Genomic DNA, 143,135 nt, shown 5'->3' with positions numbered 1-143,135 from the left:
GGGACTAGAATAAGCCAAATCGTTTAAGGCCCTTAAGGGAGCCTTTACTTTAGCACCAGTACTAGTATACTATAACTATATAAAGAAAACAGTGGTAAAGATAGACGCATTAAATTAGGCTTTTGGCGGAGTCCTTTCCTAGTATAATAATAACGGAAAATTAAGACTAGTCGCATTTTTCTCCGTAAAGCACTCCGTGCTGGAATGTAACTATGAGATCTATAATAAAGAACTCCTAGCTATTGTTAAGGCTTTAGAGGAATAGCGTCCTAAGCTATAAGGGACTAAGAAGCCGTTTAAAATTATTACCAACCATAAGAATCTATAGACGTTTATAACTACTAAGCAGCTAAACTAGCGCTAAGTCTAGTAAGCAGAGTTCCTTTTATAGTTTAACTTTGTAATTATATATAGACCCGGTAGTAAAGCCACGCTCCCTAACGCCTTAAGCCGGCTACTAGGAATAAGGCCTAAAGACGCTAATAATAAACGCCTCCGCCACCGAGCCTAAGTTGTTATACCGCCCTAGAAAGTTAACCCTATAATCTTAAAAGAATTACTATATAAGTCCTGTAACTCTAATGACGCGGAGTTTATAGCCGCTCTAGACTCTAAAATAGCCGAAAAGTTACTAAACGAGTTAATCTAGCTAGGATACCAGGAGAACGAACTTATAAGAGATATAGTGGCAGCCCTGCGTAATTAGAAAGCTCGCCGTTAGCTAAAGAAAATTAGGAAATTACTCCGTTATAATAAGTTAGAATGTAGTATTGTTAACAAACAGATCTACTTCCACTAACGTCTCTTCGTCCCTAATGCCCTAGACCTCCGCCTAGAAGTTACCTATCGCTCTTATAGCAGCGGCCCCGCTAGTTACCCCAGCCGGGTTAAAACTCTTAACCTCTTAAACCAAACATACTAGTGGCTAGGAATCTCCCAGTTTACGGCTACCTTTGTTAAAGACTGTACCCTATACTTTCGCACTAAAACCCCCTATTCTGCCCCACCCGGTTTCCTAAAGCCACTAAAATTACCTACCCGCCCATAAACCGATATCTTAATTAACTATATTATAACGCTGCCAGTATACTAACGCTACGGTAAGGTATACGAACATATCCTTGTTATTATAGACCGCCTAACTAAAATGCGATACCTCGTTCTAGTAACAGGACTCTTAATAGAGGAGTTAGTTAATAGCTTTGTTAATAATATATATAAGCTCCACGGTGCACTAAGCACGATTATCTCCAATCACGGCATATAATTTATTAATAACTTCTAGCAACGACTAAGTAAACGCCTTAAGACAACCTTACGACTAAGCTTAGCCTAGTACCCAAAAACGGACGGCCAAACTAAAATTATTAACGCCGCCGTAAATAAATACCTTTATGCTTTTGTTAGCTTTATATAGGACGACTGGGTTAACTACCTGCCGCTCGCCGAGTTTGCTATAAATAACTAAGTCAACGAGAGCACAGGCATCTCCCTATTTTTTACAAATTATAGCTTTAACCCTCGCCTCAGAATCGAGCCTACTGGCCCCTACCTACTAACACTATTAGCACAAGCAAAGAAGGAGTTCTTCCGCGTAGACTCTGTGGCCAACTGCTTTAAGCAGATATTAATATAGCTTAAGGCCCTAGCCCGGATTTTATAGCAACGCTATAAAGATAATGCTAATACCCGTAGGGATAAGAGCGCGTTATTCTACGAAGGTAATATAGTTATAGTTAGCTTAGAAAATATAAAGATAAACAGACCTAAGAAGAAATGGGACGACAAATGGGACGGCCTGTACCCCGTACTCGCAGTATACTAAGGGGCAGTTATAGTAGACCTCCTAGACCATATCTGAGTAAATAAATCCTTTTATACATCTAAGGTCCGCCTCTAGGCTGCTAAAGAGATCCCTGGCTAAGCAAATATTAATACTATAGAGCGCCGTAATATATAAGGACGAGTGGTAAAGAGAAATAATAACGGCAATATAGAAGACAAATGGGAGTTTAAGAAAATCCTTAATGTATATAACGAAGACCCCCAGGGCCTAACTTATAAGATTAAATAGAAATATTATAAGGATACAACCTAGCAGCTAGAGGAAGACCTAAAGGGTTGCAAACAAGCTGTATAGCGCTTCTATAAGCAACACCCTAAGAAGCTAGGACCCCTAGACTGGGCATAAGATAAGGAAAAGTCACGCTAAGGTCGCGGCCAACCACCGCATTAAAATTTGTGGTAGTTAAGATGTTATAGAACTTTAACCGGCAGTTAAAGTTGTCTAATTAGCCAAATTCTCGCCAAGAAACGCCACACGGACCGATTTGGGTGGCGGTGTAGAGTTCTGCCGACCTTACTCACTAAACTAACTAATCAGGATTTTCCATGCCCGGCATAGAAAATCGCTATTAGCTTGGTTAAGGGCGGTAAGCGGAACTAATATCTTTGCGGTAGAAAATAGGCAACCCCGTACACTGCCTATTTTTAAGTTATCTATTCGGTTTAGGGACCAAACCATCTAGGGGAGAGGAGTACTGTTACGGCACTGACCTAACGCATACTGTTTCATACTGTCTCGTACTGTTCCCTACTGTTAGCTGGCCCACCACTAGCGACTTGGCGGCTGGCCCTACTATTTATATACAATACCCCCTTTCCACCTTCTTCCCCTCTTTATACCACAACGTAGTTATTCAGTCTACTTTATTGCAGCACTGTGACATCTAAGGAACTAGATCTTAAGGAGGGAGATAAAGTATAGCTACTATATAAAAATTTTAAGAGTTAATAACTAAGTAAGAAGTTAGACTACGTTAGACTAGGACCTTTTAAAATTACGTAGAGGGTTTTACTAGTTACGTTTAAGTTAAACCTACTAGCTAAAATAAAGATTTACCCTATATAGCATATCGTAATGCTAGAGCCAGTATATAGGAATGTTAAGCTACTAGTTTATAAAGTAGACATGTATAGAGGATAGGAAGAAGACAAATAGTAAGTTTTAAAGATTGTTAGTTATAAGGACATTAATAATAAAATATAGTATAAGGTTAAGTAGATAGGCTATACTAAGACTACCTAGGAGCTATTAGAAAATTTAAAGAATACTATAGGAAAGGTACAGGAGTATTGGAAGAGATTAGGTTAGGCAGTATTAATAAAGAAGGATCGCTAAAGAATAAGTTACCTAAGGGGGACCTAAGAAAAACAGTTACTAAACTACTTAGATCTGTTTCCTTCTCTATTAAAGAAAAATTTATTCTTTTATCGCCAAGTTTTAGTAAATCTTATTCTATAAGTTTCTATTTCTTAAAATACACCTTTTTATAAACCTTCTTAAGACGAATTAACCAAGTAGACGCTATAAGATGAGACTTAAGAGCCCGTTGCTAAGCATTAGCAGCCTTCTATTCTGTGTTATAAGAACGGCGTAGTTCCGCCAGAGTAATAGATAGTTTATTATCTAGCCGCGTAGTAGTAGATTAAATATAAGACCCTAAGATAAATCAATTAGGGAACCAGACGACTATTAAGAGTAATAGGTTACGTATATTTAGCATTAGAGATAGAGCGAACGTTATAGGACGAATAAATATTCGCTTTAGTACACTCTGAGTAAGAGGACGGTTATTGTAAAAATAGGTTCGCCAACGTAATATAAACTAACCCCTCTTTTAAACAGTAAGAATATGGAGATGGTATAATCTTACTAAGAGATAATATCGCAGCAATAGTGCGAATACGACGAGTAGTTGAAGAAGAAGAAATTACTTTAGGTATAATAAGTAACAATATTAACTAAATTAATTAGATAGATATTATACCTCTAGTAAACGACTTAGAGATATTTTAAATCTTTAAGGACGAAGATAAAAAGGAGGGAGATAGTGTTACGGACGCTTTAAGTACAATATTATAACTACTAGGAGAGGAGTCGGAAGAAGCTAGTTGGTTAATTTAGGCACGGTCTAGGATGGAGCTAATAGAGCTATATAACAAGGAATGGTAACTAAGGTTATATAGGGTGATCTATATAATCTGTAGGATCTATATAATCCGTAATAGAGTAAATAGAGTATACGTATATTACGTATAAGAAGGATTTCATAGGAGTACGGTTATGTATTTAAGGACCCTTAGTCCCTACCTAGATAGTTCCTTCCTTATAGTGATTCTTAGAATATAATTGGAGTTAATTTATTGGGCAACCACTCCACTAGTTATTATTACGTTGTTGACTTTTGTACTTGCATTTCCTATACACCTAGCCCATTAACGAGCCTACCGTAGTTCTTGCTACAAGGTTCCGTTACACTTATACTTATTTAGAATTCTAACCTTAATATAGGAAGCCGTGTTATATAAAATATATACTATTAAAAGAGGGTTTTTTTTTAGCTAATTCGGTAGATATGGTATATAAACTGTTCCTATTTGCTAAAGGATAAATTAAGCTCTATAAGTATAATAAAGTATACCTTATTAAGGGTAATACCCTCTATAATAGCCTTTAGAGATAATAAAAGAATCTATAGTCTAGTTAGCTGCTTCTATAAATTATAGATAATATAATTCTTTTACTTTAGTAATGTTCCTCTAGGGAGATATATAATAGTGTCCTCGCTATATTTAGCAACCAAGGCCTAAAATAAGTATTAGCTTAGAGTTCCCGTTAAGCAAGCTGCTGTTAAGAGGTAAAAAAAATAGAGTGTTTTATTACTTATTGCTATATATACCGCCCTAATAGTTAGGAAATTAGTACTAATAATAACCTTACTATAATACCCCCTAATGTTTTTTTAATTATATAGCTTCTTTATAGATAACTAAAAGCGCCTTAAACTTTGCGTTGCCGTAAAGAATTTCCTCCTTATTCTTATCTAAGATGCTTCTAATAGGAGATTTAATTAATTTTACGTGAAATTTCGCTTATATATTAATTTTGTCGTTATTTAGCAGATCCTTATTATATCTATCCTTCTATAAAAGTAACCTAGGCGTTATCGCTGTAACATAGCACGTAAAGTAGGTGCCTAAGGAGGTACCGGCCATTTGTACTAGTTAGTTCCCCTTAAAAGAACTATCTTCTTTCTATTTAACCATTTTCTACTAAAATACCTCTTCTATTTCTAACGCTATTGCACTTTTTATACCCTATAGCAATTTAATTTCTATAGTTCTATACTTATAGTTTAGGTAGTAAGTTTAGAGCTCGCCTAAAATAACTTTTAATTTTTTTCCATTAAAGCCGATGGTATTTAAGGTACGGCGAATTTTAAAGTTTATAAGTATTTCTCTACCGACCTAAACTAATTCTTTATATGCCGTAGACTGTAAAACCCCTTTAGGGTTGCTCTTTCCTTATTTTAAAAAATGACTTTATAGCTTTACTATTTTTTTTTTAACTTTAACAGACGTGTATTTTTTAAGAATGCTATTATCTTAGGCGCTTGCCTAATCTAGATCCGAAAGGCCACTTATAATAAACCAATATATATCTATAACACTATTCTCTATTAGAGTCCCTAATATAGCCTAAATAAAGAATCTAAGGCGTTTTGGTATAGTACTTTTATAGTAATAAAGAAATTAGTTAACTATAGTCTCTTTATTCTTCTTATTATAAAACTTATCCTATAAAACTCTACTAAAAAATGTGGTCTTAACCGACTGCTAACCTTTATCCTCTCGCTTACCATTAGATAAGAAGCGGTAGACACTTCTAGTAATTATAAAGTTATTAATAATACGCTATTTTAGGTATTTAGATATTATAATTATAATAAATCTTATTACTAGGGCAGCCGGGGTACTAATTAAAGGATTGCCCTTTTTAAGTAGTAGGACACTGTTAGAGAACTATAGGTAAGGGGTTTTTGCTTTATCTGTAAGAACCTAATAAATATTTAAAGCATTATAGGTAACGTACACCATAAGCGAGCGGCCCACCCAAGCGAGCGGCCCACCTCAAAACTCGCCAAAAAATGGCAAAATCGCACCTTAGTATCTCAACAACCACTTAATAATAAATTCTAATAATTTAGATTTAGACTTTTATATATACTCTATAGCTTCTATTAAAGTTACATAGTAGCTAGCTTTGTAGTTTTTAAGATATTAAATTTTGGGGGCCAAAATAAGGCCAAATTGGGTTAAATTGCTATATCTTAAAAACCACTAAGCTAGCTACTATGCAACTTTAATAGGAGCTATAGAGTATATATAAAAGTCTAAATCCAAATTATTAGAATTTATTATTAAGTGGTTGTTAAGATGCTAAGGTGCGATTTTGCTATTTTTTGGTGAGTTTTGAGGTGGGCCGCTCGCTTGGGTGGGCCGCTCGCTTATGGTATACGTTAGTCTAGTTTCCTAATATTTTTATTTCTAGCTACTTATTTAAAGTTGGCTGCTCTATGCCCGGAGAAATATCTACTGTTAAATAGTATATTATAACTCTTAGCGGTGCCTACGCTTACGTTATAAGTGGTAAGTCTTTAAACAATAAGATATAATTATCTCTTTAAGCAGTAATAATATGCGGAACTGCGATAACTAGGCTGGCACTATATTATTTACGCATTATAAATATAGCGTTGCGATTTACGCGTAAGTACGGTAGAGGTATTTTATCCTAGCTAGGATACTTAGCGTTAATATCCTAGTGGCCCTTCGGTAAATATTAACTAGTATTTCTAGACGCTTAATTAGTAGCTACTTTGTCTAGGTTTATAGCATAATAGTAATTTAAGATAATAGTTAAGTATGCGGTTACTATTTTGCCGGTCCCTATACCGTCTATAAAAACCCTACTATTTAGCTTTATGCGTTTCTAGTAGAATATCTTAAATATACTATATAGCTAGTATAAGAACGCCCTAAACTTTAGATTTAGACCCTATCTATAGGGAATAGGGACTATATTATTCCCTAGGAGGGCCCCCTTAAAAACCCCCTATAGCTTAGCTAAGCGTTTATACATCTACTACTCTATTCTCTTAACCTTACCGCCTACTTTTACTATAGCGGCTTTTCAAAATATAAAAAAAGCTAATATTAGTCTAATTTAAGATGTACTCTATATACTTATATACCTATACCTTTGCTTAATATAATTGGCAGCCTTTGCCTCCCTATTGGCTTTGTTTATTATATCTTTAAGGGCCTCTTCTTTTAGGTTATTGTCTTTTATAGAAACCTGTATAATATTACTAGCTAGATCGTCTATAGTTATAACCTATAATTAAGCTGGTTTAAGATCTAGAGCGGTTGCGCTTTAGAGAGCATTATAATTATCTTTATTCTCCTTTATACTATTAGGACCCCCTATAGGCTAGATAGCTAGACCGCCGCGGCTGTCCTTAGTAGTTTACTATAATTTGCCTTTAAATGCTCTAGCAGGTTGCTCCCTTTTATAACTACGTTTCTTTTAACCTAATAAACTTAGAATACTGCTGTACACTAATAAGGTTAATAAAGCATCGCTCTTACTTTTAGTGTCTTTATTAATAAACTTATTATCTAAGTACTCTAAGTGCTTGCGGGTCTGCTTAGACGCAGTCTTTTACTATTTCTTATATATGGGCTTGCCGCGCAAAAACTGGCGAACTGGGGTATTGGTAATGCTGGGAGGGTTTATACTTTACTTGCGCGGTATTTAGTACGGTGTTTTTATAATTGGATACTTAGCTGCAATTATTAGTATATAGATAGCTAGATATTATTAAAAGAACTTATAATTAGTACTCTTAAGTATAAATTCCACTTTACTTCTATAGTATAGCATATATCGCTAGAATGCGGCTTATAATACCCCTTGCTAGGTAATATAAGCCTTTTTATAGGATTTAACGTCGACCTATGCAATTTAATCTTTGTCTGAGTTAAACCCTACTAATATTATAACCTCTTAAAATAGCAAGAAACTAATATCTTTAATTATTAGAGTTTCTATATTGGCTTTTATAATATTATAGATCGTATAAAGCTCTATAGTGTTTTAGGTAGTTAAGTTTATTCTTTAAAATTAAAAGGTTATATTTTTAAGTAAAAGCGGCTTACCTAATAATGTAGGGCCTAGTAATTCTAAGATTTGCTTAGGAGCAAATATAGGCGCTAGCGTTATTATAGGTTTAAATTTAGTTTAAGTCTAACTTCTAAGTTTTAACTTATTTTGCTATTTTATAGTATTAGTTCTCTAAGATATTATTAAAGTAATAATAGTATCTTTGGACTAGCTCTCTAAAATATCTTTCCTTTTAGGCAAGTTACTAAGAACCTTCTAAATAAAGTTATTGCGTAGTACTTTATCTCTAGCGGTACGAAACGCGACTTTATTAAGCCTGGCCTTTACTATACTATTTAAGATTATCTTCTTAATTTCCTTAAGGCGACGAGCATTAATTTTCCATCTATTTATAATATCTAAGTCCTTTATAGTAATGCGTAAAGATACCGAAATAGAATAAAGGAGAAGTAGAGCGTTGCTATATAAGAGCGGAAGAATCTAGTTAGTGTTTAGTAAAGGTGCAAGCCTAAAGTAGGTAGGTAAGACAAACTAATTATAAAAATTAATTAACTGGGCAGATTGCTATAGTTTTAGGGTGTAAGTTATAGCTTAAAGCTGTAATTAGCGGTTAAACGAATTAATTAATTAATTAATGTCGCGTAGAGGTGCCGTGCAAGAGTTAGTTAAGGTAGTAGAGGTAAAGAGTTAGGCGAAGTAGATATTAAAGTTAAGTATTTCCGCAGTAACGCTAGTAGGTAAATTGCCGCCATTTAATGCTTATTAATAGTAAGGTAAATTAAGAAGTTCTAGTAAATATATAGAATGCTAAGTCTAGCGGCATTTTATAGTAGATTACCTTAGGTAGTATAAGTCTTATATAGTTATAATCTTTAGGATTTAAGAACTAAACTAACTTATTAGTTTATTAAACTTTATAAATCCTGCCTAGACTACTAATATAAAAAGGTAATAACCTAGCTAAGTATAGAATTTATATATTGTTTTTAATTATTTTATAATAGGAGAGTAGGTAAAGCTGATTGAGCCTTTACTATAGCCTCCTTTAAGCACTCCTTCTGCCCTTAATTAATCCTCTATTAAACAGCCGCTGGTTAAACCGTTTAATTACTTATAGCGCTTAATATACCTCATTTAGCGTATATAGTACGTCCTCCCTTATAACCTTAAGCTAGTTCTTTACTAAAAGCTCTTAAAATATTACCTTTCTCTAATTTATATCATTACGCGCTTTGGTTAGTTGCGAATATAGTTTTATAACCTTAGAGATAGTCCTACTTTATTACTTAGGCGTCCCGGATTAGATTAACAATAGATATATTTTAAGCCTTTTTAGCTTTTTAAAGTTTCTTAATTTCCATCTTTAAACTCTTAATATTCTGGTAATTAGCGGGTAATATAGTCTATAAAGTATCCTACCCCTCCTTTATGCGACTAATCGTCTAACCTATAATATTAAAGAGGTCCCTCTTTTATAGTTTTCTAGTGTCTATAATAGCCATCTTCGCGGCACTATTTTTATTTAACTCGGTTCTCTTTAGACTATGTATAGCGACATTTCTAGCGGCTGGCAGGATAGAATGGGTTAGTAAAGGCTTCTTAATAGGTAGCTAAGCTGTCTTTATAGCTTTAGCTACCTTACTATTCTTTTCCTACTTAATTAGAAACCCTCTAATCTCCTTTTAATAGCTATCTACCACTTTCTTCTTTCGCGGCTTTAGAGCTGGCTTAATGGTCCCATCTCTATTTTTTAGTAATGCCTTTTTAACGTAGGACGCTTAGTGCGCTTAGCTGGGGTGGCTGCATACCTAGGGTTTTTATTTATCTATAATAACCAATTAGCATAAGATATCTATAACTCCTTATTGGCATATATACTATTATAATGTTTACTTTAAAAATAGGTTGAGGGCTAGTATATAGTTAAGTTAAGGGGAAATTAGTTTTAATGTAGAGAATAGGTAATAGATAGATAGATAGTATTTAGTAGTAAGATTTAAGAGGGAAGCTTATCCTTATTAATATTAAGAACGCGTATAAAGCGGATAGGTAGTAGTAATTTAGGGGAAGACTTTAATAGAGGATTTTCCTATATAATCGGCAGCTGCTTAATAGAGGAAGGGTAGAAACCTATAGCTATAATATTATATATTATAACTTTTTACCTAACTTCCTCAAATATATATATATAGGTAGTGGCCTTCTATAGCATTTTATCGGCATTATAAGTTAATGCGTTTTAGTAAGGCTTGCTAATAAAATTACGCTAGCTAGGGTGCCCATAGTATGCTAACTTAGGTAGGAGCGCCTAAAGCGCCTAATATAAAAAGTCTTTTTTACTAGATAAAGGGATATGGGGCTTAAAGCTCCTTACTGTTCGGTTATAAATCGCCTCTATATTATAACTGTTTAATCTATACGCCTTTTAATATTACCCGTTTTATAATTAGTGGCGGCTACTACTACGGCTTATATAAATCTGTAATTAAGTTAATTGTTTAGTAAGGCTTTAGAATAAGGCTCTAGATTTGACTTCGCATATTAATGTGTAATTAACATTAGTAAGCGATTTAAAAGAGCCCCTCTTTACCACTAGGCCTCTACCGCGACTCCCTACTTTAGTATAGTAATAGAGCCTCCTCCTCGACTAACGTCCTCTCTATAATCGGCGTTTCCTATATCTTTACCTACCTTTTGTATAAACCCCCCAGAAATAAGCTTATCGCGATTAGGGTATGTGGAGTTGCCATATTATAAGATGTCGTCACTTTAGCACGTATATAAGAGCTTTAGATTAAAATAGAATATAGAATGGGAGCTTAAAGCTATATATTAAAATGGTGCTAAAAACCTTATTTTAACTACTATAATCTAGAACGAGCCGTGTACTAGTATAAAGAGAATAGCAGTAAAATAAGCGGGTGTTTTAGATTTTATGGTTAATATGCCCCTTAATAAATACCGAGTTAATAGCAAAGCTCTAGGAGTTACTAATTGGCCTTATATTAAGCACGGAATCACTAGTAATCTATTCTTCCTTAGTTATATTTTAAATTAGGTATAGATTTAAAGCTTTAAAAGCTATATTAACTTTATATTTACTTAGCTCTACTAATTAAATGGTTAGATCTAAAGTCTATATTAATTATAACTCTAGCTAGGAGCTCTAATCTAATAAGATTACTGCCTTAAAGAGCAAACTAGCGGACTTCTATTACTAAGCGCGAAATTGCTATATATTGCCTAGTATATCGCCTAGTTCCTTAAGCGGCAAGCTAGCGGACTTCCATTACTAAGCGCGAAATTGCTGTATATTGCCTAGCATATTACCTAGTTCCTTAAGCGGTAAGCCAGCAGACTTCTATTACTAAGCACGAAGTTGCCGTATATTGCTAGGCATATTACCTAATTCTTTAAATTATAAGCTAGTAAGCGTCGCCTATTAGCAGAGTATTCTAATATATTAGCTTGTATATTGCCTGGTTCCTATATTATAAGCTAGTAAACTTATTAATAGAGCACTACGATACATCGCCTGGCGTATTACTTAGGTCCTTAAATAGCAAACTAGTAGTTGTTACTTATTAATAGAGTACTATAATATATCTAATTATATGTTACCTAGTTCTTATATTATAAGCTAGTAGCTCCTCTTATAAGTAGAGTATTCTAAATATTAGCTTATATATTGCCTAGTTCCCGCGTCATAAGCTAGCGGCTTCTTTTATTAATAGAGTACTGCGATATATTACTTACGCATTGCCCAGTTCCTTAAATAGTAAGATAGTATACTTTTCTTATTAATAAAAGAATTGCAGTATATTGCCGATATATTGCCTAGTTCCACAAAAAATAACTTAGTATATGCCTTCTATTAGCCGTAAGACTACGGCATATTCCTAAGTATATTGCTTAATTCTATAAAAAAAAAATTTAGCATTTGTCTTTTACTAACCTTAAGACTGTGGAATACTGCTTACTATATTACCTAATTCTAAAAATAATAGTTTGTTATACTTCTTCCACTAAAGAAGAATTTAGGGCAAACTACCTAGTATATTGCCTAATTCCGCGCTAAAAGGATTAAAAACACATCGCTACTATAATCTATAACATTTGTATTAGCTACTTCTTTAAAATTTTTGGCTTATTTATATCTACGTCCAGTCTCTTATTAGTGGCGTTCTTCTTAAACTTAAGCTTATTTAGAATTCTACTTTTAATACGGAAAGCCGTTAATAGTAACACCCTCTATAATAGCCTTTAGAAATAATAAGAGAATTTACGGTCCGTTAGCTGCTTTTATGAGTTATAGATTATATAGTCCTTTTACTTTAGTAGTATTTCTCTAGGGAGGCATATGACGGCATCCTTACTATATTTAGCAACTAAGGCCTAAAATAAGTATTAGCTTAGAGTTCCAGTTAAGCATATTGCTATTAAGAGGTAAAAAGATAGAGGGTTTTGCTACTTACTGCTATATATACCGCCCTAATAATTAAAAAATTAGTACTAATAATAAATTTGCTATAATAGCCTTTAATATATAATACTGCTATAACTTCTTTATAGATAGCTAAAGCGTCTTAAACTTTGCGTTGCTATAAAGAATTTCCTTATTTTAATCCAAGATACTTCTAATAGGATTTTTAACTACGTTGGCGTGGTATTAAACTAGACGTTTATTTTTTTTATTGTCTGGAAGATCCTTATTAAATTTATCCTTTTATAAAAGTAACCTAGACGTCGTTGCTGTATTACGGCACGTAAAGTAGCTGCTTAAGGAGCCGCTGGCTATTTATACTAGTTTTTCCCCAGTAGGAGAACTATCTTCTCTCCACTTAACTATTTTCTGCTAGAGTGCCTCTTCTATTTTTAATACTATTGCACTTTCTATACTGTATAGGAATTTAAGTTCTTTAGTTTTATAATTATACTTTATATATTAAATTTGGACCTTATCTAGGATAGCTTTTAGTTTTTAGTTATTAAAGCTAATAGTATCCCAGTTGCGGTAAATAAGAAAATTTATAAAAATTAGGCTACTAACCTTAACTAATTTTTTATATATCGCAGACTATAAGGCACTTTTGGGGTTGCTCCTTCCCTACTGTCATAGTGCTGCAATAAAGTAGACTAAATAACTACGTTATGGTATAAAGAGGGGAAGAAGGTAGAAAGGGGGTATTGTATATAAATAGTAGGGCCGGCCGCCAAGTCGCTAGTGGTGGGCTAGCTAATAGTAGGAAATAGTACGAGATAGTATAAAACAGTATGTATTAGGTTAGTGCCGTAACAGTACTTCTCTCCCCTAGATAGTTTAGTTCCTAAACTAAATAAATAACTTAAAAATAGGCAGTATACGGGGTTGCCTATTTTTTACCGCAAAGATATTAGTTCTGCTTACCGCCCTTAACTAAGTTAATAGCGATTTTCTATACCGGGCATAGAAAATCCTAATTAGTTAGTTTAGTGAGTAAGGTCGGTAGAACTCTACACTACTACCTAAATCGATCTATATGGCGTTTCTTAGCGAGAATTTAGCTAATTAGATAACTTTAACCGCTAGTTAAAGTTCTATAACATCTTAACCACCACAAATTTTAATACGGTGGTTGGCCGCGACCTTAGTATAACTTTTCCTTATCTTATACCCAGTCTGGGGGTCCTAGCTTTTTAGGGCGTTGCTTATAAAAGCGCTATATAGCTTATTTATAACCCTTTAGGTTTTCCTCTAGCTGCCAGGTTGTATCCTTATAATATTTCTATTTAATCTTATAAGTTAGGCCCTAGGGGTCTTTATTATATATATTAAGGATTTTCTTAAACTCCCATTTGTCTTTTATATTGCCGTTATTATCTCTCTCTGCTACTCATTCTTGTATATTACGGCGCTCTGCAGTATTAATATTTGCTTAGCTAGGGATCTCTTTAGTAGCCTAAAGGCGGACCTTAGATATATAAAAGGATTTATTTACTTAGATATAGTCCGAGAGGTCTACTATAATTGCCCCTTAGTATACTGCAAGTACGGGGTATAGGCCGTCCTATTTATTGTCCTATTTCTTTTTAGGTCTATTTATCTTTATATTTTCTAAGCTAACTATAACTATATCGCCTTTATAGAATAACGCGCTCTTATCCCTATAGGTATTAGTATTATCTTTATAGCGTTACTGTAAAATCCAGGCTAGGGCTTTAAGCTATATTAATATCCGCTTAAAGCGGTTGGCTATAGATTCTATATAGAAGAACTCCTTCTTTACTTATACTAATAGTATTAGTAGGTAGGAGCTAGTAGGCTTAATTTTAAGGCGAGGGTTAAAGCCATAGTTTGTAAAAAATAGGGAGATACCTATACTCTTATTAACTTAGTTATTTATAGTAAACTTAGTAAGTAGTAGGTAGTTAACCTAGTCGTCCTATATAAAGCTAACAAAAGCATAGAGGTATTTATTTATGGCAGCGTTAATAATTTTAGTTTAGCCGTCCGTTTTTAGGTACTAAGCTAAGCTTAGTCGCAAGATTGTCTTAAGGCGTTTACTTAGTTGTTGCTAGAAGTTACTAATAAATTATATACCGTAATTGGAGATAATTATGCTTAGTGCACTGTGGAGCTTATATACGTTATTAATAAAGCTATTAACTAGCTCCTCTATTAAGAGTCCTATTATTAGAATAAGGTGTTATATTTTAGTTAAGCGGTCTATAATAATAAGGATATATTTATATACCTTACCATAGCGTTAGTATATTGGCAGCGTTATAATATAGTTAATTAAGATATTAGTCTATAGGCAAGCGGGTAATTCTAGTAGCTTTAAAAAACCAAGTGGGGTAAAACGGGGGGTCTTAGTGCGAAAGTATAGGGCACAGTCTTTAACAAAGGTAGCCGTAAACTAGGAGATTTTTAGCCACCAGTATATTTGGTTTAAGAGGTTAAGAGTCTTAACCTAGCTAGGGTAATTAGCGGGGCCGCTACTATAAGAGCGATAGGTAACTTCTAGGCGGAGGTCTAGGGCGTTAGGGATAAAGAGATATTGGCGGAAGTAGATCTATTTATTAATAATACTATATTCTAACTTATTATAACAGAGTAATTTCCTAATCTTCTTTAGCTAATAGCGAGCTTTCTAATTACGTAGGGCTATTATTATATCTCTTGTGAGTTTGTTCTTCTAGTATCTTAGCTAAATTAACTTGTCTAGTAACTTTTTAGCTATTTTAGGGTCTAAAGCGGCTATAAACTCCGCGTTATTAGAGTTACGGGACTTATATAGTAATTCTTCTAAGATTATAAGGTTAACTTTTTAGGGCGGTATAATAACTTGGGCTTAGTAGCGGAGGCATTTATTATTGGTGTCCTTAGGCCTTATTCCTAGTAGCCAGCTTAGGGCGTTAAGGAGTATAGCTTTACTACTAGGTCTATATATAATTACAAAGTTAAACTATAAAAGGAACTCTGCCTACTAGACTTAGCGCTAGTTTAGCTGCTTAGTAGTTATAAACATCTATAGGTTCTTATAGTTGGTAATAATTTTAAACAGCTCCTTAGTCCCTTATAGCTTAGGACGCTATTCCTCTAAAGCCTTAATAATACCTAAGAGTTCTTTATTATAGATCTTATAGTTATACTCTAGCGTAAAGTGCTTTATGGAGAAGAATATAACCAGTCTTAATTTTCCGTTATTATTATACTGGGAAAGGACTCCGCTAGAAGCCTAATTTAATACATCTATCTTTACTACTGTTTTCTTTATATAGTTATAGTATGCTAGTACTAGTACTAAAGTAAAGGCTCCCTTAAGGGCCTTAAACGATTTAGCTTATTCTAGTCCCTATAGCCATCCAATATCCTTCTTTAAGAGTTTTGTTATAGGTAGAGCAATAGTAAAGTAGCCTTAAATAAATTGTTAGTAGAAGTTCGCGAAGCTAAGAAATTATTATAGTTCTTTAATTAATGTCGGGTTCTTTTATTCCTATAAGGCCTGTACCTTCTTAGGGTCTATAGTTATACTATTAGTCGAGATAATTAAGCTAAGGTATTTTATTTTAGTAGAGTAGAACTTAAACTTATTAATATTAATCTAAAGTCTAGCATTACTAAGTCTTTAGATGATTTTATTTATATACTTAGTATACTTAACGCGTATTTTAGAAAAAACAAGGACGTTATTAAGGTAGGCAGTGCAGTAGTTATTAAGGGCGTTATATGGAATATAGTTAATATAGTTTTAAAATATAGCGGGTGCGTTATAGAGGCCAAATAGTATAACTAGTATCTTATAGAGTCCGAACCGGGTAATAAATACTATAAGCTATTTATAGCCCTCCGCAATCCAAATCCGGTTAAACGCAGTAATTATATTAAGTTTAGTAAAGTACTTAGCACTATAAAGTGCGTCAAGTATCTCGCGGATTAGTAACAGTGGGTATTAATTCTTAATAGTGACTATATTTAGGCCTTGGTAGTCGTGGCAGATTTATATACTACCACTAGGCTTAGCAGTAAGGAAAAGTAGTGCGGTAGCTAGTGAAGTCGATTTACGGATAAAACCCTTATCTAGCATCTTATTAATCCACTTCTTTACACACCTAAGTTTAATAGGTAAGAGTAGTCTATTTTTATAGTACGGGGCCTAGTTTCTGGGGGTAATTTTAATTTTATAGTCCTATAGTTAGTAAAGGGGCAACTTATCTATATTTTTAGGGAGGAAGTACTTAATATATTTACTAAACTCCTTTAGTAGGCGTTATAGAATGTCTTTGCGGGTTAATCCTAGTTTACCTTTTAGGAATTTTTTAATATTAGTATTAACTATCTTCTAACGTAAAAGCTTAGGTTTAGTTTTTAGATTTATTTTAAGGAAGTTATAAAAATAGGGGGGGAGCACTTTACGGGCTTCCTTTATCGTATAGTCGCCTTTTACTAGCCAGCGGAAAGACCTTTCTAATAGGTTTAGTACTTCTATTAGGCCTATAGGCAGCTCTTTAAGTAGCTATTAGTACTTATCTTATTTAATTAGTTCTACTAGCTCCGCTATATAGATCTTTATTACCTTTACATTTTTTTATTTATAGAACTAGGTAAAATTAATAGCATAAGTGTATTTAATATTATCTAGGTTAGGGCGTATCTAGTTCTTCGGTGCTATAGCTAGGCTAGCACAGCTTAGTTAGCCTAGGGGGGCGGAAATGAGGCGGCGGCCCTATATAGTACGCGCGGGAGACAGGTATAAGGTTAGGCGTTATAGTAGCGCGGTTTCTATTATCTGGGTCTTAGTAGTTCTATAGCCAGTCCTTGCTATAACGCGAGCTATAGTGTGCGTATATAGCATATAGCTTAGTTCTAGGTATTAGGCTAGGCAGCTAGGGTTTAAATAGTGCCTAGGTTAGGGTTAGATTCTTAGTAGTAGTAGTATAAAGCAGACTTTCTTCCTTAGTCTTAGTAGGGCTAGCTAGCCCGTCGTTTTAGTCTTAAGTGCTAGGGTGGTCTAGTCTTCTACTATCTCGTTTCTTTATAGCTATACAGGCTCCCCTTTATTAGGAATGTCTTCTACTATTAAGGCTTTATATATAGTCCTAGGCACTAGGCTTAGTAGTGCTAAGTATCTATATAGGATGTCCCTACTAACGTTGGTTATCCCCTATAAGAGGTAGTGCCTAAAGTAGTAGTCTAAGTTAAAGCAGATCTTAAGTTTCCTAAAGCTAGGACGGGGCTTATGCTTCTAAAGCTAGGGCATACCTAAGATAATTAGGGTAGTGGGCAAGAGTTTAGTAATAAAAAAGAGTATGGCTTTAGTATAGAGGCCGATTAATATTTAGGCGGTAAAGTAGTCCGTAATAAGCGAAGTTAGGATACCGTCTATAAGGCGCAGTAGCCTAGGTGCTAGCAGCTTCTTAATTATAACGTTATACTTTCTTATAATAGACTCTACGTTGGTAAATGCTATTGTAGTACTACTAGAGTCTACTAGGCTTACTATATTAATATAAACTTAGGGGTATAAATTACGTAATAAGGAGAGTTGGGTTTAAATAAGGATTAATTTCTTATTACTATTTGCTAATTTAAGATTAAGTAGTAGTTTACTAATAGAAAGGACTGATTAATCTAGTAATAGGGACCCAATCTTCTCGTCTTCCTCCTTATATGGTTTAGACCCTTAGATATAACTTAGTTTAAGGGTTTACCTTTTAATAACTAGGGTACAGGGCTGTCTTAGTAGGGTGGTCTAGTGTCTATCTAGCTAGCGGTATCGGTCTCAGTTTTGGTTAGGGTATAGGAAGATAATACCTTGCTAACGACGTAGCCGTATTCGTATTCGCTAGCATAAAGTTGCTAATACTAGGCGTTGTTAACGGGTTAGGCTTCTATATAGGGCATAGTTTAGAATAACTAAGCTATAGGGTTAAAGGGGGGGGGTTGTCCACCGCGGTTATAATAGGCTCTATGGTTGCCGCGTCTATAATAGACTCTACGGTTACCGCGTCCGCGGTTATTAGTTTGCGTTATTTAATAGGGTGGCATTAGGACTAGGTTTACTATCTTAGTAAGGTTATAAGCATCCTTTTAGTAGCTAGGTAGGCTATAGGTAAAGTATAGTCTATTATTAACGCGGCGCTTACGCTCCGTATCTAAGATTCTATTAAGGTTTATAGGTTCTCTAGTTACTACTAGGGTTAGGGTTAATATAGGGGTAGGGGCTTAGGTAGGTAGGCGGTGGTTAGCGTTCTTCTTAAGGTTGGCTTAGTGTGCATAGTTCGCAAGGTTTTTAGTAAATATATCTATCTACTTACTCTAACCTATATAGTCGCTATTATTAATTTTATAGGTAAGTCTAAGTACCAGCTCTTCCATCTTTAGAGAGATAAACTTTTAGAGTAGGTCCACCTTTTATTTATCTATCTTCTTAGCGCAGACTATTAGCTTATTAAGCTCTCCCTTTCAGGACTAGTAATTACACTCGCCCTAGGGGAAATAGTTAAGCTTATTCTTTGCGACCTGGGTTATATTAAGGACCTTATAGTAGGTAGTAAAGTCTTTAAGTATATCTTCCTTAGTAGGCCATTTCTACGTAGATGTGTTATTTGGGTTCTTATATATAAGCTTTAAGCCCTACTTAATAAACTTATAGGCCTTATTTTTTAGTATATCTAAGATATAAAGGATCTGGGACTAAACTATATTAAAGTAGTCCTAGTCCCAGTTGAAGACTCCCTTAATCTTAATATACTAGATTTTAAAATTAGCTTATTATTCTAGCGGGGTACCTTTTCCGCTAAATATTAGCGGGTCTTTAAATCTCCGTTTTCTTTACTAGGTTACTACTATTATTATAGGGGTTAATTATTTTAAAACGGTAATAGTCTTTACCTAGGAGTTAATAGTTCCTATTTAGGAAGCGATAAGGGCACTAAGGTTTTTGTTAGCTTTTTTATTAGTGGTGTTTATGTTATATATATACTATAGTCCTACTTTAATATTGCTAAGGAACTCGTTGGTATAGTTAATAAGGGTAAGGTAAACTTTACTAGGCTTAAAGGTCTTAGGGTATAGTAGGGAGCGGCGGATTATCTACGCGATATTAGGGTATGTCTTTATAAAGAGGTCTACAAAAACATCGCGGGGGTTCTAAGTTTCGGCCATTTCGGCGTCGTTAGTGTTGCCTATTTAGGCGCTAGGTAAAAACTAAGGATTATTCTAGGACTATACTAGGGATGTATTGGTTTTAGTAGGGGCGCGTATAGGTCGCAATTGCTCTAGGGTAGAGGTTAATTGGCTAGGGTATAGGGAATTAGTAATCGCGATAGGGCGTAAATTAAAGATACTATAAACTGTCACAGTGCTATAATAAAGTAGACTAAATAACTACGTTGTGGTATAAAGAGGGGAAGAAGGTGGAAAGGGGGTATTATATATAAATAGTAGGGCCGGCCGCCAAGTCGCTAGTGGTGGGCTAGCTAACAGTAGGAAATAGTACGAGACAGTATGAAACAGTATGCGTTAGGTCAGTGCCATAACACCTACTTTAAAAATTGGGTCTATAGTTTAGCTATTTTATTAACTTCCGTAGATGTATATTTTCTAAAAATACTAGGGCTAGCTTAAGCGGTTACTTAATCTATATCTTTAAGGGCGCTTATAATAAACCAGCACATATCTATAACACTATTCTTTATTACTATACTAAAAATAGCCTAGGTAAAGAATCTTAGGTATAGCGGTACTACTTTTTTTAAAAAATAAAGGAATTAGTTAATATAAGTTTCTTAATTTTTTTATTATAAAACTCATCCTATAAGATTCTGCTAAAGAGCGTAGTTATAACGGTCTATGTACCTCTATAGCGGGCTATTAAAGAACTATAAGTAGGGCGTTTTCTTTTTACCTATAAGAGTCCGACTATTATCTACCGTATTATAATCTAACTAGTCCCTTAAAGTCCCTATTTAAAGGCATTCCTAAAGGTTTAGTTACGCCATTCCTTTAAATATACCTTCTATCTTATAGTATATTGCAAACTATAGTAGCGTCTGCTCTTTTATTATAAGCGTAAAGTCCTTAAATAATAAGATGTAATTGTCTAGTAATTACACTTGGAATTATAATAACTAGATTTGCACTATACTGTCTTTATATTATAGATATAGCGTTTTAATTTATATATAAGTATAGAAAAGGTATCTTATTTTGGCTAGAACACTTAGCGTCTTTAGCCTAGTTATCCTTTTATAAATACTAATTTGTATTTCTAGCCGCTTAATTAGCAGCTACTTTATTTAGGTTTATAGTATAGCGGTAACTAAGGATAATAGTCAAGTACGCGATTACAGTTTTTTTAATTCCTATACTATTAGCAAAAACACTACTATTTAGTTATATGCGCTCCTAGTAAAACATCTTAAATACGCTATATAGCTAGTATAAAACGCCCTAAACTTTAGATTTAGACCCTATTTGCTTAGAATAGCGACTGTGTTATTTATTAAGACGGCCTTTTTAGGAACTCTATATAGCTTAGCTAAAGGTTTATACATCTACTACGTCATTTAATAACCCCTACCTCCTGCTTTGGCTATAGCCGCCTTTTAAAATCTAAAAAGAGCTAATGTTAGTCTAATTTAAGATGTACTCTATATAACTATATACTTATACCTTTACGTAATAGGCGTTATAGCCTATATCTCCTTAGCTTAGGTTATATTATCCTTAAGCGCACCCTTATAAGGTATCTTAGATTGTATTAGTTTTTATAATTTTATTAAAGAAAGCTTTTATAGATATAGAGTTTAATTATTATATAGGGTCTAAGCTAATTAGGGATATAAAGCAGTTTTGCTCTAAGGAGTATTGCGATTATCCTTGCCGTGCTTTATATCGTTGGGATTATCCGTAGGCTAAATAACTAGATTATTACGGCTGTTTTTAGCAGCTTGCTGTAGTTTGCTGTAGTTTACCTATAAATGCCTCTAGTAGGTTACTCCCTTTTATAATTATATTTCTTTAGACTTAATAAATTTAAAATGCCGCTATATGTTAATAAGATAGATAAAGCATCTCTTATTCTCTTTGTCTTTATTAATAAACTTAATATCTAAGTGCTTGCGGATCGGCTTAGGCGTAATCTTTTACCGTTTCTTAAGTGCGGCCTTAGTGTGTAAATACTGGTAGTTAGAGTATTGGCAATACTAGGAGGGTTTATACCCTACTTATTTAGTAATTAGTATAGTACTTTTATAATTAAATGCTTGGCTATAATTATTGGTATATAGATAGCTAGATGTTATTAAAGGGACTTATAAACCGTACTCTTAAGTAGAAATTCTACTTTACTCCTATTATATAGTATATACTACTAAAACACAGCTTATAATGGCCCTCGCTAGGTAATATAAACCTCCTTATTAGTAACCACGTTAAGCTAGGTAATTTTATCCTTATCTAAGATAAAACCTACTAATACTACAACCTCTGGAAATAGCGAGAAACTAATTTCTTTAACTATTAGAGTTTCTGTATTACCTTTTAAATTTTATAGACTATATAAGGCTCTATAGTGCTTTAAGTAATTAGGTTTATTCTTTAAAACTAAAAGGTTATATTTTCTAGTATAAACGACTTATTTAGTAATATAAAACTATATAATTCGGAGACTGGCTTAGGAGTAAATATATATACTAGCGTTATTATAGATTTAAATTAGGTTTAACTCTAACTTCTAAGTTTTAACTTTATATTATTTTGCCGTTTAGTGGTATTAGTTCTTTAGGATAATATAAAAGGAATAATAGCCTATCTAAACTAGATGTTTAAAGTACGTTCCTTCTTAGGTTAGTCGCTAAGAACCTTCTAAATAAACTAATTACTTTATCTTTAGTAGTATAAAACGTAGATTTTTTAAGCCTGGCCTCTTATATATTATCTAAGATTGTTTCTTAATTTCCTTAAGGCGATAAGTATTAATATCCTATCCCTTCCAGATATTTAGGTTATTTATTATAATGCGTAAAGATACTAGGACGGAATAAAGGAGTAGAGCGTTGCTGTATAAAAGTAAAAGAATTTAGTTAGTGTTTAGTAAAGGCGTAAGTCTAAAGTAGGTAGGTGAGATAAACTAATTATAAGGGTTAATCTACTAGGCAGATTGCCGTGGTTTTTGGGGGTAAGTTGTAGCTTAAAGTAGTAATTGGCAGTTAAACTAATTAATTAACTAATTAATATCCCGTAGAGGTGCCGTGCGAGAGTTAGTTAAGGTAGTAGAGGTAAAGAGTATAAAGTAAAGTGAATCAGCCTAAGGTAAATACTCTCGCAGTAATAATAGCTAAATAGTTTTTGCATTTATATACTTATTATAACTACTTAAATAGGAAAAGGCTAACCGGAATAGTTGGCGTTAAGTAGTAAGGTTAAGGTAAAGCTAGTTTATACTAATGGAATATAACGCGCGCGCGTTAAAGGGCAATTTACTATAGCAGATTACTGCTAAATACGCTTCCTCTAGTTATAGAAAATATTCTTTATAAATAACTAGTATAATAGGCGGAGTTAGAAGTACCTAAGAATGAAGGCTAATACCCTTAGGACGTTTTGCCTGCCTAGGATCGATATTTTAGCTTAATTAAGGCCGCTTTAATATACCCTTTTAAGTAGGGCTCCTAGTAAATAATTAAGACTCTAAATAGTATTAAATTTAAAGCTATAAGGACTGCTACTATATACCACGTATATTTATAACTATAAAAACAATTATATCCTTAAAGGCTTTAAGCGTTTATTATATTGTATACTTTAAAAGTCCCATATTCTAAACTAGCATAATTATTAGTATATCTGCCTATAACTCCTCTATCTCTAGGTTAACTCTTACATCCTAGATAATATTAAAAAATTTAGGGAAATCTAAAAGACTTATCTACCCTTCCGCTAAGTTAGTTTGAAGTAGACTAGTACCTAAATCTATATAAATTATAAACTGTGGTATATTCTTTAGATCTTAATATATATAGATTATAAGACCCTAAACGTTATATTTATTAATATATTTAGGTAAAAGAGATTAATATACGTCCTAAGGCTCTATATAAGGGTACCCTATAGTAGAATTTATAGCTCTATACCAAAGTCCTAATTTAGCACTAGCCCGGCTAGCTTTCTTGCGTATATTTAACTACGTGCGAATAAGGAGATATTAAGCCACTTCCTTAGTCTACCTAACTAGAGCATTACTAGACTCTGGGATTTAATTAATAATTTTAGCTATAATTTTACTTTAAATGGCGTAATTTATTTAGTCTTAGAAGCGTATAAATATTATATTACTTTAATTTATAATATCCTTAACTGCCCTTTTAATCTTATATAAACGAGCGCTGCTAATATTAAACCCAAATATAATCTGCTTATCCTTCCTAGGAGTTTTACTAGTAGACTTATACTATGCCTTATCTATAGTATATATACCATCTAATTGTGTTGTTATTATACTAGGTATGTATAGTATTAGTAAGGGCCGCGGGATTAAAGGTTTATAAATATTTAGTGGTTATAAATTAATTGTAATAGGTACTGTAGGATATAATACTGCTTTATATATTATTAGCGCTTAGGATAATATACTACTTAGTATATTTAACTTATAATTTAAAAGGAGCAAGCTATTATAGTTATTAGGATAGCTAGCAGATTACCACAGATTATAGCTATTAAATTAGTTATATAATCTACCGTAATATAAACCGACTTATCTAATCTTAATAACAACGTAAGGAGCCGCATTTGTTGCTATTATAATAGGCTTAATAAATCGCCAGTGCCCTAAATGTAAGTATACAATTTCTACCATGGGTAGATTAGCGCGATATAAGCTATACTGTAAAGCTATAGGTATAGACTATCTTAACTAACAGGATAATATCTATCCTATAATTTAGGCTTAAGTAGATATATATAAAGATGACGGGTTTACTATAGAATAATGGGTATATAACCTTATAGTAACTAACATCGCTATTAATAATACTTTATTAACTATTATAGGAGATATCGGCTTAATATTAGTAGAGGAGCTAAGCTATATAGCACCCGTAGAACAACTAACTAGTACCAAAACGCACAGTTATATAGCAATAAGCCTCTCTACCTTAGATATTTATTACGCCTAAACTTATTATAAAGTAACTAGCCGCTATATAGGAACCCCGCTTAGCCACATAGAGGGAAACTCTAATTAGTAGTTTACTATAGATTGCGACTACCTGCTAAGGCCTAGCTAGCTAGTAAATGGAATAAATAAAGGCAATAATATGTTTTACCCTTTTATAAGCTCTGTAGAATGGGCGTAAGTTGCCTAGTAGGTATATAATAGTACGTTAATAAAAGAAATAGACGCGTGGTTATAAGACCCCTATATTAAAAATATAAGGGACGGATATATATTATGCTAAAATACAAAAAAAGTTAAGATAAAACTACGTTTTATTTTTAAAGGTGTAAGTAATAAGAGCTGGTAAATTATAGAACTTAATATATACGGCAAAAACCTAAAGATATACCACTATAATATACTTAGCGTGGTAGCCTTCCTAATTAGTTATTTCCTATTTAAAGATAATATAGTTTATTCTCCTATTTATTAATTAAATGTAAAAGGTAATAGAGTATATAACGAGGTATATACGGCTAACCGTTAGTAAAAGATATAAGATTAATTACCTAATAGTGCGACGGCTATTATAGTAATACCTAGTAGCGACTAAACTAAGCTAACTATACTATTTAGAGATAAAAAGGCGTATCTAGTTTATATTATAATACTTAATATCTTATTAAAGACTTAACGTGCAGCTAGTAGGCTAGTAATACTTCTGCTAGGTTATATACCTATAAACTTACTAAGTAACTAGATAAACAAACTGGATATATACTATTAAGTAATAAGTATTATGTTTAAACGTAAGTATTTGCCTTAGTAGTGTATTGGTACTTAAGTTAATATAAAAGCTAGCCCTTAAACGCGCTACTAGGCGCGGTATACTAATATAATACGCGGATAGGTTTATCCGGTAATGTTACTTTATACTTACTAGGTTTATAGCAGATTATAAAAAGTAGGTTATATTAATAGAAGTAAAATTAGGGTAATACTATATAATATGTTACGTACCGCCTTATAAACGAGGTAACCTACTAAGTACTATATTTGGCAAATAGCTATAACGGACGCATAAATTAACTATTAAGCAACTTAAATAATAGTAGAACTTGCAGTTAAATCACAGCGACCCTAAATATATTAGGCCAATTTAAAATTTTGCCTAGTCCTATTATATAGTAGATATACATACTATAATGGCCCCTAATTTATTATACTAGCTATATAAAGGCATTACGGAGCATTTAATAAGCTAGCTTTAGGCATTACTACTTAATATTAAGAAAGAGAAAGGAAGGGTTCTAATAACTAATTAGAGTAGTGTAAAAACTCTATTATCTACTAAGGATAGGGTAAAACGTCTTTTAACTATATAATTTGCTAAGGTTAAACCCTTTAAGGATATAATTAGGTGGGATAACTTTGTAGAGTTAAGCTAATGGACTAGAAAGATATATAAGTCCTTCTTTAATAGATTATACTAGTTATGGTACCGTTGCTATATAGGCATAAGGGGGCAATGCTGTTTATTTATGCTATAGTTAACTTTATATTATTAGCCGAATATAAATTATATAATAAAGATACGATTAAATATCTTAAAGCTGTATTATATTAAATGGATAAAACTAAAGAGGTATTTTTACTATACCGACCTAATAATAAAAACCTACCTAATTTTAATATACCTAAACTTTATGCAATTTCCTACTATCCGGAGATAATTTATATATTTAGCGCCCTAATAGGAACTATAATAGAGCACGGCAAAAGGGCATATATTTTTAGAAGAATTTTTATTAAAGATTAAATAAGCGTAAAGGGTATAAAAAGTAAATGATTTATCTTAATATGGAATTAATAAACACTATAGTAATACAAGAAATGGAGATATAGGAAAATATAAGGCCAATATTAGCAGCTAATACTATAGAAGATTTATATATTGCATTATTATTAGGCATAGTTAACCTAATAGACGAGCCGTATAGATGGGATTGCTGCTAGTTAACTAACTAAATGTTTTTAATGCGCGGAATAAACCCAAATTTATAGCGTAGAGCCTACGAAATTTAGACTAGGCTAGGTATTAATAAATTTATTATAAAACTAGCTTTATTTATACGGGAATGTTATAAGCGAGTTAATAGTATATAAGTAACGGATTTAGACATTAAGCGCCTTAAAATGGATGCAGCCTAGGTATAAGATTTACCTATTAGTATTTATTACTCTATAATATGCCATACCTAACGCGGTAAAGACTTCTATAATCTTAATCAACTATATAAAGTATAGGCACGCTATAATCCAGTCTAGATGCTGACTACTGCCCTATAAAGGGACTAAGTTCTTATATAAGAATATAAGAACGCACTAGATAGAATAAAGGGAACGCGGGCTGCTTATTTAGAATTACTGGTATTAGTATAGGACTTAAATTATATAGATAAAAATAGTAGATACTAAGTATACTATAGAGTACTTTTTAAGCTATTCCGTCCATATAATAGAGGTAAGGTAAATCCTTTTAATAGGATAATTAAAGTGGAACGATTTCCTATAAATATAGCGCAAAATAGATAAAACCTAGACGGCTACTAAATATATAACATTTCCTATATTAAGAGACCTATATAACTAATACCAACTTTACTAAATAAAAGAAAAACGTTTTAAATAAACTCATATATAGATTAGGATATATACAATTAATTCTATAATAACAATTTTCTTTAGATTAATAGCATACGTGTAAATAAGTTTATAAAGAAATAAAAATCTAAAACTAAGCTTCTAATTAAATTATAGGAGGCCTTAGAACGAAAATAAAAACGGCTAATATAATTAATAGGGAATCCAGTATATTTAATCCCTAGGAATTTGGGCAAATTAGCTATAAAATAGGGTAAATTGGCTATAAGATAAGGCAAGATAGAGAGAAGTTAAGAAAGCTGTTAGTTGGCTTAAAGGCGGAGGCAGCGTGTCCAATATATAGGTAAATTAAGTAGTGGAGGGGCTCGTTAGAGTAAGAGGCTGGCTAGCTATACGTATTTTAGCGAATTTTGTATTAGCAAAGTAGTATAATAACCCCCCCTCTTTTGCCTTTCTCTTCCGATTTACCGCACGTTTTTCTTTAATAGGCTTTATTTTTATAATAATCTCTACCTTTATAGTTTAAGCTTCTTCTATCTATTCGTAATTGAGTATATTAACTCTATTAATATTTAGGGCTAAATTAATAGCTAATCTTTATAACTGTCGCTTCTTAATATATAGAATAGCCTTATGCTACTCCTCTATAAAGGCTCTCCTTAAGTTTTAAATATAAAATAACTTTATTAGCTTATTGCCTAAGCTAATACGCTTTAAAGGAGACTTTAGGTAAAAAAGGCGGAAATAGCGCGATTAAACTAACTTTACGTCTTAGGTGTATTTATAGGCTAATTAGGTATAAATAGAAGCTTTGGAGTACGTCTTAATAAGGGGGGAGAATAAGGATAACCATTAAGCACTTACTGCTTAGGTGGTGTTAACCTACTAAACCGCTAGAAAATGTTAGCTATATCTATATAAATTGGTTAAATTCTTATATTTTTATAGGTAGTTATAACGCTTTTGCCCGTAAAGATTAGCTTTAGTACTTACTTATTAGTAGGAATTCTTAATATTAGGTAGCTAACGGCAAGATAATACGGTAATTTGCCGTAATTTGCCCTAAATAGGCTGTGATAGGCCTAAGCTCCCTAGCAGAATATTAAAACCTACCCCTTTACTCCTCTATTTCGTTAACTATATCTATACTAGTAAATATACGATTTAAAAGTGTTATACTTTATCTTTGTATCTTTATAGACTTCTTTAACTTTTATATTAGTTATACTAAAGGTTTACCAACCTCTACTATCCTAAAAGAATATAACTATAGTTTCTAAAAAAAAAATAAGGTATAGATTACCCTTTATATAACTGCTTAAAATACTAATATATACTTACGACTAAGGGAAAGGTAAAAGAAATAGCACTATTAGTGTAAGAAGAATCTAGGAACGTATAAGCGAACGGTAGTCGGGCTAAAGTACTATAAATTGTATATGCCCGGTAGCATATAGCTAACTATAGTAGACAGCTATATATGGCGACGGAGTATCTAGAAATAGTATCCTAAAACGTTAATTAGATATAAATAGCGGTTTTAAAGAAGATAGATACCTAGTGCCTTAGGGTAAAGCGCACCGCCGATAACTCCAGTAGAGTTTAGATAAAGAATCTCTAGATCTATATATACGGAATTTAACCGTAGTATTTATTATATAAACTCTATTCCTTTATACCTGTAATACTTTAGCAGCGGTTATAAGTCCTAAATTGCCCTAATAAGCAGCTTTAACGCTACCGTCCCTTTACTAAAGGGCTTATTTCTAGTGGCGAAGATAATACTATAGCTAAGCCAGTTTACGCGGCGTTTATACATAGTAATAAACCGTAAAAGGCTTAATATAGTATAGATATAGTCAGAAGATAGTAAGGATTAGGTTGTAGTAGTAAACTAAAACTAAAACCTACGGATAAACTAGTATTAAAAACTGCCGTGTGCTTTTTTCTAATGTTTATAATATTAGGCAACGCTCCTAAAGGTATTCCTCTTATACTATAGCTAGAAGGGAGTATAATAACTCTGGAAAAGATAATAGACTTAGTATAGGATAAAGTAGTAGAGTATAATATGGTTTTTAAAGGCGATAGTCCTAGCAAGGCTATATATAAACCGTCGCCATTAATATATCGCATGGTAAGCTACCTTTTATCGCTTCTATATATACTAACATAAAATAGATATATAATACCCTAAGCGTGTTTTGGTATAAACTATTAAAACACATCTAATATTGCGTAAAGGCTAAGTACTTATTTAGAAAACTCTCTAAGTAAGAAATAATTACTAAAGTAGAAGAGCTACTCTATATAGATAACTTTTAATACTCTAAAATAGTATATATAGCTATACTACCTTAGTACCCTCCTAACTATTCATAGGGCGAGTAATCCTACTTTATAGTATTAGTTATTATAACAGGTCTCTCTAAGTTATTCTTTAAAGGAAAGTGGTAATTTAGGTTTAGTATAGATACGCAGCACTTTCTGCCTAATTAACCCTAGGGCAGTTATGCTAATTTATATAATAATCCGCCACGCTATTAATAAATAGAAAAGTAGTAGCTTTATTTAATAAAAGTTTAAAGCAGGTGCCAATCTTTATAGTAATTTATTCTTTCTTTACTCTTATTCTAACTACCTAGGCTACGCCGTAACTAATTTTAATATTAGCCGCCTGGGGATAAATAAAGGCTATATAGGTAGATTAGTTAATAGAGCGCTAGAACTAGATTTTAGGGCTTTTGTAATAGGGCGTCTTAAAGAGACTTTAAGTAACTATATATAGTAATAACCCTGCTATATAAGTAATTCCAAATTTATTTAAATATAATTTTAATAATCTTTTTAACCTAGACTCTAACTATAATATAGGATTTAATAAGCAGCGCTTTAATATACTTTTATTGGTATATAACTACTTATAATAATAGTTTTAGACTAATGCTTATATCTAGGTACTTAACGCGTCCCTTTCCTTAAACCTAGATACAGTACTAGGACAAAAGTCTTTGCGTCTAAGCGATTTCACACCAAAACTCACCATATTCGCAGTATAATTTCTACTACTATAAATTATAAATTTATTCTAAAAAAATTAATAATTAAAAATAAATAGTATTCCTAATATTAGTTACACAAGGTAATATTACGTAGCTACGGTTCGTAGATAGTATAATAATTATTATTCTTCTTAATATCCTTAAAGAAAGGGGTAAGGAACTTAAGGTTCCTTACCACGCTAGTGCCGCGGCGGCACGTAACGGTAACTTGCCGCATATAACGGCAATATACCTTATATGCCTTTATTCCCAACACTGGCAACTCTTTTTTTATAGTTGCTATCTATATATATATAGACCGCTTAACTAGCGGAATAAAAATTAATTCTCCTTACTTACTATTGCCATTGTAATATAAGTCTCGCTGTCTTAAAATTTGCCTCTTAGCACGTAATGCTTTCTTAATTATAAGTTGTGGGTAGGTATCTTATTGGTAGGGCCGCTAAGGCGCTAGCGGTAAGCGAACTAATAGCGATTTTCCATCTTAGGGATAGAAAATCCTAATTAGCTGGTTTAAGTCAGGGTCTGTAGAATATAACTAATTAGACAACTTTAACCGCCGGTCAAAGTTCCTGGACATCTTAAGACCTTACGTAACTAAGAAATTTCTAGGGACTCCCTTTTAACCTAACCTTTAACTCATATATATAGAGTATTTATATTAATAAGCGTCTCTAGTGCCTTGTTTAGGTTCGCCTTTATTATTATATTTACTAGGTTATCTTAGCCATTAATCTATTAAATTTTAAAGAGTTCTTAACGCTTATAGGATTGCTAAAGTGCCATAATATCGATTATAAGGCGCTTCTCCTTTATAGTACTAAGCTTAACTAAACACTTATAGAGGGAATATAAGTTAGTGTATATAATTATAGGGATAATAGGAAGTTTGAGTCAATCTATAATTATCTTTAGGGTAGTTCCAATTGTAATTGCTATATTAACTCTGCTAACCATTCTATATATCTCTAACGCTAGAACGCTTTAAGTAACGCGCTTACTCTTAGTTAAGCTCTAATAGATAAGATTGCTATAGATTATAAAGTTATTCTCTCTAGTAGATTTATTCGCGATAATAATTTTATATTTTAGCTAGGAGCTAAAGTCTTTATTATTTATAAATAATCTATTAACAAATATAAAGAGCTTAGCGGTAGGAAGATTAATAGGCACGTAGAGTAGTCCCTAATTAAGATAGTTTATTTACTAGGAAAGACGCTTATTTAGGGTAAGAATATCTTCCTTAGTTAGTTCCTGGTGTTAAGCGGCAACTAAGAGATTAAAGGAAGCCTCGGGTTAATAGATAAAAGCAATATAAGCTCCGCAAGCGCGTTACTCCATATATTCTTACTTTAGAGAATTAACATTAATAATATTAATTTTCTTGCCTTAACCCTTCTAGCGTAAAGCAATGGTTCCCGTAGTTATAATAAAAAAGTATAGATTAAATATAAATATAGTTATTAAAAGTTTCTCTTTGTGGTGCTTACTATAGGTGGCCCACTAATAAGTTTCTGCCTCTGCAATTCTATATAACGGCTTAAGTATAACCATAATTATATCTTCGGGATATTAGTGGCGAATTTACTCTAAAAGGTATGCTAATATTAAGCGCTAAAGGTATATTTTTAATTGGGTATAGGCCTAAGTAATATCTCGCAAATAGACCGCTATTCCATTCTTTATTAAGGAGGGAGCTAGCGCAATAATAACTCGCTAACTAGCTCGTTAAATTATGGGAGATTATATAAGAATTACCTCCTTACCATTGTCGTTATAGCCTTGGATAATAAGCCTTAATTTCTTAAATAGGGCGTTAGTAGCTTTGCCCTTAATCTCGTTAACTATTCTTAACTTAAAGATGCGAACTCTATTGAACTTAATAGGGTTATACTTCTTAAATTTAAAGACTCCTTTTGCAATAAGACCGTTAATCTCCTGCTTGTCGGATACTTAGAAAGGAGCTCCTAGGGTTATAATATAACCTTCCTTTTAGAGCTATTTTACGAGCTTAAAGTTAGCCTTCTCTTTGGCTATTATAAAGGCTATTAATAACTTAACTCCATTCTTAATAGCAGCAATAAATTGTTCTTTAAAATTAATAAGATATTAGCAATTTTGTAATCCCTTTAGGCGACCTCTACCGCGTTACGGTTATAGCGCATCTACTACAATTATATTGGGATCGTAATCGCCTTCTAGAGTATATTAATTATAGTTCTCTTCTAGGGCATCTTCTAGGGCATCCTATAAAGGCTCAGAATTATTATCTTTATAATAAGGCTTAATAATAGTTAAATAGAATTAAGTGGGTCTGTAAGGCATCTAAATAGTATAAGTTTAACTATTAATTATAATAAGTTAGTATAGGCCTAACCATCNTCCCTTTTTANNCTATACGCGTACTTTAGACTNGANTNGCAGATTAANNNTAGTTAAGGTATTTNGGCNATTTCTTATTCCTAGTGCGTTATTAACCTAGTATATAGCGTAGAGACGTTACACCTCCTTTATTGCCTTATAAATAGCCTTAGCTTATTACACGATAGAGGGAGATAGTAGAGAATTATTAGTTATTTAAGGGTAGGCGCTAAAGACTAGTAATATAAGTATAAGTCTATCCGGGCCAGCAGAATTGTTAATAGCTTTAACAGCTATTTATAAGGTAAGTTCTTTGCTAGTATCCTTTAGTTCTAAAGAAATAATCTTATATACGCGGCGTAATGGCGCGTAATATTACTCTACTTTTTTAATACTATTATATGCCTTAATGGGGACTTCCTTAACCTTAATTGCTATTGCCTTTATCTGCTATCGGAACTCTATAGATAAGAAGTTCTTTCCTATATTATAGATAATTTAATTAGGGGGTCCTAAATAGATATTAATCTAGTATAACTAAAGGGTATCCTATACGTTTCTGGCTAATATATCTTTTAAGAAACGCGCGGCTTAGAAGAAGGTTAAGAAGTTAATAACTTAGAGTACTAGCTTGCCGCTAAGATATATAACATTAATAATAATATAGAAGTTAAAGTTATAGTTATTTTTAAGGGTAAACTTAAATCGGCTAGGGGNCTTCTGGTTTATTTAGTAGTAATAGTAGTACTTTATAAGATGCTTAATTGCCTTAATCTTAACTTTATAGCCTACTTGCTAAAGAACCCTAAGCAATTAATAAACGGATGGGTGGCCAAAACGACGGTATAGTTGGCGTAATTCTAACTTAGTTAAGTAGCTCTAAGCAACACTCTTTTCTAGTTAATAAAGGAGCAACTAGGGGTAACCCTACTTGTGTATAACGGGCACCCGATTATCTCCCTAAATAAGTATATTCTTAAGGTTATTAAGCCTAACGCCTAATTTATTTATATTTATAATATAAAATAAAAACGGAGTGTTTATAGGGATAATATAGAAAGTGATATATCCTAAGGGGGTTTAGACCCTAATTATGCTAAAAGAGATTATAGTACCCTTACCAAAACAAATCGTGTGTTGGCCTACTGTTAAATAGTTAATCTAAATAGAGCTATTAAGCTACTAAAGGGCTTAAACTTAAGGTTCTCCTACTATAGATACTCCTGCGGCTCTAGTATCCGGCATAATACTATAGAAGACGTTCGCTAAGTATCTGTCGTTAAAGGAAAACGCGGAGCTCTCCTTTAGCTTATTAAAGATATCTAACTTCGTAATAGAATGGAGCGTAGATTAGTCATTAAGAACAGCAACGGTTTATATACTATTTACCTCACCATACTCAGTAAAGTATTAGTTAGGTAAGTAGTCCTTAATTTCTATATCTATAAGGAGCTGTTTAACCTTATTAACCTTACCCTTAAGATCTTCTACGCCTTCGTATTAAACTAAAAAGCTTTAAAAGTAGGCCGCAGTAACCTTATAATTTCTAACATTTCTTATACTCTAACGGAACCTATTATATGCCTTTTTTTGTTTATTAAGGGAGTATCTAGTTAACTAGCAATTTAGCTTCTTATAAACGTAGCACTTCTTTTAGTAATTACTTTAAAATAAACCTCTACGAGGACCTCTATAATTACCTTATAGTTAATATTAATCGTACCCTCTTCTGTATTCCCTACTACGGCCACTATATATTTGATTAGTCTAGTTATAATTATATTAGTCAGGAATACTTAGTTAGGTAGGGTTTTCGGTATAAAACTATTAAGATTCTTATATTCGTATTATAGTACCTATAGTAGAGCGTAGCTTAGCATATACTCCTTTAAACGTATCCGCAGGTTTATATAGCGCTAAGTTATACTTAGGAACGCCACAGTATGCTAAGATAACCTAGTCCCTTAGGCTGTTCTTATTTTAGTAAGTTTTGGTAAAGCCATATTAGATTTTCTAGAGTTTATTAAAGAGTAGTTAAAGGTACTCTAAATAAGTCTTTATTAGGTTAAAAGCAATAACTCTTTAGAACGTAGTTTCCCGCCATTCGGATATATAAAGTTGGCGATTCTTATTAGTCTTAAAGTGAGCTTTAGTAAGCTAAAGCATTACATTAAAGCTATAGTTTTTACCTATAATATAGTTGTAATAGAATATTGCTACCCATCCCTTTAATATAATAGAGAAAGTGTGGTGGTACTAGTAGTATTAAATTCTAACCTTATTGCAACAGTTATAAAAGACCTATAGTTTTACTCTAAGTATATTATACAGTTCTCCTCTAAACTTCTTTTCTTCGTCTAAGTATACCTTTATTAGATTCGTAACTTCTTATAGTAAAGGGTTACCGGTTAGCTGGAGTAGAAAAGCTAGAGGCAGCGGTAGAGGATAAGTACCTCTAGGTGGGAGAGTAGCGTTCTAGGGGTTTTGTTTTAAATTAAAGTTGCCTTTTAAAGAATATGGGTTAGTTCTAAGTTTCCGTAGTTAACGTATAATCTTAGCTTCTATCTATACTGGTTCTTCTATACTAATAATAACGGCCTAAATATTGCTAGCGATTGGGTTACTATTCTTAGTAATATATACCCCGTTCCTACGGAGGAAGTCTTAAAAATCCTAAACAATATTAATATTGCTAAGTGCCCAGGTGTTAGCGGTCCATCCTATAAAATCCTCCCTAAAATATTCCCATAGCTGTATATTGGCGTAGTATCTACTTTAGTAGAATATAATACGGTGTAGGAGAAAGCTATTAACTTATTTTGCGGTATAAGTTATTATATTAAAGGTAAATTCGTCCTAATTTTCATTAATAAGTTTCGCGTATAAAGCTACCCCTAGTAGTAAGGAGTCTTCCCAGTCGTTTAAAGTAGGTGTAGCTATATTTTTAGAGGGAGGGAAGTGTTATTGGTATAGAGATTGTCGTTTAGTACGCGTTCGTAATATATATTTATTATTTAGTACGCGTTCGTCGTTTAGTACGCGTTTATAACGTATATTTATAATTATAGGGCTTAGGACCAGTTCTGGCCTTAAATCGCGAAGACTTATAAAGCGTGTTGTTCTGCATAATAGACGCAAGAATCCGTAATCTTAGAAAGGCTTAGGACCAGTTCTGGCCTTTAGATCCTTAGATTTATGGAAGAGTTCTATTTAAGGTTTAGGACCAGTTCTAACCTTAAAAAACAGCTCCCTTTAGCACGAGTAGCACTAGTACAGTGGCTTATCTCTTCTTAGTGGAATACCTAGCTGCTCTATAGTATAACAGTGAAGTTAACCACTAATTAGTATTGGTTACACAAGGTAATATCGCGTAGCTACGGTTCGTAGATAGTATAATAATTGTTGTTCTTCTTAATATCCTTAAAGAAAGGGGTAAGGAACTTAAGGTTCCTTACCACGCTAGTGCCGCGGCGGCACGTGACGGCAACTTGCCGTATGTAACGGCAACTTGCTACACGTGACGGCAATATGCCTTATATACCTTTATTCCCAACACCTAAAAATCTATCTATTTAGATTTTTGTTTAATAAAGAATTAGTCTAAATAAATATACTTTAAAGTTAAAGAAGTGTAAAAAAAGAGTGTTTTATATACAAATTCGCTTAAATTTTATAATACCTAACTTTATAGTATATTTATCTAAGCTAATTCTTTATTAAATAAAAATCTAAATAGGTAGATTTTTAGGAATACTATTTGTTTTTAATTATTAATTTTTTTAGAATAAATTTATAATTTATAGTAGTAGAAATTATACTGCGAATATGGTGAGTTTTGGTGTGAAATCGCTTAGACGCAAAGACTTTTGTCCTGTGGCTGTACCTCCTACCCTTCCGGCACTATTATTAAGCCTAATATACCCCATAATATGTTGCCTAGTTAGACTAGCTACAGTACTAATTACTAAGGCAGTAGGCCTAATAATGTTAGCAACCCTAATAGCGGTATAGATAGCGGGATTAATATAAATAAGTGCTATAATGGATATAGTAGAGTTAATATAGGTAAAGATAGCGATATAGATAATAAAATTAATATAGCTTTAGGTGGTAATAGGGATAATCAGAATGGTGTAAGTAAGGGGGGCAATAAATATAATAGAGTGGACGTAGGTAATAATACTAGCGTAAATAGTGGAGAAGATATAGATAAGGATAGTGGCGTTAGTAATAATTTTAAAAATAATACCTATAAGCTAGTCTTTAAAGGTATAAAATCGCGGAATTAGAAACGTACTATTAATATACTATATCTCTAGAATTATAAACAGTTAATAGTTGCGGTTAAGCTATTTAGAAAGACGCCTAGGGCTAAACCTAATATAAGTCTTTAGTATACTATTAGAAAAGAGATTAAGTTAGTACTATTTAATAATAAAGATCTAGATATCTTTAGAATAAAAGTAATAGAGGGGTAAGGTAAGGCAAATGCTTTATAGTCTATAATAGGTTTAGAGGAGTAGCTATTCTATAGAGTAGTTATAATATAAATATATGTTTAAAGGTATATTGTGGCAATCTATAGCAATTTATAGCAATCTGTAGCAATCTGTAATAGTATATTAAAACTTAAAAAATTATATATATAGTAACCTAGTTATTACGCGATATAAATACTATACGATTTATATAATTTTTATAATTAGTACGATTTATATATATTATACTAATAGTACGCTTTTTATTTATAGAGTAGGGGATACATGGTATCAGATTAGTGCTTAGGCGTTTTGCTGCGGTTTGCTTATAAATACTGCAAACTTGCTACGGAATGTGCGGTTTGCGCAAACCGATAACCACTATATACCACTGCCGCGATCGTGCAGTTTGCGGCAATTTGCCGCAAACTGCAACAATACGCCCAAAAAAATTTCCTGATGTTATAACTCTATATACTAAGTCTTAGGCAGTATAAACCCTATTAGCTTTTACTAATATTCTAATTAATACCTAGTCTGTTACTAATAAGGGTCTAAACATACTAAAATAGGACGTCTTTAATATAATATTAAAACCTAGTAATATATTACCTCTAGTTACTAAGCTATTTCTTTAAACCAATAGTAAAGCTATAGAGTAATTAGAACTTAAAGCCCTATAATAACTAAAGGATTTTAACCTTATAACGGTCTTCCTAATATCTATATATATACTAAGAAGTTATAAAATCTATAGTATTATCTAATTTTATACTTAAAGTAATATAAAATAAAATAGCTTTTACCTAGAAACTATTTAAAAGGTTAATAGATTTTATCTATAAGATACAATAGAGGGGCGCCTCTTATACTACCTTTAATATAGAAGTAAACTAGAAATGTAATAGAAAGAAAGCTACTAGGTATTATTATTAGGAACTAGACCTAATAGGCCTACTATATAGATATAGTAAAGTTTAGGTGCTTAAGAAGTAAATCTATAATAAAAGATTCTTATTAAAAATTATAATAATCCTTTAAGTGGCTACTATGGTCTAACTAAAATAATAGGGCTACTTTAATATAAATACTATTAGCTAAAGCTTAAATAGGAAGTAAGGGAGCGTATTGGCTATTATAAGAAGTATTAGGTATATAAAATCTATGGGTATAAGCTATAGGGTTTACTTAAATTAGTTCCTCCTATTAGCAAGCTATAGCAATATTACGCTATAGACTTTATTACGGATCTTCCGCTATTTAAGAATAGGTAAGAATAAATATATTATTGTTAATTCTATTTAACGTCTAATGCGGTCCCTATTTAGGTTTATATAGACTAATACCATAATATAGGTATAAAAAACCTTTAAGGCAGATATAAGAGGTAATACAGTATATACCCCACTAGGTAGCATGCCCGTACTACGTTAATAGGAGGAAAAATACCATTAGGTCACTGCTTTAAGACTTCTATAAAGGAGTGTCCTAATTACCTATTTTATCCTATTTGCTATTTATATTATACTTTTACTTAATTATAGATTGCCGTAAGCTTGCCGTAAGGTTTTATATACCTACCCTTACTCCTATTTAAATGCCCTATATATATACGCCTACAGTACTCCTACTTATAGTATAATTTTTACCCTAAAGAAATAGTAGGATAAATTTAAACTAAAATAGAACTAAGTATTTTATCCTAGGGCCCTAACCTAGGTCCCTTATTCCCTATCTTCTATATCTAATAAGTATGCTTAGCTTAGTACTAGTAGTAGGGGTACATTAAGCCCCTATACTTAAGTACTAAAATATAGCTGAGTAGATTAAGGCGTAGAGAAAGACGGAATACTACGAAGTAAGTCTAGGCTATTAAGTAGGGTAGGGAATAAGAGGCTTATTATATGCTTCTTAGGCCGTATATAGTTCGTTCGGTTACTATACCGTATAGGTACTATATTATAGTTATATACTATATAGAAGGAAGGGAGAAAAGGGGGGGGCGCCGAAGGTAAATACCGTGTTTTAAATAAATAATTAGAATGTATATAAAGACGTAGGTAGCTATATCGAGTTCTTATTAGGGCTTACCCTCCGAGTGAAATTTTTTTCACAATACTACTATATTGCCGCGTCCGCGCTGCGCCGCCGTATATATATCTCTACGTTTGTTCTGGTAGTCTATTAATATAATCTTAATAAAATGCCAATGGCTGTCTGCTAGGTTCCTAGGCTCTACCGCGTAGAGGTATAAAGGCTGATTTTTATAGAGCCTAGACCTATTAATTATTAAAGAAGCTTAATATAAGATACCTAAGTCCCTTTTAAATTTTAAAAAAAATTAGTAAGCTAGCCTACTATCTCTAACTACCTTTATCTATAGCCCGTATATATCTAGTATTTTAAATAAATATACTAGAGCTATAGTATAGACTATCGCTAGAAAAGAACTTATATTTAGGTCTAATTAAATACCTTAAAGTAAGAGGCAAGCGATATAAGGTTAAAGCAATACTACGCTATAAGCCTATTAAAAATAAGCTTTAATATAAAGTTAAATAGCTAGGCTAGCCTATTAAGGACTCTATATAGGAACTAGAGGACTATCTTAATTACTATAAAGATATTTTAAAAGAATATTAGGACTAAATTATATAGTCTATAAATTATAGAAAGCGCCCTAATACTATAATGTTATTATAATCTATAAAGAAAGCTTATAGTAGGCCGTAAGAGGCCCTAAAGAGTATAAAAATAGTTTAAATCAGATATAGAACAGATAAGCTCCGAAAACTATAAGGATTAGGGCTACGGCCTAAGGCAGAATACGTCCTTTACTTTTTACGTATATAATATAGAATGTAATAGGGTATTTTGCTAAAATTGCATTTCTATTAATTAGTCTATACTAGAAATAGTGTTTCTATAAGCTTATAAGTTCTTTCTAAAAGCCTTATAAGGCCTCTCTAAGCACTAATTAAGATCTTTAATTACCACTATATATAAGAATAAATCACAAATTCTATAAGTCTAAGCTATAAATACATAGTCTAAAAGCCACTACGCCTTATCTTTAGAAGTAGGATTAGTATCTATTAGCCTATTAAGTAATAGCTAATAGGAATAAAATCCCTTTATAGGAGTGTAAGTAGGTATAAAAATAGGGGTAAGATAATAAGATGTAGCAGAAGCAGAGATTCTTAAACGCTTAACACTAATATTAGGTCTAAACTAATACTGATAAAGCTCTTAAGGCGTAAGCTTATAGTTTATAAAGATATACTTAAGCCAAAAATAAACAGATATATTAGCTGGTTAGTATAACTTAGAACTACTAAGACCTTATTATAGTAACTATTAGTTACCTATCTGCTAGGTACCTAAGGAGTAACCTATCTAATAGTGTACTATATTATGCTCTTTAGAAACCTAATATATATAAAAACTTTTTCCTATAGTATATAGCGACCCTCTTTTTATTACCCCTATTATTTACCCTATCCTTAATATACTAGCCTTACTCTTTTATTAAGCGCTACTAGCTAGCTTACTAGAAGTTATTGGCAGTATAAATAGCTGTAGTATAGTTTTAAATTTAACTATGTTATTTAGTATTAGCGCTAGAATAAAAAAGAGCCTAGGCGATATAGTAGTTAAGGATATTAAAGGTATGTTACTACTTAGGCCTAGGCTGTTAAGACCTAAAGTTAGTAATGGAAAACCATCTAAAAGATAGGAAAGCTTACCTTAATATAACTACCACTCTTAATACGTATACACTAATTATAAAGACTAAAGATATTAGACCTTATGTTACGGCACTAGTAGAAACTAGTAGATTATAGCTAATAGATATTGGTAGATTATAGCGGACAGTTGCAGACAGTCGTAGATAGTTTTATACAGTTTTAGACAGTTGCCGTTACGTAACTAGAGGATTATATATAACGTTAAGCGGCGCCGCCCTTTATCTCCTTTCCTTTTTCTAGCTTTAGATCCTCGTTTATAGACTACTAATTATATAGGCTTGCGCGTCCCTCTTGCCGTGCTTATGCCTTAATTAACTAAGTTGCTAATATTATCTAAAGCTTGTCTACTCTTCTTCCTAAAAAGGAACTTTAAAAAATATCTACGGACCACAAATAAGAATAGAACATAGAAATAGACCTAAAGACTATTACTAGAACTCGAAGAATAAAATAGAACTAGAAGAATAGAAAAGAATAATAAGACCTATAGAACACGTATAGACCAGAACCCCTATAAAATTCTATTAAAAGCTACCCTAATAACTATATTACTATACTAAGAACTATAGCGGCTGGTAAAGCAGCTATAGGACCCTTAAATACCTCCAATAGTAAAACAGCAACTAACTTAAACTCCTAGGTAGAGCTTGTAGCAGCTAATGCTAAAATTAAATAACTTCGAGAGCTGCTTAAAGCTAGAGAACCCCTTATACTTAGTAAAGAGTTATTAGATATCTAGAGACTTTCTATAGTCCTTAAGGCCTAATATATAGTATTAGCATCGTTGCGGTCCGCGAAGGTTATAGACCCCCTATTACTTATAGACGGAACCGACCCTATATTTAATAATTAGAAGCTTTAATTATAGGATAAGCTTAAAGTTAATACGGATTACTTCCCTACTACTTAGGCTAAAATAGCCTATGTCTTTAGCCGTACTGGCGGGGATATATAGACGCACCTACGTCTATAATACGTATAGGACTTAGCAGATCTCTTCCTCTTTGGAGAAGAGATAATTATATACCTATCTTTTATCTATAAGGACCCCTTTAAAGTATAAAACGCCCGACTTAATTATAAAAGCCTAAATATAAAAACGATAGAGACCTTTTTAGCCTTTTAGACCCGCTTTCTGCACCTAGCTAGCTAGGCTTAAATTTCCTAGGAAGATCTAATACTAGACCTATTTAATAAGCTTACCCTAGACCTACAGCGAGCCGTATTACTAGTTCTTACTACTATATAGACGCTAAAGAAACTTATAGATTAGTGCTTAGCTATTAACTAAGGCCTCCACTAAATTAAGGCACGCGCCAAATGGTATAAAGCCAGAAACCCTTTAAATTAGACTATAAGCAATATAAGAATGGCCCACAATGCCCTAATATAATTGGCAACCCCTATTACGGGACACCCCCGTGACACCTTATACACGTCTACCTATTTCCACCGACCTAGCAACTAGAGACTAACCACGAGACGGCAATTTACGGCAATCTGACGGCAATCTGTTATATTCTGCCATATTCTGCTATATTCTGCTAAGTTTTACTAAATCCTGCTAAGTTCTGCTAGGACTATTACTTAAATCCTATTCTACTCTATATACGTATTAACTAAGCAACCAAGCTAATAATATATACCCTTTCTTTCCATTTTCCTGCCTTCTCTCCTTACGTAACGTTTTAACCTTACTATATAGTTTATATACATAGCTTAATAATATCTACTTTACTATATATTATCGTCGCTTATACTCACTCTATAATACTACGTTGCGTTAACTACTTACACTACTACCTAAAATGGAAAACGCATCTAAAGCCCCCGTAACGGCCACTAATATTATATCCATCCTCTAAGAACAAATAGTAAGCATATAGAAGTCCTTTATAGAGGCCCTTAAATAATAACAAGTTGCCTTAACCTAATAGTAAGCTAAGCAAGAAGCACGGCATTAAAAAATAATGGAAGCCCTCTAAGAGGAAGTCTGTACCCTTAAGATGCTTATGCTAAAACCCTAAGACCGAATACTATTGCTAGAGGCTTATACACAAAACGCGAGCCCTAAACCTACAGCAGCTGTCCACCCTAAACTAACTACTATACTATAACGATCTAAACGGTTACCTAACCCCCTAATATTTACTAGTAAATAATAAGAACTCTAATTATTTCTAAGCTAGCTTAAGAATAAATTAACTAGAAATGCTAACCGCTACCTAACTAAAGCTAACTGACTCTATTACGCCCTAAGTTAACTAGGAGGAAAGGTAGCTAACCTTATTAAACCCCTTTAGCCAAACTTAGTACAAAGCCTAGTTATACTTCTTAAAGCTATATATAGTGACCTAAACCGCTAAGCTACCGCTTAGAGAAAGATAAACTATATAGCTTAGGGAATAAAGAGTTTCCTAGTATACTTCTCTAAATTTAACCATTACGCAAGGGAAATAGGCTAGAACAATTCCGCACTAATTAATAGCCTTATTAAATTATTAAGCCCTAAACTAAAAACCTCCCTAATAAGCGTAGACCTACTAGGAGCTATTAATGCCTACACAAACGTTATTAATAAATGGTATAATAATATACTACGCCTAATACCAAAACACGCCCCTTAATATAATACGGCAACCCTATAAATATTTACTAAGTTATTATCTCAGCCTAAGCACCCTAACGCCATAGATATTAACACTAAAACGCTAGGATACGCCCTACTAGGGTCCTTTAAACGAGAATGACGCATTAAACTAGGCCTCTACTTTAAATATAGAAGTAACTCCCACCTCTCTAACTACTGCTTTTGTTATGCCCAAGCCCAACCCACTTGACCATACAAACCACCAAAAAGGTAGCAGCAGTGTCTCGCGACTGGACGGGCTGCCGGTTGGAATGCCTTATAAGCTCTCCAGCCCATACCGCAGGTATGGGTAGCGCATCGCATGACAGCTTTGCCCCTATACCCAAATATAATTTATAAACGGCTAATACTAATAACCGTTTACCGCACCGATCTTCTAGTTACTATCCCCAATCTTTACCTGGTTCCAGCCGTATATCTAGTAAGTACCGTTTATAAGGACAAAGCTCTAACCAACGCTCTATAAAAACTCCGCCCTAATTACCTCTAAAAGAAAGGTCCTAGAGCTAAGTCGCTCTCCGGGACGGCTTTGCCTTAGGATCTTGTTAAATACTTTAGATGTTATAAACTCTAACTCTTAGGATTGTAGTATAACCGTTAACTATTATCTCCGGTAAAATAATTAACGAGTTAATACTTAAGTCTTAATTAATATAGGAGCTAGCGGTATAGGATTTATTAATAAGATCTTTATATAAGAAAATGGTTTTACCCTAACCCCCCTTAACCGGCATATTAACGTATTTGGATTTAATAGCAAACGTACTATCTTAGGCCGTATTACCTATATAGTAGCCCTAAGACTCCAATACCTAAATTATAAAGAACTGATTAAGCTTTTTATTACTACCTTAGGTTACCTAGTAATCCTTAAACAACCCTGGATAAAGCTATATAAGGTGACTATTAATTAAGACAACCTTAAGCTTCTATTTACCGCCTCCTATTATAAGCAGAAATGCCTTATAACATACCGCCTTAACCCTAAACTAAAATCTAGAAAATCTACCAAGATCTACCAGCCTAAGATTTCTACTAATATTTACCCTACACCTAAGGAATCCATCAGATTCCACTAACCTAAGAATTCCACCGAATTCCACCGACATGAAAATTACATTAATATCCACTAAAGATCTGGATTTTCTACTGAACCCTATAAACCGGCCCTAACTACTACGCCGCCCCGAACTAAGCAGAAGCTTAATACATAAAAATACTAGAAGGACTAGTATTCTACTATAAAAAGGATTCTCAAAGAACCTAAACCTAAATCTAACACTGACTTCGTACCTAACACCGAACCTAAACCTAAATAAGAAACTATAGACAATCTAAGCAAGCTTGGCACCCTAGATATTTATATAATTAGAGCTACCCCGCTAGCGTGACTCGCTAAAAAACCTAAATATACGATCTTCGCTATCACTATAGCTGATATTAAGAAGGCCTTAGTACTAAAGAAGCACACTAACCCTGCTATAAAGGTACCAGTAGAATACTATAACCGCCTAGAGGTATTCTTACGGAAGGAAGCCGATAAGCTACTGGAATACCGATTATACGACTATAAGATTATACTAGAAGAAGGAAAGCAGCCTAGATTTAGACCCCTATATAGGATGTCCTAAAATAAACTTTAAGTGCTATAGAAGTATCTAGACGAGAACCTAAGCAAAGGATTTATTAGAGCAAGCTCTTTACCTATAGCCGTACTAGTCATCTTTATTAAGAAACCAGGTAGCGGACTGCGCTTCTATATAGACTACCAAGCTCTTAATACCGTTACTATTAAGAACCGATACTTAATTTCGTTAATATAGGAAACACTAAACTAATTAAGCAAGGCTTGCTACTATATAAAGCTTAACATTATCTCTGCGTTTAACCGCCTTTATATAGCAAAGGGAGATAAATGGCTTACTGCATTTCGTACTCGGTATGGATTATTTAAATACTTAGTAACGCTATTTAGCCTTACAAACGCTCCGAGCTCGTTTTAATATTACGTAAATAATACCCTACGCCCCTACCTAGACATCTTTTATACTACTTATATTAATAATATCTTAATATACAGTAATAACCTAACCAAATATTGGAAATACGTTAACCTTATCCTATAAGCCCTATATAAAACTAGTCTCTAATTAGATATAGATAAATGCAAGTTTTATAAAACGGAAGTTCTATACCTTAGGCTTCTTATTTCTATAAATAGCATATAAATGGACCTAAAGAAAATTAAAGTAATTATAAACTAGTAAAAACCTAAGAACGTTAAGGACGTAAGAGCCTTTATAGAATTTGCCAATTTCTACTAACGGTTTATTAACAACTTCTCCGCCCTAGTTTTACCCCTTATAGCTCTAACCTAAAAGGATAAAGCCTTTATCTTTAATAAGGAATATAAGAAGGCCTTTATTTATTTAAAGGTTATATTTACTACCGCGCCTATACTCTAATACTTTAACCTAAACTAAATAAGTGTTATAGAAGCTAACTTATCCAACTATGTTACTAGAGGCATCCTATCTTAATATAATAAAGAGGGAGTATTGCACCCTATAGTATACTACTTAAAATAACTAAGCCTAGCTAAATATAACTATAATATCTATAATAAGGAATTACTGGCTATTATTAGATACTTTAAGTAATGGCGACCCGAACTAGAAGGCGCTAAATTCCTAATTAAGGTCCTTAGTAATTATAAGAACCTATAGTACTTTACAATTATAAAACAGCTAAGCTACCGTTAGGCCCGCTAGTTAGAATACCTATCTCGTTTCCAATTCTCAATTATATACCGCCTAGGCGTTTAAGGCTAGAAGCCTAATACCCTAACCCAACGCTCATAAGACGCGCTAATACTAGAAGAGGCACGTTCTTACTAAAATTAGACTCTACTTTATCCTAAACTATTTAACCCCCCTACTAAAGATCTTATAGTATAAGTCCTTAAAATAACTGATTGATTAATTAAACAAATTATAACTAATAAATACCTAAATGACGAGTTTATCTAAGAGACGCTTAAGCTAATTTAAGATAGCGTTAGACGCTCTAAGAAGATCTCTTTAAGTAAATATAAAGCTCGCGGAAACCGCTTATATTACTAAAACCGTCTAGTTATCCCTAATTATAATAAACTTAGGCTTAAGCTCCTTAAACACGTATACGACTTATTAGTAGCCAGTCACCTAGGCTAAGGAAAAACCCTAGAGCTACTCTAACGGGAGTACTACTGGCTAAATATGTATAATATAATATAAAGGTATATCTTTAGCTGTTATATCTACTAATAAGCTAAAGCTTTATATAAGATATATAACGGCCTTTTAAAGCCACTACCTGTTCCGGACTGAAGATAAAAGGATATTTTAATTAACTTTATTATTAACCTCCCCGTAAGTAAGGGCTGCATAAATATTATAGTAGTTATAGACCGGCTATTTAAGATAAGACACTTAATCGCCTGCCCTAATATATTAATACCTACTATCGCCTAACTGTTCCTAAATTATATATAAAAACTCTACGGACTCCCTAAAATAATTATCTCTAATAGAGGCAGCTAGTTTATCTCTATATTCTAGAAAAAACTAACTACCCAACTCCGTATTAAAGCACTATTGTTTATAGTATACTATTTAGAAATAGATGGTTAAACGGAATGTATAAACGCTATAATGGAATAGTATATTTGGATATATACGTTGTACTTATAAGATAACTGGATTAACTGGCTTGTATTTACTAAGTTTACCGTAAATAATTCCGTCTCGGAAACTATAAAGGTCTCCCTATTTCTGGCTAACTACGGCTAGTATCTATAAATAGGTTTTAAACCCTTTAGTAATATTCCTTGCCCTACCCGCTATACCTTATAAGTTATAAAAGTAAATAAATTTGTAAAGAAAATGGAGGAACTATAATAGTTTCTTACTAACAAAATAATATAGGCTTAATCTGTCTATAAAGCTATAGCGAATAAGAAATAAACCCTAGCACCGGCCTACTAAATTAGTAACTTTATTTGGCTAGATATAAGAAATCTAAATATAAAACAACCTGCTAAGAAGCTTAATTGGAAGAACGCTGGCGCTTATAAGGTCGAGAAGGTTATTTCCTCCTACGCCTACCGATTAAAGCTTCCTGATACGGTTAAAATCCACCCTATATTCCACACGTTAGTCCTCTACCCCGCTACTTTTACATTAGACGCCCTGCCCGGATAGATATAAGACCCTCCCCTACCAGTTAAAGTAGATGGTGAGAATAAGTACTTTATTAAAAGAATTAATAATATTAAGTAACGTATTCCACCACCGAGCCGGCAGAACCACCGAGCCGGCAAGTCCATTTCCCCACCAAAAATCGTAAAAATCACAATATAATATCTTAACAACCACTTAATAATAAATTTTAAAAATTTATATTTAGACTTTTATATACGCTTTGCAGCTTCTATTAAAGTTGTATAGTAATTAGTTAAGTGGTTTTTAAAATATTATAATTTGGGGGCCAAAATATAGCCAAATTACTATATCTTAAAAACTACTAAACTAATTACTATGCANCTTTAATAGAAGCTGCAAAGCGTATATAAAAGTCTAAATATAAATTTTTAAAATTTATTATTAAGTGGTTGTTAAGATATTATATTGTGATTTTTACGATTTTTGGTGGGGAAATGGACTTGCCGGCTCGGTGGTTCTGCCGGCTCGGTGGTGGAATACGTTATAATAAATGGAAATATTAATATATATATCTCACGAAATAGAAAGGCTTTACTAAGCCCTTATGGAAACCTGTTAACTCTATAGGACTTATATAAGCCATAGAAGACTTTTATAAACTCCATCTAGAACTACTATAACCCTATCTCGCAGAAGCTCAAGTTTAAAGGGGGGGTACTATTATGGGACACCCCTGTAATACCTTATACACGTCTACCTGTTTCTACTAACTTAGCAACTAAAGACCGACCACGAGACGGCAATTTGCGGCAATCTAACGGTAATCTGTTATATTCTGCCATATTCTACTATATTCCACTAAGTTCTACTAAATCCTACTAAGTTCTGCCAGGACTACTACCTAAATCCTATTCTGCTCTATATATGTATTAACTAAGCAACTAAGCTAACAATACATACCCTTTCTTCCCGTTTTCCTACCTTCTCTCCTTATATAACGTCTTGACCTTACTATACAGTTTATGTATATAGCTTAATAATATCTACTTTGCTATATATTATCGTCACTTATACTTACTTCGTAACAACCCCCGTAGCACCACCTATATAGCCCGCCGCTAATTTAGCAGCTAGCTATACGGCCAGTCCTACTATAGGTCCGGCGAATGCTCGGCCTATATATAGTAACCCCTATATATAGGCCCTTAGTAATTAAGGAACTTACTTCTCTTATAGTTAGAAAGGTTACTATATAAAGGATTACCTAATAAATGTAAAAGTGGATAAGGTTTTGTTAATCTAAGAGGATAGTATAGAGTTAGAAAAAGAGGAACTTTAGAGGAATACTTCTCTCTAGGGTTAAATAGGATTAATATATTAGATGTTAATCTAGGTCGGCTAGTTAGTAAAAGAAGCTGCACTATCCCTTATACTTTATTCCATAATAAATACTAAGTTTTAACTTCTGCTTTAGCTAACTTTAGAGTAAATACCTTTACCTTAATAGACACCTAGTATACTATAAAGCTGGCTAACTTTCTAAATGCACCTATTAAAGAACTACCTAAACCAATTTCTATCCGCGGGTATAACGGGCGGATAGGGCCACCTATTATAACTATCTTGTAGATTTACCTCCGTGTTAATAAACAAAGGTAGTATAATATCCCCTTCTTTATTATAGACCTAGGTAGCTATAATATAATCTTAAGGCGAAAATAGCTAGCCTATTTAGGCTTATAGCTTAATATACGGAGTAGACGGCTTATCTAGCCCAAAACTCTACCCCTAACCCCTTCCTTTATAAAAGAAATTAGCATTATAATAGAAAACCTTATACGGCCCTAGATTAATACTATTTACTAGGCCAATACTATATGTAGAGGCTAGGCCTTTAAGAAAGATATATAGCTTAATTTATAACGGATCCGTATACTATATTGCCCCTAAACCACCTATATTACGCTACCCGCATTAAAAACCTAAGAAGTTAGTAGTAACCTAGAAAAGCCCCCTATAGAGAGCTTAGGCCCTATATAGCCATAAAGAATAGTAAGGGATGTTAGATATTATACTAAACTAATAAATTAGAGGGATAACCTACGGAAGATGGAATAGGAGCTAGAAAAGATTCTAAACCCTAAACCGTAAAATATGGTCTAGAAAACGGCTGTAAGGAAACTAGCAGACTTTCTACTAGTTAATATCTGCTATATTAATGCCGTAGAATTCTACTAGAACTTGGTTTAGCCTAATACCGTTACCTTTATAACAAGCTTATATAAAATTAATTAAATAATTAAGGGAAAAAAAGTAAGCTTAGCGAATAAGAAAGCGAGCTTATAGATAAGGAACTAGTAGAATAAAAGCTGCCCTATTAACACTAGAAATTTAAGGACATATTCTCTAAAGCAGCGTCTAATATACTTCTACCTTACTAACTATATAACTATAAGATTAAAATTAAGCAGGGCAAGGAAAATACCCTTAGCTTTAGCCCCCTCTATAAGCAGTTTATTACTAAATTATAGGCTATAAAGTAATATCTTATTAATAACCTAAATAAGGGCTTTATTAAGCCTAGCTAAGCCCCTTTCGCCTTACCTATTCTCTTTATTAAAAAGCTAAATAGAGGACTCTACTTCTGTATTAATTATTATAAGCTAAATAATATAACCTGCAAGGACCGCTATCCGCTGCCCCTACTTAATAAGACTTTAGCCCGAATAAGTAGAGCTAAGGTCTTTATAAAGCTTAATATCCGCTAGGCCTTTTACTAAATTAGAATAAACCCCGGGTCTAAAGATCTTACTATATTTTAAACCTATTACGGAATGTATAAATATAAGGTACTTCCTTTTAGACTAACTAACGGACTAGCTATATACTAGCGGTATATAAATAATGTACTCTTTAACTACTTTAATAACTTCTATACAGCCTATTTAGATAATATTATAATCTACTCTAAGAATAAGCTAGAATACAAGGAGCACATCTATAAAGTCCTATAATAGCTCTACAAGGCTAGCCTCTAAGTCAATATTAAGAAGTTAGAGTTTAGTGTTAAGCGTATAAAGTATCTAAGTTTTATTATTAATATAGACGGAATTAAAACCAACCTAGAGAAGATAGCTGTAATTAACTAGTAGGCACCCCCACGGACCGTAAAGGGGGTATAATTATTTTTAGGTTTTTATAACTTCTACTAACGCTTTATTAAGAACTATAGTAGGATCACCTAGCCTCTTAACCGTCTTATTAGAAAAGACTAGCCCTTTTACTTTAACGCTATATGCAGACAGGCCTTTAATAAGCTTAAGAAACGGCTAGTATTAGCTCCCCTACTTGCCTATTTTAACCTAAAATAGCCCTTAATACTAGAAACTAATACCTTAGACGGCGTAATAGCTAGTGTTTTTTCCTAGAAGCAAGTGGACGGAGAGTGGCACCCTATTGTATACTATTTAAAGACTATAATAAATGCCGAGCTAAACTACCACATCTATAATAAAAAAATGCTAGCTATTATCTCTAGCTTTTAGCACTAGCGTATATAGCTAAAGGGGACCCCTAAGCTAATTAAGGTAGTTTTAGATTATAAGGCCCTAGAATACTTTATAATAACTAAGGCCCTTATAGCCTAGTAGGTATACTAGGCGGATACCCTATCTTAGTTTAACTTCTTAATTATATATAAACTAGGCGCTATAAACCGTGCGGATACTCTTATAAAGCGTAAGTAAGACCTAAATAACTAGACGGCTATAAAGATCTTATTATAAACCTAAAAGCTACTATAACTAGAATACCTTAACCCCTAAATATAGGCAGAACTATATACAGACTTCTTAGGCGCCGAGTGTCACGGGACTCACGCGTTCTCACGTCCCTACGCGTTTTGACGTTCTTGACCCGTACTCACGTTCGTCCCGAGACACCTACGCACGTTCCCCTACAACTCCTATTTATACCCGTACCTAGCACACGAAGATTCTTCTTCTTCATCCAAATGTCTTTGTATCAACCACGCATAGTTACGCGTACGTAGCCTTCTTCAATTACTACCCTATTTAGTACATTGTATTCCAGCTCGTGCCCACTTCCGTGACACCGAGATATATTCTATTAACTCCTTTAAACTTAACCTTATTAATAAACTACTATAGGCTAACTAAACAACCCCCTCTCTATAGGAGTACTGTAAAAAGGTAAAGAACGTTACTAGCCTATAGTCCCTTAAAAACGGACTACTTAAGCTCTAGAAACGGCTAGTAGTAACTAAGAAATAGAACTTACGGACCTAGCTTATTGCCGAAGCTTATACCTAGGTCTCTACAGCCTACCCTAGAAAAAATAAGACCCGTAAGATTGTTAGTAACCGCTACTACTAGCCCGGAATAGTTATAGATATTAACCGTTATGTATAGAACTGCGACAGCTGCTGTAGATTTATAATCCCATAAGATAAGACCCTAGGACTATTAAAACCACTTCTAATACTAGAACGCCCCTAGTAATATATCTTTATAGACTTCTATAAGCTACCTATAGACCATAACGGATATAATATAGTTATAATTCTAGTTAACCACTTTAGTAAGCGCCTGTTCTTAATCCTATATTATAAGAATATTAATACTAAAGAAGCAGCCTAACTATATATCTACTACGTCTACCAAATCTATGGACTACTAGATACTATTATATCCAATTATAGGCCGCAATTTATATTAGTATTCTAGAATAAGTTTACCTAAATCTTAGGCATTAAGCTAAAGCTTTCTACTATATACCACCCCTAAATAGATAGTTAGACAGAAATTGTAAATTAATACTTAGATTAGAGACTTTGGCCCTTTATTAAATACTTCTAAGATAACTAGGCTAAACTACTACCTCTAATAGACTATACCCAAGCGACCCTACCCTATAACTCTATAGGATTTGCCCCTATTTAACTAGAAAAGACTAAAAGGACCCTAGACCGTACGCGAAAAACTATTTTATAAGAAAGCACGGCAGTACGCTAAGCGCTTAGAAGAAGCCTAAACGGTAGCCTATATAAATCTAGAAAAGGCCTAGAAATTAATATAATAATAGGCGAATAAGTATAGGCGAGAGCTTAACTTTACCGTAGGAGATATGGTTTAGGTTATAATAAAAAACTAAAAGACAAAACGACCTAGCCATAAGCTAGACTATTAGATAGTAGGACTATATAAGGTTCTTAAAAAGATAGGCAACGCGTATAAAGTACCTAGCTAGAACACAGACAATACACTCTCTCTGCTGCCTGAAGATTTGCCCATTTTTAGCGTGAACGTGCGACACCTGCACCGCTATGCGGTCTCTTCTTGGGTCGCAAGCCATTCTTCGACGTAACATGTGCGTTGAGGCAACTGTAACGACGTCTTCGCGAGAAAGGCGACAAAAAAGTCGGAACGCGATGACCAAATATCAGCCAGCAGGGAGAGGTCGCCAAAGCCAACCGCTCACCTCCCTAGAGCGCCTTCATTGGACGAAATCGCCAGCGTCCGTCGAGCGCTGCTCAAGCCATCACCGATAACTGGTCTCAAAGCAACGAATCGGCTGACGCTGCTCGGGAGTTTTCCTTACAGGATTCTACAATCTCCCCAAGCCTCGTAGGTTTATGCACCGTATACCCAGTTCCTTGCCGCTTCAGACTCTTTAAGATATAAAAAAGGCGAGCTATCCCCGGGATCATTTCTAGCGAGCAATTGCAGGAAATGAAGGACACGGCACTCTTTTTGCGGCGCGAGAACATATAAAGTAGAATCTTAATTGCGAGGCTGTCCTTATATAAGAACTATTTAGATTTAGGACAGTGCAAGTAATTAGTACAGGTGTTGTGGGACGAGTAATCACTTCTTTTAATGAAACCTTGAATAAAGCCTTCCAAGAAATAATTAAAAAAAATAGTAGTTTATAAGGCGTGGAGAAACACGTCATTGGTCAGCACAGTAGATGCTGTCAATGCTTAGCTTTCACTCCTAAGCAATAGCCAGCAGAGTTTCGTCACATCGTGATGGACCTCGTTCAATTCCAAAGCGGGCAACCAAGCATTGATCGCTGTTGGAAACCTTCGGCACCCCCAAGTTGTCCCCTGAGAAAGAAGCAGTCAACCATTGTCGTATCTATGGACAAGTAGCCGGGATCGCAATCAGGTTACTGGATCGCAGAATCCGAGCGCCGCCCAGATTAGCTGTCAGAGGCAAGTCTGGGAAGTTTTCTTGCGGCATTAGTTCCACAGCAAGCACGCTCAGGGGTGCCTTAACAGAGAACCCAAGCGCAGCAAGTTGCGGAAACACGTCTCTATCGAGATCAAAAACCGCTTCGCCGTATGCCTGAACTTGTGAGTGAAAGTTCTGTGCAACCACGGCTCGCCTAGATGCCACGAAGACATTGTGGAAATCTTCTCCATCTAGGCGTGCCGCTTGCGCATATAGTACCACCTCAATTGTCGAGGCAACTGATTTTGGGAAGTCAGCACGACCGCGATTGATTGGTAACGCATATGGCGCGCTTGCGATGATGCTGGAAATGTTCCTAGTAACCCGGACATTCAGAGCAGGGGACGGGTGTTGAATGCCAGTCACACGCAGCGGCGGACCAAACCGACCTTGCGCTGTTGACCATAAGCTTCCGGAATGTCCAACTCGTAACTCATATGTAAACATTCCCAAGAGTTCAGGCGAATCTTCTGACATTCCAGGCGGAAGTGGCAAAGCCCAGTGGATTGGGGAGTCGGATGGAATCAAGGGCTGCATCGCGTAAAGACCAGCCGAGTCATCTGATTGACCAACAATTATCTTACGGACCGGTTCGGGGTCTATGGGGAGAGGCGGCTCGGAGTTTGGTCCTGTGGCAGATTCCGAACCTGCAAATAACGGGTCTGCACAATGCTGCAGGACACGAGCAAAGTAGCTATCTTGGGGATTTTGTAAAGCCTCTGCCAGCTCGATCCACAAGGCACGCTTGCGCGGCTCAGTCGATGCATAGTCTGATGATCGATGGTATGGGGACAACGCTATGCCTGCTGAAACAATGCGCGGCACTTGTGCTGGTGGCGTGGTCACCGGCAAGGTCATTTCAAGCTCCATCGGTCCATCTCCTTCACCTCCGCCTTGGAACGAGCAGACCAGCTCATAATCGAGCTGAATTTCAGCTGGAAGCTCGCCTGGCTTCGGTTGAGGGTTTATAACGTCGATTATGATCAAGTCTGTTTCGTCTCGAGTAGGTGCGGTAAGGGCATCATGGTTGACATCTCCCGGTAACGAGAATTTACCGATCGTTGCGCCATCACGAGACACTGTCAGCTCGGACAATCCAATCCAAGTCCAGTCTCGTTTAATTGTCAAGCGAGCCACGACGAGCCAACGTAAGGCAAGGTCGCTCTGAGAAGCAAAGGTAATACTAGCCCGGTCAGGACCAAGTACATACTGGATGGACGAAGCACAAGCGAACACTGCGCGACGGCCGGGCTGAGGACGCAGTGTCAAGTTCTCGCTGCGCAGCTCCAAGGAGGACGCGAGTGTGGATGCAATATCGGAACCCTTCTCGTTAGGTTTTGCGGACGAGAGTAACAGGTCCGACAACGCTCCATCTGGCGGGATGTCCGGTTGTAGATACAGAGCACAGAACCGCTTGCTAGATGTTGTTTCCTTGAATAACGCTTGCTCACGCGAAGCATGCTTGAGTAGCGTTACTTGCGTGTCGATACTGCGAAGAATGTCCTCCGCTCCAAAATATACGAGTGGCTGCGTCGGATCAGTCCGTGGGTCCTCTCGGCAGAGCGACCTGATTCGCAATCTGATCAACCTTGCAGTTGGTAAATGCAGAGCTCCATCTGCTCCAACTGAGAAATCAAAGACATTGGAGATGTCTTTCCATGTCAAGTCAAGCTCGAGGGGCCTGTCAGCTGCTGTTGGAAATTGCCTCTCTACCGTAACCAAGGGGATGAAGTTGTCACTACTAGCCAGTGGATCACCTTTCAGTGCTCCTACTTCGACAGTAATCTCAACGCGGTTCACATCTGGATCTGGTAATCCCGGTTCTCGTTGTTCTGTTTTGCTTGCAGCAATGTCATCGAGAAGGAGTTGTATGGCGTTTGTATATGCTCCAGTACACAGGACTGCGTTGCAACTTAGCAATGGCCTGTGAATCACAAGTCTGTCTGGCGCATTTTCTAGGTCTGGTTGGCTGCTGTCACCAATGTCGTCCTGGATGGTGGGCCGCAAAGGAGGAACCCATCGCCTAAAAGGAATAGTGGCAACTGGTTGTGGTCCAGGCAACAACGGGTCACTCTGGACCAGTGGGCCGCCGCCTGTTTGGTCCATGAATCGGACTCGAATTTCATAAGATTTCCCGTACAGTAACTGGGTAGCAGGCTCTGTTCCCACGACCAGCGGTATCGACGCCTGTTGTATACCCATTAGTTTCAACCTCCTTGGGTCTTTGCTGACAAGGGATGTTCCATCCCACGCCGACATGTATATCGGCAGCCCTGACACAGAGTCAGTGTTCTGATGTGCATAAAAATCCTTCGAGTAGCTTACAGAAGTCCCCCTTCGCTTCTCCACGGGAATTACCTGGATGCACTTCCACGTGCAGTTCGCCATCAAAAGTCCCAAACTCAAGATCTTTGAACTTGAGAGGCCCTTTTGCTCGTACTAGAGACTCCCAAGCTTCCTCGCCCTCCACTCTGATATCAATGCGGTAGCCAAGAATTCCGAACGGGCTATCGTGACCCTCGAGATCCGGTGAGAGCTGACGATTCATCCATAGAGCCATCTGCTCATCGTCCCATCCAATCTGTAGTCCGCATTCTTTGATTGGGCGACGTCCATCTCCAGATTGTTTTATTGGATCCATGTACTTCATTTGAGCCACATGGACAGCTTTGGCCCAGCCATCATTGTAGTCTTCGAATTCGGCGAATATCTGGTCGTAATTGACACCAAATGACTCGTCTGCTCGTACCGGAAAGAAAACCGGGCTGAAAAGGTGTCGGTTCGCACTCAAAGGCGGAATCTGCGTTGCATATGTTTTCAAGGCTTTCGGAGCGCCAGGAAACGTGACTCCAGATCCTCCGGAAGCTAAGGAAATCCACAGATAGCCCCCTTCTTCCAACAAGCTGCGATCAGCAACGGGAACGTGAAGACTCCGAATCATACCAGCTGCTCGTGCGAGAGACGGGTTCCGAATGAGAATCGCATAGACCTTGCCCCAGCTGATCAAAGGGTTTGGTGGCATTGGTTTGTATTTCGTATCTGGAGGGAAACTTATGGCGCAATTATACTCCTTTCCAAATACCAGGAGGCCAGAAGAGCTTGTCTGCGTTCCCACAGCCTGCCTGTATGACTCGGGTGCATACTTGCGAACTCGATTCTCGGGACTGCGAACAGCCTTTCCGGCGGCTTCACTGATAGGCAGCTCATCCTGAAGTGCCGTGAAGAGCGATGTTGCTGTCCCAACCGCGTCAGAAGCGATTACTGAAAATGGTGCAGTTGCCTCGAGTGGCAATGTATCGACGCCAGACTGGACGTGAACGTTGAAGTCGAAGGCAGCCTCCGCAAAGCTCTTTGGGTTTGGGGACAACAAAGGTTTGAGAGGACTGTTGCGTGGAAGCAAAAGCACATTGATTGTAAGAGTATCGGCCTCCCACTTCTGGAGGAAAGGTAGCGCAACCAGAACTATCTCCGACATGGTGGAGGAGAGAAAAAATTCAGGCGAGCATGAAGTTTGCAGGACTACTCAAGCAGTAAGAATATCGTAATGGGGCGGGCAGGCTTCAGAGGTTCTTCAGCCTAGTCCAGCATTGTTGTTGATGCAGACCGGTCATAATCTGCTTTCACTGAGATGTGTATACGAGACGAGGATATGGAGGTTCAACTGATGCAGGAAAGTGGCGAAAGACGAAAGAGCAATGAAACAAAAGTCAGCTTCCGTTTGGATATCGTCCAAGATGTGTCGCGTAGCCAGTTTGGCACATGCCCTGCGCGAAGAGCTGAATGCATACTGCAGCTGGAAAGTTCCGGTCACTCGTTCTCGGCCAATCCGACACGACGAAAGAGCGATGGAACAAAAGTCAGCTTCCGTTTGGATATCGTCCAAGATGTGTCGCGTAGCCAGTTTGGCACATGCCCTGCGCGAAGAGCTGAATGCATACTGCAGCTGGAAAGTTCCGGTCACTCGTTCTCGGCCAATCCGACACGACGAAAGAGCGATGGAACAAAAGTCAGCTTCCGTTTGGATATCGTCCAAGATGTGTCGCGTAGCCAGTTTGGCACATGCCCTGCGCGAAGAGCTGAATGCATACTGCAGCTGGAAAGTTCCGGTCACTCGTTCTTGGCCAATCCGACACGACGAAAGAGCTGAACAAGCAGACCGGTGAGAAGTTCAGTTTTCAGTAAATCGCGAGGGTGTGGAAGAATTACGTGGAGCATTTCAGGCTCCATCCAAACCTTGCTCCTGAAGTTGTCATGGTCAAGTCCTCTCGCCCTTCAATGCGCATGCCATCCTTAACTTCTGCTATTTTCAGTCATATTTGCGATTATGGATAACCCCCTTGATCAGTTCCTCCAAAACCGTCGAGATGATTCAAACTCATCGATATCACTCCGCGATGCAGTTTCAGGAATCCAGCTTGACCAGCTGGCTGGTGCTCCGAGATCTCATGCGGTCCCAAGCTCTACCCTGGGGCCCTTTCGAGATCGGTTTGGACGAGACATTCTCGTAGACGTCTTCGATGCAACTGTATTGCAATTCGTGAAAGTCGTTCGGGAAGATGCAAGTCAAGCTTTCCTGCTTATCCACTCCTCTGCGGCCGACTTTGCGGGTGGTGGCACTTCTTTCACATTAAGTGGAGGATCACTACATCTCCGAGCTTCAGAGTTCGCGCCAGCGTCTACAGACTTCTTCTCTGGTTTTCTCGGCTTCAAGATCGTCGAAGGAACCCTGGCATTCCGTGGGGAATATACCTTCGATGCAGCTTCGCAGACGCTCACATTACTCGAGCCGCACGACGATCCTGGACCCTTTCCGGGACTGTTATCACTTTCCATGAAACTTGAGTACCCTGGGTCGTCATCTGTAGAGCTTAGCGGGAAAGGGCCTCAAGACGTTGTTCTGGAATTTGATGGAGCCTCTAGCCATGGAGGAGCGTTAGTCTCGGCCACGAATGGCTCCCTTTTACTACAGGGGAATACTGTATCTTTCACATATCTGGGGAAGCCTCCGGAATTCAATGCCGACTTAGCATCTCTAGGATTCGAGTTCCAGTCCGATCAATCAAAATTCTCAGGCCGGCATGGACCGGGAACTTTGGTTGAGTTCATGGGGACTGCAGCCATTGCGAAAGCAACCTGGATAATTCCAGTAAGTTTTCAAGACCAATCGACACTTGGTGAAGTCGTAGGGTCCGGATCGATGGGCATCGAGTTATCCCCTGGACTTTCTATGAAGATACCTAGCCTAGGTGCGTCACTGGTCTGTGGTAAGATGCTAGTAGCCGTGCAAGGCAACGACATGTCGGCCGTGGGATCGGAAGGAAAGCTGAGTTCTGCAACTCATACCACCAAATTATGGAGCAACAGCTCGGTGACGTTCCGGAAGCAGGCGAGGACACAAATCACATACTTCTTCCAGCAAGCCGGAAGTGGAGAGGCCTTGGTCATGCCAATTGACTCGAAGATCAGCTTGAACAAGCCATGCACGATCAATGGGGCAGACACCGTCTTGTCCGGGCAGGGGACACTTGCGCTCACGTCGGACGCTCAGTCCACGTCAATTAATATCGTGAGCACAGAAGGCCAGGCTTCGCCCGCTGAACGCCAATCCTACGCCTTGAAGAATGCCCTCTTCCAGACGAACAAGGTCAAGGCAATACGATTGGTGGGAGTGTATTCGAAAAACGGTGGCGGCTTGTCCAACGCCGGTGCCAACGTAACATTCGAATTGGCCCACGTAGTTCCTTTCCTCCCAGATCCCTATACCACCAATCTCGCAATTGATCTCCAAAACCTCGCTCGGAGGGGGCTCGGCACTGATGTTGAGCTTTTCGCAGTGTGGAATAGGGAGACAGATGCAACGATCGACGTGAAGATGGACCCGACGAGTTTGAGTGAGCTTGTGGTATTGCCCAGGGGCAATGATATCGACATGTCGCGCTCAGATGGTGGACGCTTGCTGCCGCTGAACGACAGGATCGAGGCGCCACCGACGACAGACGAAGTGACCGCACTCATTCAGCAAGGGCCGCTTCTGCTCGACCTCTCCTCAAATGCCTCTCAGTTCGGAGTTCGCATCAACACGGCTTCTGACCGTAGTCTTGCGAGCATGGAGCTTTCGGTCTCCGACCTGCTTTTGCATCTTCCGTACAGGTTCATGAACCTCACAGCTCTTCCAGCTGTGCAGTGGGAGCCCGTCACCGCTGTCGAGAGTAGCAAAAGCCTCGACTTTGCTGGGTCCGGTCCGACCACGGTCATGGGCTCAGATACGGTCTCTCTGACTCCGGTCACACCACGCCACGCCATCGATGGTTTCATCTTTGCTGCACAACCGCAGGCTGATCCACCTAGATTTTCAGTTCGCTTCGGACTGCCATCCGGAATTGTCGCCTATTCGACCTGGCCACGAACTGACGAACAATCGCCACGCGTTCTAGCCGTTCAGCCCAAGTTCTCATCTCCCGGCCTTACAGGAGGGGACCAAGTGTCAATTCAAGCATCATCAAGGTTCGTATTCCCACCTAACAGACCGAGAGCGTCACCGCATCTGCCGGGCGTCGCACAATTGCGGGTAACCGGTGCGCGTTCTGGAGCGGACGCCTCTGCCATAGGTAAAAGCGACTTCATCAAGCTTTTCAACGACACCTTTGGCAAACCCGGCGGCAAGATCCCGGTGACCAGAGTGGACATCTCGGGCTACGGCGAGAGCCTGTTCAGCGACTGGCGTAACATACCCAACACTACTAGCGGCGCCGTCATAGAGAAGGTGCAGTTCCAGACGGCGGTTGGGAGGACCATTCGGGAGGTGGTGCAAATAACCTCGATTTGCTACTGCTACTGCTGGCGCGCGACCAAGACCATCGAAACCGAAAGAGCAAGCGACGGGAAGCTGTACATCAGAGAGAGCGGATGGGAACCCACGGCGGATGGAGTCGGCGACGCTGGAACTTCAGGCATCATCAATCACGCAGGAGTCTTTCGTCATGCCAAAAACATCACCAACGTCCGCGAGATCGGAGGTCGCTCGAGGAACGTGTTGATCCCAGGTGCTGCCGAGCCGGTAACTGTGCAAGCTGTACTCTTCAACTGTACGTTAGACTTGGAAGGCACAGCAAACGTTCCGGCCTTAGATCAACTGGGTTACATCCCTTTGGGCGAGTTCACACCTGCGCACTACGCACAGCTACTCGATGATGTTGGAACGCTAGGACGACCTATTGACACGACAATCGATGTCGCTAGCACAGGGCTTGAGATGAAGGTGCAGAGCGTCGGAGTGGGAAAGTCTCAAGAGACATTCACCTCGGTACCAGAGTTTGCCATTGTCGCCTTCGGGTCCGTCCACTTCCCAAGAGTGGGAGAGTGGACATTTGCCAAACGTTCAGGCCAAGGTTACAACGATGCTGTCTTGCCTGTCGACCCTAATCTGGGGGTTCCTTTGATTCGAAGAGGTAAAGTCGGGTTTCCGCCTCTTGCCAGCTCACCATACCGGTTTGCTAGTGCTGCCAATCTGCTGCTACCAGATGACACTGGAGATCACAGCATCATCTTCTCCACGGGGACACAGAAGGTGCAGTTTCCGTGTCCGCTAATCTGGCCGGATGGACTGAAGCGTATTACCAGTTTGATTACGCCTTACGTCGCAGACATTTTCGCATTAGGAATGGATTCAGGACTCTTCCCACCATCCACCACATGTCTTAGTCTGCCGAACTCGAACTATTCGCTGGACATCAAGGAAGGAGGAGATATCGCCCTTTCACTCCCGGGCGCGCAGCCGTTTGATCTTTTGGCCACGCGACCCAAGAGCGTAGCTGAGGGTGTGGCAAGTAGCACGGTCATAGAGTTGGGATCGAGCGACACGGCGACGCCCGGAACTGTGGAGCTGCGCATCGACACCACTGCGGCCGTGCCCTGGACGCTCAACATTCGCTCCATCAGTTTCGCAACGACAACGCTAGGTCAGGGTGTGATCATCCGGTTCCGCGGAAACCTGCTGAGCGACGCGGCATCACCAATGCCACGCTTCGAGGACAGCAACCTCGAGTTTGGACCTAGTCCCGGGGTGATGGCCAAGCTGATCGGCTTCTTTGGCGCGTTCGGACCGCTGCCGAAGATGGATACAGGCTTGACGAACGAGTGGCAGGTCTTCGTGGGCCTGTCCTGCGGCAAGAAGGACATCGGCAAAGCGGCGTCCAATATCCCCGTCGTCAAGCAGCTGCTCGAGTTCTTCAAAGTGATCCAACTGAAGATCAGGTATCACGAGTCGCGCTCGCAGGGCGTCACCAGCACCTTCGCCGAAGCGGAGATGAGGTTCGACATCGGCACGGGCTTCTTCGCCGCGCTTATCATCGGCGGCGGCTATGAGATCCCGCGTTCCGGGTCCATGTTCTTCAAATTCGAGGCCGGGGTTGGCTTCGGCTGGGAGAAGAGGATCTTGGGCAAGTTTGGGGCAACGGTCGAGGTTGCCTTGATCCTGCTGGGCGAACTCGTCACCGGCCAGTTCCTTGCCGGCGGCAAGATTCGGGGGTCTCTGGAGCTTGACTTGTCTGTTGCCAGAGTGTCTGCCATGTGGGAAGGGAGTATACGGAAGCACAGGCAGGAGTGCATCGCGGAACCTCACGCGGGGTCCGGGTCAGTAGGACGTGACTCGATATGGACCATCTCTCAGCAGACCGCGGCCATCGAGGTTCATATCTTTTGGGTCATCGATATTGAATTTGAATGGCATGATGAGAACCATCAGAAGGAGAACAACGGGCACTGTGATTGGGTTGCACCTGCGGCTTGATTGATTTTGTTATACCATAGGAGACAGCTAGCGAAAGGCGTACCCAACTAATTTTTGCGTTCGTGTAAAAGTCAATTATAAAGTCGAACTACGTTGATTCATTTATGATAATCCGGCTTAGCAAGGCGAAGTTTTTACAGTTGTAGCTCCAGGCGCACGGTCTGATCTTTGAGATCCCAGCGCTCCAGTTGATTTTCGGAAGTAATAGACTTGGGCCATTTAATATGTAGAAATCTCATTCCGCGCCATAGATTACATAGCATACGATTTCAGTCATTATCTTGGGCTAAGAGGTTGCATATATTGGAACATTAGATATTTAATCTGTCAAATATTTCTATACAGTATCTCTGGGCTATGGAAAAAATTCGACCAACTTCGAACTACATTTAAACCTGACTTCCGCGTTCAATCCCTTATAGTCTGTCGACCTACAAGCAGAACGAGATGATATACTTAATCATATTAAGGTGCTGCCACCTACTCAAGCCTGGTGCTTAAGTTGAATCTATACAGGAATCGAGCGTGGTGTTTCTTGCTTAGAACGAGTTCTTAGATACACTGGAATGTCTTCATATAGTAAACACATTTTTATTTTCAAATTCGTCTTTAACTTTACCAGACAACTTATAGGACTAACAAATAAATAGAATGATACACATCATTACAAACGATTCTTTGGCAGCGAGGAGGCTCTTATACAATATCTATTTAAATAAGGAACCCGCAACTGATCCTTTGGAAGCACGCATTATTATAGGACTTGCCTCTCTATAACTCCTCCCGTCTTCATTATAATTATCTTTAAACTTCCACAACTCGATATCGCTCGCAGAAATAAGCCCCATTATGCCTTGTAATGGGTTCGGTTATACAAAGCAAGTTCGCTTATAATAGGACGAAGGATAACAAAGTCGTCGAGATAGATTTTGCTAATACTATCACATAAGCTATACCGTAGTCCGCCGCTCTAACCGGGACAAGCAATCGCCAGATTAGAAGTACCATCCTTCGTCCCAAAACATCACAAATCGCCGAAGATATCGTAGTATAGCAGCTAATAGGTACCGCAGTGACACCGGTAGGCTCTAGTAAAGTCTACCTCAAAGGTCCAAACCCAATCAGATAGCAAAGGTAAAGTTATAGGAAAGGAAGTCAGTGGCGACATAAAAGTTGACGGTTAGCAAGGTCGACGACGATATAAGTAGGAGAAGGTAATTATTCAGAAAAAAATAGAATATAATTAGAGTTAATCTGTTAGGCAACTACTCCACCAGTTATATTTATGTTGTTAACTATTCTATACCTATATACCCAGCCCATTAACAAGTCTACCGTAGCATTTCCTACAAGGCTTTGTTACACTTAAGGGAAAATCTTAATATTACCTTTAGCTCTTAATCTTCTAATTAGCCTAAATAGGGCTAGGGGTTTTAGTTATTATTTTTTGCAGCGCTATAGCCGTTATAGAGAGTATTTATATTTTCCTTAGCGTTGCTAGTAACTATAAGTATATAAAAGTCTAAGCTTCTAGTATATCTAGATATTAAGGCTTATTTAGCCGTCTTATCTAAAGGTTTATATTATTATAATCTCTTACTATTAGAGGGACCTTTCTACCTTAAAGCGACGGCTTTTTATAGGGGTTCCGTAGAGTTTCCGTTTAAGTCGTCACGAGGTTTTAAAGAAGGAATAGTAGATATAATAGTTAAAGACGTACCTTCATGTCGTGTTATATATGTTTAGCTAATAGTACTCCCGTTAGAGTAGCTCTAGGGTCTTTCTTTGGCTTAGGTAGCTGGCTACTAGTAAGTTATATACGTATTTAAGGAGCTTAAGCTTAAGTTTATTATAATTAGGGATAGCTAGACGGTTTACCGTATTTCCTCGGCTAACGCACGGTCTCACCTGGCGCACGATTTTCGGATGTCAAGACCTACTACTTTTGAAGCTGTAGAGCTCTATATAAATCGTATATATACACAATTTTGTGGTGCAACTATCAGCTTAAGCAGAGCTATCGATTAATTACATGCGAAACCTCTTAGGGAGGTTAATTGCTCTGCTGCGTCGACTTCGAGCAGGCGTAGGAGCAGCGACCTCCACAACCGATTCGTCCTCATCAGTATCACCCTCGTCATACTCATCACTGGTAATTGATATAGGAGCTTTCTGCTTGCCTTTCTTGGCCAATTGGAGGTCCTTTTTGAGTTGCGTAGCTGCTTGCCGGGTATATTTTGCCTCCTCTTGTTCAGCTGCTTTTATGCGTTGCTCCTGGAGTCGAATTTCCTTTGCAACCTGCCTCATACACTTCCTCTCCTCTAACATGCGAGCTTTCTCCTGCTTCTTAGCCTCCTTAAGCTTAGTTGCCTCATCTTTTTGGAGTTGCTTAGCCTTCTCGTCGGCCTCTTTTTGCGCTTGGCGCGCTCGGGCCTCCTGTACTTTAGATGGCGACCAGAAGACAGCACCACCGTTATACTGAGGAGGTGCTTTGAGTGGGAGAGCTTTGCCACGCTTCCGGCGCTTCTTCTTATTTAGTAGGGACTCCCTTAGGTTCTCATTTTCGTGTTGAAGGAGATTGTTACGCACTGAGATTGTGTGGATTGTTTAACTGAGTAATCGAGCGTCCTTTTAATATATATCTTCTACTACCTTACGCAGAAGCCTCTTAATCTTTCTCCAGTCTGAAGCACTAAGTACCAAAGTAGTACTATCACTTGAGGATGGCCGTTCAATATCTTTAACCTTAAATCGTTTGAGGACTGCCTCTGGATTAAAAGGTGATAATCCACACGTCTTGAAGCTCTTGAGTATAGTTTTCTCCGTAAATAAGGCCAGCCAGGCCTTATTAAACATGCGGTAGAAGTCTCTTTTTGTAATTGACGATAGACCTTGGCATCTATATATAAAGTCGGCCAATTCAGCTGAGTAAGCTGTTAAGAGAGGTTTAAACATGTAGATATCCAGAGGCTGTAAAGTATGGGTTAAATGAGGTGGATATATAGCCAATAGTATCTTATGGTCGTCGCAGTACTTAATGAACTCCATGGTAACGTGCGATCCATGCCCATTAAGGATTAATAGTCGATAGGATCGTCGTAGTGCTTTTAACTTTGTTTCTCGATTAAATACCTGCTCAAGCCATACTATACCAAGCTTATTATTCGTCCACCCACTAGGAGATAAGGTAAAAAAGGCCTTATGTTTATTAGGATTGAAGTCCTGTAACCATAAGTCTTGTATATTACCGGAAACAGCCTGATAAATTAGTGTAGGAGTAAGAGAACTGCCGTCGGCGCAAATGCAGGCAATTGTAGTTATCCACTCGCGATTGCCGTCCTGGATCATTTGTTTAATGCCTCCTTCTTCATATTGATGCCGGGAGAAGATCCTCTTTATTTTTGACAGTATACCGATCAAGAAGCCTTTCTCATCCATATTGTACATATTCCGTGGCTCAACGTCGTACTGCTCAATTTTGCTGCGTAGGAGCTCAAAATATAGTGTGTACTTGAAGGCAGAGTCTGCATTTTTGCGGCTGGTATCCATACCAGATGTCCATCGAGATATAAAGTCGACGCCGTGCCTCTTAATAAACCGATCAACCCATGATTTGCCTGCTTCTTTCCCAGCTATTTCTGACGCGAAATTGCGTACCATTTGCTTCGTTGGCGGTAGGCCTTTTGCAGTAAGCCCATTAATATATATTATTAACTCCTTCTCTTGTATTGAGGTAAGTAGTCGCTCATTTTCGGTTTTCGTAGCATGGGTGCCCTAAACACCGCGGTGCCGTCGCGACAGCGTAGATCGCTCACAACCATACTTTTGGGCAACCCGAGTATAATTAGGAGATTCTCCAGGCTTTAGCGACTTCAACGACTCCAGGGCGGCCTCGAGGGGGTCCATATTGGTGGAGTTATTAATTGTTAAAGATTGATGAAATTCGGTTCAAGTGTGCGTCAGGTGAGACCGTGCGTTAGCCGAGGAAATACGGTATATAATATAAGCAGTTTCCGCAAGCTTTGCATTTACATAGAGAAATCCTTTTAGAGCGCCTAACGCTAAAGGCCCTTAGACGGCAGGGTAAACTTAAGGTTAGTAGATGGTTAAAAGAAAGTGGCGTTTTTTTTGGTGGAGAGTAGTGACACTTTAGTATTAGTGAGTGCTCCTTCAGTCTGCCTTTTACCTCAGCGAGCTCAGACGTGATTTTTTAGCTAGCGTCGGAATAACCTACGCCGTCTTCCGAATTGCAAAATCACGTCTGAGAGGCTTTGGCGAGATTTGTTAAAATTATAACCAAAAACCGCCAAGCGGAGATTACGGATATCTAATTTATTTATTTATATAACGCATTATTATTACTAAAAGTTAATACAGTCGAAACTCTTTAGTACGATATCTGATTACAACGATATACTCCATATTACGATCTACACCCCTTAATCCAAATTTTTTTGGTGTAATATTACGATATACTGACTATTCACAATATCGTTAAGTTTTCCCTACCAAAATCGTTATAACCAGTAGAGATTTTGTATGGGAGGGGTTATACTTAGCCTGTGAAATAAATGCCCTATACCCTTTTGGGATGCTTAGCCACGCTTTAGCCTCCTTTTTCCTGCTTATTAACCCAACACGTGACTCCATGTATAACAATACCATTGGTATTACGATACGGTCGGCCGTACGACCCGCATCGTTATAAAGAGTTTTGACTGTATAATATTTTTAAGACTTAGGGCTTCTAAATGGTATAAATTTTATAATACGGCTATTGCTTAGTCCTGACATTAATTTCGTCAAAGTTAAAGAACGCGTTGTTAAAATTATGACCATATATTATATCTTATTAAATAGTCTGCTAATATAGATAAAACTATACAGATATGTAGATATCTACTATATAAAGCTATTGCAACACCTAGTAGGTGCTATAGTTGGGTCCTTCCTTGAAAATATCCTCCCTTGGCCTAGAGTGCCTCTGCTACTACTAGGGGGTAAGCTTTGGGCAGAGCCTCGTGCAGGGCCCTAGTAGAGCTTTGTGCAGAGCTTCGTGCAGAGCTTCGTGCAGAGCTTCGTGCAGAGCTTCGTGCAGAGCTTCGTGCAGAGCTTCGTGCAAAGCTTCGTGCAGAGCTTCGTGCAAAGCTTCGTGCAGAGCCTCGTGTAGAGCTTAATGCAGAGCTTCGTGCAGAGCCACGTGCAGGCGTGCAGACGTTCGTACGGGCGATCAGTTGCAGAGACATTTGTAGAGACGATTGTATGGGCAATTGATCACAATTGATTGTATGGGTGTTCGTACGGGCGTTCGTACGGGCGATTGTAGAACCTTCCTAGTATATTATTAGTGCTGCGTGTTTAGTAGAGCTTTGGAGCTCCTCTATATAGGGCTTCGAGCAGAGCCTCGAGCAGAGCCTCGAGCAGAGCTTTTACAGAGCTTCGTACGGAGCTTCGTGCAGAGCTTTTGTAGAGCTTTAAGCAGAGCTTTCGAGCGGAGCTTCGAGCAGAGCTTCGTGCGGAGCTTTAAGTAGAGCTTCGAGCGGGAGCTTCGAGCACAGAGCTTTCGTGCGCGAGAGCTTCGAGCAAGAGCTTCGTGCGGAGCTTCGAGCAGAGCTTCGTGCGGAGCTTCGAGCCAGAGCTTCGTGCGGAGCTTCGAGCAGAGCTTCGTGCGGAGCTTCGAGCGGAGCTTCGTGCGTGCGGAGCTTCGAGCAGAGCTTCGTGCGAGCTTCGAGTAGAGCTTCGTGCGAAGCTTCCAGCAGAGCTTCGTGCGGAGCTTCGAGCAGAGCTTCGTGCGGAGCTTCGAGTAGAGCTTCGTGCGAAGCTTCCAGCAGAGCTTCGTGCGGAGCTTCGAGCAGAGCTTCGTGCGGAGCTTCGCGCAGAGCTTCGTGCGGGAGCTTCGTTGCAGAGCTTTTGCAGAGCTTTGGTAGAAGCTCCGTGCAGAGCTCCGTGCAGGTCTCCCCCTGAGTTTCGCTCCGCAGAGCTCTCGCAAAGCTCCACAGCTCTACGTAGAGGGCTGGCGGCGTGGGCGTAAGCGTTCAGCGTTGGTGTTTACTGAGCGGCTCAGCGGTACAGAGGTAGAATTAGGGCCTCTACAGCGACGAATTCCTCTCAACGTCGCGCGCGTATAAGGAGCTGAAGATCTCATAACTTATAGAGTAGGCTTTTCTCTATAATTTGGTGTACTTTTAATGTTAATAGGTATTATGGGAGGGTAGATCAATTTCGTTAAAGTTGATGAGGTCTTCTCATATAAACTGTGTTTAGGTTTTCCTACAAATCTCGCCAAGTCTCTCAGACCAAGAAAACGATTGCCGTCCTAAATCAGCTTAGCGGACGGTGCGGATATTCCTATATCCGCGCAATCGTTTTCTTGGTCTGAGCTTCTGAGGTAAGTCTGCCTTTGCCGTCTGAGTCGCTTACTAAGTACAAAAACGCGGAGAGTGATTATGTAATCCAAATCCGGGAGACTTGACAGGAAACTTTACGCTCGTGTGGAAGCCACTTGGAACTTTCTGCGACGAAATCCCACTCACGTCAAACCCTGTCCTCCCAAGCTTACCCTTAAAGGTCACTATCCTGACCGCATCATTGCAGAGCATTGTCTTTCTCTGCACCTAATATATTTGTCGGTTCATCCTTTGCAGCTATGGCCTAGTTAGGGCCAACCAAATATTGAATTCACCGACCTTTTCTTTTCCCTGGCTCTGACGCTCTGGCATTCGGCACTATTTAGTTGGTAAAAACCTGAATTCCCCTGCTAGCATCCTGTGTATTCTTGACCCTCTAATCTCTCTTTGGGAGCAGTTCGACTATATACCTATCCTTGTATCATCCATAGCCCATCCCCTGGCTGCCGACCTACCTGTATCCTTTTAACATTTGAAAACCTCTCATTCGGACTACGTCTACCATAAACCTAAAATGACATCTGAAATCATTGCCAATGGCAGTGCCTCTGCCTCTGAAGGCTTAACACCCGCACAAAAGTTGATGGAGAAGCACGCGGCGGACGAAGCGCATCGTCCCTCCGTAGAGGATGTTGTGGATGAAGAAGATATTGCTCACCCACCGCCTTCAGCGACCATACAACCCTTAGTACCTGACTCCGCCGCTTCCTCTATTCCGCCAACACCAATGGGTGAGAAGGCTGCTAGGAAGCAAAAGGCTCAGGATCCAGAAGCTATACCAGTCAAGAAATCCAATGTGAATGCCCCATTGAATACTCAGTCGGAGGAATTGTTTCCTGCGTTGGGATCTGGACCGAAGCCGCGCGCTCCCGCCTCCGTCCCTCCTGCGTGGGGAAGGAAGCCTGCATCTGTCACAACTAATGGGGTTAACGGAGCTGCAAACGGTCTTGCATCTAACAATGCATCTTCCCGAGCCTCGACGCTAGCCTCAGGAATGGTCACTCCAAGCTCGTATGCACCACCCACAGCTGGCCAGCGTGGTCCAAACCTTCAAACCTTGTCACTCCCCGGGAAGTATACCGAGCGTATTCAATTCGCCCCATCCCAATTATTGCCACGGAATCAGTTGAAAAAGCCTGTAGGAGATGTTCTCCGCGATATTAATAGACGTTCCAAGGCAAATGTTGAATATAAGTCTGGTCCTGGGGGCAATATTATATTCGAAGGCCATGGCCCTGTAGATGCCGTCCGTCAAGCACTCAAAGAGGTGGCAAATGAATTGGGCTCCAAGGTAATCTGCACCCTACCGCCGGCTTAGTTGAGTTGCTAATGTTATGTAGCAATCTGTCAAGGTTCCGGTTCCTGCCTCCGTTCGAGCGCACATCATCGGTCGCCAAGGGTCAAAGATTCAGGAAATTAGCAAGCGGACCGGCGCGCGTATACAAGTTCCGAAACAGGAGGATTCCGCAACTCCCGTTGACGATGACGATGGTGCGACTATCGACGTATTGATAGAGGGCAATGCGGTCACGGCTGAAATGGCCCGCCAGGAAATTGAGAGTATCGTCAACGAACGTACCTCCACCGTTAACCTACGACTGAAAGACATACCCGCCGAATTCTACCCCTTCCTTGCTGGTCCCCACAATTCCCAAATCAATTCACTTGAGGAAGGTCGCGATGTCAGGGTACAGATACCGCAATACTATACTTGGAGTACACAAGCACCGCCACAGGCCTCCCGAGGCCAGCCGATACCATTCGTGCCACAGGCAAGCTTCCCAATCCAGATAGCAGGAGAACGAAATGCTGCACGTGAAGCACAAGCCGAACTCGAGCGCCAAGTCGAACAGCTTCGTCGCCAATTAACCATCCATCAAGAGCCTATTGAGCGTGGTCGCCATCAATTTATCGTTGGCGAACGGGGTGGATCGCTACACGACTTTTTAGAAGAAACCGGCTGCTCAGTCATCATGCCTCCTAACAACGATGAAAGCGAAACCATTTATATTGTCGGTCCTTCGGACAAGATTCAAAACGGTATTGACAGGGTCATGGACTTAGCGTCTAGTATGCAAATGGCTACCGTTGATGTTGCACGGCAGCACGGGGGTGCACAGGCCCATGCCCGGAATCTCTCGAGATATCTAAGGTATCGTCAAGTAATTGAAGAGCTGGAAAGTCAGCATGAAGCTAGCATTGTCTTACCAACGCTAATGGATGGCCCGACTGCGTGGGAAATTTATGCGCGGAATGGAAAGAACACTATGAAGGCCCGTACCGACATTATGAATGTTATTAGTGGGCATCCTCCGTCGAGGCTTGTCAACATGGCTGTCAACCCGTTCTATCACCAGTTCATTCAGGATCGAAATGCACAACATATTCGGGATGACATGGGCGTCCAACTAGTCTTCCCAGATGAAAACGATGAATCTCCTGAAATACTTCTAGTTTACGAGGGACCAATTGCCCCTACCGATTATGTAATTCCTCGAGGTGCTCCATCTACTGCTGATGTCCAGAACTACCAACGCGCTCTGAAGGAAGCTCAGCAATTTATTAAGGACCTTACCAGTGGTCAGCAAGAGATTGTATTCCGAGATGTTGAAGCACCTCCAAAATTCCACGATAAAATACGTCGCCATGTCGATCGACTACAGCAGGGTCTCCCTCGCGATGAAATTCCCGTGCAAGTATTATTTGGCGAACGAAGACCACAAGAAGCCCGGAGATGGTCGAACAACGGTATTGCAATGAGAGGCCCGGCAAACGCTATCGACGACCTTGTTGCGAAGGTCCTCACCTTTGTTGAACAGGAAGAGAAGGATGAGCTTGAGCGTGGTTACACTACTACCCTCGACTTCCCTCAAAAGTACGCCAACATTCTCATTGGTAAGCGCGGTGAGAATATCAGGAAACTCCGCGAAGAATTTGACGTAGACATTCAAGTCTACGATGGCAAGGTTGAGCTCAAGGGCCCTGAGGCAAAAGCTAATGCCGCCAAGGCCCACATCATTGCTATGGCAAAGAGACTGGAGGATGAGGCGACTCACGTCTTAAAAATCAAACCACAATATCACCGTGACCTTATCGGTGCGAAGGGAAACCAAGTCAACCGCTTGCAAGAACGATACAGTGTTCGCGTCAATTTCCCTCGCTCTGCCTCTGCGAACGATGAAGATGCCACAACCGAGGGTGCGGGATCTCAAAAGAACTACCGTACCCAGGCTCCTGATGAGGTTGTCATTCGCGGCCCCAAGCGAGGCGCTGATGAAGCTCGTGAAGAGCTGTTGAACTTGCTGCAATGGACTGTCGATAACTCTTACACGGACACCGTATCTGTCGCTCAGAGCCAGGTCCCATCGCTCATTGGCTCTGGTGGTAGAGAGATGGAAAATCTCCGTCTTACTACAGGCGCTCAAATCGATGTCCCTGGTGTGCGAGACGCTGTAGATCCATCTGGCCGCGCAGAGATCAAACTTAAGGGTACTAAGAAGCAGGTTGAAGATGCAAAGAAACTACTCCAAGAACGTGCAAAAATTTTTGACGATACTGTGACCAAGACCATCGAGGTGGACAAGAAACACCATAGAGCCCTCATCGGCGGCAACGGTAGCTATTCCAGCCCTTGTACTCAGCTGTCCTACTACTGACCACAGAACGTAGGCGCAAACATCCGCAACATCGTCGTCGCTGCTGGGGGCCCCCATAGCCCTCGCGATCTCGCCCGGATGGTGCGCTTCCCACGCCCCGAATCTGACGATTCCGCCATTCGTATTGAAGGCCCCAAAGCCGTCGTCGAGAATATCGCCGCGGCAATTCAATCCCAGGCCTCAACTCTTGACAACCAAATCATGGAAATCATTGATGTCTCGCCTGACAAACATCGCCTACTCATTGGCCGCGGTGGGGAGACTCGCCGAAACCTTGAATCTCAGTTCAACATTCAACTCGATGTACCAAAGCAAAGCACAACTGGTGCTGCACGGAACCAGGTTAAGATTAAGGGTGAGCCGGCAGCCGTGGAAACGGCTAAGGATCACATCCTCGCCCTTGTTAAGGGCCAAGAAGGCGAAACCGTCCATCTTCCCAAACACCTTCATCACATCATTGCAGACAACGGCCAATTCTTCCGACGTCTACGTAATGAACATAAAGTCACCGTCGACCATGGAGGACAGCAGCCGCCAGCACGTCCAGCGCAAGCTGCAACAGAGGCAGGCAAAGCACGAAAGAGCGCTAATGGAACGTCGTTGCCTCTCATCACCGATGATGATACCAGCACTGGAGCAGAGGAGAACTACTCTTGGGAAATCGTGGACAACAATCCGGTGGACCCATCCGCTGATACGTCGGAAACCATTCCCTGGATCCTGCGCGGGTCCTCTGACTCTCTTGCCCGCGCCCGTGCGGCCCTCGAATCTGCTATCGAGGCTGCATCTAAGCCATCTGTAACGGGCTACCTAATCCTGCCTGATCCGCGCGCGTACAGATTGGTTGTGGGACCTGGCGGCAGCACCATCAACAACATCCGGAAGAAGACAGACACAAAGGTGCAGGTGCCACGGGACCAGGCAAAGGGTGAGGCAATTGAGATTACGGGAACGAAGGAAGGCGTTGAGGAGGCGAGAGAGTTAATTCTAGAAATAGTTAGCAGAGGTGGAAGCGGCGGCGGCGCAAGGAGAGGTTGAAAAATTGAAGCATTTGCGTATTCCTAAAAGGGGCGGAGACACAAGACGTGGGGCTATTAGGTGCAGGTGAAGCTTATAGGCTGGTGGACTATGTGTGTTGAATCTTTTCTTAAATCTTTCATTTCTTAGTTTCCACCTCCATACGGGAAAGGGTGCTTGCTTAACTTAACCCACCCATATTATTAACTTTGACAAGACCCAGAGGAAGGGGTGGGTGAGGGATTGAGTGGCTAGCGAGATTTGCAAATTTTGTAGTTTGCTATACGTGTGTCGTGAGGAGATGTGAGGAGTTCATTCTCAAGAGTCCATCGAAAAAAAAACCAATCTCTACTCCATCCAACTCTCTCACCGCCTACCATTAAACGTCCCCGAAACCTCATCGTAACAAACTGCCTCATCCATTCCAGCACGCCTAGCCCGCTCAATACCACCGTCCTGTCCCAACCCTGCCCCCCGCTCTCAAACCGCCTAATCTCAAAAACACCCCGCTTGCTCCAGCTCGCGGAATCATGCACGAATCGCGCAAAGTAAGTCCCCGGTCGCGCCGTCTAGTAGCTTGGGATGATACCGGTCCGACCTCTCCAGCACGCCGACGGCAGCGTTAGCGAGAGCTCGAAGTCGTTCGCGGTCGCCTTAGAGCGACACCTGACGGTTTCCCATACCATGTCGGCGCCATCGGTGTTGTCTGGGTCGCCGGAGGTCAGGCGGATCTCGGTCGACATCAGTGACATGTCGCAGGTCCCCGGGACAGAGCCTGAGGTGGAGTTGCCGTCGTGCATTGTCATCGTGTGCTTGTTGTGTGCGAATACGGGGGTTGAGAAGGTGAAGAGAGGGGGTGAGGGAGGCGGAGAGTATTTGGGCTTTGTTGCGAGTGGCGCCGAGCATCATGACGGTCTATTCTTTGCTGAATCCATAGCTGGAGAGTGATTGGGTGTTATAGATTTAAAAGCAATTTTGAATATGCTAATTTGACGTTGATAACGCAAGGTTACCATACCTCGACGCTATGTTATTTACCGTGTTGTTGGGATATCTAGTGCTAATCGCAGGCCCTAGAAGTCGTCTTGGCTTATCATTGAGGAGTGAATGCATCGTGTCTCGGCCTTGAGGTTGTTGCTCCCCACCACATCCGCAGTTTCACAAGGGACCCTAAAACTTCGGCCCCGCCGGCCACCTATACCTAGTATACTGTGCATTATCTAATTTCACATCCTTGCTTGCAACGGGGTAGTGGAATAGAAATCTTTAAGCACCTGGGTATGCTATCGGCAACATGTTCAAATGTAACTGCCACAAATCTTGTATTGAAACACCGGCCACGGTTTGTATTGAAATATTTCTAGTATTCATTTTACTACGGCCACAGTAGTTATGGTATCTTGGAGGAAACATAACCTCGATATTTGGATATGTCTTTATAATAGTGATGGGGACTTATTGCGCGTTCAAGGGTTTCTGAGCCCAGACGACATGGCTATCATGGAAGAAAAAATAACGTTAGCCCAGAATTTTTGCACAGAGTGATCCAAAGAATAGTTTGAGACTTACAAGTTGTGCTGAGCTTGTAGCCTAGGGTTCTTCAGGTCCTTTCGTATATCCACAAGGAAGACTTGTACCTCCTCGCTAGACCAGCCCCGTGCGGTGGTGAAGACACGTAGAGTCATACCCTCAAGGCCATCAAGGAATTGGATTAGGTCGAAGGCACCAATTTCTTTCTAAGCCGGAGGTGGTCAGTGCGAGTTAGATGCTTGCTGTACGCCCATTCGGGGGCAATCAAAATGTAATAGGGAAAAGAAAGGTTGCTAATACCAGGTTTTTATCCTTCGGCCATTGGCCAACAGGAATAGGCAGCAGTCGATGATGAACATTCTCAAACCCGGCATTCTTAACCCATCCTTCAAGTTTGGGCCCAGGTTCAGGTTCGAGTTTAAACTTCTTTATGCCTTCAATGATTGCGTCAGTCCATTTGTCCAGAGGGCAGCCAGGGGTGAATTCGCCGTTGGTGGTGTAGAATTTCATATCAAAGTCCTGGAACTCGACCCAGCCTCCCGGCTTGGTAAACCTTTTTAGAAGTAAAATGTAAGCTAGAGAGTAAGAAACAAGGTTTTTCGGATTTCCAATGGGAGAAGAAGAGCAATGAGTGACGATTAAGGGGTGCGGGTGACCGTTAAGATGAAATTTGGCATACTTAAACGCTTGGCTCATTAATTTCGGCCAATCTTTGATAGAGCCAGCAAGATAGCGGCAGTGGACGAAGTCGAATTTCGACCCGTAGACCCACTCGTTCTCGATATCATCTACCTCAAACTTGACATTTGGAGGAACCCTGCCTAAACCTCAGCTTATGCTTGCTGAAATGGCTTTTGGGGCGGACATGAGGTACAAGGAAGGTTGTATTGGACTGAGGTCGTTGCCTAGAATCTGGTGGAAGATGTGTTAGTGGTAAAGTATAGCTGAAGAGTAATTGAGGCTATCTGTATTGTGACGACCAACTTACATCGGCAGAGGGATATTTGTCCCCTAGTTCGAGCTATTAGCTTCATAGCACTTCCAAAAGGCACAAGGGCTGCAAAAATCACCCATATCGATAGCCCATATTCCCGTTCCAGTGCCGAGATCTAAAATGCGTTGTGGGTTTTCTCCAATTGGGGCCAGGTGTAATTCGCCACCACAGCGAAGAGTCATGATATGATGGAAAAGGTCAAGACGATCATTCTCGTCCTAGGTCCGGGTCAATGCAATATTCGTATCAGAAGGGTTCCTTGGTGGGATGGCAGATACACACCTCGTCGTTGGGCAGGAAATAGGCTGCGATTAAAACCGTATTAGAGCACTGTCTGTGGTCCAATGAAAAGAAACTTACATCCGTCCTTGTACGCGTGATAACGCCTTCCATTTTCATAGCGATATTTTGTAATGCTCGACTTCAGAGATGTTGTGTAACTCTCTCTATGGAGTAAGGGTTAATGTCAGAACGATGTCGTCTTTTGATGGACGAACCACTTACGCATCGTCTCCAAATGACGAATCTGTGTCGCTTGGGGCTCCCTGGATGGTTATTTATGGTCAGTATGGACGGCTCAGAGTGAATTGCCAAAGATGTTGCACCTCCTCGGCCTCAATTTGCAAGTTATCAGCCTCGCTTTGGTCATTCTGGGCAGCACTAGGCAATGTTGGGGCTTCGACATTGGCGGAGGAGGCCATGGATATGATTAGGATTGCTTTTTGCTTGGGCGCTCTGGAATAAATGGCTTCGGGGGTTTACGACGGAAATGAGGGAAGGAATAGAAGGTCTTTTATGACATGTCAATCCAACATCGGCCCGGGACCGCCATAGTGGCCAACCAGAGGAATTCAGCCCACGGCAAACTCCTGAGAAGTATGGAATGTGTAGTGTGCTGGGGTTGTTGCTGTGCGGCGTAAAATCAGGAGCTTGAAGTCGAAGCAGATTTCTCCCCCCACGACCTCGCTTGGAAAAAGATTACACACAGCCCGCCAATCCTCACACCCGGGGCATCTTCCGCGCACTGCGGCGCGACATCCACCCCATTTTACAGTCGCTCCGCAAAAAGCCTCCGGCGTCCGTGCTCCACCACCAATGACACACATGCGTATCGCCTTTTTACCCACTACACCACCATGCCTGCAAGCTCTGTATTAGGCTCAATAAGTGGTAATATTCCTCGTAAGAAGGAATTAACCCTTTTTTACAAACGCGGTATTGTTAGGAAGGCTTCTGCCAATACTGGGCCTACCCAAAGAGGAGCTTTCCATACCGCGTTCAACGGTTCACGAGACCCTCTACCACGATGGCACGTCAGCTCCTCATTCTGGTGCACCAAAAAAGTTATTAAAGGATGACAAACATTGTATTTCACGCGCAGTTCGAAAGGAGCCACGGATCACGTATGCGCGGCTCATCCGCGAGCTCACCCTTGCCGTCTCGCACGACACCATCTTCCGACTACTCAAGGACCACCACATAATCAATTAGCGTGCAAAATAGCGTCCTTTGCTTACAGAGGCGTCTGCCAAAGTCCATTATAAATAAGCCCTCAAACATTTCAAGTAGTTGCGTCAAAAATGGAAGAGAGTTACAATAGAGTAACAAGCGTTCGGTTATCCCTTCCCGCGCTGGCGTCCACAGATTGGCGCCAAGCCTAAGTATGAATATTAGCATCAACGCCAAGCTCTTAGGCGAGCGAGAGCCTATGATTGGCCAAACCCTTATCGATATGCGTGGACGCAAACCAGCGTGGGATGGGATAAAGAAATAATACATACACATAAAACGGGCAAAGCTATATCTATTATAGTTTAGGTAAGCTTTTTTAGGGCGTTGGGCCCGGGCGGATTAGATAGAGACGAAGATATGTTAAGGAAGGGCTACTCCGCCGTCTCTTATCTTCTTATTTTAGATAATCAGTCTATAAACCGGGCCTCCTTTTTATATAGGACAACGCCCCAATTTACAAGGCCTATATTATAAGGAATTGGTTCAAAGAGCACGTGGTAGAAGTAATCAATTGGCCTCTATACCTAACCAATTTAGATCCTATTAAATACGCTTAGTAGGAGCTTAAAAAACTACTCTATAAACTCTATCCACCTCATAACTATAGCTAGTAGTAAAGAATATACCCGCAAGGAGCTAGGCAAGGCGTTAGAGATATACTAGAGCTTAATTAAGGACAAATATTTTAGTAAGTTGGTATTGTCAGGTGACGAAGTCACCTCGCCTATATTGTTGTTCCGCACAGCCGTGCCTGGCAGGCACTCGCTTACCTTTTGTTGAGGTTTGTGCTGTGGCTGGGTAGTGCGGAGCCTATCACCTCAAGGTATAAGACAGTAATTAAAGCAAAGGGTAGTATACTAAATACTAAACACAAAAAAACTTTAGGATAGATAGATATGGATGTATTTAAGCCCTTCATATAATGTTACAAGATTCCTACCAAATTTGGTGGTGAAATCAAGGGTGTTGTGAGGGGGAGATAATTTTTAGTGGTGTGCCGCGCCGGAGACTTTTGCGTTAGTACTGGATGCGCCGAGACCGCGTACGCTCGAAACGGGCAGCTGCCGCCGCCGCTCATGCAGCAGCCATCCAGCGGGGATGCTGGTTCCGCTTCCCCACAGGAATGACACGAGCTCTTAGATGCGGTCGCCAAGCGCGCTCACAGGTAATGAAAAGCATGCGACTACTCAAGAAGACGGCCCATGTTTTAGCGCGCAATTGCTAGTATCAGTGGATGTGGGTAGATACTGGATACCTTGTCTTGCGACCTCAACGGTCACCCCGACTCCCTTAACCATCGCCCATCGCGTGCGTCGTATGCGCTGATTTGAATCCCACAAATCCTTTCTATCTGCCTGCAGCCATGCTGGATTATTGGCTTCCGGGTCTCGTGGCACTTGGGGTGGGGCTGGCCGCAGCTGGCTTCTATCGAATCTACTTGCATCCTCTTGCGAAATTCCCAGGACCCAAGCTGGCGGCGCTCTCACACTGGTACGAGGCTTACTATGACGTCCTCAAGAAGGGGAAGTACACCTTCGAGATTGGGCGTATGCACCAGAAATACGGTAAGCACAACATCTCACTTCTTCCGTTTGGAGGGGGCTGCTCCTTTCTGTGGTCGAGAATCCGCGTTTCACAACCTGTAAACCACGATACCTTTCCCATCAGGCTGTCACCGCCGGTCATTGGACATGCCCCTCTGACCTTGTTTTCATCGTGCAGGCCCGATTGTGCGAATTGGACCTAATGAATTGCACATTCTCGACTCGGGGTACTACAATTCTCTCTACAACATGGCCAACCGCCTCGACAAGTATGGGTGGTTTTACTCCATGATGGGTAATCCCATGGCAGCCTTTGCAACAATCAGCGCCGACGTGCATCGAGTCCGCCGTAGCGCCCTTGGCCCATTCTTCTCAACCCAGGCTGTGGCCAAGTTCTATCCACACATGCAACCAATCATCGACCGTCTGATAGCCCGGATGGAGCTATGTGCAGAGCGCGACGAGGAAATCCCACTCTTCTACGCCTATCGTTGCCTGACCGTCGACATCATCTCTGAGTATGTCTTTGCTCACCAAATGGGCTTGTTAGACCGTGCGGACTGGGGTCGGTACTTTTATTCTGCATGGCGAAGCTTGTGGGAGCTGTCTCCAACAATTCGCCAATTTCCGTTTATGATGGACGCCATCATGTCGATGCCAAGGTGGATAACCAAGCTAATTAATCCGCGAGCGCTCGAGGTTGTAGACATGTTTTCCGACATTGATCACCAGACCAAGGTTCTTCTTGATTCAGATCCAGAGACTATCAAGGCCCAACCACACCCAACTGTAATCTGGGAATTATCAAAGAGCGATGCGCTACCACCAAGTGAGAAGACATTCAAGCGGCTTGCTGTTGAAGCCAATGGACTGGTGGCGGCTGGATTCGAAACTACTGGTGCTACACTAACGCTCATGACCTATCTTGTGCTGTCGCATCCGCAGGTACACCAGAAGCTACTCAAGGAGCTTGAAGAAGCAATTCCGGATCCCAGTAAAATTCCCGGAGCGTTGGTCTTAGAGAAACTGCCGTACTTTTTTGCAGTCGTCAAGGAGAGCCTTCGGTATGTTTGTTCAAACTACTAATACGGGAGGAAAAGCTTCCATCTACCCAGCTAAAAACTTGGCATGCTGACAGCTAGCCACATAGTGTTTCAGTAGGCGCTTACTCCCGGCTCTCACGCGTCAACCGGTACGAGTCAATGCAGTACAAGCAGTGGACCATCCCTGCCGGGGTAAGGAATGATTTCCGCCTCAGTTCCCTCCACCTCTGCAAACCCATGTCCAGTCTCACCCCACCTATGTCCAATCTAACCTTTCTCATACTAGACTGCCGTTGGCATGTCGGGCCTTTTCGTCGCTCATGATCCAGAAATCTTCCCGAACCCACTGTCTTTCATTCCAGAGCGATGGCTTGAAGCGGACGGCAGCATCGGCCCCACTGCCAACAAGCTCGAGCACTATTTGTTGGCATTTGGGAAAGGCTCGCGCTCCTGCGTCGGTATCAATCTTGCCTATGCGGAGCTGTACTCCGTCCTTTCGACTGTATTGAGGCGATTCGGCAGGAGAATCGAATTATACAAGACCACGGAAAGAGATCTTGAGGCCGTGCATGACTACTTTGCCGGGATGACTCGGCGGCCAGACGGGATAGAAGGGAATGGGCTGAGAGTCAAGGTCCGGAGGGAATAGAGGCAGATTTGGCTTTTACATTACACTGGTTTGTATAGCAGCATTAATTGCTACTGTGTTCGATATCGCATCGAGTCCTAACTTAGGCTGTACAAATTGCAATTCCTTTTTTAACTCTCGTACTATTTGTTGTATGCTTAGGAGGTCGTGTTTAAGTCCTAGCTATTTTAGGCAGAGATCTCACTGGAACAGCTTGTTGGTAACCAACCCATTTGGACTGAAAAGAAAAGAATGTTTAAAGGGTTGTACTTATCTACTTAGCTCTCATTTTATAGAATTTTCTTAGAATTTTCTTAGAATTTTCTAGTACTTCAGTTAACCCTGGAAATTATCTTTTCAGCCTCTCGGTAGAGTGTGCTCTCGAGAAACAAGTGATTGGCTAGAATATCTTGAGAAACTCTTCTAGTGTCGAATATCAGAGCTGATGAAATAATTATAATATCTTGAAGCAGGCCAAAAGCCTAGCACAAACATACGCAATAGCTACGTGTTTATTGGGATGAGGGAATACTAGTGCGCAAAAATACAGTGATTGAGCGACGTCACTATAAATACACACTAAATAGGAGACAAGAAACCAATTGATAAAGATAGATATCCTGTGAGGCTGTTCCAACGGCGCTTCTTGACGTAAGATCCCCCTGCAAACCACTCCAACTGGTAACGAGCCCTGTTACGATCCGACAGTGCTTCGAACCATGCTGAACAGTGGCTCTCTTGACAGCCACACCCATCCAAATCCAAGAGTGCTGTCCAAGCCCTTTTTTCCTCCAACCCCGCTTTCTCGGTATTTTCCAGCAGTCGGCGAGCAAGTCCTCGTATTTGCCCTATGGTGATTCCATACCTGTCAGGGCGCTTCGAAAGGGTGGCAGCAAAACGCCCGAAGCAGCCACGATGTGAGAAGTGAGAGACCGGTAGTTGGCAACAGAGCATATTCTGCAAGTTCCCGGCTGGGCGGTTCGCCGGCTCCTCAAAAGCGTCCTCCATGGACAGGTACAAGGGCTTGTCCCACGGCCAATTTGGATTCACGGTCGGGACAGCAAGAACGCCGTGCAGAAAGGGGTGCCACTGTTTGCCTCCGATCGGCTTAGCATGATAGTAGTAGCGGCCGCGCTGAGCACGCCTGTCACGGCGGTTGGCTTTGGCATATTCGAGGATGTTGGTGAGATGGTGTGGGGCGAGGAATATCCGAGCTCTGACTATTTTAGAGGTGTTGACGATGTCTTTTCATTGGTGATAGATATGCTGAGCGTTGAGAATGTCACTGTACGGAAGGTGTTGCAGGAAATTCTCGACTATCTCAACTATACAGCCAACACGCTCTGAAGCGCTTTCGGGCTCGGTGCTGGAATTGGAGGACATGGTATTTAGCTACTCCTGGATAGCTTCGAAAAGAGTTTGAATCGAGCTGGGCAAGAGCGTCTAGCTTGAAGATCTCTAATGTTTCGGATGAACTGTGAGTAATGATTATCGAATGAACAGACGCTTGGCAGTATGAAGAAGACTGTTAAGGGAGGTAGACTCAAATAAATCATAATTTTCACCAGTAGTGCATACCCTCAGAAGTCCCATAGAAGTTGGAAAAGGGGCTGAACTAGATTGCAATAGCCTGCTCAAGAAGACTAGGGGCAGAGAATGATTGACATACTTATTTTAGTTCTTGAGATGGAAAGGACAATCCCAAAGCGGAAGTGAAATGGTGAAACGAGTGCCATAATAACTGCTTCCACTAAATGTGGTAGGGTTAATGTAGAATGGTATCAAATGTGCACTGGCTGCACCTCAACTTGTCGAGGGAAATAAAATAAGTGATTGAAAAGAGAGACAATTAGCTTGTCTCACTGGGAATAGCCCAAACGGCTTTACGTCCCAGACATGCACCAGCCAACAAGGGGTATAATGTACAACAAAATGATCCTGAGTCAAAGAAAGAACCACTAAAAATCACTGCTCATTCGTCCAAAGTTCCAATTACAATAACATGTAGTAGAAGAGCCTTCGCAAAGGTGAGAGGTGAAGTTGAAGGTTCATGCACCAAGACAGAACCGCTTCAGCAAAAACTACCGCTCGTAGGCCAAAAGTGAGAGCAGTATTCCCTCCAAGTACCTCTGCATCACACAACCATCTTCATACACTCAATATACAGCGTTGTTGCAATAAATATTGGAGCATACCAATCTGATTAGAATATATTCCATCTTATAGGTACTGTGCACCTCAATCCACTTCAGCCTCAATGCCAGCATGTGCGGCAAGCTTCTCGGCAGTTCTCGAGCTCTCCATCAGCGCTTCGTCGTTGAGATCGTTTAGTTGGCGGAGAGATTCTTGCATAGCAGCAAGCTGTTAACAACGCATTAGCAAACATCTAGTTTTAGAAAACAGGGAGGCTAACAGTTCCAAGTACCTCTGTAGGTTTACGGACCTCATAAGACTCCGACGCTCCGTGAGTAGCCTGCCCTACCTCCCCATTGTCCTCCTCATCCTCCTCATCCTCTTCTTCATCTTCTTCGGTGACAGTGTCGATCGCTCTTGGCGTACCAACCGTAGCAGCAGCCCTTGCGACACGATCACCTGCTGCCAGAATACCTTCCAACCTCTTCACTTTCTCTGCCAATTGGTTTCTCTCTTTCTCTAGCTTGTCCACAACAGCGACGTGTTTACGCACCACATCTGCCTTCATCAGCTCCAGTTCACCCTGCCAGCGCTCTCTCTCATCTTCTAGAGCCTGCTTCTCCTCTTCAAGCCGAAGATGATCTACGGTGTTGTTTTTGAGTTGTTCTCTCAGCTCGGACACAGTCACAGCATGACTAGACTCGAGTGTTTCCTTCTCATCATTATGGACAGCGAGCATCCTGGTTGCTTCTTCATACTGGCGATGTAGACTAGCGTTCTTCTCCGTTTCCTCCCCCAAGCGCTCGTCTATTTCGTTTATCTGCTTAACGAGTTCGGCCTCCTTGACGCTGAAGTCCGATACACTGGCCTCCAAGGAGTCAACCGAAGATGTGTATTTTTGGAAAAGGTCGTCGTAGGCTTTGCTATGTTCCTCCTTGAGGGATGATCTCATTTTCTCTATCTCATCCTGTGAAGTTTTGGAAAGGGAGGCCAAGTCGGCTCTCAGTAGGTCAGCTCGCCCCTCGTGAGTTTTAGCGGTTTCCGTAGCCCCCATGTATTTTCGTTCCCAATCAGATCTCATGTTGTCAAGCTCTTCTGCATGCTTCTTTGCCGTCTTGCTCTGTTGGGCTATAAGCGTGTCATGTTTGCTCTGCAAATCTTTCAATGCTTCAGACTGGTCCTTTTCTAGAGCTTCCTTCCTTTCTAGGGCCTCCGCATGTGCCCTTCCGGCAGAGTCTTTCTGCTCCACAAGCTGATCATGCTTCGCCTGAACCTCGTCGAGCTTCGCCTGCAAAGCAATCATATTATTAGAGTGACCCTCCTTTAGCTCCTCCGTAAGCAATGCAATAGCATCCGCATGGGCCTGGTCAGTGTCAGCAAGCTTCTCGGCGAGTGAGTCGTGCTTCTCTTGCAGGCCCGTCAATACTCTACTATGCTCGGCTTTCAGGGAATCGGTAACGTGAGCTACAGCATCAGCATGTCCTTGCTCAGATTCGGCTTGTTTCTTTACAAGAGCACCATGTTTAGCTTGTAATTCGTCAACTACTTTTTGTTTGGACTCAAGCTTGGCCTTCAAAGCAGAGAGTTCACGTGTGTGATCTTCGGCAACTTTGTCCTTTTCTGCAACGAGCGCAACAAAGTTGCCTTGAAGTTCCGTGAAAAGCTCATTTGACTCCGTCTCCTTCCTCTCGAGATCCGCCTGTAATTTCTTGAGAGTATCCGTGTGAGTTTTTTCGGTGGCCGTTTTTTCTGCTAAAAGTGTACCGTATTTGACTTGAAGATCGTCAAATGCCTTCCTTGTATTGTCCGTTTGAGATCTTAGACTCTCGATCTCTCGGACGTGATCGTTAGCAAACTGTGCTTTTTCTGCAGCAAGGGCATCGTGTTTGGCGTCAGCAACCTTCTTCCCCTCTAAAAGAGCATCATGTTTCGTTTGAAGCTCGTCAAGTCGCTTCTTTGCATCACCCTCAAGGTCCGCACGGATGGATTCGATTTCCTGATCATGATCTTCCCCAACGGTCAGTAGGTCCTGCCTGTGTTTTTCATGAACTGTATCAAGCTTTTGCTTTGCCTCATCAAGCTCTGCCTTCATCCTCGATAGAGAAGATGAGTGTTGTTGCTCCTGTTGTTTAGAAATCTGTTCGAGTGTTTCGATTGTCTTTTTCAGTCCTTCGATTTGGGCTTTTAGCTCTTCACCTTCGGCTGCGTCCGTCGCCAGTTGGTCGTTCATTGCATCAAGCTGCTTCGACAATTCGTCGGCTTCTTCAGTTTTAATTTTTAAGGCTTCGGATTGCGCTTTGTTGAGCTCGATAGCCTTGGTGGCTTCCTTGTGGCGCTCCTGTAGTGCGTGCATCTGTGCGCGCAATTGGTCGGCAGATTGAGAATGTGATTGAATAACTTCATCCCGTCGGCGGAGCTCATCGGTGTGGTCTTGGTGTAGTGTCTTCAGTTTTGTTTGGAGACTATCAACGATCTGGTTCGACTCGACTTCCTTGGCCTCGTAACTCTTGGTGGCCTCCCCATGGCGCCGTTCTAGGACGTCCAGCTCTGCCTTTAACTCTTCGTGGAGGCGAGAAGAGCCATAGATTCTCTCATCTCGGGAGCGGATCTCATCGGCGTGATTCTGCTCAAGTCGACCCAACTTCGTCTGTAAATCATTGAATACCTGGCCTGCCTCAGTGTTCTGTTGCTTCAAGCCCTCAATCTCCTTTGCACGCTCTTCAATAATACGGAGATTGCTTTTCCGTCCTAATTCAAGCTCTTGTCTTAGCGTATCAACAGCCTTTTGCAGGTCACTGGCATTTCGAACCCATTTCGACTTTTCGACTTTATATTCCTCATCCTTCTTCTCAAGCTCTGCTGAAAGCTGATCAAGGACCTGCTGAAGCTCAGTTGAATGCTCTGCTTCTTGCTCAGCTGTCTTACTGACCTCTTGTTTTTTGGCCTTAGTCTCAGCAAGTTCGACCTCAAGTTTCTCCTTCTTCTCTCGAAGGTCTTCTGCCTCGAAGGAAAACTTCTTCTCCATCTGATCCATGAAAGACGAGTGTTCTGCTCTTGAAGTATCGTTAGAGCTTTGTGTCTCAGATAGTTTCTTATCCTTCTCGGCTAGCAAACTTTCCTTCTCAGCCAACAGTTTCTTGAGCTGGGTCTTCTCATTTGAGATGTTGATATTTTCTTGTTTGAGGTTTTTTAATTCCTCTTGAAGTATTTCTCTAGCCCTAGTCTCTTTTAAGAAGTCTTGCATAATGGCTGCGTCCGTCCTACGATTTTCGAGATCGGCTTCAGTTACCGAGCCACTCGGTACAGTGTCAGGTCTGGAAATATCTCGAGGGAGGTCCGAAGGGCTGGATTTTGTTGGCGAGAAAGGCGTCTTGGAGAGGTTGATTTCTGCGTCTGATGTAGACTTCTCCTTCAAGGAATTGGGTTTTAAGAGCGGGCTTGGTAGAGAGTGTCTCCTAATGAGGGCGTTAGTAAAGAACCACTCAAGATGCAGTGAAACATCCAATAAGCTACATACCCTTTATCCAAAGTAGCGCTGCTAGCAGCCGTTGTGATGGGGGCAATTGAAGAGATTGACGGCTTCTTCGCATGCCGTTGTGATGGGGGCAATTGAAGAGATTGACGGCTTCTTCGCATGTCCAAGCGTGCTCTTTGCGGTAGTGGTGGTGGGCGCCTTGGTGGATGTTGCAGGGCGTGTCGCTGCTGGCTTAGTTCCTGATGCGAGAGAAGCTCGAGGGGCTATCCGAGTCGCTGAGGTGTCTGCACTAGTACGTGATGTAGTCGTGGGCCGTTTGGGAGCAGCTGCTGTACTCGATGGTGTGATAGTGGAGCGTCGTTCGGCGGTTGAGGCAACCCCCGAAGGTGAAGACCTTGATGCCGTGGAGGACGACAAGGTTGACATCCGTCTTGTCTGGCCATTGACTCCTAGCTTCTTGTTCTCATCGCCTGAGGTGAGGGATGAGAGATCATACTCCTGGTCTGATGTAGTACTTTTCGAGGTCGAGGTGAGGTCAGTGCGCCGGGTTCCCATGGCGGGCGCGGGGCGAGTAGGTGGTTTGTTCAGGCTAGATCCTAGTGCAGAAGACCTTGTACTGGAGGCAGCGAGAGGTTTTGTAGTGGTAGTCGAAGGTCGAGTGGTGGTTGTGGCTGGCCGTTTAGCAGCCGCTCCAGTTGTGGCTGTAGATAGGGGCCGACGTGGAGCAGCATGGTCACCCTTTGATGCAGCTGTAGACGCCGAAGACAACTTCTTCTTCCTCGGTGGAGTGGTTGTCTCAGGCTGCGGATGGGCTGTCGGAGTTTCGGAGGTGGTTGATGGTGCAGCTTCACTGGTTTCTGACGGTGGCGGAGCTGTAATTTCTGTCATGTTGGTGAATCTGTAGTCGCCCAACTCCGGATGAAATGACAAAGGAGAATGGCGAAAGGAGAGGAATGTATAGGCTGTATAGGGTCGATGTATTGAGTTGCAAACTTGGTGTTGGGTTGGGATGGGGAGGTGCTGTCGTGAAGGTTTGCGGGGGGGGGCAGCTTTTCCATTGGAACACGTTCAGACGCGCGCGCTGTCATGCAGGGCCCAAGCTCCTGCTAGGCCTTCGTATCAGCGACCACACCTGCCCACCATGCCCCACGCTACCTGTATAATGCCCGTATGAGTGGACTATTGAAGCTTGCACAGGGACCGAATGCGGAGCAAGTGAGGAGGCTGTGTCGGACTCAATTCACGAATGGGCCATCATCATCCGATGAGAAGACCTGTCCGCTCTTCGCAGCCCTGGACATGGTGGGGCATGTTAATTCGACGATATTGTAGTTCTTGTGTTGCCTGACTGATCCATCTCTGACAATTGGAAAGGTAGTGAAGACGCCGCAATACCTATCGCACACGTGCATCCTGGCTGGCAGAGACAGCTTGCCTCTGCGTGTCCAACTCCCTGTTTCATACAAAGGTTTACATGTGGTTACGGAAATCTTCGCTAGCCCAATCATTCCAGATTGTGTAATGGAATCCATGCCATACAAACCTGATCTTAAAACATGTCATGAGCACCAATCCACAACCAATGACTGCTTCAAGATCTCGCACCCCCAGCAGTCAATGCGGCAGCGGCCTTGTTAAAAATTCCAGTCAAAAACCCTAGACTGGGGTGAAATACAGCAATATTCCTCTACCTACGTCACTCCAATAATTGCCACTTCTAGCTATTTCAGTGCTAAATAAAAAGTTATGTTTATTTCTGCGAGGAACCGCTCATGTGTGGGCCCATTGAAGATGGGTTGATTAAAAATACCACCGGAATTATTATATTAGGAGGTACACCAGTAAAGCATCATTATCAGCTATGGTTGGGTTCAGCTGGGTCTGGGGCCTGAGCCTCGGGGGTTAACGCTGGTGTTGGCGTTGGTAACGGTGGATCGCATTGATTGGATGCGAGGCAAAAGGACAGCTCTCGGGGGTACAATATTCTTTTAGGAATCTTTAGGGCCTTTGTTGGAGCTGCAGTATATCAACTAGGCTGCGGAGCCGTTTAGCTGTATATACCCTTGGTGAGGTTGTATGGGAGGTAGAGCGAATGAAGTAAGTGAAGCGACTCAAACTGTAAGGTAGGCGGACCACTATTCAGGAGAAACTGTTATTTTATTGACGGGTATCTTTCTATCTAGTTATTGGTAATAATAAATTATACGACCTAGGTTCAAGAGAGATTTTACTCCAGAAGTTTCAATCTACAGGGGCAAATGTTGATTTCTTCCTCAGCGCCAAACCATATTTCAAGAATAGAAAGGGCACCGGAATGGCCACAACGGCAACACCACCTAGGATTGACATAGCAGGCCCAACTCCTAGACTATGGAACATCGGTTTAGCCGCTAAAGGCAGCCCCGCCGCCATAATACTCCGCAAAAAAGTATTGGCAGAGACAGCGCTAGCAGCGTATAGACCGTATGTATCAACGAGAAAATTGATACATTGTTGGAAAATTAGGTTGAAGCCACCGCCGATGAAACCGGTCGCTATTGTAGGAATAGCCCAATGGAATTTTGGATCCGCAGACCAGCCGAACCAGAACAAGCCGATAGGAAAGAGGAAGCTACCAACAATCATGGGTGGTAATCTAGCTTCTGGCACAGGCTTGCCCTTTGCCGCGTCCGCAATTCTCCGATAGCGTGGTTCGTTTGCTAGATTGATGCCTACGGCCCCAAGTATTCCAATGAAAAGGCCCAGGAAGGGTAGAGATGCGACCATTTGGCCATAGCCGCGTTCCTCTTGAAAGACGATCGGGAAAACTTCCAGAGTCATGTAGAGCAATGCGAAGACGAACGATGCATAGAACGCAATACATGTCACCATGGGTTCCGTTGTAAGCATACGAAGAGGTCTTGTGAAATGCTTTGTGATGATGCTCTTGGGATCAAGCTTCATACGTTCGTGAGGGTGGAAGAAGTTTTTGTTTCCAGTCTCTTCGCGTAATCGTTTGGCTTTCTTTTTGAGAAGCACTGGTCCATATACCTCTGGAATAGCGAAGACAGTTAACCCGAATACGGCAAAAACAAAGATCGCCTCGATATACTCTGTCCAGCGCCATCCAAGCGTGGGGTTGACTAAGATTGCTGATCCAATGACGGGCCCTAAGGTTGGCCCGCCTACAACCATCACGGCGTAAAATGTTACAGCAATACCGCGAGCCTGAGCCATCCAAATGTCACCAAGGGCGGCGGAAACGTTACTGACTGGAGCAGATCCGAAAATGCCTCCAAAGAAGCGGGTGATAAACACCGATGCAGCGTTCTTGCTAGTTGCAGTTCCTATTGAGAAGAGACCTAGACAAAATACGGCAGGGAGCAAGCTCCATCTACGTCCCCATATTTCCGAAATAGGCGCCCAGCACAGCGGCCCGAGAGCGAAGCCAACACTATTTTGCCGCCGTTTAGTGATGCTTCCCAATGATGGAGGTATATTGCAGAACTTACACGTATAAAGAGACTGAGAGGACGGAAACTTCGCTACTGACGCCTAAATATGCTGCAATGGCGTCCCCCGCGGGTGATGTGATGCTTGATCCAAGGCTGGCAGCCAATGCTAGCATTCCTAACTGGAAAGTAATCCAGCATTTGTATGTTACTGACCAATTTCGTGGGTTCTCTGGATCGTCCGCATCCCATTTCACGAGATTTGGATCCTCGGAGGACTGGGTCCTGTCCTCTAGTTCTGGTCGGTTCTTGTTATCATGCGGAATTGCGCCACACTCCTTCTCCGGGCCTTGCTCCATGGAGAGCCTGGAAGATGAGGTGCGTCCAGACATAGGAATTCAGAGACTCGCGATGCGCAAGAAGAAGAAGAGTACATTGTGAGCGAGGTGGAGAAAGATTGAAGTAAAAGGAATTAGTTACGGCAAAACGGCATCTGGACAATGTTTAGTCGGTGACAATGTCTCTTACATGGCGGAAGCATCAAGCCGGCCGCTTGGCTAGCGGATAAGTGACTTTTCCGCATGGGGTAAACACATGGGCGTATGGCCGCCCTAGTGGGCCAATAGTACGCGCGCATCCGCGGTTGAATGAGCAAGAGGGTGCAAGATTCGAGTAAATCTATGGCTTGGCCGCAGGTGGCGACATGGATATTCGCAAATATCGGCAAGACTCAGCGGGCACCCCAAGCCTCATGCAGGGTAAGATTCAGCGCCTTGCCCATTCGGGCAGGTCTTCCAAAAAAACGGTCTATTGCAGGATTGCCCATTGGCGGGTAACTATACTTTCTGTCACACAGGAACGCAGGTGTAACGAAAATGTGTAGAGTCCTATATCCCTGAACTCGTTGAGGCGCAACGCCAAGCTGGCTCGTGCATGAACACTGGTATCAGATGTACAAATAATAGCCTCTTATTGGCTGGATCCCTATCGATATCGTTGCGCCAGAATCAACAGATCAAGGGATACTAGCGAGGCTATCACGTGATCACAGAAGCTCCTGTGCTCTGGGTTGACTCAGCATGCTCAGACCAAGAAACCGATGAATATCCGCTGCGCGGATAATCGAATATCCGCAAGCTAACCTATTCGATCGATCCATCTGTTTTCTTGGTCTGAGCCACTTTGGCAGGCTTTTGGAAGCTGAGCCGCTCTGTTTGTATAAGGCAAACCATTAACTTTAACGAATTAATGTAAGCAACCGCCACGTCTATTATCCTGTAAATACCTGCGTTAGAATTGCCTAATCAGCTCTCTAATCGATGGATTTTCTAGAACTAACTACCAGCCATAGGTGCTCAAAAGGCGTCGAAGAAACCCCTTTTATTACGGCTCTGCAACGGCTCTACCACAGCTCTACTATCGCCTATATATAGTCGCCCATACAATCGTCTATACAACGGCTTTACATCGTCTCTACGAACGGCTTTGCATCACCTTTATGAACGCTTTATGAACGGCTCTATGAACGGCTCTGCAACGGCTTTGCAACGGCTCTACAATAACTCTGCAATGGCTCTGCAACGACTCTGCAACGGCTCTATAAATAGCTCTGCTCTATAACGGCTTTATGAACGGCTCTGCATGGCTTTGCGACGGCTTTATAAACGGCTCTGCAACGGCTTTATAAACGGCTCTGCAAACGGCTTTGCAACGGCTCTGCAACGGCTCTGCAACGGCTCTACAAATGACTCTGCAACAGCTCTACAAGCAGCTTTATGAACGGCTCTGCATGGCTCTACAACGGCTTTATAAACGGCTCTGCAATGGCTTTACAACGGCTCTACAACGGCTCCGCTAAATAAGTAGACCATTTATAGAGCCGTTATAGAGCCGTTACAGAGCCGTTTATAGAGCTGTTGCAGAGCCGTTTATAAAGCCGTTTGTAGAACAGAGCCATTTGTAGAGCCGTTGCAGAGCCGTTGCAGGGTTGTTGTAGAGCCGTTGNAAAGCCGTTGCAGAGCCGTTTATAGAGCCGTTGCAGAGCCATGCAGAGCCGTTTATAAAGCCGTTTATAGAGCTATTGCAGAGCCATTACAGAGCCATTGTAGAGCTATTATAGAGCGATTTATAAAGCCGTTATAGAGCCGTTATAGAGCCGTTATAGAGCCGTTGTAGAGCCGTTACAGAGCCGTTACAGAGCCGTTGCAGAGCCAGTCTCAAGCTTTTAATAATAAACTACCCTCTTTATTAACTAATACTACTAAAGGTAAAGAGGGCTTAAATAGATTTTAATGGGTTTCAATAGATATAGTAGATAGAGGGTGGGTGGTTGAGGTTGATATATTATTAGTGCGGATATTGCTAATTNTACACTTTGGCAAACTATGTNATGGCTATTTTAAAATTAATGTCAGGAACGGGAAGGCAGGGAGGCTTCTTATGTAGACCATTTGATTCGCTAGAGCTTAGTGTATAATTAATGGATTTTTGAAGCTGCCCAAACTTGTCGTAAGAATAAGATGTGAATATCTATAATATTAGCTATGCGGATATGCCGACCTGCTTTACAAACGTTGGCCAAAGTGTCTCAGACCACACAGGGACAGATGGCCTAAACTGGTTTAGTGCCATCGGGCCGGATTTATCCGGCGTCCCATGTGGTCTGAGCATGCTGAGACAATGCTCTGGGCACGACCGGCTTCACTCCCTCTCTGGCGAAATTTAAATTCACCATGCGCATATAATTTCGCCAACTGTACAAAGTAATTGTAGCGAACGGCTGTTGCTGCACGCAATCACTGTTTTGGTTGCCTGGAGAATTGTCTTGTTTGGCCAGGAGAATCGAATTTAGAACTTGCCTGACGTACGCTTCCTCTTCCCCCCTTTTGCCTACGCCTCCGTTCGTGGAATTATCCCTTGCAAACGTTGACTCGTGTCTTATTCTTATCGATAAGCTACTCGATCGTTAGGATCTTAGAGCCGTGATGAGGAATGGCTATGAAAGTCTGACAAAGGGCTCGAATTTGGGCAGCTGCCAAGACTCCGCAGATAGTTCTTTTGCTCACGAGTTGGAGGAACGACGTATTTGGTAGGTTGGACGATATCAGTATCAAGAAAGGCACGATTAGACGGCATGGTGGTTGATTAATTGATGATTAAATTAATCTATATTATCTGCGAAGCTTCTGCGCAGCTCTGGGATAACACCCAAAATGCGAATACAACACTGCCTCTGTAGTAGCCGATAAAGTTTGGCAATGTCCTACAGTATAAGTGGAAACCTCACGATATTTGACAAAGATCAGGCCGATCGCGAAGTTCTTACTGCCAAGCATAGGCGTTCGCTACGATTGTTATGTACAGCTGGTGGCAATCAGGCGAAGCTGAATGTGTACCGAATTCGAAACTTGCCGAAGGGAGGTGAAGCTAGTCATGCCCAGAGTTGTATTATCCACGAAACCCGATTTAGTGAGAGGCTGACGTGCAGAAGTAGACTTCTAAATTCTTAGCTTTAAGAGGAAGCAGCTCGTGGATAAGGGACAGGGATGCTACGTACTCACGGCATTACAGATGAGGGGCACCTAAGGTCAAAGCTCGATAAATACCAAGTAGCGCAGACGACAGAATCTACAGGGAAACATAAGACCCCCACAGCACAACACCATCACCGCTTTAATTAGTAATTCCGCCAGCTTTAATTCTACAGAACATTTGGCTGTGAACTGTGTATTCCAGTAAGCCTAGCGGTTCCTCTTGTTGACACACGTCAACCCCTCCCACCCGCAAGATGTCTACCACCGAAGACGAGGAGCATCAAGCTTCATCGGAGCCCACCGAGCAAAGCCCTCTACTACCAGACCGAGACCAGCTAGCGGGGGATGGCACAATTTCGCGGCAGGGAGAGGGCAACGACGATGACGATAATATTCCTCTGGTAGAAGAACCAAGTACAGGTCAAGCTGTCATAACTCTCGGTAGTATATGGGTGGGTGTGTTTCTTGCGGCATTAGGTATGTAATTCAGACTTCAAAACTCCAAAGCATTATTAGGACTGTGCTGAATTATAGCGGTTAGATTCAACCATAATTGCAACACTGTCTGCGCCAATCTCAACTACCTTCAACTCCTTCACGCTACTATCATGGCTTGCCTCAGCCTACCTCATCGCCAATGCAGCCTTGCAACCCCTTAGTGGACGCCTTACGGATATATTTGGTAGAAGGACTGGCCTAGTGTTTTCGAATATTTTCTTCGCGGCGGGAAATCTCATATGTGGGCTCGCTAAGGACGAATGGGTTATGATCCTAGGGCGGGTGGTTGCGGGCATGGGTGGCGGGTAAGTGGATTGGGGACAGAACCATCCAGATAGAGGGTGAATAGCACATTTTGGCGCTAGGGTATGAGCTAACGTCATGTAGAGGCCTTACCGCTATATCAACCTTTGTGACAACAGACATCATACCTCTCCGGAATCGCGGTCTCTGGCAAGGCTTTGGAAACATATGCTTTGGCCTTGGTATGGGCTTAGGAGGAGTATTTGGAGGTTGGATAAATGACGTCTGGGGATGGCGAAATGCTTTCTTAATCCAGGTTCCCTTGACTGTTTTATCCTGCGTTTTGGTTATCCTCATGGTCAAAATCCCTGTAAGAGAGAAAAACATCTCTCGAATCAGGCGTGTTGACTTTCTGGGAGCGGTTACATTGGTCCTAACGCTTGTCCTCCTCCTGCTCGGCCTAAATTCAGGGGGTAATATAGTTCCATGGACACACCCCCTGGTGCTTGTCTCTCTCCCCCTCTCCGGAGCTTTCCTTCTCGTTTTTATCTTCGTCGAAGCCCGCATAGCCTCCGAACCGGTAATTCCCGTCCGCCTTCTTCTCGACCGTACAGTCCTCTGCGGCTGCCTAACAAACTGGTTTGGTACGATATCATTCTTCGCTCTCCTCTACTACGGCCCCATATACTTCCAAGTCCGCGGCCTCTCCAGCACCCAAGCTGGGGCACGTCTCATCCCTCTATCAATTGGCGCTGCGCTGGGCTCCTTAGGAGTTGGAATAATCACTAGAATCACCGGCCGCTACTACATCCTTACCGCGGTTATCGAAGGCATACTAGTCCTCGCCTTCGCGCTAGTAGCCGGCACATTCAATATAAACACGCCAGCCATCCCACCGCTTGTCTACTTCCTCCTGGCTGGGACCGGATACGGCGGTATGCTAACCACGACGCTCCTCGGCCTCATCTCCGCCGTCGACCACAAGCATCAAGCTGTCATCACTTCGGCCTCGTACGCGTTCCGCTCTACTGGCGGTACTATCGGCATTACCATCGCCAGCGCTGTCTTCCAGAACGTGCTGAAAGACCAACTGTGGCAGAAGTTTGGGAGTAAAAAGGGCGCTGCGAATGAGATATCGAGAATTAGAGATAGTATTGATGAAATCAACCATCTACCTCCAGGGTGGAAGGATGGTGTGTTGGAAAGCTATATGGGCGCGCTGAGAGGGGTTTGGTTGGTGACGTTGGGGATTGGGATTTTGGGATTACTGGTTAGCTTGGGTATGAGGGAGCACGTTTTGCACAGGAACTTGGCGAGGAAGTGATTAGGAGAGCCTGCAAGCATCTCTAGTCTACTATAGAATGGGAAGAGCCAGGCGTTGAAAACGAAGCATACAGAGTTGTTTCGGCAAGTCGGGGATTAATTAGTTCGGTCAGACTAAAAACTGGACCCAACGCCAACGAAATTCATTTCACATAAGCTTGCCCTTGAATAGTTAGCTGTTCTGCAGACGCATACGATCCCCACCACGCCTCCTGCCCTTCACCGCTATTCCTATTCCCTTCAAGGGAAAGCTCCAAAATACAAAAGGAGGAACAAAAAACATACAACAGCTGGGATTCGCTAATGGTCACCCACTTAACTACTGATCAGCCGGTTACTAGCTTAAATAGGGCGGAGCGGACGGGACGCCTTGATCTCTAGTACCTATGGTCGTATGTAGGAGAAAGCTGAGAAGACAAATTTGATATAGGCAAAGTAAAGGAAATAGGAAGCAAGCAGGGACGGTAATTTCGCTCATTGGCATGCCAAGGAATTTTGGTTTTGGGTGCTTTATTACGTGGCTAGATGGCCCACTTCGGGATGAGTTGGTAGAACTCCGGTAAGGGGACACCCCTTCATTCAATTTCTCACTTGAATTCTACTTTCACTATTGCTCTATTATTACTATTAACCCCTTGACTTATTCTTCAGTTAAATATGGAGAATGTAAAGCATCCTGCAGGCCGCTATATCTCGCTAATTTAGTAATTATATGCTGCTATTTTTATTGTAGCTGCTCTACCACCGTCATGGCAGCAGCAACGATAGAACAGTGGCGAGTAAGTCATATTTATATTATTTTTAACCTTTCAAGGGGGGAGAACTAAACTTAATTCTAGGGGGTGTCCACATATCAATCATGGGGTGGCCCTTTACCGGAGCCCTTTAAGTATGGGCCCTTGACTAGCACTCATCAATGATTCAATGGAAACAATTCAATTTCCATTGTGATCTTTATTATCCTACCCACCAAACGCCATCAATGCACCACGTAGTGTTGTAGTTCTACAATATGAACGCCGTGAGACCTCCGCTTATTCTGCCATATTGCAAATATCTATCCACCTTTCGCCCCTCTGAATACCTTCCGGTCCGTCTTTCACAGGGCAGGAGTCACTATGCGGCATCCATGAATCGTTACGGTAAAGAGCCGACACCCACTCCCCGCCCATGAGCATCTTGTCTACTACACTGCTGGAAAGCCAGAAGCGCACCCCTTGCGCAATGTCTCTAATTGTGTTAGTCCACTCGAAAACGCTGACCACAATTATTCCTTCTTCTCGTAACCTCTTATCACTCGCCGAGGAGTTTCCCGTCTCGTCGTCTAAGAGGGCTTCACGCAACGTCTTTGTGTCTTCTTTGAACAAATCGTTATTTATGAAGACGAGGACGAAATGAGGAAAGTTGTTGTAAAAATACCGAACATCCTTGAGGCAAAGGGTGTACAGGTAAATATCATGCAGACTAGGTAGACCAGGCGGAGCAAATCCAAATGGAAGTAGCGGCATCCAGATGGTTGCTTGAGTTTGCATTTCGGCGACGAATGGCGAGACACTCATGACCCTAACTGAACGATGCTGTTTCAACTCTGAGATGGCGAGAGGGCATGAGCGGGGAGGGCGAGCATTAGTAGTGATTTTTCCGCCAAGGACGCTGGAAAGAAAGCCCCCTAACCAATGAGCAGGGTATCCTAACTCGTGTAAATGCATAATGACACGGAAGATGGTTGTAATGTTAAGGGGGGAGTAAACCGTCTTGTCCCAAGCAGGCCCAGCGAATTTGCGGTGATAGGGAATAGTAATCTTGAGGAATATGGTATATAGCCATTTTTCAAGTGTCGTCCGGTGAAGGAGCTCTGGGAATCTAAGCTTTTTGCTGTCCCGTCGTGTCCAGTATAGGTATTCATCGAGGGTATAGTGTTTCATTGCATCAGGCCGTAGGCCGTGTGTTGCAGGTTCCACATTCATGATTTTTGACAACACCTGATATTCGCTTTCGCAAACATATTCGTTCATGAATGGTTTTGGATCAGTTTGGTCTTTGAAGGCAGGATTATTTCGTAGGACGTTGGCAGTGACCCAAGAAGTGCCATGCATTTGCTTCGTGATAGGCAGCGCGTAGAGAAATGCTGTAAGAGGGCCTCCGATATAGTCCCTGCGGAGATAATTTGCTGTTAGTAAAGTGGCCTTTTGTATTGATGAAGTAGGGCAAAAATGACTTCACATGACTATACAGTGCCTATGCTTTAGGTAAAGTACTTGCACCAATGACTAAACTAGGTAAGTATCTTTCGCAACTTTCTCGGATGCATTAGTATAGCATTCTCAGATCTCTGGAACAACCAATATTTCAGTATGCAAGAAATGTCACCTACGGAATATTGCTCAAATGTATCCGATCAAATCGCCGAGGATATTTGTTGAGATTCAAAGCATTCAAAGATTCACTCTCACGGTGATCAGCATTGCCATACCGAAGTTGTTCCATGGTCTTTGTAAGTTCGGAGTTCATGAATTCGATAACGAAGCGGCCCGTAAGATGGGAAATAGCTTTGGCAAGGTTGGTAAAGAAGCCGAATGCATAATCGTATAATTGTTTTGGGTGAGATGTGTTCGGCGATTCGAGTTGTCTTGCCATTACTTGAAATGGGTCATGAGTGATACTGGGTTTGTTCTCAAAGTAAAGACTAGGGAGTTGGTACTCTAGATCGGCCAAAGTTACATTTGGTCGCCATTTAACGTCGATATATTTGCATATAGCCGACGCTACCTTTTTTGACCCGTCCGATTGTCGGTAGGTAGCAATGAGAGCTTTCAAGTGAGGCTCATCCTGATCGAGAAATTTCAATGGAGGGTAAAGAAGTCCAGCATTAAGGTAGCAACGCTTTTCAACTTGACATCCATCTGGCGCTGGATGACGGTCTTGTATCGAATTGAACTCTTCCATTGCTAATGCACGCATCCTTGATGTTGGCCATGCATCTGCAGTGTCGTTTTGCCAGGATTCGAGGGCAGTGATCAGAGCCTGTCTGTCCTGTTCATAGATACAGATCCATTCAGGAACGTCCTCATAGCCCTCCAACATCCTGAGAGCATATGAAATAGTCTCCTGAAGTTGTTCATACGCATATGGTGGCATCACGGGCGCGACGAACGCATAGAAGGCCGTTGCTATTATTCTCTGAGTTTTTCCCGAAGAGAATTTGTTGGTCAGCGAGAGACGGTGTAGAAGGAGCAGGATGACGAGCAACCTAGCAAGGCTCTTGGCCTTTAGTTCGACACAAGTGAAGTGCCATCGGCGCCGAGGAAGTTCGTCAATGCTCAAGCTGTACTCTGCTTCTGCAATGCTTGTCAAAGTAGCATACAAATGTCTAGCATCGCCAATGCCCCCAAAGAGAAAAGATAGTGTTTCTTTAGGCCCGGACATGAATATGAGAGGAACATCAACTTGCGGAGTTGCGTCGTCGTGGCCGACATTGTAGTACTCGGGGAAATCTTGCCTGAGGTTGTTAGCGATTCCCAATGTATAAAAGGGTTGGCAGGTCACAATGGAGTTGTGCAGTGTGTTAGTCTCAAGGACGTCCAGACTCTTTGGCGATTTGAAGTTATTCGAGACACTCTATCAGCGCTGATTTCCCACCGATATGGCCAGAAACAACTCCAAATAGTAAGACAATAGAGCGACTTGTATGAGTATTTTGTGAGTGACCCGAAGAGCTGAATCTTTAGATATCATCGGTAATGATGTTAGAGTTTAGATGTAAAATTAACTCACATCATGGGCAAATATCGAGGCAACGAGTTAATAATTTTCATCCTATAATTAGATGTGTCTCCCACGTGTTCAAGCGTACTGTTGGCGTGTTCAACGGCTTCAACCATAGCGCGATCCTGGTGTTCCGAGGAGTCGAGGACTTCTGCCGCTTCCTTATAGCGGCGGCGCAAGACGTATGCCTTAGCCAATCGTGTTTGCAGACGGGATTTCAAAGGATCAGACCGTGAATGCAGTAACGTAAGGGCATACTGAGCTGTCTTGATTGATTCGCGGTAATCTCCAACTTCAAAGTGAGTGGCACTCAAGTTAGAAAGCGGGCGTGGGTCCTCCGGCGCGGTGGCACACGCGTCCCGATATGCGTCGATAGCTGCTCAACAATGTAAGATAATCCTCCTTCAGTCTTAAGTGGAGCTGTAAATGATTACCTTCGAGCAATTTCCCGCCTTTGTAAAGCCCATTCCCGCGTTCACGGTGACAAGTTGCGAATTGCTCATTCTGCATCTCAGCGGGAGGGCTTTCAGCAGTTGCTTCCGGCATGACGGCAATTCGAGAAGCACCAGCTTCGAGAAGGGTAGACGGTCCTGAGGGGTTTCAGTACGCTTAACAAGGAATATTTTTGCTCAATTGACTGACGGTACAACTGATGGTGAAGAGTGAGGGTGACATGGTCTGACGGGAGTGAGAGACAGCACAGAAAATATCAGAATGAAAAGTCGGTCAAGGACGCAAAGGATGTGGCGCGTTTAGATACGTCAGCACGCAATCTCGTGACTTTTGCCTTGGCATAAGCCACAGTCTCAGCTCTCCGTTAACTACTGTAGAACGGAAAGCATTGAAGACGATATTGCTGTGCATGAAGTTCGAACTCCAGCTTATGTCAGATTGTGAAAATATTCTGGTTGGATTTTCCGTTTTGCATGCAAGTAGCACCTTGACTGCTTGGCGGCTGAATATCCTTCAGCTCTTTCACCGGAAAATTTCTGACTCGCTTGTGGGGCTGGGTTTCCAGGCGCATCGCAGACGGAACTCTAAACCCGCAAGAGTCAGTCTTGATTCTGGAAATGCTCTTTCAGCTCGAGAGCTTCGAACTCACTCTAAATGCCGTAGGCCGATCCCTAAGGTTTCGTGGCTTAGATGTAGAGAGGAACATCGCTGCGAACGTGTTCGTCAGGGACTGTCTGCGCGAATTTAATATTTCCCTAACTTAACACATTTAGAAAATAAATACCTCTGCCTGGTCCTGGAACTTTGCAACCTCCCTGGTTCTCTCTATCACGAGGAAGATGGAATCGATGTTATTCTTAGAAACGACAAGAAGTGGCGCACACCATCCTGATCTCCTAGGCCCAGCGTGCGTCAATCCTTGCGGGATAAGCTCTGTAACGCAGATTTGGTATTCGGATGATGCTTTTGAGATCCCCGATCCAAGGATGGCGAAAGGACGAAGAAATATTGTACGCCCACGTTTGTTGTTTCACGAACAAAGCAAATATCGGATTTCTCGTTTTCGTTGTCTTGGCATGCTTCGTGGCATATCCACCATTGACGACCATTGGCTCCCACGCTGATCAACCTCGTAAGGCAGACCGCAACCCTCGCGGAGCCGATCAACGTCAAGTCAATGAACGCAAAATCTGTATTAACTCCTAAATCTCACTGTCTCTTTTAGTCTAAACTCATGGATATTCTCTCATGCTCTTATAGAATCCTTCGTTAACAATTCTGCTTCCCAAATGGGGCTTTTCCGTGCTCCCCATATTTTCATCATTCTTGCTTCCCTAGTGCTCCAGGGTCTTTGCGTACCTCATCATAGTCTTTCTTCGCATCCGCTTACCTCTGCTCTCCAACCGTCATCTCCTTATCTCCAATTTGAAAGAAGAAGCAATGCTACCCAGATTCCCTATGGCTTTAACGGCAATCCGGATACCTACGGTGTGGGCATACGTCTCGGCTATTACACCCAGGCTTTGTCTGTCTGGGCTGCGAATCTCTGGGTACCACGCGAAGCGCACTTCCTCCACAGCGTTAACATTCTCTTTATCATTGCCATGATCATTGGAATTGGTTACTTATCCCATGACCCTGCGAACATATATGCGGTCGAACCATATATGCTATTGCAAATTTCATACTGCATCGCTTACATAGGCACCAAAGACTTCCAGGAGATCTCTATCAGCCATCGACTTATGGGGGACCTCAGCTTCTTAGGGCTCGATGGGTATAGCTTTTACTTCTGGTGGGGTGGCGTAGATAAGATGATGCCCACCCCAGGTCCACAAGGGGCGGGCACTCCGGTGTGGTGGCTCACTCAATGTGACCTTTATGGTTGGGTGAGAACCGCTGCCAAAGTAGCCATAATACCATACATATGTTATGGAGCGTGTAGGCTCTGCTCAACAACGATATACGCCCGGGAGAGCCGGAATTTCTATCGAGCTACTCGAGGTAAATTTTATGTTGATTTGAGGGAAGAGCTTCAGAGATATCTGGACGATTTAAAGACAGTGCGTTTGGTCGGGCCCACTCCTCGGCTGCTAACTGAGGAGAAAACTACAGTAGAGCGCCCAGAGTTCAAGAGCTATCTTCGCGTCCCAGTAAGCGATATGGAAAATTTAGGTACAACTAGAAATACTCTGGAGCTCGACCATTCGATCAGAAGACGCTCGCGGTCATTGATTACTCTGCGAAGCAAGAAAAGCCTCGACTCTCGCTCCCCGTCTCCAATATCATTCGACTTCAGCATACACTCTGCCGTTGAGGGTGTCGATACCAACTCTCAGGGTCTACCATCAAAAACGTACGATCCACCCGATCCGACGAATCCAGTATCAGGTCTCCAAGACCAGGGCCATAAAACTTTGGTGCCAATTCCAAGCTTCTCCGAGCTTTACGCCACAGAATTCTATACTCTTAGCCTACTCCCAAATACCCAACCACCCCCCTGTTCGTCAATGTCGATGCTAACGCATCCGTTCCGATCTTGTCACCCAATTATCCTCTTATTCCATAATTCTGTCACCACTATCCATCCTCTTGCGTGGTACCAGCCTCCAATCCTTGTCCTCCGGACCACCATTCGTCCATACCACTCCCATCCCTTGCCGCTTCATCTCTTCCTCATCACCCTCTTTCATCGTACCCATATGCCGCCACCACGACTCTCTAAAGCAACAAGGGTGTTAGGGCCTGTCCTAGGACTCTTGGTTGTGAGTCTGCTTGTTATAGCCGCCGAGTTAACAATTCAGTGGAATTGCATCAGAGGCGTGCAGAAGCTAGGAAACGTTGGGCAGTTGGTGCCGGCTTGTGTTGGTATCGGTGGGCTAGTGAGGGTTATTTGGGGATGCATGCAATTGGCCTTTGGCAAGGAGGAGGCTGGATGGAATGGTGAGGCTAGGAGGAAGGATAGGGATAGGACGGGAAAGGATAATTTGTTAATCCAGGTTGCCGAGCTATATTTTCGAGCAAAGGAGGAAACGGAGATGTTAGGTGGAGAAGGAGGGGAGACTTAGCTTCAGTGGCTGAGGGTACTTGGGGAATGCGACCGGAGCCAAATGAGCGTGCTTTCGTATAAGATGAATCCTAACTTTGCGGGATACCTAAAGGATATAAATTTATACTCCAAGGCAAGCGGAGGTAATACTTCGTTGCTTTCGACTGGTTAGGTTTTAGAAGCTCGAAGGGTGACCATTCCCACAAACCATCATTTCACAAACTAGGCAAATTAGTTCTTCTCGCATCTCTTGTTATATGTATCTTTGTGGCCTTATATTCTTATATTCTCTACACTCAAGGATCACACGTTTGTCTAGGCGCTCTTTTCAACTCATTTACCGTGAACTACCTGCATAGTGAAACAGAAGAATTGCATCAAACCTTCCGCAGAGTAGCGGTTTGGGTATTGCTTGTGGTGCTCGGAAGAATTTTATGAGAATACAAACATTGACCCCTTGACTGGTATATTGATGTATTTGAGAATTGTGGGCTGCGATTATCCTAATAAAATATAGATTTTGTGCACTGCAAAATTATGGAAATAAAGATATATAAATCTTGTCTGCTAATTAGGGATTGAGGTTCGAATTCTCCTTCCGAAAATAGGAGGAGTGCAATGGACAATTAATGGACCGACATGCTGGTTAGTTAATTGTTCCCAGTCAATAAAGATAAGCGGAATGCTTGAAATGTCCTCTAACGGCGACGTTCAAGTTACTTGGTTTGACCTTCTCTACCTATTTTGGGACTAACACATCTAAGTATTTGCCGGATCCTCGGCTTTTACAACGAAAGTCTTATTGGGTCAGCCATATGTTCTAGCATGCATACGGCTCTTTAAACAGGCAGAGAACCACATACCCCTAGCGATCCTTGTTGTAGGTGCATCAGTTTTTTGTCTGTTTAAGCTTTGATTCGTCTTGAGTCGATTGTTTATAGAACCTATAACTGGTTATACTAACTTTAGATTTAGACTGTGAATTTTTTTTAGCATTAAAGTATACCTAGGTTTTAGGAAAGGAAACAAGCTTTTTTAAGTATGATTTTAATTAACTTATCTAGGTGAACACATATTAGGTCAGAATTTTTTATTGAGGGGTGTACGTGTAGTACAATTAATCGGTATAAAGTTGGATCTAGAAAAGTGATATAGGGCTAGCAAGGCTTAGTATAGTGTTTCGTCAGCCCAGGCAGAAAGTCACGGAGGCTAAGAGAAAGAGATACGTGGGGAAGCGAAGGAGGCATTAAGAGTAAGGATGAAAAACCTAATTAGGGGCGACAGGTGACCAGGTATCGGAGGTCCGGGTTAAGCTTGGCGTAACCTCGGGTTACGTACAAGCCCCCCTAGGGGACGGCCCCTACTTTTCGGACGCGTTTTTAAGGCCTAGGTTAGTATAGAGGGCTTATTACGCGCCTTTAACCTTATTATCGTCTTAATAATCTATTTTCTAACCCTCTTCTATTTTTATACCTATACTAGCTCGCGTAGGACTTTTAATTATATATAAAGGCCTGTTATAATTCTAATTCTATAATATAGAGCGCTTTTCTTCTCCTTTAGTATTTATACGTTTAATAGCTTTATTTACTCGCGCCGCACTTATACATCTGACCCCTTACCTCTTATAGATATAGAGTTTTTTTTAATAAAAAAATCACCCTTAGTCTACTTTATGGTTAAAGGAAGCCCCCCAGCCTTTTAAGCGAATTTAAGGCTTAAATAGCGCGGCTATAGAGTATTTATAAGGCCTAATGCTTAAAGAATACTACAAGAGCGTATAAGCTAAAGTAGAAAGAGTAGAAAGCCTAATATATAAGACTAAAAGGTAATATAAATAGCGCCTAGGTAATAGAAGATAAGCTATTAAAAATATATAAGTTAAAATAAAAAAAGAGGGAAAAGATAGCTAAGTAGGCGAGAAGGTAGCTAGGCGAGAAGGTAGCTAGGGGAGAAGGTAACTAGGGGAGAAGGTATTTATAGGAATAGCGGTAGCTATAGGAGTAGCAGTAGCTATAGAGGAGAAAGCTATAAAGGGAAAAAAAGGGGGGATATAAAATAAGAGATATATATAGGGGACCTAGGTTAGAGCCCTAGGACAAGATACCTAGTTTTATAATAGTTTAAATTCGCTCCGCTATTTCTTTAGGATAGAAATTATACTATAAATAGGAGGATTATAGGTGTATATGTATATAGAGCATTTAAATAGGAATAAGGGTAGGTATATAAGACCTTACGGCAATTTTATAGCAATCTATAATTAAGCGGAAGTATAGTATAAATAGTAAATAGGACAACGTAGGTAATTAGGATACTCTCTTATAGAAGTTTTAGAGCAGCGACTTAATGGTATTTTTCCTCCCATTAATATAGTATAGGTGTTACCTAAAGGGATATATACTATATTACCACTTACGTCTTCCTTAGAGGTTTTTTATGCCTAACTTAACGGAATTTATCTATATAGATCTAGATAGGGACTAGATTAGATATTAATTAAAAATAAATATAATAATTAATAGGGAGACTGTTAGCGACTTAGTTAATTAAGGCACAAGCACGGCAAGAGGGACGCGTAGCCTATACGATTGGTAGTTTATAAACGAGGATCTAAAGCTAAAGAAAGGAAAGGAGACGGAGGGCAGCGCCGCTTAACATTATATACAATCCTCTGGTTACGTAACGGCAATTATTTAAAACTATATAAAACTGTCTACGACTGTCCGCTATAATCCACTAATATCTATTAGCCATAATCTACCAGTTTCCACTAGCGCCGTAACATTACCCCCCCTCTAAAAAAAGCCTACCCTTAGGCTTTATACGTCCGTATTATGTCTATAGGGTATTCTTATCTTTATGCTTAATAGGCAGCTTATTATCTTTGCTATTCTAGCACTTTATTTACTTATTAAGGTACTTTAAGGGTCTGGGTTTATTAGGGTAACAATTATAAAACTTTTAAAGCTTATAGGGACTACCTATAAAGTTCTATATAGGGTACTAAGTGGGGTCTAGGTTATACCCTTTCCAACTAATATAATATTTTAACGTTCCCCTTATAAGCTTATAGGCTAGTATTTCTTTAATTTCTTATTTATTATTGCCATTAACTTAGATTAGTAGGGGAGGTTTATTCTTTTATCTAGGTAATAGGTTGTTTATGGCTTTCTATAGTTTATCCGGAGAGAAAATAGGGTAAACTTTAATTAAATCTGGGAGCTTTACTTTATACGAGTTACCTATCTTCTTAAGAACCTTATACAGTCCTGTTATCTAATAGTTTAGCTTATAGCTAGGTTATTTTATCTTTTAGTTCTTTATTATAACCCAGACTATATTTCTTATAGTAAAGTTAGGCTCTCGCCTATACTTATTTGCCTACTATTATATTAATTTCTAGGCCTTTTCTAAATTTATACGGGCTACTGTCTAGGCTTCTTTTAAGCGCTTAGCGTACTGCCGTGCTTTCTTATAAGATGGTCTTTTGTATATAGTCTGGGGTCCTTTTAGTCTTTCCTAGTTAAAGCTTATATAGGGTAAGTAACCCATTTCTAGTTAAATAGGGGCAAATCCTGTAGAGTTATGGGGTAGGGTCGCTTAGGCATAGTCTATTAGGGGTAGTAGTTTAGCCTAGTTATCTTAGAAGTAGTTAATAAAGGGCTAAAGTCTCTAATCTAAGTATTAATTTATAATTTCCGTCAAACTATTTATTTAGGGGTGGTATACTATAGAAAGCTTTAGCTTAATACCTAAGATCCAGGTAAACTTATTCTAGAAAGCCAATATAAATTGCGGCCTATAATTAGATATAATAGTATTTAGTAGACTGTAGATTTAGTAGACATAGTAGATATATAGTTAGGCCGCTTCTTTAGCATTAATATTTTTATAATATAGGATTAAGAACGGGCGCTTACTAAAGCGGTTAACTAGAATTATAACTATATTGTATCCGTTACGGTCTATAGGTAGCTTATAAAAGTCTATAGAGATATACTACTAGGGGCGTTCTAGTATTAAGAGTGGTTTTAATAGTCCTAAGGTTTTGTCTTATAGGATTATAAATTTACGGCAGCTATCGCAGTTCCGTATATAATGGTTGACGTTTATAACTATTCTGAGCCAGTAGTAGCGGTCGCTAATAATCCTATAGGTCTTATTTTTTCTAAGGTAGGCTATAGAGACCTAGGTATACACTTCGGCAATAAGCTAAGTCCGCAAGTCTATTTTTAAGGGATTATAGGCTAGTAACGTTCTTTACCTTTTTACGGTACTCCTATAGAGAAGGGGCCGTACAGTTTTCCTACAGTAGTTTATTAATAAGGTTAAGTTTTAGGGAGTTAATAGGGTATATCTTAGCTTTTAAAGATTCTATATTTAGTTCTGCTTATATTTAAAGGTTAAGGTATTCTAGTTATAATAGCGTCTGGGTCTATAATAAGATCTTTATAGCCATCTAGTTATCTAGGTCTTATTTACGCCTTATAAGAGTGTCTATACGGTTTATAGCGTCTAGTCTATATATAATTAAGAAGTTAAACTAAGATAGGGTATCCGCCTAGCGTGCCTACTAGGCTATAAGGGCCTTAGTTATTATAAAGTATTCTAGGGCCTTATAATCTAAAACTACCTTAATTAGCTTAGGGGTCCCCTTTAGCTATATACACTAGTACTAAAAGCTAGAGATAATAGCCAGCATTTCTTTATTATAGATATAGTAGTTTAGCTCGGTATCTATTATAGTCTTTAAATAGTATATAATAAGGTGCTATTCTCCGTCCGGTTACTTCTAGGAAAAAATACTAGCTATTACGCTGTTTAAGGCATCAGTTTCTAGTATTAAGGGCCATTTTAGGTTAAAATAGGTAAGTAGGGGAGTTAATACTAGCTGTTTTTTAAGCTTATTAAAGGCCTGCCTATATATAGCGTTAAAGTAGAAGGGCTGGTCTTTTCTAGTAAAACGGTTAAGAGGCTAGGTAATTCTACTATAGTTCTTAATAAAGCGTTAGTAGAAGTTATAAAACCCTAAAAATAATTATACCCCCTTTATAGTCTATAGGGGTGCCCACTAGTTAATTACGGCCGTTTTCTCTAGGTTGGCTTTAATTATGTTTATACTAATAATAAAACCTAGGTACTTTATATACTTAACACTAAACTCTAACTTCTTAATATTTGTCACGGGACTCACACGTTCTCACGTCCCTGCGCGTTTTGACGTTCTTGACCCGTGCTCACGTTCGTCCCAAAACACCTACGCACGTTCCCCTACAACCCCTATTTATACCCGTACCTAACCTATTCTGTTCTATTTTGCATCCAAATGTCTTTATATTAACTACGCATAGTTACGCGTACGTAGCCTTCTTTAATTACTACCCCGTTTAGTATATTGTATTCTAGCTCGTACCTACTTCCGTAACAATATTAACCTAAAGGCTAGCCTTATAGAGCCGTTATAAGACTTTATAAACGTACTCCTTATATTCTAGCTCGTTCTTAAAGTAGATTATAATATTATCTAAATAGGCCGTATAGAAGTTATTAAGGTAGTTAAAAAGTATATCGTTTATATACCGCTAATACGTAGCTAGTCCATTAGTTAGTCTAAAAGGGAGTACCTTATATTTATATATTCCGTAATTGTCACAGAACGTGGGCAGTAGCTACAGAGCGTATGTATTTGAGGAGTCTACAAGACGTTACGCGATCGATCGTAAGGGTCGAGGGCGTAAGGAGGTGATATACCTACGCGTAGCTGACATAAGCTGTATATGAGGTGTACGCAAGAGCACGGGGCTCTCCTATAGAGGCCCCTGCGGTAGGGTTCCGTAACACTACCCCCCCTCCTATAAAGGCGGAGCTCCGGTAACGCTATGGTTACTATATATATATAGAAGGGACACTTAAGGTATAGAGAAGAAGAAAAAAGGGGGGTATCGCTAAAGGTTTAAAACAACATTATATAATAAGGCTTGGTATCTAAGAATCTAACCAATTAGATAACTTTAACTGCCGGTTGAAGTTCCTAGATATCTTAACGATATTCTAGTCACGTAATTGCACTTTACCGCAATCTAACGGCAATATGGCGGCAATTTGCCCTTACGTAGTAATGTATAACGGTTTAGCTCTATAAGGGCTCCTATAGAGGATTAGGTATAAAATCTCTACTTAGGCCTAGTTTCTGTAGGTTTACGTAGTAAAAGTCGCTGATTAGATCCTTTGTATTTTTAAAGTCTTCCTATAGTTGCCATTCTGGCTAATCTATATCAAATCCTGTATATATAGCTCTGTAGTAGAGCCATTGTCCTCTGCCTTTGCTAAAGTATTTAGAGTTAATAATTCGTTTAATAGTCTACTCCTCGTAGTTCTTATCTTTGTTTTTGTCTTGGATTAGTACTAGTGGGGGTTTAGGCTATATCTGCCCTAGTAAGGGGTTAGGCTAATAGAGGTATAGTAGCTATAGGTAAAATATAGGCTATATCCTGCGGGTAGCTAGGGTAGGCGGAAGTTCTAGCTTATATGCGGCTCCCTTATTAATAACTTATTTAATTAGATAGGGGCTGAGGTTCTTGTGATTAAGTGACTTTATAGGCCTCTACGTAGAGATATTGCGTGCATCTAGCTATACCCAGTCGCCAACACGTATCTCCAGTAGTGGCGTTCTATAATAGTTAGTAAAGTAGGCCTGCTTTGCTTAAGCCTAGGCCATTTCTCCCTTATAGTAGTTAAGTAGATTTTTTATACAGTTTATATGCTAGTTAGTAAGTAGTATCTTAAGGCATTTTCTATATAGCAGTTTCTTATTAATAGGTTCTAGTAGCTCTATACCGGATTAGGGGTAATAACCCTTATTTACAAAGAATGGGGTAAGTCCTATAGTAGTTAAGATATAGTTATTTGCTGCGAATTTACCTAGTAGGAGGTAATCTACCTAGTTATCTTAACTATAGGCGACTACCTATCGTAGGTACGCTTTTATGCTGGCGTTAGCGTTTTCCGGTTACCCAGCAGTTTTATAATAAAAGGATATAGATATCTTAACGGAGATGCCAAGGCGTTAGCAGATTTATCTCTATACATTAGAGTTAAATTATATGCCTTAGTCGGACGTAATTAAGTTAGGTAACCTATATAGTCGGTAAACTTTGCGGAGGAAGGCGTTAGTAACATCGCTAACGGCTACGCCTTTAGTTAGGACGTAGTGGCGCTCTTTTATAAGTCGGTATATTATTATAAGGATATTCTTATAGGTACGGCCGTGTCGTTTATAGGGTAGTAGGTTAATAACGAAATCTATGGCGATATCTNCCNATNNTTATATAGGTANTNGTAGAGGNTNTAGTAGTCCTTAGTACTTTATATTAAAGGCCTTAGCGCGCTTATAACTATAGTAGGCGCCTATAAAGCGTTCAACTAAGTCTATTATTTTTGGCCAGAAGTAGTATCGGCTAAGAAGCTTATAGGTTCCTTTTCTACCTAGGTAGCCGCTTAATTAGAGGTTATAGGCCATTTGGATTAGTTGCTATTATAGATTTTCTAAGTTAGGGATAAATAGGCGACCTCTGTAATAGAGCCTATTCTCTTTTACTTTTAAGGCTGCTATATTAATCTGGCCTAAGCTTTAGAGGTTAATAGGCAGTATATAGGCGCTAGCGGTCTTTACGGTAATAAGTTAATATAGTAATAGGTTAACAGAGGTGTTATATACCGTAGTAATAAGCTTATTAATTTTAGGAGGTAACTTTAGTTCTATAGTATAAAGCTAAGGTATAGTTAGCTCTATTGTAGGTAGTATACCTAGGGCCAAATTTCGTGCTTTTAGGATTGTTTATTGTTAGAACTAATTATAGGGGTTATCTTTAAACTAAGGAAGGTCTTACAAGCGGCGTATTAGGCTATTAGGTTTAGTACCTTATACTCCTAATCTATATATAATTTTAAAGTTAAAACTAGAAAGGAACTCATTCTAACGTGCTTAATGTCGGTTTAGCTACTTTGTGGTTATAAAGTACTTAAGGTTGCAATGGTCTGTAAGGACTTTAGTTAGCTAGTTAGGCTCTACTAAGGAAAGTTCTAGTTAGAATTCTTTAAACGCTCGTATGATTATAAGGAGTTCTTTATTATAAATCTTATAGTTACACTCTTATAGTGTAAGCTTAGACGAGTAGAATGCGACTAGGTAAAGGAGACCATTATTACCTATTTAGGAAAGGACGCCTGCGTTAATATAGTCTAAGAAGTCGGTTTCAAAATAGAGTTATTGTCCTAGTATAAAGTAAGCTAGAATAGGTGCTTTGGTAAAGGCATTTTTAAGGTCTTAAAACGCCTTCTTGTATTTAGGCATCTAGGTAAAGCGTAGGTACGTTTTTCTTCCTTTTACAAAAAGGCCCTTCGTTTGCATTATTGCTATAAGTAGTGCTACTACGCCTAAGAAGTTATATATGAATTTCTAATAGAAGTTAGTAAAACTAAGAAAGGCTTATACGTCCTTAATATAGTTAGGGGCTTGCTATTTAGTAATTATACGTACCTTCTTAGGGTCTATATGGACACCCTTAGTAGTAACAATTAGTTTAAGGTATTTTACTTCTATAACTAAGAATTCGCATTTCTTTAAATCAATATAAAGTCCTGCGTCCCTAAGGCGCTATAGAACTTTTTAAACGTGTTTAGTATACTTAAAAGGGTTATCGCTATAAATAAGTATATTGTCTAGGTACGCAGAGCAGAAGTTATTAAGGTAGTCCTATAAGGCGTTATTAATATAGCTTTAAAAGGTGCCTGGGCCGTTATATACGCCAAAAGGTATAATAGTATATTCAAATTGGCCGAAGCGCGATGCGAATGCAGTTTTCCATTTATCACCTTCCCGTATTTAGAGATAGTTAAAGGCGGCGATAATATCAAGCTTAGTATAGATTTTAGCTTGGCTAAGCCGCTTAAGGGTCTCCCGTATAAGCGGTACTGGGTATTAGTTTTTAATTATAATAGCGTTAAGTCCTCTATAGTTAATATAGAATTAAATACCTCCTTCTAGCTTCTTAGCGAGAAGAATAGGGGCGGCTGCTAGTAATATACTAGGATAAATAAACCCTTTATTAAGGTGCTCGTTAATATACTTTCTTATAACTAGAAGTTCGTCTTTTAATATTAGGTAGGGTCTCTTATAAGGTAGCGTTTTTCCTTATTTAATATTAATGGCATAGTTATTAGGTTAATGTAGGGGGAGTATATTTACGCCCTTTTATAAGCATATGTTAATAAAGTCGTAGTACCTTTTAGGGAGGAGCTTACGGAGTTCTTTATTAGTAAGTCCTTTTTTAAGTTTTATAAACTTCTTAAAGTCTAAAGGTAAAAGTCTATAGAGTTCCGCAGGGGCATCGTTTTCTAAAAAGTCAACTATATCTATCCTATTACTATAAAAGACGTAGTCCTATTCTTTATTAAGCTTATATAGTCGTAATCGGGAAGCTATAGCAATAGTCTAGCCTTTCCTACGTGCTATACAGTAGAAGGCCGCGGCACTTATGTAGTAGTAGTTAATCGTAGGTGGGATAATAAGGGGTTTCTTAGGTTAATATCCTGGTAAGTAAATAGAGGCGGCTAGGCCATATCCTAGGCAAGTCTCTTTATAGTATTTAGAGTTAAAGGTTGCTTCTTTCTTTCCTAGTTAATGGCAGGGTTGTGTTATTTAAGCTAGCTTATTTTAAGGATAATAGGGTAGTTAGCAAGTGGTATAATATAGGCCTAGAGCTCTTCCTGGTGCCCGTTTATATCTAAGTAGAGTTATACTACATGGGTAATCTTTTATGCGGTATAACTACCGTTAGCGAGTTATAGGGCGCGGGCTTTAGTAAGGGGTAAGGTAGGTAGGTTATAAGTNCGCACNANTTAGGTATCTATAAATTNNTTAGTAGCTCCGTANTTAATTATAGAACGGCTTTTATATTATTTTTTAGTAGTAGTTCCTATTATAGGTAAAACTATCTATTTCTGTCTATTTATCTTTACTAGGTTATTTATTAAGCAGGCCAATATATAGATCTCTCTATCATTAGGGCGTCCTAACCTACGACTTAAGGCTAGGACTTGGCGTTTTCCGCTTCCGTATCCAATTCTACTACTATTACTACATCTTCGTCTTATATAGTAGTGGCATATAGTAACATATTTAGTGTTTGGGGCATTAGGTTAGGTATTAGGCGGCAAGTACTAAACCTAGCCATTAAGTAGTTTAGATTATTGCAATAATAGCCTTTTTAACGGTATCTATAGCAGCGTCCTAGTTTCCGGAGTAGCTCACGTTCTCTGTCTAGGAGTTTTTATGGAAAGGTTAGTATAAAGAGGTTAATATTGGCTCTAGTGGTACTTAAGGTAGTAGGCGTTGGTGGCTTAGTATATATAGGTTTAATAGGCCCGGAGGGCTTCTATAAAGAGGTCTTTAAGCAAAGGTTAGCGGTAGTAATTTAATTTAGTCGTTGTTTAATCTTCTATAAGGCTGCTACCATCTTATAAACATTGTTATAGTTATAGCTAACGGCTGCGTAACTAAGGCAATAAGTAACTTTTTTAAGGAGATCCTTCTAGTCTTCCGTATTATCTCGGGCGAGGGCTCTAGTATATTCCTAGAATTTAATATAGAACTCGTTAAATAATTTGGTAGGGCTTATCTTTAGGGCACGTAGTTTAGCTCGGTTAGTGGCTAGTAGGTTATAATTACGGTATATTAAGTTAAGATTATTAAGGACTTCTTAGTAAAACTACTACTTCTAGGGGCTACTAGTCTCCTATTAGGCAAAGAATCTGTTAAATAGTATACCCTTTATTCGCCTAATAATGTAGCTAATCTTAGTGTCTTCCGTAGGAAAAAGGCAGGTACTCTAAGTTAGTTTCTTACGGATTTACATCTTCTAGTGGCTGTATTCCTTACGGTTTCCCTAAAAGACTAGGGGATTAGGGTAGCGTATATTAGACCCTATAGTGGCAGTTTAGGTCCGATTATTATGGCTTTTATTATCGCTGCTTTAGTAGGGGTTCCTATTAGGTAAAGCTGCTTAGCGCTAACCCTTTATTAAGCGTTAAGTAGGTGAAGTTGCTAGGGGCGTAAAGACTTAGGTGGCGTTATATATAATAGAGAGGTGTCTAGCGTTATTACAAATATACTTATTAAGCTAAGATTATAGGTATTTAATTATGCCTTCTTTTTTAGTAACCGTAGCAATTAGTACAATCTCCTTCTTCTTTAACTATTAGACGTCGCGTTTAGACATACAGAGGTCGTCTTTGGTTTCTTAACGTGTGTTATTAGTGAGCGCCTTACGAGCTTATAGGTCTTGGATAATATTATAATTTTAGGCAGTACGCATCTTAGCTCGTGTAAGCTTTAGGTAGTAGTTCTATAGAAGGCGGTAGTATTTATTAGGGTTTTGTGCTACTATTTTTATAAACGTCTTGGCGTCTCGTATCTTAATTTTAATAGGTAGTAGCCCTTCCGTTTGCTTATCCGTAGTTATATAGTTAATAAAAAATAAGACATTATTAGTGTCCATCTCCTTAGGGGTTAAGGCTAGGGCTAATAAATCGAATTCTCCTAGGATTAATTGGCGTTGTAGGTTAAGTATAGGTATTAGATTGTTCTTTAGGTTTAATATAGTAGCTAGTAAGGAATATTATCTTACTATTATGGGTTCCTTAGAAGTATAAAGTAAGGTAATTTATAGACACGCTGCTTTTGGCAGCGCCTGCAGTATTGCAAAGACGTAGAATTAGTCGTAGGCTGAGCGTCAGTGGTAAAAAGGCGCAACGTAATGTCACGGAACGTAGGCAGTAGCTACAGAGCGTATGTATTTAAGGAGTCTACAAGACGTTACGCGATCGATCGTAAGGGTCAAGGGCGTAAGGAGGTAATATACCTACGCGTAGCTGACATAAGCTGTACGCGAGGTATACGCAAGAGCACGGGGCTCTCCTATGGAGGCCCCTGCGGTGGGGTTCCATAACAGTAATAGGTCTAAAATATAATAAGATCCTTAGACCTAAGGTCTATTCTAATTTAGTAAAAGGCCTAGTGGATATTAAGCTTTATAAAGACCTTAGCTCTACTTATTTAGGCTAGAGTCTTATTAAGTAAAGGAAGTAGGTAGTAGTCCTTGCGGGTTATATTATTTAGCTTATAGTAGTTAATATAGAAGTAAAGTCCTCTATTTAGCTTTTTAATAAAGAGAATAGGCGAGGTAAAAGGGGCTTAGCTAGGCTTAATAAAGCCCTTATTTAGGTTATTAATAAGATACTACTTTATAGCCTATAATTTGGTAATAAACTGCTTATAGAGGGGGCTAAAGCCAAGGGTGTTTTTCTTACCCTGCTTAATCTTAATCTTATAGTTATATAGTTAGTAAGGTAAAAGTATATTAGATACTACTTTAAAGAATATATCCTTAAATTTCTAGTATTAATAGGGCAGCTTTTATTTTACTAGTTCCTTATCTATAAGCTCGCTTTTTTATCTACTAAGCTTATTTTTTTTATATTATTTAATTAAATTTATACAAGCTAGTTATAAAGACGATAGTATTAGGCTGAACTAAGTTCCGGTAGAATCCTACGGCACTAATATAGTAGATATTAACTGGTGGGAGGTCCGCTAGTTTCCTTATAGCCGTTTTCCGGACCGTATTTTATAGTCTAGGGTTTATAGTCTTTTTTAGATCCTATTTTATCTTCCGTAGGTTATCTCTCTAATTTATTAGTTTAGTATAATATCTAATATCCCTTACTATTCTTTATGGCTGTATAGGGCCTAAGCTCTCTATAGGGGGCTTTTTTAAGTTACTATTAACTTTCTAGGTCTTTAATACGGGTGGCGTAATATAGGTAGTCTAAGGGCAACGTAGTATATAGATTCGTTGCGAATTAAGCTATATATCTTTCTTAAAGGCCTAGTCCCTACGTATAGTATCGGCCTAGTAAAGAGTATTAATCTAGGGCCGTATAAGGTTTTTTATTGTAATACTAATTTCTTTTATAAAGGAAGGGGTTAGGGGTAGGGTTTTAGGCTAGATAAGCCGCCTACTCTATAAATTAAGCTGTAAGCCTAAATAGGCTAGCTATTTTCTTTTTAAAATTATATTATAGCTTCCTAGGTCCGTAATAAGGAAAGGGATATTATACTACCTTCGTCCGTCTACACGGAGGTAAATCTATAAGATAGTTATAATAGGTGGTCCTATCTACCGGTTATACCCGCGAATAGGAATTAATTTAGGCAGTTCTTTAATAGGTGCATTAAAAAAGTTAGCCAGCTTTATAGTGTACTAGGTATCTATTAAGGTAAAGATATTTACTTTAGAGTTAGCTAAAGCAGAGGTTAAAACTTAATATTTATTGCGGAATAAAGTATAAGGAATAGTGCAGCTTCTTCTACTAACTAGCCAACCTAGATTAATATCTAATATATTAATCCCTTTTAACCCTAGAAAAGAGTCTTCCTCTAAGGTTCCTTTTTTTCTAACTCTATACTATCCTCCTAGATTAATAGAACATTGTCTACTTTTATATTTATTCGGCAATCCTTTATACGGTAGCCTTTCTAACTATAGAAGAAGTAAGCTCCTTAATTACTAAGGGCCTATATATAGAGGTTACTATATATAGGCTGAGTATTTGCTAGACCTATAGTAGAACTAGCCGTATAGCTAGCTACTAAATTAGCGGCGGGCTATACGGGTAGTGCGGTAGGGGTTACTAATTGTGCTAGGGTATTGCGGGCCGTTCTTATATTACTTATAGTCTAATTTAAAGGGTTTCTAGCCTTATACCGTTTAGCGCGTACCTTAATTTAGTAGAGGCCTTAGTTAATAGCTAAGCACTAATCCATAAGTTCCTTTAGCGTCTATATAGTAGTAAAAACTAGCAATATAGCTCGCTGTAGGTCTAGGGTAAGCTTATTAAATAGATCTAGCATTAAATCTTCCTAAGGAATTTAAGCCTAGCCGGCTAGGTATAGAAAGCGGGTCTAAAAGGCTAAGAAGGTCTCTATCGTTTTTATATTTAGGCTTTTATAATTAAGTTGGGCGTTTTATACTTTAAAGGGGTCCTTATAAATAGAAGATAGGTAAACAATTATCTCTTCTTTAAAGAGAAAGGGATCTACTAAGTCCTATGCGTATTACGGACGTAGGTACGTCTATACGTCCCTACCGGTACGGCCGAAGACGTAGGCTATTTTGGCCTAAGTAGTAGGGAAGTAGTCCGTATTAACTTTAAGCTTATCCTATAGTTAAAGCTTCTAATTATTAAATATAGGGTTAGTTCTATTTATAAGTAATAGAGGGTCCACAACCTTTACAGACCGCGACGATGCTAATGCTATACGTTAGGCTAGGGCCTTAAGGACTATAGTAAGTCTCTAGGTGTCTAATAACTCTTCGCTAGGTATAGGGGGTTCTCTAGCTTTAAGCAGCTCTTAAAGTTATTTAATTTTAGCATTGGCTACTATAAGCTCTCCCTAGGAGTTCGAGTTAGTTACTATTTTACTATTAAAGGTATTTAAGGGTCCTGCGGCTACTTTACCGGCTACTATATTTCTTGGCATAGTGGTACAGTTATTATAGTAACTTTTAGTAGAATTTTGTAGGGGTTCTGGTCTATGTTTATTCTATAGGTCTTATTATTCTTTTCTATTCTTTAAGTTCTAGTAATAGTTTTTAGGTCTACTTCTGTGTTCTGTTTTTATTTATAGTCTATAAATATTTTTTAGTTCCTTCTTAGGAAGAAGAGTAGATAAGCTTTGGATAATATTAGTAACTTAGTTAATTAAGGCACGAGTATAGCAAGAGGGACGCGCAGCCTATATAATTGGTAGTTTATAAACAAAAATCTAAAGCTAGAGAAAAGAAAGGAGACAGAGGGTGGCGCCGCTTAACATTATATATAATCCTCTAGTCATATAACGGTAATTATTTAAAACTGTATAAAACTTTCTGCGACTGTCCGCTATAATCTACTAATATCTATTAACCACAATCTACTAGTTTTTACTAGCGCTGTAACAGAGTCTAATTAATAGAATAATACGGTATATTATATAAATAGATAAATCTTTAAGGGAAAAGGAGGAGTCTAAGTAGGAAGTAATAAAGGGGTTTTTCTAGGTATATATAGCGTATATACCTTATAGCTATATAACTATCTACTTAGGTTTTACCTAATATTAGTATTATTCGTATCTATATAGATCTAGTAAAGGAAGACAGGTATCTAAATAGGGCCTATAGAGTTTATACGTCTACCTTTAGACGGCCCTATACCTATTTTATTTATATCTATACCTAGGTCCGTTTCTAAACCTATTAATAGCTAGGTTTTGTCTTTAGATAAACTCTTTCCCGTATATCTAACACTTAGAGAGATATTAAAGAGCCCTCTATTAAAGCCTTTATTAGAGAGACCCCTATTTACTACTATAGACCCTACTTAGCCGTCTATTATAACGTCTACTATAACGTCTACTATAACGTCTACTATAATCCTACTACTGTTGTAAGCTAACGCTTAACCTCTTCTATTTATCCTTAACCTATAGGCGTCGCCAAGAAAATATAAGACGCTTTTAGAGTGGCAATTTAGTCTTCTAGCTCTAGATTAAGTAAACGTTAGGGCTAATAGGTAGGCTGTTAATTAAAGCTCTTAATTACTATTAGGGGACGCGTTAGCGAGTTAATAGCAAGGCTATATTCTATAGCCGTTACTATAAGATAATTAAGGATATAAAACGGCGCGTAGAAGGTGGTATAGTAAAAGATGAAAGATAGGCTATTAACTAGCTAGAATAGCTATAAAGGCTGGCGTTCTTTAGATTAGCTTTATAAGAATATTTAATTACTAATTAGCCTCTAAAGCGGGAGAGGAAAAGTCTCCCTTTTAAGTAGTATATATATATAACACTAGATAATACTTATTTTATTTCTAAAATAGTTATTTTACTATAGTAACTAAAACGCCTTAATATAGGACTATACTATAGTAACTAAGACGTCTTAATAACGTCTAGTCTCTACGTATATATACTACCTTTATTATATATAATAGTAATAATAGAACGCGTTTAGGTATTTAAATTTTAAGGTAATATTACGCGATCGCCTATAAAGTACCGATCTAATATAAATTATATACCTTTTCGCCCAAAATCGCGTGCGAGGGTACTCGGGGGCGGTCGCTGCGCGACCTCGTGCGGGGTTCGTTTGCAATATTAGGGGGGGGTTGCCCTAACCTCGTAATAACCCGGGTCGTAACCGCACCAAAGCCCCCCCGATATGTGATAGATATCTAGTTGCAAATCTTCTAGACATGACTTGGTAAGTATTTTCATCGTACCCTCGTAGGTATTCTTCTAATTGAGGTAGAGGCGTACAAGAGACCTTCTACTAAGACAGCCGTATCTCTCGCTGCTAGGTTTCCATTCTCCTTTCGAAATGCTGTGTAGGCTCAAGCGTGTGGAAAACAAGTGGCAGAAATAATAAGAGAGATCCGTCCATAACTAAGGAAAAGATTTCAGTACGCATAGCTCGATTTTATCAATGTGGGATTTGCAGATCAACAGGAGAATCACATGTCACCGAAGGGTGAGTGATACAGTTATCGAAATCCTGACGAGAACGAGTTATACCCTGTATATCTTTATTCAGCCACGAGATTTGAACCGATCATGGGGCCTAACCTCCAAGCTAAGTACTGATTCCGTGCGGGAAAATCGCCTAATTCTTCCCAGGCTCGCCACGATTAGCCCTAAGTTCTTCACCGTATTGAAAACGCATTTCAAGGCGTCCGTATACTATGTAAGAGTGGAGCTAGGCTCGGGAATGCTGTGCAAAAGAGACATCTCTGCTGGTCATTTGTCCAATTTCTGAAAGGAATGTTGAAATAGCATGTGAGTAGAGCCTTACTTGCGTACTCGATGCGGGTACGGAATATACATAGTTTATATATATTTCGGTCTTTTTTCATAAATGTTATCAAACTGTCAAGCCGTCTACCCAACAAAGGCCCAAGGGAAGTGAGAGTTTATCAGGAGAAAGCCATTGGTTTTCAGATCTTGTAAAGTAAGTACACTGTTTATCGTCAAGCATATACATTAACGTCTATATTTGTAGTAGGCTCGCTCAAAGGCCATCCATATCAGAAAAGGGAAGCAGACGCTAGGCGGTTATACGGTCATACGGCTAAGGAGAGAGTGAGAAACACAAAGTCAATATACGCAACAGTGACGAGAGTTATTTCAACTGTATAACTTCGTTGACCGCCAGCATAATGCTCATTTCAGTCCTTTTCTTTTTTTTTCCCCTCGCCCTGGCTGCTCCAGCAAAAAGAGCTTCTGGGCCGACAGTTACCATTGCTGCCCCTGCAGCAACAGTAATCGGTTCTTCAACCTCTGGTGTCGACACCTTCAACGGAATCCCATTTGCGCAGCCTCCAACAGGATCACTACGACTCAAGCCTCCGCAGCCACTCACCTCGGCTCTTGGTACCGTTACAGCGACAGGCACTGCAAAAGCTTGCCCCCAATTTTTTTTCCAGGTCGACTCTAGCCTCCCTATGGACATCCTCAGCATGATTCTTGACCTTCCGATCTTCCAAACAGTGACTAATGCTGGTGAGGATTGTCTTACTATTAATGTAAACCGGCCTACTGGAACAACATCCTCTTCTAAATTACCAGTCCTGTTCTGGATATTTGGTGGCGGATTCGAGCTTGGATCTGCCTTGACGTACGATGGTGCATCTCTTGTCGCAGATTCCATCACGCAAGGGAAGCCAATCATCTTCGTAGGGGTGAATTACCGTGTTGGAGGGTTTGGATTCCTTCCTGGTTCGGAAATCCTAGCTGATGGTTCGGCGAATCTGGGTCTTTTGGACCAAAGACTTGGTCTGAAGTGGGTTGCAGACAACATTGAAGCATTTGGAGGAGATCCGGAGAAGGTTACGATATGGGGTGAATCTGCGGGAGCAATCTCCGTCTTTGACCAGATGGCACTGTATGACGGAGATAATACCTACAATGGGAAGGCATTATTCCGTGGAGGAATAATGAATTCCGGTAGTATTGTTCCAGCCGACACAGTCGATTGTCCGAAAGGACAGGGGGTCTATGATACGGTAGTCAGGAACGCAGGCTGCGCTTCTGCAAGTGATACTCTAGAGTGTCTGCGAGGTGTCGACTACACAACTTACCTCGACGCTGCGAATTCCGTTCCTGGGATCCTGGGCTATAATTCTGCAGCTTTATCTTACCTACCTCGACCTGACGGGACCGCTCTCACGGATTCTCCCGAAGTTTTGGCTGAACAAGGCAAATATGCGAAAGTCCCCTTTATCGTTGGCGACCAAGAAGATGAGGGTACCATCTTTGCATTATTTCAGTCCAACATCACCACTACAGCTGAGCTCGTGAGCTACCTCCTTAATGTAATCTTCCACGATGCTACCCAAGAAGTTATTGAGCAACTGGTTGCCTCGTACCCAGATGATGCGTCAGATGGCTCGCCATTCCGCACATCTATCTTTAATGAATGGTATCCTCAGTTCAAGCGCCTGGCAGCCATCCTCGGTGACCTCACGTTTACGCTTGCCCGCCGTGAGTTCTTAGAAATTAGCTCAGCTATCAATCCCGACGTCCCCTCTTGGTCATATCTAGCCTCATACGATTATGGGACACCTATCCTAGGCACATTCCATGGCAGTGACCTTCTTCGAGTTTTCTACGGTATCTTGCCTAATTATGCGTCTGCATCTATTCATTCGTACTACTTCTCCTTCGTTTATAACTTGGATCCAAACACCGGATCAGGCTATATGAACTGGCCGCAGTGGAGCGCAGGCCAACAGCTGATGAACTTTTATGCAACGAGTGCAACCCTTCTTGTTGATGATTTCAGGTCGGATAGTTACAATGTGATCGTGTCAAACATCGCTAGTCTTCATATTTGAGACAGGGGATAACTATGGGAATTAGGTGGTGCTTAATTACGAACTCCCTGATGCTGATGGCCTAATAATTTATTTGTTATTTAATGTCTGCTTTGCAAGATAACTTATACTTGTTGCTTCCCAGATATGTGTAGGCCTATTTTAATGATTTCATTATTGAATTGAAGGGTCGGCAATGGACACCATTGAATATCGAGACTAACATCCTGAATTACCGCCATTCCTAAGGCTACAGCTGGCAAGGCTTAATAAGCCTTCCAGGATTCTGCGCACATATAGTATATTGTTGCCGGGTTGACCTCCCCAGATTGCCGGATTAAGCGAGCACGCGAGGTGACCTGGTGACGTCGCCAAAGGATGTGACGATCAGTGTGCCTGCGTTTCGGCGTGGCGCAACAACAACAATTGCCTCAACGCTCTCTACCACAGCCATCTCTGCATCATCCACAAAAATACCCCCCGGCCTGCCATATCTCCTACTTGTATTGTCTGTCATCTAAATCACTTGCCTTGTTGTTGAGCTTGGAAATAACTCGACGTTCAAAGACTTCGGAGCTTACTTCAAACCTCCTAAACTGTTGAAAACCATCCAAGTGGTCTTGAAAGTGCCCTCGTCTTTGGAGGACACTATTTGAACTGTTTTCACCCCTCACCCAATCATATTACGGAGCCCTGGAAGCCCTTTGAACGCTGCAGTGTCCTGCTTGACAGATCAACACTCCGACCCCGGTGCAACTTGTCCGGCCAGGGCGCTTCGCCCGCAGCCAGCGAACAAAACTAGGGATGAAGAATGCGAGTAGGAGTTGGAGAGTAGTAACAGCATTGCTGTTTACTCTCCTATTTATAACAGTTCTTGCGGATGATGGCTTAGCTCAGAAACACGAGAAAGGGCGCTGTGCTATCAGGGGACACTGTGGAAGCGATGGGTTTTTGGGACCGCAACTACCATGTCCAGATAACGGATTAGCAAAGAGACCAGACGCGGAGCTCAAAGAGTCACTTGTCGATATTTGTGGAGATAAATGGTGCGACTCCGATGTCTGTTGTAATTCCGAGCAGGTAAAGTTACATTGTTGGCATAATTAAGGCACCCAGTGTACTGATATTCCGTTAGCTTGATGCATTGCAGAGCAACCTCAAGCGGGCAGAGAGCCTTATTGCAGCATGTCCGGCCTGCAAGGAGAACTTCTTTAATCTCTTTTGCACATTTACGTGCTCCCCCGACCAGTCACTTTTCATCAACGTTACAGATACAAAAGCAATAGGAGACAAGTTCATCGTTACAGAGTTGGATCATTTGGTTTCGAATGAATATGGGTCCGAGTTCTATAACAGCTGCAAAGATGTTAAATTTGGTGCTACAAATGGAAAGGCTATGGACTTCATCGGAGGAGGCGCAAAGGATTTTACGCTATTCCTCAAGTTCCTTGGGGACAAAAAGTTCCTTGGTAGCCCGTTCCAGATGAACTTCCCGAGACCAGATGCTACGAAATACCCGGATATGACACCGATGAACAAGACCGTTAGGAGTTGCAACGATACTGATGAAACTTATCGTTGTGCTTGCGTGGATTGCGCCGGATCCTGCCCAGATTTGCCGGAGCTTACTAAAAGCAAGCAGTGCTACGTAGGACTTCTCCCGTGCCTCTCATTCGCGGTTATCGTCGTCTATTCAGTATTCATTGGACTTCTTGTCCTTGCTGTTTCTGGTCATGTCGCCCGCCAAAGGCACACCAAACACAAAAACGATCGCTTGCGGCTTCTTCAGGACCCCGACCCAAGTGATGATGAAGATGAGGGTGATATGGTTCACAGCGTCGGAATGTTGGATAGACCTACTAAACACTACTTCTTGAACACCGCATGTGACAAAGCTTTCAGTAGACTGGGCTATGTCTGCGCTCGTTTTCCAGCTATCACAATTTTTACCAGCATACTGGTGGTTGTCTTGATGAGCTTGGGATGGCTTAGATTCGCTGTGGAAACCGACCCGGTCCGTTTATGGGTTGCTCCGAACTCTGCCGCAGCGGAGGAGAAAGCATTTTTCGACTCAGAATTCGGGCCTTTCTTTCGCGCAGAGCAAGCTTTCCTTGTGAATGACACAGGCAGAAATGGTCCTGGACCTGTCTTAAGCTACGAGACTCTAGGCTGGTGGTTTGATGTCGAAACTCGTGTTCAACGTCTTAAATCTCTCGACAACGGGGCCACATTACATGTAGGCTGGTGGTTTGATGTCGAAACTCGTGTTCAACGTCTTAAATCTCTCGACAACGGGGCCACATTACATGTAGGCTGGTGGTTTGATGTCGAAACTCGTGTTCAACGTCTTAAATCTCTCGACAACGGGGCCACATTACATGATGTCTGTTTTAGGCCCATTGGGGACGACTGTGTAGTTCAGTCGGTCACAGGATACTTCCAAGGGGATTTCTCCAAAGTTCCCCAGAAATGGCAAACTAAACTACAGAATTGTGCAGATGAGCCAGTCGGTTGTTTACCAACATTCCAGCAACCCCTAGATCCCAAAATGATTTTCGGAAGCTGGAACAAAAGTATTGTCGATGCTGAAGCTCTTATTGTTACCTGGGTTGTGAACAATTTTGCGGAAGGCACTACAGAACTGCAACGGGCAATGGACTGGGAGGACAGCCTCAAAAACTTGATGATCGCTGTTCAAGCTGAAGCAAAGGATAGAGGCCTGAGACTTTCCTTTATGACAGAAGTTAGCTTGGAGCAAGAGCTGAACAAATCGACGAATACCGATGCGAAAATTGTCGTAATAAGCTACGTAATCATGTTCCTATACGCATCTCTCGCGCTCGGATCGACAACTCTTGTGGCTACCTCGATTCTCCATAACCCAGCAAACGCTCTCGTCCAATCAAAATTCATGCTTGGCGTGGTCGGTATTTTGATTGTCCTTATGTCGGTATCTGCATCAGTGGGCCTATTTTCCGCGGCTGGCATCAAAGTTACCCTGATCATCGCCGAAGTCATTCCATTCCTGGTCCTGGCTGTTGGAGTCGATAACATCTTCCTGATTGTCCACGAATTTGAACGTGTGAATGTCAGCCATCCCGAAGGCAGCGTAGCGGAGCGCGTTGGAAGAGCTCTAGGGCGGATGGGGCCGAGTATCCTCCTTTCGGCGACAACTGAGACCGCTGCTTTTGCGCTTGGAGCCGCAGTTGGCATGCCGGCAGTCCGTAACTTCGCAGCTTACGCGGCTGGCGCTGTATTCATTAATGCCTTATTACAAGTCACCATGTTCATTGCTGTCCTAGCTCTAAATCAACGTCGAGTAGAGGCAAACCGAGCAGATTGCTTTCCGTGTGTCCGCGTCCGACGCGCTGATTCAGGCTACATCAACGGAGGTATTGGTCAGGGTGTTGACGAAGAAGGTAGCCTTCAGCGCTTCATTCGCAAGACCTATGCCCCTGCTCTGCTTGGGAAGAAGACCAAAGTCGCCATTATCACGATCTTCCTTGGGTTCTTCACTGCGAGTCTTGGACTTTTCCCAAAGGTAGAGTTGGGTTTGGATCAGCGAATCGCCATCCCAAGTGACTCGTACCTCATTCAGTACTTCAACGACCTCTACGAGTATTTCGATGCAGGTCCTCCAGTGTACTTTGTCACAAGGGAATTGAATGTAACTCAACGAGAGCATCAGCAAGAACTCTGTGCTCGTTTTGCAACTTGTGAAGAGGCATCCTTAGCCAATATCTTGGAGCAAGAGAGAAAGAGACCAGAAGCCTCCTACATTGCTACCTCGGCTGCTAACTGGCTGGATGACTTCTTTTATTGGTTGAAGCCTTCAAATGACAAATGCTGTGTTGATAAAAGCGGTGATAAAAATACGACATGTTTCAAGGACCGTAACCCTCCTTGGAACTTCACTCTCTCCGGTATGCCGGAAGGCGAAGAATTTATCTCTTACCTCTCCCGCTGGATTGAAGCGCCTACCTCGAGTGATTGCGCTCTCGGTGGGGCAGCGGCGTACGGCAATGCTCTTGTAATTGACAAAGAGCGACTTACAATCCCGGCGTCCCATTTCCGTACCTCTCACACGCGCCTTCGTAGCCAACGTGACTACATTGGCGCCTACAAAGCAGCTCGTCGCATTGCATCTACCATCTCTGAACGTACTAGCGCTTCCGTATTTGCCTACTCTAAATTCTATATTTTCTTCGACCAGTATATCTCCATCGTGCGCCTTTCTGGCGCTCTTATCGGTTCTGCTCTTGCCATGATCCTTCTCGTAACTACCACCCTCCTTGGCTCCTTGCAAACTGGCCTTATTGTTACCCTCACTGTTGCTATGACTATCACCGACATCATTGGTACCATGGCTTTGGTCAATGTCTCCCTGAATGCTGTCTCTCTAGTTAACCTGATTATCAGTGTGGGCATCTCTGTCGAATTCTGTGCACACGTCGCCCGTGCTTTCACTTTCCCGTCGCGAACTGTTATGGAGCGTGCGCCTCGAAATAAGTTCCGAGCAAGAGATGCACGCGCTTGGACAGCGTTGGTGAATGTAGGCGGAAGCGTCTTTAGCGGTATCACCATCACGAAGTTGTTAGGAGTTTGCGTGCTTGCATTTACGCGGAGTAAAATTTTTGAGATCTACTATTTCAGAGTATGGTTGGCACTGGTGGTGTGGGCAGCAACACATGCGCTTATATTCTTGCCGGTAGCGTTGAGCTTGTTTGGAGGAACAGGTATGCTTATTTTCTCAGTCTTTACCTGCATATGTTTCTGCTGCGGCGTATTACAATGATAGTATGGCTAACATATCTTGCAGGCTACGTCGACCCAGAGTCGGATGGCGGCTTAGAGCAGGATCTTAGGTCGAGGCAGTATCCTGCATTACTGAACGACGATGATTACGAGGATGACTCGGACGAGTAGAGAAGAGAACTAGGCAATGTAGTTGTTCAGTCCTGTACTTTTAGGCTTAGAATGCAAGAAATTTCATCGGAATGTAAATGGCGATTCGTAGTTTTTCGTCTTTTTAATTAGTCTTTTTGCTATGTCCAAGCCTCATTCTTGGGGGACCGCCGCTTCTTTTGCCGCTCTAGACCATCCGTCTGCTCTATCCCATTTCTAGTCTTGATATTGTCACCTGTTACATCTCCCTCTCCACAACATGCAAACTTTCGTAACAAAAAAAAAACCATGGCCACAATCCAAACCCAGCAGAAAGCCCTAAGCTGTCTCTCCCAAAACACTTCCCGTAACATTTCAGAGCAAGCGTAACCCCGAATGCCTCTCGCTAAACGCCTAAGCAGATGACCATGCTTGCCAATGCAATTTGTGAAACAAGAGGATGCAGCTAACGAAATAGAAAAAAGCGAGGCAAAGGGAACCAGGCGTAGAATTATCAGACCAAAAAAAGGCATGAGAAGATAAGAAAAGGTTAGAAAACATATCACGACGCCCCTTCGACCTGATCGGCCCAGCTCTTCCCCGCCGCAGGCGACGGAAGGCCGAAACTGTCCTGCTTCCGCGGTGGAGCGGGCCGAGGTTCCTCTCCTGCTCTCACTGCAGCAGGTTGAGATGTCGTACTTGTGGTGGGGTTCTTGTTGGTTGCTTTGCCCTTGATGGGAAAATCGAGGACCTTGGGCTGTGAGACGGTGCTGGTAGTCTCTTTTGCAGCCGTAGCAGCTGGGAGATCAGGGAAGTCGGATGCTGACGGCGGTTTCTGTGATTGAGCGGGTGCTGCGGAGCGCGGGGTGTTGTTGTGGTCGCCTCTCCCACCACGCCGCCCACCTCTTCCGCGGCCCCGGCCTCTCCCACGCTCGCCTCCGCGATGCGGTGGTGTACTCGGTGGCGCATTATCCTCCTCCGCTACCTCTCCGCGTGGCGCATTGCTACCTACGCCACCGACCACACCCCCAAACGCTCCTCTCATGTTCCCCACTCTCTTCTCATCGCCTGTACCGCCGAACCCCTCCTCCTTCTCAAAATCCCACTCGCGGCCGCCGACAGCTTCCAGCTTGCGCTGCCGATTCTTCTCGCGCTCGCCCATCATCTGTGCGCGGTTCTGGCGGTCCACTTTCTGGCGGGCCTGCATCTGCTTCCGCTTCTCTGCGCTCTGCTGCGCGGCTTGCGCTTCGCGTGCCTCAAAGGATGCGAGATCAGCTTCAGCGCGCGCGTGTGCGGCCGTCAGGAGCGAGTTCTTCAGCGAGATGGACGCCATTTTCTCCGAGAGCTCCGCTTCGGTGAGTTTGGTCTACACGGGGTAGGGTTAGCAAGACTTGTTCGCGAGCGTAGCGGCTTCGTCTATTGAATTTAATGTGCAAGAGAAGGGCGTCCAGAGGGGATACACACCCGTTTTACACCACCAGTCCCGCTACGGTCCCCGCGCACCGCGCCTTCTTTATGCGGTGTCTGCGGCGGCTTCGCCGTTTCTGCCGCTGTGCCGTCGGCCTCGCTATTCTCATTCGCAGCGCCTTCTGGAGCCACAGCTGCTGCGGGGCCTGTGGGGATGGGAGCCTGCGCCCCGCCCCTCCGCCCTCCGCGTCCTCGTCCCCCGCGGTGTCCGTCTCGTCCCCGAGCACTGTTCGCAGGGCCTTGGGGTGCGGTTGGAGGAGCGGCGGAGGGTGCGGGTGCGGGCGCGGGTGCAGGCGTAGGGCTCGCCTCGACAACGGGTTCGGGGATGGGCGTGAAGTCGTCGTCGAAAAAGAGGTCATCGGGGGCGCGAGTTTGGGCGAATTCGTCCATGGCGGGGTCGTAGGCCATGTCGTCGGTCTGTGAATGCAAAACATGTTAGAGTCCTAGTAAATCCAGCTTGGGGGGAGACGGAGACTGTACTCTGTACTCTGAAGTGCTTTCTACAAGTGCAGATTCTGGTATTGGTGCCGGTTGCTGTGTCGTTGCTGGTTCAGGCTTGGATGGTTCTTGTTGCGGGGGTGTCGGTGGGGATTTGGAGGTTTCAGAGGCCCACCGTGAAGACTTCATCTTTGCAAGTTAAGCGAAATGGAGGGAGGAATCTGGTATGAATTGTTAGCTTTATAGTAAGAATGTAGTGAAGAACTATTTCGTCTCGAATAGATGGTGAATGAGGCTTGCCAGTGGTTTGTGGAGGTAAGTTCGCCTAATGCCGATGAGGAAGGCGGTGAACATGCCGTCAGGGGTGAGGGTTCTGGACTTCAACACCAGAAACTTGTATCTTGAGCCAAAACATCGGCGATTCGTTGCAGCGCCTAGCTAGTTTACATGTATTCGGTAGCTCCGGTATCGTATATGGATGGCTTGGTAGAAATTGTGGTATTGGGCGAGTCGTTTATCGTTATATCCCCCCTCCACTTACTCCGAACCAGCTCGGAATTAGGATGCCGGCCGGACGTCGCGTCACCTAAACATATATAATAATAATATTATTATCATACACCCCCTAAATGATACGCGTACACCCCCCAATTGATATGCATACCCGTGGCGTTTTGATTTTCGTAGACTCAACCAACACCACTTAGCCAGCTAAGTGGCTGCCAGCACGGTGCACAGCCCAGCAAGGAACCCAGAAAATCACGATATATTCACTACTTCTTTTATAAGGCCCTCGTCGTACTATAATTCCGTTGGCCTTATTGTAGGCCCTTATCCCTTGCACCGTCAAATCCGTGTTCAAGGTGGTGGCACGTGCTTAGCCAATTATATTGCTGGCAGTGTGGCCAAAAATTACGATAAGCGAATTGAAATAAATCGATATCCGATAATCCGATATCCGATATCGATTTATTTTAATTCGCTTATTATAATATATATTAAATCGCACACTTTAAAATCTCTACTATAGTAACTATAGCTTTAGAGACTAATCTTAAGTCTTCTTTTCCTAAGGTTACATCTAAAACTATATTATCTATTTAATTAACTTTAAAATCTTAAAAGAATTAGTTTAATATTTATGATTTCTGTTATATAGCACCAAAAGGAGAAGAGCGTAACTCTTATGGAAGATTACTCTATTTCTGTAATTAATGCGATTATAAAGTAGGCTTAATAATAAACTTCTAGGGTTACTACTTATCCTAGTATAGGATTTAGATTAAACTATATGGAAAGAATTATTATATGGGAGAAGCAGCTAAAGCATTATAATTAGTCTTTAATAAGCTACGGCTTAAAAACCATAATCTTAATAATAAAAGGACAACGATAGCCATACACCCCCTAAATGATACGCGTACACCCCCCAATTGATACGCATACACCCCCTACCTCATTTGGTTTAGATGCATCCTCATTAAGTTAGATGCTCCCTCATTAAGTTAGAGTATCACGTGCGTTTGACTTGTTTGCGTCTGCATCACGAAAATCAAAGTATGCGCCATGTAGGTTTTATAACTGCAATATCACGATCATGTCTTAATTTTAGTTATAGTATAAGTAGTAGAGTCAAAATTGGAACGCGCCAAAGTCGATTAATTGGATTGCGCGGTGCTTTATAAGGCGTCGCGTAAACTAATTTGCGTGCTGCTACCTCTGCTGCCTCCGCGCCCACACCCGCGCCCACGCATGCGCCTGTTAGGACCTAAAATAACAACTCTACTTCGCATCTAAGAGCTTGCAATTATAGAGCGTCGCGGCAGTTAGCTAATTAACTCTATAACCTGCTTTATAATTACTAATCGCGTTAACAGATCTACTCGTAAAGAGCCTTTAGCATTTGAACGAAATACTAGGGCTTATACTTTGGTTTTCGCGATCAGGCGCAAACAAGTCAAACGCACGTGATACTCTAACTTAATGAGGGAGTATCTAACTTAATGAGGATGCATCTAAACCAAATGAGGTAGGGGGTGTATGCGTATCAATTGGGGGGTGTACGCGTATCATTTAGGGGGTGTATGGCTATCGTTGTCCTAATAAAATCCTTAGAGAAGTAATTAATAAAAAGGTTATTAAGATAACTTTTCTTAATCTTATTATTATACAAAATCTCTCTTTCCGAATTGTTTAAAGTTAAGAGTTTTAGACATTTTATTATGCTCTTAATTAATAAGCTGTTAAAATACTTCCTACTTCTTATATAACCCTTGTTTAAAAGGTAAGAGCCAAGTTTATCCTTAATAAGGATATATATAACGGGTTATTTAATCCGTAATTACGTAAATCTATCTTAGTATAGATATCTGGATATCTCTAAGTAATAACCTTTATCTTATAGTCTGCGGCCATTTTATTAATATAGAAGAATGTATTCGCAATATCCTACTTACTCTACCTTAGGTAGTAGGCTATAGCAAAGAGCATTAATGGCTTACTCTTCTTTTAGTTTTATAAGATTTTAGTATTATATAACAAATTAGAGCAATTATTAAAGACAATTCTAGTATAAACGATACGCTCTATTATACAATTAGCACCTACCTTTTAGAGTATAAGAAGATTTGTAACCGACTACCAAGGCTCGCATTACCTTATGTCACGGCACTGACCTAACGCATACTGTTTCATACTGTCTCGTACTATTTCCTACTATTAGCTAGCCCACCACTAGTACCTTGGCAGCCGGCCCTACTATTTATATATAATACTCCATCTCTACCCTCTTCTCCTCTTTATACCACAACGTAGTTATTTAGTCTACTTTATTGCAGCACTGTAATAGTTTATGGTATCTCTAATTGCATCCTATCGCAATCTTTATTTTTCCCAGTCTACTATCTCCGTTTTCCTAGTATAATCGCGACCTAGCGTAACTAATAACACTATACTATAGTCCCAGACAATCTTAGCATAGTCTTAATATAGCCTTAGTATAGTCTTAGCAACCTTAGTATTATAGTCAGCCTTATAAGATTCCAATTACCTTACCTAGATCTCTTAGAATGGGCGACTATAATATAGACGACGTCCCACTAACAAACCCTCGTGAAGCGCTCGCCCGCCTCCTTAACACCTCCTACACTAATATCGCCTAGGCGATTAGGAACAGTCCTAAATACCTAAAGGACCTTAATATAGTAGGAACCTTTTAGCAACTCTCTATATATATAGCTTTCTTAACTAGTATTAAGAACGGCCTTTAAGCCGTCTATAGCGAAGGCCAAGCTATAAAGTCTTAACTTAAAAAAGCTTAACACAGAATTAACTCCCTTAAGATACTTAAACTATATATTAAGTAATACGAATAGTAAGCCCTTATATACACCAAGACTATATAAAACTTAAGCTCCTAGATTACTATACTTACTAAAACTATTACCGACAAGAACCCTACTACTAGCTCCCCTCTTTTAACTAAGCCCCGTAGAAAAAAGCGTAAAGTAAAAAATCTAACCCTATTTAATAGCAAGGGATCACTAATTAAAAAGTAAGAAAAATTTAAAATATAGGAAATAAAAATCTAAGGCGTTTTCCAGAGGGATATAAAGTGCTTTAAGACCCTAATAGACGAAATCCTCTATATATTAGATATACTAATAAATAAGGCTTATAACTATATTAAATATAGCCTTAATACGCTACGTATATACCCGAATAACCTAAGTAAATAGACCTTTTCTAACCGAGAGTCTATGTTTATATATATAAGAGGATATTATAAGACTATAGATATAACCTAAGCGACTAAAAATAAGTTAGATACCTTAAGCTAAGGTAAGCGTAACTACTGGTCCTAGAAAGTAGAGCTTAATAAGTTAATAATTAAAGTAAACAAAACCAAGGAATAAAAAGTGGATTTACTTAAGAAGAATATTTCCTCTAAGATAAAGGACCTAGCCCTTACCCTTAGCTATAAGATCGGTAATACTGACTATAAAGGCTAGAGTAAGTAGATAGATATATTTACTTATAACCTATAGAACTATACCTATTATACTAAGTTAAATACTACTAAGCTAAGTGCCGCTGGCGGCTATTAACCTATATTATTATAGAATAACCTAATAGACCTAGACGCCGTTAAGTTTAGCAGCGGTAGTAATAGCCTCCCTAATAACGTTTAAAGATATTATATAAATAACAGACTCTATATAGCGTGTGGTTAACCTAGCTACTAAAAAGATACTTACGACCTTTAGCAAAACCTAAATTCCCTTCTAATACTACCACGTTAACCCCCCCCTAGCCGCAGCGGATTCTTTAATAGAGGGAATAGTAATTAAGGCGGTAACCGCGGATAAGGACGTGGGTTTAGATACAGAAACCTACCCCTATAATTCCCTTCCCTAATATAGCCCTAGCTAATAGTCCTATACGCAAACTATAGATAAATACTCTATATTACTACTAACCGCAAGACCGGCTATATTATTGGCGAAGTACCCCCTAGTATATATACCATCAGAGACTAATACGTTAGGATATACTAGCTAAAACTACAGCTACTAGCTAAGCCTTACAACGCAGCCATTAAAAGGCTAACCCTTAGACTAAGTTACCTTTAAGGGTTAAAACTATACGGGGAGGAGGATAAAAGAATTAGATTTATACTACTAGATTAATTAAATCTTATTCTAAGCCAGCTGCTATTTAATCTTAGAACAGTAAACAATAATAGAAATTCCATCCTTATTTAGACTTACCTTTTCTTACTACGTAACCTACTCCTAGAAGTTCTTATTAAAATAGTAAGCCTTATTAATAGTAATAGTATAGCACTAGCGTTTGCAAACAAAAACTCGCTTATAAAAAAGTATAATATTATAATAAAAAGACTCCTAGTTCTAAAACCACTCCGCCTTACTAACGGACTTTAATCTAGCTTTATTACCCATTACTTTACAGTAAAAATAACAATCGGCCACTATATAAAATCTATACTTTTTTATATTATAAAGTTATCACCCTTAATACTAGTAATTCTTAGAATGCCCTAGCTTAAAAAGCATAACCTAAGTATAAACTTCCCCGTTTTAGGGCTTAAGTTTAACTCTAATTACTATACCTATAACTGTCTCCTATAGTATATCCCTAATTATAACCGAGTAGCACTATACGGACATATTATACGGCCAACGCTTAGATACTATTAGCTAATAGTAAAAGAGATACCTAATACTAGTAAGCTAATATATACAGTAAACAAAATAGAGATTCTAGAAGACTGGACTACCGCCCTACCCCTAAGAAATACTATCCCGCCCCTAAGAATATAAACACCACTAAAACTATAAGTCCCCCGTATACACCCGCTTAACCTAGGCTAGCTAATAAAATACCTAACTCTAAGTCATTTACTATATGTATATATAACCACATATATAATAGCTAAAGGCGTTATAACTAAAACCAAAACCAGAGTAATTAAGACCTCCCCCCTATAACGCCTAACCTTATATCTATCTCCCACGCATACCGTATAGGGCCACTACTATGTTTTTACCCCCTAGGGCCGACCGAGCTATACTAGCCTAGCCGTAGCACTAGAGAACTAAACACGCCCCAAACTAGACGATATTAGATACACTTATACCGTTAATTTTACCCAGTTCTATAAATAAAAAGGCGTAAAAGTAATAAGGATCTATATAGCGGAGCTAGTAGAACTAGTTAAATAAGAAAAATACTAATAGTTGCTTAAAGAGCTACCTATAGGCCTAATAGAAGTACTAAACCTATTAGAAAAGTCTTTCCGCCGGCTAGTAGAGGGCAATTATATAATAGAAGAAGCCCGTAAAGCGCTACCCCCTTATTTTTATAATTTCCTTAAGATAAACCTAAAAACTAAGCCTAAGTCTCTACGCTAGAAGATAGTTAACACTAATATTAAAAAATTCCTAAAAGGCAAACTAGGATTAACCTAAGAAGATATTTTATAACGCTTACTAAAGGAGTTCCGCAAATATATTAAGCACTTTCTCCTTAAAAACGCAGATAAGCTGCCCCCTTACTAACTATAGGACTATAAAATTAAGATTATCTCCGGAAACTAGGCCCTATACTATAAAAATAGACCACTCTTACCTACTAAACTTAGGTATATAAAAAAGTGGATTAATAAGATGCTAGATAAGGGTTTTATCCGCGAATTAACCTTACTAGCTGCCGTACTACTCCTCCTCACTGCTAAGCCTAGTAGCGGTATGTAAATCTACTATAACTACTAAGGCCTAAATATAGTTACTATTAAAAATTAGTACCTACTACTACTAATCTATAAGACACTTAATGCACTTTATAGTGCTAAGTATTTTACTAAACTTAATATAATTGCTACGTTTAACCGAATCCGGATTATAAAGGGCTATAAGTAGCTTATAGCATTTATTACCTAGTTCGGACTCTATAAGATACTAGTTATACTATTTAGCCTCTATAACGCACCCGCTACGTTTTAAAACTATATTAATTATATCTTATATAACGCCTTTAACAACTACTATACTGCCTATCTTAATAACGTCCTTATCTTTTCTAAAATACATACCGAGCATACTAAGTATATAAATAAAGTTATCCAAAAACTCGGTAATACTAGACTTTAGATTAATATTAATAAGTCTAAGTTCTACTCTACTAAAATAAAATACCTTGGCTTAATTATCTTAACTAATAGTATAACTATAGACCCTAAGAAGGTATAGGCCTTATAGGAATAAAAGGACCCAATATTAATTAAAAAACTATAACAATTTCTTGGCTTCGCGAACTTTTATTAACAATTTATTTAAGGCTACTTTACTATTGCTACACCTATAACAAAACTCCTAAAGAAGGACATTAAATAGCTATAGGGACTAGAATAAATCAAATCGTTTAAGGCCCTTAAGGGAGCTTTTACCTTAGCACTAGTACTAGCATACTATAACTATATAAAGAAGACAGTGGTAGAGATAGATATATTAAATTAGGCTTCTAGCGGAGTCCTTTCCTAATATAATAATAACGGTAAATTAAAACTGGTCGCATTCTTCTCCGTAAGGCACTTTGCGCTAAAGTATAATTATAAGATCTGTAGTAAAGAACTCTTAGCTATTATTAAGGCATTAGAGAAATAGTATCCTAAGCTATAAGGGACTAAGGAGCTGTTTAAAATTATTACCAACTATAAGAACCTATAGACGTTTATAACTACTAAGTAGCTAAATTAACGCTAAGTTTGGTAAGCAGAGTTCCTTTTATAGTTTAACTTTGTAATTATATATAAACCTAGTAATAAAGCCACGCTCCCTAACGCCCTAAGCTAGCTACTAGGAATAAGGCCTAAGGACGCTAATAATAAACACCTCCGCTACTAAGCCTAAGTCGTTATACCGCCCTAGAAAATTAACCCTATAATTTTAGAAGAATTACTATATAAGTCCTATAACTCTAATAATACGGAGTTTATAGCCGCTCTAGACCCTAAAATAGCTAAAAAGTTACTAGATAAGTTAATTTAGTTAGGATACTAGGAGAACAAACTTATAAGAGATATAATAGCGGCCCTATATAATTAAAAAGCTCGCTATTAGCTAAAGAAGATTAGAAAATTACTCTATTATAATAAGTTAGAATATAGTATTATTAACGAGCAGATCTACTTCCGCTAACGCCTTTTTATCCCTAACGCCCTAAACCTCCGCCTAAAAGTTATCTATCGCTCTTATAGCAGCGGCCCCACTAATTACCCCAGCCGGGTTAAAACCCTTAACCTCTTAAACTAAATATACTAGTGGCTAGGAATCTCCTAATTTACGGCTACCTTTATTAAAGACTATACCCTATACTTTTATACTAAGACCCCCTATTCTACCCTGCCTAGTTTTTTAAAGCTACTAGAACTACCCGCTCGCCTATAAACCGATATTTTAATTAACTATATTACAACGCTGCTGGTATGCTAACGCTATAGTAAGGTATATAAATATATCCTTATTATTATAGACCGCCTAACTAAAATATAATACCTCGTTTTAGTAATAGGACTCTTAATAGAGAAGCTAGTTAATAGCTTTATTAATAATATATATAAGCTTTACGGTGCACTAAGTATGATTATCTTTAATCGCGGTATATAATTTATTAGCGACTTCTAGCAATAACTAAGTAAACGCCTTAAAACAACCCTAAGACTAAGCTTAGCCTAGTACCTAGAAATAGACGGCTAAACTAAAATTATCAACACTGCCGTAAATAAGTACCTTTATGCTTTTATTAGCTTTATATAGAATAACTAGGTTAACTACCTACCGCTTACTAAGTTTGCTATAAATAACTAAGTTAACGAAAGTATAAGCATCTCCCTGTTTTTTATAAACTATAGCTTTAACCCTTACCTTGGAATTAAGCCTACTAGCCCCTACCTACTAATACTATTAGCATAAGTAAAGAAGGAGTTCTTCTATATAGACTTTATGGCCAACCGCTTTAAGCAAATATTAATATGGCTTAAGGCTCTAGCCCGGATTTTATAGCAACGCTATAAAGATAATATTAATACCTATAGGGATAAGAGCGTGTTATTTTATAAAGGCGATATAGTTATAGTTAGCTTAGAAAATATAAAGATAAATAGACCTAAGAAGAAATAGGACAATAAATAGGACGGCCCGTACCCCGTACTTACAGTATACTAAGGGGTAGTTATAATAGACCTCCTAAACTACATCTAAGTAAATAAATCCTTCTATATATTTAAGGTCCGCCTTTAGGCTGCTAAAGAGATCCCTAGCTAAGCAAATATTAATACTATAAAACGCCGTAATGTATAAGGATAAGTAGCAGAGAGAAATAATAACGGTAATATAAAAGATAAATAGGAATTTAAGAAAATCCTTAATATACATAATAAAGACCCTTAAGGCCTAACTTATAAGATTAAATAGAAATATTATAAGGACATAACCTAGCAGCTAAAAAAAGACCTAAAGGGTTATAAATAGGCTGTACAGCGCTTTTATAAGCAATACCTTAAGAAGCTAGAACCCCCAGACTGGGTATAAAATAAGAAAAAGTTACGCCAAGGTTATAGCTGACCACTATATTAAAATTTGTGGTAGTTAAGATATTATAGAACTTTAACCAGTGGTTGAAGTTATCTAATTAGCCAGATTCTTGCTAAGAAACGCTATATAGATCGATTTAGGTGGCGGTATAGAGTTCTGCTAACCTTACTTACTAAACTAACTAATTAGGATTTTCTATACCTAGTACGGAAAATTACTATTAGCTTAGTTAAGGGCAGTAAGCGGAACTAATATCTTTATAGTAAAAAATAGGCGACCCTAAATACTGCCTATTTTAGAGTTATTTATTTAATTTAGGGACCAAACCATCTAGGGGAGAGGAGTACTGTTACGGAACTAACCTAACATATACTATTTTATACTATCTCGTACTATTTCCTACTATTAGCTAGCCCACTACTAGTACCTTAGCAGCCGGCCCTACTATTTATATATAATACCCTATCTCTACCCTCTTCTCCTCTTTATACTATAACGTAGTTATTTAGTCTACTTTATTGCAGTACTGTAACACCTTATAACTCACCACCCGTTTCTTAATATTATATATCTTACTACCTATATCTCACTACCTATTTCTATTACCTATTGCCGACTATAAGCGCTGTCTACCTCGGCAATTATACATTATCGTTATCATCTTTTTGTTACCCACTTCGTGTATATATAGACGCTTTAGAGCTACATTTACAATTAAGTCGTTCACTTAATTCTTCGCACTGTAAAGCTTATAAGATTTCTTAGAGTATAACTTATTAGTATATCCGCTACTAAAAACACGTCATTAATCTTATTATTTAGGCATTTATTTTTATAGATAGTAAAGAGCTTAGCTTTATTCTATTATATAATAAAGAAGAGGAGGAAAGCTGTTACGGCACTGACCTAATACGTTGTTATAACTCGGCGTTGCTGTGACACGAGCACAGACCTGACCCCTGAGCGACACGTATATATACCGCCTTACCTCTATACATAGATCCTCACACAATATCGTTTGTCAATTATATACAGTCACCTTGTATATCGTATCTTAACAGTCCGCACGTACTGTGACAAAAGCTTTAAAGTTCTAACTAAAAAGGAGATAAAGGATAAAGATACGAAGTTTTAAGCTTTTAGGGTCCTCAGAAAGCTCTATAATATCGTTATTTATATTTAAAGTAGTCTAGGTCGTATAAAGCAGTTTTAAGATTAAGCTAGGAGAAGAATTCCTTTTAATAATTATATAAGATGGAATAGCTAGTGGACTATACTAGATATTGCTCTTACTCTTTAAGAGTGGGTTAGCTGGTATATCTCTAATAATCTTAATATAATTAATAAAGGGGACTAGCTTTTAGTGCAAGACTAGGTATATTTTTATATAATATATAAGTTTCTAGCTGCTTTTAAATTAGCGACTCTAAAGCTTAAAAGAGAAGATATAACGCTTAAGAAGGTTCTTATTACTATAGACGTTCTTAATCTCTACTTTAAAGAGACATTAGTATATTATATAATACTAAATTTATTATATATACTAAGAAATTTTTAGAAGATACTTCTAAATATAAAAGTAGTTTAAAACTTTTAAACCTAAGTCTTACGAAGTAAGGTAAAGTTTAAAGATTACTATACTAAGCTTTTTACTACTCTCTCTATGCTACTACAGTTATTCTTTACCTAAGCCATTATACGGTATATAGTAAAAAGATCTAGCTAAGTAATATCTATAATAGAGCACTCTGGCACGTTAGGTAGCTTTAGAAGAAACACTAATATAAAGTATATCTGCTTCTATTATATAACAAGAGTTTTTTTTAAACTAAATAACTTAAAAAAGCCTTTAAAAGAACTTAATACTTTTAATCTTTTAGAGGCTTATATAGAAGAATAATACCTTCGGCTATAGAGCTAAGACAAATTTAATAACTACCTTTTAGAGGTCTTATACGGTTTAAAGATTTAGGATCCTATTAAGTGGTAGTTATATAAAGATTAAGTAAGGCGCTGGCCACAGCTTTTATAATTTATAGTTAATATCCTTTATATTTCTGCAATAAGTAATAAAGCAGAGGTAGTTTTCTTAGGTGGCCGTTATACGGTAGGCTGGGAGAGAGTTTAGCTTAGGGTAGATATGCTTAAGATTACGGAGAGTATAAAGGATTGGATTAGAAGTGGTATTCTTAAAAGTTCTTTCTAAAAGGGGCTAGAAATAGTTAAATGTAATAGGTTATACCCTAGAGATACTACTTAGTAGCTAGCCTACCTATTCTAACTAGCGTATAATATATAACTAAGGGGCCTTAATAGGAGAAAAAAACTCGTTAGGGAACTTTAAAACTCTTCTTTTATTAACAAATCTATCTTATATAATAGTAATATTACTACTAAAACGGATACTAAGTCGTATAAGGCCTAGGATATTATAATAGTAAAATTTTATTAAAGAAGATTTTTTTATAGAAGCTATATAGCTTAGGTATTATACGGTATAGAACCGTAAGCTTTAATAAAACTTAGAAAGAGCATTTACCGTTAAATTATTAGGTACGTTACTTAACCTATTATCTAAGTTATCTTCTTCCTCTTTAGCCGATAAATTACCCTCTAACTTATCTAGATAAGTGCTGCTATATATAAGATTATAACTATTTCCCTATTCCCGCTATTTGCAGTTTAAATAATAGTTATTCTAATATCTATTAAGCATATAATAGGTAGAGAAGGGTTAAGGTCCTAACTAACTTTAATTATTCTTTACCGTATAGGCATTATAAGGCTAAATCTATAAGTTAGCTACCGTATAACTAAGGGAAAAAGGTACTTATATTAGCTATATTATCTCTATAACTATAAATAATTATTATATTAACGTACAAAGGCCGCTTTATATTAATTTATTATTTAGTAATAAAAGCTAGCGTAGTAACGTCCTTAGTAGCGTAGCAGCGAAGAGCCATATATTAGACGTCCTAGAAGAAGTTAGTTAGGGATTATATAAATAAGAGGAGACTTACTATATAATATAGGCTCTTAAGCTAAGCATCTACCTCTGCTTAAGATAAATTCCATAACTTCTCGCCAGTACTAAGAGCCGTAATAATTATAGTAGCAGTAACAGTAGGAGTTAAACTTAAAGCCATAGTTAACGAGATAAATTTAGGCAATTAACTAAGTAAGCTATAATTATTGTAGTTAATTAAAGAATTAAAGAAAAAGTTTAAATATTTAAATTTAAAGCTTAAATTGGAAGTACGGAAAACCGTTTTTTTGTTACCCACTATACGAGGCACCTATTACTCCGGCATATAATTCCTACGCATCTCCTATTATACAACACATAAAGAAAAGAAAAAGAAGGGGAGTTATATAATATCACGGCACTAACCTAACACGTTGTTATAATTTAGTGTTGTTATAACACGAGCACGGACCTGACCCTAAGCGACGTGTATATATACCACCTCACCTCCTATAGCTCTGTGCACGACCAGCTTCCACCCCCCTTTAGCGAGATTTCAAATTCGCTACGCGCATCCAATCTCGCTTGGTTGCCACTAACTGTACATAGTAACTATAGCGAGCGCCTATGCTTGGCTGTAAGAACCTTGCTTTTAAAGGACTTAAAGCTATTTACAATTAGCTTTTCTCCAGTGTCGTAATCTTTGTCAAATACCGTGAGGTTTCCACCTATACTATATTCGCAATATGGCTCCGCGAATAGGCCCATATTAGCACGCCCTAATTAAGGATCTTCTTTAACTTGGAGCAACCCGAGCAGAGTATGCCTTCGTCGCTAGTTATACAGTTCGCTTAATTACGTTAATTAGAAGGGACTTGTGGATATTTAGATTAACTCGGGCGCCTTTAAACGGTAAAGGTGGCCAGTTTATAATGAGCAATCGGATAATTATAGTGGTACTAATACAGCTAGAGGAAAAGCTAACTCTCTTTAGTAATAAGATGGAGTAGTTAATCTACGACATATTTAACGTTATAATAAGCTACTATACAATATTTCGAGAGCTCTATTTAGCTGGCTGGATAAGAAAGCGAGTAAGCTAATTAGATCCTCTAGTTATAGAGCTTAGAAAGTAGCTTACGCAAAGTAGTATCGCCAGGTAGCCCTTAAGCGTAGCGCTTACGATCGTGATATATATTTCGCCATTATATTATAGTATACCGCCGATTAACTAGTGTTTATAGATAAGTTAGGTATAGATTTAAAGACAGGTATACGGAAGACCGGCTAGGCTCCTTATAGTATTATACTAGTTTCTTATACGCCATATAATTAGGGTAAGACGAGGCTTAATATACTGCCTGCGTATATAATTAACGGCGTACTAGTAGCTTTGGTATATAAAGGCTCGACAAATAGCAAAGGCTTTAAGTTTTGGGTGGCAAATACTCTTCTACCACAGTGTAATCGCTTTTCTGCTAAGCGATTAGTAGTTATTATAGATAACGCCAGCTTCCATCACTTAGAGAGGATGTAGGCTCTCTTTAACGCCTTTAGCGTTAAGCTTATATATTTGCCTACGTACTTACCTAATTTAAATCCAATTAAAGAGTTTTTTAGAGAGCTAAAAGCTTTTATTTAGTGGGAGTGGTTCTCTTAGACAGAGTACCCTAAAAGCTTTAACTATAGCTTTAAAGCCTTTCTTCTTTAGTGTATAGATAAGGTTGGTAGCAAGAGCGAGAGCGTAAGAGGACATTTCCAACATAGTGGGTATAATTATTGAGGTTTTTAGTATAGGGAAGATCAATTTTTAGTAGCGTTTTTTTAATTGTACGTAACACTTGTAAATATACTAAAGGCTTCAATCTCTTATATATATGGGGTGTCTTTGTCACTATAGAGGCGCTAGCAGTAATAGAGATACCTTATATTCTACTAATTATCTATATCTTAGAAACTTCCTTTAAGCTATATACGACGCTTATTTACCCACTCCTTTAAATCCTTCTATAGCCGCCTTATAACACCCAATTTAACACCAGCCTTTACAAGCTCCTTAATAGGATTAGCGCCATTAGATTTATTATATAGGAGCTCTAAGTCCTATCTTAAATCGCGGATAATTTTGTATACCGCCTTAAAGTCAGCCTCCTAGTTAAGATTACTAAAT

General features: G+C 40.0%; 17 protein-coding genes across 17 annotated transcripts; 10 read left to right on the top strand and 7 right to left on the bottom strand.

The window, feature by feature from the left end:
• Nucleotides 1-53,906: 53,906 nt before the first annotated feature.
• On the bottom strand, nt 53,907-57,680 carry K441DRAFT_317824 (uncharacterized protein). Its single transcript, XM_067641146.1, has 2 exons — nt 56,421-57,680; nt 53,907-56,368 (listed from the first exon to the last, which is right to left on the bottom strand). Exons 1-2 carry the CDS (start codon nt 57,568-57,570, stop codon nt 54,000-54,002), a joined length of 3,519 nt encoding a protein of 1,172 aa, XP_067507778.1. The 5' UTR covers nt 57,571-57,680; the 3' UTR covers nt 53,907-53,999.
• K441DRAFT_317832 (uncharacterized protein) lies at nt 57,516-58,331 on the top strand. The gene has a single exon (XM_067641147.1). The coding sequence runs from the start codon at nt 57,724-57,726 to the stop codon at nt 58,240-58,242; it is 519 nt and encodes a 172-aa protein (XP_067507777.1). The 5' UTR covers nt 57,516-57,723; the 3' UTR covers nt 58,243-58,331.
• Nucleotides 58,332-58,385: 54 nt separating this feature from the next.
• On the top strand, nt 58,386-63,250 carry K441DRAFT_654317 (uncharacterized protein). Its single transcript, XM_067647672.1, has one exon. It carries the CDS (start codon nt 58,420-58,422, stop codon nt 62,881-62,883), a length of 4,464 nt encoding a protein of 1,487 aa, XP_067507776.1. The 5' UTR covers nt 58,386-58,419; the 3' UTR covers nt 62,884-63,250.
• A 6,357-nt stretch (nt 63,251-69,607) lies between these two features.
• On the top strand, nt 69,608-74,265 carry K441DRAFT_317784 (uncharacterized protein). The gene is made up of 4 exons (XM_067641145.1): nt 69,608-69,615; nt 69,688-70,581; nt 70,631-72,905; nt 72,960-74,265. Exons 2-4 carry the CDS (start codon nt 69,805-69,807, stop codon nt 73,982-73,984), a joined length of 4,077 nt encoding a protein of 1,358 aa, XP_067507775.1. The 5' UTR covers nt 69,608-69,615; nt 69,688-69,804; the 3' UTR covers nt 73,985-74,265.
• Nucleotides 74,266-75,418: 1,153 nt separating this feature from the next.
• On the bottom strand, nt 75,419-76,932 carry K441DRAFT_544456 (S-adenosyl-L-methionine-dependent methyltransferase; the record flags this gene model as incomplete). Its single annotated transcript, XM_067642766.1, has 9 exons — nt 75,419-75,458; nt 75,533-75,699; nt 75,794-76,046; nt 76,173-76,310; nt 76,368-76,405; nt 76,482-76,504; nt 76,564-76,705; nt 76,770-76,792; nt 76,848-76,932. Coding segments are annotated over 9 exons (909 nt in total), but the record flags the coding sequence as incomplete, so codon positions are not given.
• A 2,430-nt stretch (nt 76,933-79,362) lies between these two features.
• On the top strand, nt 79,363-79,789 carry K441DRAFT_543889 (uncharacterized protein; the record flags this gene model as incomplete). Its single annotated transcript, XM_067642752.1, has 2 exons — nt 79,363-79,564; nt 79,722-79,789. Coding segments are annotated over 2 exons (270 nt in total), but the record flags the coding sequence as incomplete, so codon positions are not given.
• A 3-nt stretch (nt 79,790-79,792) lies between these two features.
• Nucleotides 79,793-81,235, top strand: K441DRAFT_543659 (putative cytochrome P450; the record flags this gene model as incomplete). Its single annotated transcript, XM_067642741.1, has 3 exons — nt 79,793-80,607; nt 80,694-80,778; nt 80,873-81,235. 3 exons carry the CDS (start codon nt 79,793-79,795, stop codon nt 81,233-81,235), a joined length of 1,263 nt encoding a protein of 420 aa, XP_067507772.1.
• Nucleotides 81,236-86,885: 5,650 nt separating this feature from the next.
• On the bottom strand, nt 86,886-87,710 carry K441DRAFT_674396 (uncharacterized protein; the record flags this gene model as incomplete). Its single annotated transcript, XM_067650752.1, has 1 exon — nt 86,886-87,710. The coding sequence occupies one exon, from the start codon at nt 87,708-87,710 to the stop codon at nt 86,886-86,888; it is 825 nt and encodes a 274-aa protein (XP_067507771.1).
• A 1,353-nt stretch (nt 87,711-89,063) lies between these two features.
• On the bottom strand, nt 89,064-90,612 carry K441DRAFT_543541 (MFS general substrate transporter; the record flags this gene model as incomplete). Its single annotated transcript, XM_067642738.1, has 2 exons — nt 89,064-90,255; nt 90,314-90,612. The coding sequence occupies 2 exons, from the start codon at nt 90,610-90,612 to the stop codon at nt 89,064-89,066; spliced, it is 1,491 nt and encodes a 496-aa protein (XP_067507770.1).
• Nucleotides 90,613-93,672: 3,060 nt separating this feature from the next.
• Nucleotides 93,673-96,305, top strand: K441DRAFT_654304 (putative MFS multidrug transporter). Its single transcript, XM_067647671.1, has 3 exons — nt 93,673-94,263; nt 94,328-94,589; nt 94,672-96,305. The coding sequence occupies exons 1-3, from the start codon at nt 94,041-94,043 to the stop codon at nt 95,849-95,851; spliced, it is 1,665 nt and encodes a 554-aa protein (XP_067507769.1). The 5' UTR covers nt 93,673-94,040; the 3' UTR covers nt 95,852-96,305.
• A 579-nt stretch (nt 96,306-96,884) lies between these two features.
• K441DRAFT_544709 (uncharacterized protein) lies at nt 96,885-100,125 on the bottom strand (the record flags this gene model as incomplete). Its single annotated transcript, XM_067642777.1, has 4 exons — nt 96,885-98,004; nt 98,225-99,349; nt 99,625-99,991; nt 100,050-100,125. 4 exons carry the CDS (start codon nt 100,123-100,125, stop codon nt 96,885-96,887), a joined length of 2,688 nt encoding a protein of 895 aa, XP_067507768.1.
• Nucleotides 100,126-101,087: 962 nt separating this feature from the next.
• Nucleotides 101,088-103,507, top strand: K441DRAFT_654301 (uncharacterized protein). The gene has a single exon (XM_067647670.1). The coding sequence runs from the start codon at nt 101,358-101,360 to the stop codon at nt 103,134-103,136; it is 1,779 nt and encodes a 592-aa protein (XP_067507767.1). The 5' UTR covers nt 101,088-101,357; the 3' UTR covers nt 103,137-103,507.
• Nucleotides 103,508-107,909: 4,402 nt separating this feature from the next.
• K441DRAFT_738911 (uncharacterized protein) lies at nt 107,910-108,095 on the bottom strand (the record flags this gene model as incomplete). The annotated part of the gene is made up of 1 exon (XM_067654345.1): nt 107,910-108,095. A coding segment is annotated over one exon (183 nt), but the record flags the coding sequence as incomplete, so codon positions are not given.
• Nucleotides 108,096-119,434: 11,339 nt separating this feature from the next.
• K441DRAFT_654300 (uncharacterized protein) lies at nt 119,435-120,125 on the top strand. The gene is made up of 2 exons (XM_067647669.1): nt 119,435-119,487; nt 119,536-120,125. The coding sequence occupies exon 2, from the start codon at nt 119,710-119,712 to the stop codon at nt 120,037-120,039; it is 330 nt and encodes a 109-aa protein (XP_067507765.1). The 5' UTR covers nt 119,435-119,487; nt 119,536-119,709; the 3' UTR covers nt 120,040-120,125.
• A 200-nt stretch (nt 120,126-120,325) lies between these two features.
• K441DRAFT_629203 (putative extracellular lipase) lies at nt 120,326-122,177 on the top strand. Its single transcript, XM_067646220.1, has one exon. It carries the CDS (start codon nt 120,440-120,442, stop codon nt 122,114-122,116), a length of 1,677 nt encoding a protein of 558 aa, XP_067507764.1. The 5' UTR covers nt 120,326-120,439; the 3' UTR covers nt 122,117-122,177.
• A 722-nt stretch (nt 122,178-122,899) lies between these two features.
• On the top strand, nt 122,900-127,021 carry K441DRAFT_543393 (multidrug efflux transporter AcrB transmembrane domain-containing protein; the record flags this gene model as incomplete). Its single annotated transcript, XM_067642733.1, has 4 exons — nt 122,900-123,175; nt 123,231-124,287; nt 124,408-126,831; nt 126,915-127,021. 4 exons carry the CDS (start codon nt 122,900-122,902, stop codon nt 127,019-127,021), a joined length of 3,864 nt encoding a protein of 1,287 aa, XP_067507763.1.
• A 520-nt stretch (nt 127,022-127,541) lies between these two features.
• Nucleotides 127,542-128,854, bottom strand: K441DRAFT_674389 (uncharacterized protein; the record flags this gene model as incomplete). The annotated part of the gene is made up of 2 exons (XM_067650751.1): nt 127,542-128,345; nt 128,444-128,854. The coding sequence occupies 2 exons, from the start codon at nt 128,852-128,854 to the stop codon at nt 127,542-127,544; spliced, it is 1,215 nt and encodes a 404-aa protein (XP_067507762.1).
• Between the last annotated feature and the right edge of the window lie 14,281 nt (nt 128,855-143,135).

The sequence above is a fragment of the Cenococcum geophilum genome, assembly GCF_001692895.1.
Source record: "Cenococcum geophilum 1.58 unplaced genomic scaffold K441scaffold_7, whole genome shotgun sequence".
In the NCBI taxonomy this organism is placed as follows: Eukaryota; Fungi; Ascomycota; class Dothideomycetes; order Gloniales; family Gloniaceae; genus Cenococcum; species Cenococcum geophilum.
This window is presented reverse-complemented; position numbering and strand designations above follow the sequence as displayed.

Excerpts from the sequence above, each read along its gene's own strand:
- K441DRAFT_317824 (XM_067641146.1), bottom strand. The coding sequence starts at position 57,570 with ATGTCGGAGATAGTTCTGGTTGCGCTACCTTTCCTCCAGAAGTGGGAG. Across the intron at positions 56,369-56,420 it reads AGAAGCGAAGGGGGACTTCT|GGCTGCCGATATACATGTCG; the intron begins GTAAGCTACTCG and ends ACTCTGTGTCAG.
- K441DRAFT_317832 (XM_067641147.1), top strand. The coding sequence starts at position 57,724 with ATGTGTATACGAGACGAGGATATGGAGGTTCAACTGATGCAGGAAAGT.
- K441DRAFT_654317 (XM_067647672.1), top strand. The coding sequence starts at position 58,420 with ATGGATAACCCCCTTGATCAGTTCCTCCAAAACCGTCGAGATGATTCA.
- K441DRAFT_317784 (XM_067641145.1), top strand. The coding sequence starts at position 69,805 with ATGACATCTGAAATCATTGCCAATGGCAGTGCCTCTGCCTCTGAAGGC. Across the intron at positions 70,582-70,630 it reads CAAATGAATTGGGCTCCAAG|CAATCTGTCAAGGTTCCGGT; the intron begins GTAATCTGCACC and ends AATGTTATGTAG. Across the intron at positions 72,906-72,959 it reads AGCCCTCATCGGCGGCAACG|GCGCAAACATCCGCAACATC; the intron begins GTAGCTATTCCA and ends CACAGAACGTAG.
- K441DRAFT_654304 (XM_067647671.1), top strand. The coding sequence starts at position 94,041 with ATGTCTACCACCGAAGACGAGGAGCATCAAGCTTCATCGGAGCCCACC. Across the intron at positions 94,264-94,327 it reads TGTGTTTCTTGCGGCATTAG|ATTCAACCATAATTGCAACA; the intron begins GTATGTAATTCA and ends TATAGCGGTTAG. Across the intron at positions 94,590-94,671 it reads GTTGCGGGCATGGGTGGCGG|AGGCCTTACCGCTATATCAA; the intron begins GTAAGTGGATTG and ends AACGTCATGTAG.
- K441DRAFT_654301 (XM_067647670.1), top strand. The coding sequence starts at position 101,358 with ATGGGGCTTTTCCGTGCTCCCCATATTTTCATCATTCTTGCTTCCCTA.
- K441DRAFT_654300 (XM_067647669.1), top strand. The coding sequence starts at position 119,710 with ATGTGGGATTTGCAGATCAACAGGAGAATCACATGTCACCGAAGGGTG.
- K441DRAFT_629203 (XM_067646220.1), top strand. The coding sequence starts at position 120,440 with ATGCTCATTTCAGTCCTTTTCTTTTTTTTTCCCCTCGCCCTGGCTGCT.